Source organism: Aulonocara sp. 'chitande type north' Nkhata Bay, linkage group LG16 (genome assembly GCF_057382095.1).
Source record: "Aulonocara sp. 'chitande type north' Nkhata Bay isolate Kocher_YH1m ecotype deep benthic linkage group LG16, A_spYH_male_GT1.1, whole genome shotgun sequence".
Lineage (NCBI taxonomy): Eukaryota > Metazoa > Chordata > Actinopteri > Cichliformes > Cichlidae > Aulonocara > Aulonocara sp. 'chitande type north' Nkhata Bay.
The window spans coordinates 18,420,733-18,551,692 of NC_141359.1; the positions used below are offsets into that span (position 1 = coordinate 18,420,733).

Consider the following 130,960-nt stretch of genomic DNA (forward strand, 5'->3'; position numbering starts at 1 on the left):
GGATGAGAGCTGCTTGTAGACAAAAGAATAAAGACCCAAAGCTTTATATGTAAGACTTGTTTTGTTTTATGACAAGTGAGTAACCTGTTAGGCACTTTTAGTTGTTTTTTTTTCTCCCTCTGGCCGGGATCGTCTGTCTCCAGCGGACAGGACCGTGACCGGGCAAGTCTACGTACGCACGGATCGCTGCCCTTCCAGTTAACTTGGGGGAAAAAAACAGGGGGGGAAAGAAGAAAAGAAAAAATAAGGCGTGAGTCGGGGCGCGCTGAGCACGGTTGGAACTTGCACCAATTAACCAGGTGAGGCAATCAATGGCAAATCAGAACCTATTTTCCTTAACGTGTGTCTTTGATGTGAAATCCCTCGCGTGACGATCGAAACGTGTAGCGCTGTTTTTTAATGGCAGTATAACGTCCAAGGTGTTTTAAATTATCCTGTGTTTTCATGTGGTGTGTTTTTGATTAAAAACAGTCCCCTCGTGGGGCTGAATCTAAGCGCGATCGTCCAGTGTTGTGCGCAGACTGGGGAGAGGATCGGCCACTTCTAAGAATAGCGCATAGGGTGGTCTTTGTGCGTTTCGGCGGGGCAGTGGCATGTGGTTGATAAATAACACACACGCGCGCGCACACACACAATTATCCGAGCATGAGTTTGTCCTTTTAACAACTGCCCTGTCAAGCTGATAGAGGTGAGAAGGACATCCCAGAGATTAGCGAACTTGAAAGTGGCGCCGTTCTCGAAGGTGACTATTCAGGCTTTTCGCACCCTGTTGTGTGACGAAGAGCGCGAGTGTGCCTGTGGGGCTGAGGGTAGGTTGTGTGTGTGTGTACGCGTGTACGTGCGCGCACACGGGAGCTTCTGCGCTAAACAAGGTTACGGAATCCAGCCTCGCCCTGCCAAAGGCGAGCGAGCGCTGCTGCTCCGTTTATGCACAGTTCAGTTCAGTTGGAGGGCATCCCCGCGGTGTGTGTGTGTGTGGGCTGTTGGTGTGCCGCGGAGTGTGTGTGTCGCGGGGGAGGTTTGGTTTGGACGGAGTGGACTGATAATCTCTTGTCTCATCAAAGGTATAGCGCTGGGGGAAGAGACGGGACGCGGGGGCTGCACCGCTCACCTTCGTGTCTACTTGATGGAAACCTCTTTGTCTCTCGCTCTCTCCCCACTCACACGCCGAGTCTTGCAGGTGTTTTCGGATATGACTTTGCGTTACACTCATACAGGCACACTTGCTGTATGACTAGGCTTTGCAATGCAGGGGATTATTCTTTGCGCACGGAGACTCGTCGTAGCGCCAGTTTGGATCTCTCCCCCCCTTCCTACCATCTCCACCTCTCCTCCTCCTCCCGGAGCTCCGATACGCGCTGCTCTCTTGCACAGAATGTGTCACCGGGACGCTTTCACTTAGAAGAAAAAAAACCCAAACACTTAATAATAATAATAAGAATAATAATAATAATAATAATAATAATAAACTTCCCGTAATTATCGGTTTCTTCCCCCCCTACACACACACACACACACACACACACACACACACACACACACACACTCACTTCACTGACTTACACTGCGCTAACTTTAAAAATCGTTTTCGCCACCCTCCTCACGCTGTTGTGCGCGACGTCAATCGGCGCGATCCGCTTCTTCCACTATTGCAGTTTAATTGAAAATAAGCGCCGCGAGGCGCGTTGGATGCGTTCCAAACTGAGTCGTCTTTTACCTCGCGATTCTTTGAAGCTCCTCTGTGAGCAACGCAGACTGCGTTTCACGCGCGTTTATGCGAAGTGGGGCTTTTTGTTTTTTTCATTTATTAGAAGGTTGATGTTATCGGACCACATTTTCCACCGCAGACAAGACGGTGAGAGAGATTCGTATCTGGGGAGTTTTCCTTCCGTGCTGCCCTGCCTGCTGCCTGTCCTGGAGCCACGCATGCACTAATTAGGGGACGCTCTCTTAGGACGATCGATGTGCCTCATATTGGCTGGCTCCAGCTCATTGACGAGCTGAGTGAGGGAAGCAGCTACTGAAAAGACCACTTCAGCCCCCAGCAGGATAAACGGTCGAAGAAACGCTTGCAATAACGCGAACGGCTGCCGGCAGGCTGCAGGAGCAGGATGGGACACTGTAAAGGGGTGGGTGTGTGGGTGGAGGGGTCAGTTTCAGGTGGCTTTGAGTCAGAATAAAAGAGCTGTTTATATATAAATTAAACGTCGGTCTTACTTGGGATGGCAGAGAAAAGCTGGACAACTGGAAGGCATTTATTTGAAGTTAAATGTGACTTTGCGTGACAGTGGGGCTAATTACTTACTGAAAGGGTATTTTTAAGTTTAACTTCTATTATAATTGAAATAACTGTTCAACAACTTTTGCTTGTGTGTTCAGTGACGATCTCAGGTTTAGTCCGACTTGGGTTTTTTTTTTTCTCGGTGTCCAAATAAAAGTTACGCACGGATTTCATTGGGGCCCGTGGAATAAACACTATCTGCACAAACTTGGACGGCTGCTTAGTTTGGTTCGTCTGCAATAGAGTCTGGTTCCCAAGCGCTGCGCGCCGTGGAAGCCTAAAACAAATACTTCGCATTTGTGTGGGCCGAGTTTATTTTTAGCGAAAGCTCGTCGGACTGTTTTGCGCATCATTTTTCCACTGTGCGCCGCGAAGTCAGTGTGGGACTGATCTGTTTTCCAGGTGTCGGAACACAGAAAGGGAGGGCTGCTTTCGCTAGATTGACATACTTGAGTTTTCTCTGTTTCACACGAGAAGACTTCACACTTCTTCCACAAACAGTGTTGTATTGCCAAGGCCCATTAGCTGACAGAGTGCGGTTCAGTGCCCCCCCCCCCCCCACCCCCCTTTAGCAAAACAGGATTGCATCTGGTGCTAATTTTATTAATTAGACATAATTTAGAATCAGAAACGTGCAAAGAAAAGAGGGGGTTTATTAATTACTTTCACCTTTGCCAGCGTCACCTCGCTTGCATACGTGCAGCCAATTCATGTGCAGGTTTTTAATCAGCAGAGGTGGGGAAGTGATGTGTGAAGCATTAAAGACATTTGAGCAGGCAGACGTGGAGAAATCCGCAGTTGTAAAAAGCACAGAGGTCCGTGGGCGCACAGTTCACCTGGAGGCAACAGCAGCCTCGGGGACTGCCGGACTTATTGTCCCGCTGAATGATGTGTGACAGCGTGTCAGCGTATTGCCCCGCGGGGGGGCTGGAGATCTGCTTGCCTTTAAGAGAATAGAAACAACCCTCATCACCTCCATTTTAAACCAATTAACCCCCCCGGTGTTTGTCCGCTTCTAATCCGGAATCAATAGGGAACACGCGGGGAATATTGTGAGCAGAGAGAGCGTGTCATTACAATCACGGGACCCGCTCCTGCTTATCAAACCTTCTGTGCTCTAAATAGTCCGGGGGGGAATTCGTCAAAAGAAATGCCCTGTGTCCCGGTAAACATCCAGACAGAAATATGAAGGCGCTCTTATTCTTGTCGCGCTCCTTTGTGTGTGTCTGTGTGTGTGTGTCTCTCACGCGCATGGATATAAAACAACAGGCTCGTCGCTGCCGGCGCTGCACTCGCTGCTGAGGCGAGATGCGTGTGAACAAAAGCGGGAGGCACGGCAGAGAGCCGAGGAGAGATCGGTTTTCCAGGCGCTGCGCAGCTCCCGGAGGAGACGTCACGGTTTGATTGAAGCTATGCTCCATGCTGGCCTCCCGGGACCTCGCGATGAAACGGGAGAACCCACCCTCCCCTCCGCCTTTTCTCCCCCTTTCCCTCCTCTCCCCTCTCCACCCACCTCTCGCTCTCTCTCTCTGAGAGAGAGCTTTTTGTTTCGACGAGGTCTGGAGCTCACGGGTCACTTACCCTCCCACCCCCTCTCTCCACTGCTTTACCCACAGAGAGAGAGGGGGGGCACATAGCATTATTCTTTCCTCTAGCAGCTGCTTTCTGGCGCCGATGACCCAGGGATGTTGGTTTAATAGCGATTTTTTTTTTTTAGACATTTGCTTATTTTACAGCAGCGATCGTTGATAAATGTCATCAGTGGTGGCTTAATGTAACGTGAACGAGTGGGGGGCTGTAATTAAAGTCTAAATCTCACTCTGAATGGATTTAGTTTGCTGACCTCGCTCTGGCCCGCGGTGTGATTGATTTAGCGGCAGAGTGATGATGACACACCTCACCTCCTTCCTCCCTAGTCTCTGCAGGCTCGGTCTTGAAGCTTTTTTTCCCTTCTCTTTTTTAGACCGCGTTGCGCCTCGGGCATCTCTGACGAAATCCCACAGACTCTTGGCAACGCAGCATGTTAATAGCGACAGGAGTTTATTACGCCGACAGTCTTCAAAGCCAGGAATGCGTCATGCGCTGTCTGCACGTAACATCGCACGAGCCTGTGTCGGCCGCGGAGCTTCTGACCTCGAGGTGGGGAAGGTGGTCACGTGGGTCGTACCGTGAGGGTAAACACTTAATTGTTTCAGCAGAGATTGTCTGGCCTAATTTACAGGGCGCAGTTAATTAAGCAGCGCGTATGAAAAGAGGCAAAACATCCTCTTGTCTCCGTCTGCGCGAAACACTTTGGAACTTCAGCCTTTGGAAAGTAGCGAACAAATAGAGGGCACATGAAAGAGGATCATTCCTTCATCATCATGTGCTTTTATCAGAAACACATGAAAGCAATGCCAGCGTTTCCAAAAACCTCCGGTAAACGCGGGCCGGCTCGTGCATGCGCATCTCTGTTACAATCGGGTTCTTTGGTGGCATAAAGAGCCATTTAGTCCTCATTTGGCCTGGGATGAATAGAGCCAGTTCAGCAGCCGCCGCCCGAGCCCTGGTGACAGCACTGGAGGGAGAGCGAGGGGGGAGGGGGGCTCACAATGTCGCCGTTGTTGACGGCCGTGTTGCTGCGGGGGGGAACTGAACCGTGCACCGACTTGCGTGCGGCTGTGCAGCGGCCCGGGAGGACGCGGGGGGCCCTTGTTTACAACTGCGCCGCTAATAATGTGACAGCTGAAGAGGCGCCGCCATCTCTCCTTCCAGCTCCGCGCTCCGGCAGCAGCGCGCCTCTCCTCCGAGTCCCCGCACAACATTTATCTCCTCCATCTCCTGCTCACTCCCCCCCCTCCCCTCCCTCCACTTTGCGCTCACAGCTCTGTTAAATCTGAAACTACAGCGTGTCAGCTTTCCATAGATTGCGCAGCCTGCGCTGAGATGATCAATTGGTCCATTTGGCACACGTCGGCTCGATAATCAATAACCATTAAAATTGGGCCGGCGTTCTCTTCCGAGGTTTTTTTCCCCCCCTTTCCTGGCTCATTACGGTGCTGGGTGTTAATGCCGGGGATCGGGTGACCTGAGGCTGTGGAGTTTGTAGCCAGACTGTAGTTGCTGTTCACGTGTTTTGCCGCAGATGTTCTCCGCCGTGTGCGCAAAAAATTCCTTTCGTTTCGAGTGCGTGTAAACACACCGCCGTCACGGTGATCCCGTGTGTGTGGTGGTGGGGGTGCGTGTGCGCGCGCGCCCGCATTTAATCCATGTTTATCCCCACCCCACCCCCGTCGCTGCGGAGATTATCCTGCGTCACAGTGCATTTTTTTTTCTTTTTTTTCAGAGCTGATCGCAGCTCTGCCGCTTCAGAGAGTCTGGCAAAGCTCCAGGGACAAAGAACGAGAGGGCGCCTATGTAGCCTACATTCTCCCCCGGCGCACAGCAGAGACCTGCCACCCGGTTTCCTCGTTCAGTCTGAGAGAAATTCAACAACAGGGTCGCGCGGCGGGCTGATCGTAAAAACGGAACAGCCGTGCTTAATATATGCCCCGAGCTCTTTCACTGAAACGTTTCTAGGCGGTCATTTATCAACTTTTAAAAGGAGATGAGGCCTGTACACGCGCGCGCGTTATTGGTATGCACACAACCACTGCGCTGCGCGGGGAGAGGCCTCAGCCCTGGAGGAAATGATGAGTGGTGCCGGTGTTTGTTCTGGTGCGCCTGCCGCGGGTCACTGAGAGTTCAAGTCGCTGTCATCGGAGACGGGAAACAAAGGAGGGAGAAGCGGGACTGTCTTCTGGCTCTCCTCTCCTCTCCTCCCTCTCTCCTATTTTTTTTTTTTCATCAGTCTGTCTCTTCGGCTTTGTTTACAGCTGCTCCGTTGAAACGCAGCGCTGAAACCAGGTTCCGCTAAAAAACACCCGGTGGTTTTCAGTTTAATGGTGCGCGTCGGGGCTGCGCTCCAGCGGTCTGGTTTATAAACGCAGCAGCACCGACCGCTGCCCTCCCCCCTTCCCCCCTCCGCCTGCTGCAGGCCAGCGTGATGGATTGGACGGCCGTCGGGAGTTGTTTGTTGCGCAAACTATTCTTAGCCAGTGGGGTTGGGCGTCAACACGCTGCCTTTTCCCTTCTCTCCCACCTCCTGCTTTTCTTTTCATTCTTTTCTTTCCATCTATCCACTTACAGTGAGAAAGTATGTCAGGACTTACTCCCGGAAAATCCTCAAACACCTATTTTACAGGGTTCTAATGACACCTTATCTGCTCGCGTCTTGATAGCCTGTGGGCCCTGATTTAATCTTTTCCTGCCTGCACACGCGATGTGGATGTGAGCTGAGCAGCAGGTTTTAAAGCGTCTAAAACAAACACCAGCCCATTTATCATATTAACATAAACATATGACTATATATCCCACTAATGTAGGAGGCAGAAAGAAAGCTTTAGCGTTTTCGTGCAATTCTGAAGTTATGCGGGAGATAGTCCGCAGACACGCATTCTCCCCCTCAGCGTTTATCAGGTGCCTCATCCTGACTTTTGCCCCGATACAACCTCTTATCTCGGCCCTGTTGCTGCTCATTTCATCTAAAAATAGTCTAGGTAGAGATAGTACTGTCATAAAACGCTCGATCTCCAAGTTGCTGTTTTTTCCTTCCAGAGAAGCTCAGCAGATTTATGTGTTTATGATAGTTTTCTTTCATTTGGACAGAAACGCCGGTAAAGGTTTGAATGAGGGTGTTTTGTGTCCGCTGCTGTTGTAGCTGTTGAGCTCTGGTTGAGCGCAGACTTTTCAGTGCAAGCGCAACACGATCCGCTTTTTGACAGCGGCACGCAGAGAAACGCGCTGAGGAAGGAGCGGTGTGATTTCTGAACAGCGTCCCCGTGCACTGACGAAACTCCTGCAGCTGAACACGTGGTCGTGCACACGTGCGTATACACCGTCTCGCTTGTGCCCACGAACTCTCACACAAGCTACCCGTTTCGCTTCCGACGCGGATGATGTTGACGGTGGACTGGCGGCGGAGCTGTGGCTTAGGGTGGTGGTGGGGGAGGATGGGACAGGGAGAAGCCGTGTCGAGGGGCCCACAGCAGGCTGATTAATGTGCCCCGGGTCACGGCAATAAAAGTGGCGTGCCAGCGAGGCGCAGAGGCGTTTTACTGCAATGATCGAGGGGCCGTGTTTCTCTGCAAAGCTTCATTTCCCCCCTCTTTAAAGCCTCTTCTCTCTCTCACCGTCTCTCACCGCACTCCTGTATGTGCTTGCTTACCACGGCTGCCCTTCAGAAAAAAAATATTTTTATTTTTTTTTACCGTAATTAGGGATCGAGTCAGAATTCAAAGTAAAATATTTCCCAAATCGTGAAAAGGGGATCAAATTTAAACAGTTTTTTCATCCTTTCATCTGTTTGATGGTTTTATTTCATTTTTAATCTTTTAGGGAAAAGCTGTTAAGATACCACATGACCCGTTAAGGGTCCGAAATACTTTGACATTTGCGCAATTAAAATCTTTGAAACCCTGTGTGTGTGTGTGTGTGTGTGTGTGTGTGTGTGTGTGTGTGTGTGTGTGACATTGTTTTTCAGGGCATTGTGATGTCACTCAGGCAGTAACGAACATGCAGGGTTGACGTCGGTTGCCACTGCTCTTTAAAAAAAAAAATCCTAGCTCTTCAGAAAGTTTCTGTACATTTGCTTTCGCAGCAGTTTAATTAAATTAGGCGTGTTTGGTTCTTTTCCCCCTTTTGAAATCGAACTCATCAGCACCCAGCTGAGAAAAGCACAGGTTTAGCAACCAGTTGTTGAATCTGTTGTCTTCAGAATTTGTTGCAGTAATGAATAATTGATAACTATCCTCTTGTAACTTCTCACATTTTCCCTGTCATTACAAAAATACAACAACAACCCTGTTGTACTTTGGTGCTTTAAGAAAATTCTAATCTATACTAAACAGAAGACATTAAAGGACGTTTCACACAAACGGGGGTCTTATGAAGATTTCTTTTTCTTCTTCTTTTTGTCACTACCTCTGGGGTTTAAAAAAAGTTTCCTATTGTCAACTTAATTTTTAAAATTTACGATTTATTTTTCAAATCTATGGTTTATTAAAAATTTTGCACAGTCGTCTCTTTTCTCTTGCTGCCTGATATTCTTTTTGTGTGCTTGTGTGTGTGTGTGCGTGTTCTGGTGTGAGTGTTTGTTGATCTGAAGCTCTGTGTTGGCGGGTGGTAAATGGTCTCCCACCGAATTGGTCTGTGATGCATAATCTTCCCTCGCTCTGCTGGCTGAGGCAGCCGAGGGGGCAGGTCAAAGAGGGCATAGAAAAACCAGTGTGTGAGGAACGTGACTGAATAGATGCAGCTTCACAGTGCACGTCTAGCCCAAGGGTGGGCAGGTTGGGGGTAACGGGAGGGGGATATGGGGATGGGGGAGATGTTGACAGATTAGAAGGGGCGGGAGTGGGGAGCCCACACTGTGCTTTCATCTCTAGCAAGCGCTTCAGTGGACAGTGCCATTTTGTTGCTCTTGCCTCGTTTCACTTGCACATCCCTGGACTGCGTTTAATCCCTGTTTAGCAGAGACACATTTGTTTAAGTCTTGGCAAGAATTAAAATGTGTTTCCTCTTTTGAAATTTTATGAATTCGCTTTTTTGTAATTGCTTGTTTGGTTTTTTTGCTTTTGCAGCAGCATTGCAACACAGCTGCGGTGCATGCTTGCATGTGTGTGTGCCTGTTTGTGAGTGTGTGTGACGGAGCCAAGACACTGACAGCTAACTGTTTGCTCATCTCCACAGGGCAACATCTGTTCGTGATGTCGATGCTGAGGCACAAACCAACCTGGAACTAAGACAAGGGAACCATATCGCACGAAACATGGCAAGTCCCCGTGCTCATCCCCATGTACAGATTGTACTCATTTGTCGCATAAGTCACTTTAGCAAAAACAAGCCAAGATTTTCTTTTTCAATCTTTAGTAGTATTTTTTCTTTTGTTTTTGTGCTGATGTCAGGATATATATATATATATATATATTTTGTGTGCTAATAGATACTTTTTCCTTTGTTGCTGCAGGTGGATGCAAGGTTGACGCCCCTGGCAGCAATGGGGCTGGACCGAAGCACTCTTTTACACGATGGGCTTCATCTCCATGGTGGGGTTGTGTATCCAGGGATCAGAGCACTTCAGGCAGAGAAGGGCAGAGAGGCGCCTGCACTTCCACTTACTTATAACAGGGATGGACTCCCAGAACTCATCTACAAGCCTGATGGCCCTCTGGACAGTCGTAAGACGGCGAATGGATACCTAGGCCTCTATAAGGGCGCTCATCCAAGTCTCCACAAGCCCGTGTTGGTTCCTGGAGCCGAAGGTCTCGGCTTGGAACGCAGAGTAGGGCCTGGAGAGAAAGCATCTGAACTGGGCTTGGCAAGTGCTGGTGGCAGCTACCTCCGCATGCCATGGCTCAGCCCTTACCCCGAAGCGAGCATGTATCCCTTCATGGACACATCCAAGTATGCAGCTCTAAGCATGTACAAAGCCTCTTTGCTCAGCCAACCCAACCCCTATCTTCCCCAGCACCTGGCCTATCCTTCTCTGTGTGCAGCCCAGGGAGGCAGTGTTACCCCTGCTGCAGCGGTCTCTGCTGCTGACAGGCTCTATTATATGCCTCCCTATCCTGCTTCACCCATCTCTTCACCCCTGGTGGCACCACCTATGAGGATTCCTGCAGTCACCGTGGCCCCAACATCACTGGTACACTGCCAAGACAAGGGGCTTGGTGTTGCACCTCCATTTGCACAGCAGCTTCACCAACCCTCACCTCTTTCTCAGCACCATCAAGCTTCTATAGACAGGGACCGCTCACCTAACAGGAGTATCAGACCGAGCAGACCTCCGTCCAGGAAGGGCTCTAGCAACAATATTAATACAAGTAGTATTATTACTAGTGGTATCAGTAGTCTGCCTACTGATTCCTCTCCTCGTGTTTCTTCTCGCCTGCCACAACCTCCCCTTCCTCCTGCTCTCATCGACAATTCACTGGATTTGCAAAGGCCGGTTGCCAGGATAGGACAACCGGTGTCGTCCACTTCCTCAATATCTGCCTCATCCACATCCGCACAGTCCATTCCTCTTACGTTCTCTGTTAGCAGCATGGCATCAGAGCAGCCCTCTCCTGCCCGACCCAGCCCCCACAAATCAAGGCCAAGAGATGGGGCCCCTGAACCCAGAAATGCAGGAGTTGAGAAAAGACCCAGCAGGTCTCCCTCCAAAGCCAGCTCTGAGAGACCAGCTCACCAACCACAGGCAACCAAAGACCCAGCAGAGAAGCCTTTGGATTTGTCTGGAAGAATGCTAGACTTTGGATTGCCCTCCAATGGATTCCCAGTTAAGATGGACACTTCAGGTCCACGTTATGGACTTCCCCCTAACAGAGAGCTCTTAAAAGAAAACCTTTCCCCTTCTCCCCATCCACATTGTGTGGTCAGCAGCACTTCTTCAAAGGTCTCAGACAGACCAGAGATGATCAGCACTTTACACTCCACCTGGGTCGTACCTAGTCCATCACCTTCTCACGCACAGCACACACCGGGCCTGCCCACCTCTCCGAGACCTAATACAGACCTGGGTCTTTCACAAACTAAAGGCTCTTCACCCTCTGTTATCAAAAATAAAGGTCTGGAGAGAGTACTCCCTCAGCAACGTAGCTCATCCTGTCCAAGGATAGAAGAGCCCAACCACTCCTCGACTCAACCATCTGGCACTTCTGTGGTCAACTCCAGGGCTCTTTCTCCCAAACATAATGGTGAGTGGGTCAAACACAGCCCCAGCCAGTCAGAACCTCCACCAGCTGCGGGTCACCACAGAGAGGGAACAGAGAAGCCCTCCCAGACCAGTAAGAGAGCTGAAACAACCCCAGATGTGCCATCTTACAAGAGGCACTGTGTAGAGAACGGTCATCCTCCTGGCCATCTTTACCTTCCACAGAATGAGGCTTATCTAAACCACAGCTTGGCTTATGCCAACAGATACCTACCTTACCCCATCACAGACAACATGACAATACATTCTGTGCCAATTGGAGGAAAAGGCCCAGTTTACCCTCACCCAGTACTGCTGGGCAGCAACAGCCTTTATCCAACCCACCTGGCAGCAAAACACCCTTTACCATACCACAATCTCCCTGGTCCAGGAGGAGAATATCTCACTTATAACTCACAGGAGATGGCCCATCCCTTGATGCAGACACACTCTGACAACAAGCTGGCAGAAAGGGCAGATGCAACACTGAAGTCCCGGGGACAGGAGAAATCTCGGGGAACTGTTGAAGAAGGTGGAAGCCACAGAGATAACAACAGTGGGAAAGAGATAGGCGAAGGAAACCAAATGAAGCCTGACAGGGAAGCTGGAGCACAAGGACAGTGTGGCAGTCAAAGCAAACACCCCTCTTCCTCTTTAACATCCAGAGAAAAGATTGTCTGCATTGACCTTGTACACTCAGACACAGATATGGAGACTACACCATCAGGCCACAAACAACATTCTGCTGAGACCAGCACCAAGGCTTCCCAAAATGAATGTTATCATAGTAACCAAAATCTCACAAAGACTGAGTATGAACCAAAACACCACCTTTCCCTTCCTTATCCAATCCACTCCAGACAGAGTCCTAACCTTAAGCCCAACCACAGTGACAGACAACCAGAAGCTCCCTTTGGGAGAGCAGAGGTTCCCCAGGACACTGGCTGTGCTGGGGCAACATCTAGCATATCCCCAGCTTCTCCGTGCCTGGTTGCCCAAGCAGAGGAGAGCTGTGAGGAGCAGAGCCCCAGCCCAGACCTTGAAGACCAAGATCAGAGCACCTTGCGCTGTGCTCGAACATCAGGGGAGCGCAGCTCTGGTAGGGACAAAGGGGACAGGGGGGACAGCAGAATTTCTCGCCTTACACAACACTGCACAGATATGGTGAAGAAATCAGACCTGGAAAAAGTCCCCAAGAGAGAGACTGAAAAAGAAGACAGTATTGTTGACCTGGGGGAGTCTCAGGGAGAAGGGGATGAGGAAGAAGACGGTAGCCAGACTTCATCTAAAAACTCTCGTAGATCCAGCCTGGCCAAAAGGATTGCTAACTCCTCAGGCTACGTTGGCGACCGCTTTAAATGTGTCACCACTGAGCTATATGCTGACTCGAGCAAGCTGAGCCGTGAACAGAGAGCTCTGCAGGTAAGGCTGCAAACAACTGTGCACGTTTGTGTATACATGCAATACGTAATGAACTGGGTTTAAGATAATTGATGGGATGGGGAGAGGTTGTTATGAGCAACTTTTCTTATGTGCAGACATTTCAGACATACTTTGATTTCTAACATCCACACAGGAATAAAACCTCAAAGGCCACTCTCAGTTTTCCCCTGCTGCAATATTCAGATCAGCCTATAGAGCACACCTTGCATGGAATTGGCATACTTTGCATACAATATAATTGCTGTCACGCTACTGTCCTGGCCGTAGATTTGATTGTCCCTTTATAGTTTATCATTGTCTTAGGGATCTGGCCAGTCGAGACCCTCCTTAATGGGGTGGCAGTTCAAAGGTTAACCAGAGCTGCTATCTTTGTATGTTGATTAGTGAGCAGCCATTGTAAAGGTTATTTCTGTGCGTGTGTGCGTGTTTGTGTCTCCGTATGTGCTTGTCCTTGTGTGACTGCCTTGGGGCTAAAGCATGTTAGTGCTGAGTGTGCTAAAGAGACATGTACAGTAGTTTGGGAGAATGACTGTGGCACCCTCACAGTTCACACTGCCTTTGGCTACGCTTAACCCCAAGGTTAGGGCCAGTGGAGGGCTTGCAGTGTGCTTAACAACCAACAGCTGCCCTCTTCAGGGTTTCTCTAAGGCTTTCTGCATGCCCCCATCTGCCATTCACTATCCTCACCCAACCCACCTCCCTCCAATGGCCTGTCCTGCCTGGTTGCTGTCTAAGGTCATAATTCTCCTCATCCCCGCTCCCGCCATTGGCTAAAATACCAGCCCTCCTAACAAAGATCACATGACCTCTATAAACATACTATTACAGTAGTATCACCTACATTTAGCTATTATCCACTGTCATTCATACATGCACACTGAGCTATTCATTTCAAACTGTTTATGTCTTTTGGGGTTGCCTTTTGCTCAATGCTGAGCACAGAAACACAAAGACACACTATGCTATATTATCCACTGGCTCAGGGGCAGAAATGTTAATAGGTTGCACATGTCTGTCTATGTTGTGAATGCACCTTAGAAAACTGTGGTTTTTGTCTTTTGTCATGCTTGTCAATCCACAGCTGCAACTCAAAGCTATCAAACACTGGATTTCTGGATGCGTAAAAAAAAATCAGATGTGGTCTGCTTGGATCACCCCCCTGCCGCCAAAAAAAGAAAGCAAGCAAGACAGCTGAAACTGAATTGGTGTCATCAATTATACCTCAAATGCCCGTGTTATTTCCATTCAAATTTTCCAATTTGTCACTGGTGCAGTTCAGAGATTATTTGATGGTTTTGATGCAGTGTTAATTGACCTGTTGATTCACTTTAATTTGATTGTTATTTTTGTTGGGATTGTGGCTACCTGTTCTGTGTAAAAGAAACATGTGGAGAAACGTAACGTAAATTCATTTATTTAAAAAAAAAGAAAAAGAAAAAGATGAAATGCTGGACAGATATATTGAGCCCCCCCCCCCGTTCTAATTGCTTAGATGGAAGTCATATCACGAGAGGGGAGTAATATAAGTCAACCTGCAGCTAACTGGGAGGTCAGTTCTTTACATTTCTTATCACATCTGCCTCTGACGGGCTCTGTCTCCTTTGTACTGTGTATCGCTGCACACTTCTTTTTTTATTTTTCCCCTCCCCACTCCCTTCTTTCCTTCTTCCCTCCTTTTCATCTCCTCTCTCCGCCTCAGGGCTTAGATGTATATGTTTCCAAGCCATGTTTATGTTTCAGGAAGGGAGAAGCCAGGATTTAAGCCCCAGAGCGCATGGACTGACAGTGGCTGCAGTAGTCTAACCTGTGTCTTGACGCCGTGCTTGTGATTTATCTGTCCTCCTTTGTGTCCTGCGTGTATTTGTGTGCGTATGTGTGTTGTGAGTGTGTGTGTGTGTGGGGGGGGGGGAGTGGGGGGAGGTTAATTCTTTTGGCATATTCTTCTTTTGTTTTTTAAGACGATGTGATTTCTCATGCTTTTTTTTTTTTTTTTGCTTGTGTAGCTGTTGAGGCCAGATTTAGGCTTAGAGAGGTGCGTGTGTGTGCGCGGCATGGGCAGATGATGAGTGGTTTTCATGGGTTTTCTCTGCATTTTTGTGTGTGTATGCACAGCGGGCAATGATGCGGTTCTCGGAGCTGGAGCTGAAGGAGAAGGAGGGCAGCGGTGTGTGTATGACTGCCTCGGCAGCAGGACGGGAGCTGGCAGACGGCCAGTGCGGAGAGAGAGTGCTGGAGTACTGCCAACACACCACCAGGCAGGGAGAGAGGGAGGGTGAGTAACCCAGCACCACACACACACACATATACACAAGGCATGCACACACATACATGCAGACACTCTGCAAATGAACACTCACAAAAAAAAGGGACACGCACGCAAACAATAGGAGCGTACACACTCGCTCTCATGCACTTGCAGCAAATGCTGAGGCAAGACCGGGTCACTCTAAAAAAAGACACTCTTCCACTCACACACAGAGACACAGACACACACACACAAGCGTGTCCGTGTGTGCACGCACTTTTACACAAGCTAGGCAGCGCAAGCCAATGAGCGGGCAAGAGAGACAGCGAGGGGGAGTTTTATTTTCAAGAAGCCTTTTGTGCTTATCTGCGCAGAGAGACGATGGCGAGGGGAGGGCAATGGGGGAGAAGGAGGGGCAGGGAGTGCGTGAGTGAAAGCTGTGGTGGTGGTGGGGGGGGGGGGGGGGGAGTTGGTGGGTGAAAGCGGATGGGAGAGCGCAACGGAAAGAGCGGGGTGGGGTGGGGAGCGGGGTAGTTACATTGGCTGGCAGCCCAGCTGTGTGTTGGAGCGAGGCCGCAGCTGACGTGTGAGCCTAATTATGGCATGGAGAGAGACAGAGAGGGAGTCGACGACGAGAGAGGGGAAGGAAAAGGGGGGGGGGGGGGTAGAGTCACGCTCTGTGTGAGAAGGGCGTGGTGCGGTCATGGAGGGGGGGGCAGGGAGATGACGAAAAGAGGGAGAGGGAAGAGGAATGGGAGTCACCATGCACAACATGTGCGCAGGATGTTTTCGTGCCTCTCTCTGCTGGAAGTGTGCACGGCTGCACTGAACCATCAGGCCGCTGGCTCGGCTCGCATCAGATTAAAAAGTCTTTAACTCATCAAAGTTTTACTGCCTGTCTTTAAAGCAGAATAAAAGCGGGCTGGTGTTTAACTGGCATTCTCGCTCCGTCAACCCCCACCAACCACACCTTGTGTCACCCTGTTTCCCTGCTTGTTTTCTGTCTGAAATCTCTTCCCGTGTGTCTGCACCCTTCCCATCATCTTATGTTTATATTTCCTCTGTTCGCTTCATGTCCCCGTCTTCTCTGCTTTGCTCAGGTGTCCGGCCGGCATACACAAACAACAGAGTTCCAGTCCTTCAGAGGTGTGGAGGGCAGAGGGAGCCTTTATCCCATCCTCATGAAGCCCAAGATGGGGCCAGAGGTCCGGGCCAAGGAGGGCTAAAGGATGGTGTCAGGAAGGGGATGAAAGAGTGCGAGGAAGGTCACTGTATGCCACCCACACTGACGCCATCAAAGGGCTTTCCCGACGAGAGGACTAGCCCTGGCTTTGGGGTCACCAGGAAACGCCCCCTTGGCCTCAAAGCGGAGGACGAGGACACAGAGATGGAGGGAGAAAGGGTGATCCACTTGGAGAAAAGAGCCAAGCTTTGTACGGGTGAGAATTTCACAAACAAGCGTGCATCTCGCATGCCTCAAATAGCATCCCCCTTCTGCTCTTCATCCGCTCTCCATGCATCCTTAGAATTCCGCCCAGTTAGTTTTCCTTCACCGTGTGATGCCGAGCACTGTTTCATCCCTTGTTCTTTTTTTAAAAAATCCCACTTTTATAATCACTACTTCCATCCCAATCAATTCCACCTCACATCCGTTCCATCACAACACGCTCTTCCTCCCCTTTCCTGCTCTCTGTCCTGTGTTTCGCTCTGTGTGGCAGCCAGCTCTGAGAAGTGTTTAATCCTGCCTTTGAGTGGAGTGCGAGAGAAGCGACGAAGAGGGACAGCTATTCCCTCTGTCTCTCTCTCTCTCTCTTCTTTCAGCACTGCCGTTCCTTCGCTGTGCTTACCCACCCTCTTCAAAGCTGCTCTTTTCTTCTCTTTTCATCTCCTTTCTTTTTTCCCTCATCTGTTTGGGTTTCCTTTTTATTTCTTTTCTCGCTGGCATGCGGTATCGTGCTTGTTCTCCTCGGCACTGGCAGACGAGTCAAATACCCGTCCCCTGTGAATTTCATGGGGGAGAACCCTCCCTCTGCTTTTCCAGCCTTTATTGCTTTGTTTCTCCACCCGACTCTTGACTTCTCTCCCCTTTCACTCCGCAATCTGTCTGCTCTACATCCTGCTCCCTGCCTCTCTTGCCTGGGTGTGTGTCATATGTAAGGCTTAGATGGGGTTTTACCAGCCATAAGAATGTCCTGATTAATGGCCTTTGTTCTCTGTGCTCTGTTGCTTGCATGTCAATATCTACAGTAGTTCTGCACGTTGCAGACGGTGACAATGACGGCTTTAGAAAGCAGAAAACCTTTTAATCCAAATGTCAACTCAGAGACACTTAGAAGAAATCTTTTAAGTAGCTCATAATGCACTTTTCAGACTACCTAGCGTTTTTTTTTTTAAAATGACCTTTTAATAATAACCGAGGCTCGAGAGCTTGCTCTTCACATCTTTGCATCGAGGTTTAAACGCAAAAACCATCAAACTGTTGCGTTTCAAGCAACATTCTGTGTTTGTGTTCATCTGCAGACGAGCGTGAGAAAGCCAGTGCGGACGACGACGACGACGAGGAGGTGCGGAAGCTTAAGGTCTGCATAGAGCTCAAGGGACTGCGACTCAGCAAGCCCGCCGCGGGCGCTGCTTCACCTGATGGGTCCCAAATCAAGCAAGAGAGGGCATGGCCTCAGCCCCGATTGGTTAGCCCTACCCAGGGCCTGCGCGAGCGCAAGATCAGGCCCGGCGAGCACGAGGACAGAGCCGCGGCGCAGAGAAGCGAGATCAACAGGAAATGGGGCTGCGAGAAGCTGCCTAATGGTAAGAGTGAACCACCAGCCGTACAAACCGCCGAGTTCAGCTAGGGTAACGGAAATCTATCTTTGGCTCACGTTTCACTTTCTTGTTGAGCAGTCTGTCTTTAGGGGATTTCCCAAAAGCTGTCAGGGAGCACGAGGGGGGGGGGGGGGGGGAGATTCTTCCTCTTGCCAGGGTAAAGGCTTGAGGAATCAAAAAAAAGGGGGGACGCAGAGAACCACAAGATAAAATGCCTCTCACCACCCTCCCGGTGCGCAAAGATTTAGGCTTTTTCTTTCATGTTCAGCTGATCTACAGCGGGGTCTCTGTGAGGACGATTAAAAAGCAAATGAGGGGAAGTGGCTGGTGGAGGTATGTGTAGGCAGGTGGAGTGTGACTAATGTGTGATCAATGATTTTCTTTTTCTTTCCCCTTTGTTGGGTGTGTGAGGTAGAGGGGTCTTACTAAAGCCAGGGCTTTCCCTTATGAGAAATGCAAAATGGCGTCTCCGAGGCAGAAGAGAGAATAAAAGAGCAGTGGAGAGATTAAAGGAAGTGAATAAAGCAGAAGAGGGTTTGAGTATTTTTCTGTAGAAACCACAGACCATTACTGGGCACTGATTCTTTTTTTTTTTTTTTTTTTTTTTAAATAATATACATTTATTTAATTACCTCTCACCTCTCATGACTGTGACAACGGTTGTGTTGATAATGACTGTGGTTATTCCACTGTATCTGTGTGTTGTTTTTTTCTTTTTTTTTCCCCTTCAGAAAACCACTAGTCACATGAAATGCATGAATCTGCCTGTTAAGGATATTGCATTGTAAAAAGCTGTTGTCTCTGCAACAAATTGCTGTTATTAAATTGTTATTCTAAAAGTTGTACTGCAGCAGAAATCAGACCTAGACCAGATCGCCAAGTAGATTAAAGCGGGTTTGCAACGATCCTTAGGAGCAAATGTATTTCCAATAAGCTTTTCGACATTGAGGTTTCAAGGGCAGCTTTTTTATTTTTGTGTAAATATGTACTATAAGAGGCTGAAACCAGACAGTGCCACATTTGTTTAAGGAGATTACTCCTAGCCGTGTCCTTGCTGCAGTGAAGAAGTGCACAGGAATCACTATAGCGGTGTTTATGCGAGCTTGCGTGCGAGAGTGTGTGTTTTTTATTTATAATTTTTTTTTCCCTGGGCGAGCAGGCATGCTGCGCTCCCAGACAGCTCTGTGTGCTCATTAATAAACCAACAGAGGGTGAGAGATGGCCTTGCAATACTTTCCTATCCTCGCACTCGCTCACTCTGCCTTCCTCTTTTCCTTCTCCAGGAGTAGCTGCTGCCGTCGCTCCCCTCCCCCCCAGCCAGCTGAAGGACAGAGCGCACCCGCCGAACCCCTTCTCAGGTGACCGTGGCCTCAAGGAGTCCAGGAGGGGCCCCCCCTCTCCGGCCCCAGAACAGTCCGTGGGAGGCACCCCTCCCCTCAAGGTCCGTCGCCATAGTGACACGGACAAACCCAAGGGCAAGCGGCCGTGCAAGACCAAACACACCAGCCAGAGGGAGCGAGAGCGGGAGAGGGAGAAAAGGAAAGAGGCAGCCGCCAGCAGCCCGGGCCAGCGTTGCGGGACTGAGCTGGGAAAAGCTGAGGATGACAAGGTGAGTGCGACCAAGACGCAGGCGTCTGGATGTTTGCAGCGGCAGACTCTGTTTCAGTATGCCTGTTGGCGCCTCTGATTATGCAGCTGGGGACGGGAGGGAGGGACTGAGGAAGGAAGTATGTTTACAATGTTTAGAGGACTGCTGGAGCTTTGACCTCCCCGCGCCCTCAGCGGCTCCCTGCGGAGGGCCCCGCATGCATGTGTTTGTGTCTCTGGCCTTAATTGTCGAACGCGTGTCATCTTTTTGTGTGTGTGTGTGTGTGTGTGTGTGTAGGTAGGTGAGAGACAGGGGTGCGAGTGTCTGCGTGTTCGCAAGCATTCAAAAACCCTGGAGCAATTATATATCACACTCACTCCTGAACACAAAGCTACACACACGCACACTTTCTCGCACTCGCACAATGAGGAATGTGGCAGCTACGACTGAGCGTTTGAAACGCCGAGTTCAAAAGGAGGAGGGAGGGGGGAGAGCACGGGGGAAAAATTGAGCGGAAAAAAAAAAGAAAAAAGAAGGCGAGTCGTTTTCCGCCCGTGCTGCTCTCCTCCCCTGCTCCTCCTCAGCCTGACAGCTGCTTCGACATGGAATTCCACTGAGAGGGCTCGCAGTGTTCGCACACACTCAGTCAGACACGCACACACTCAAGCAGGCAACTCCCTCTCTCGTGTGTTGTGTTCAGAGGGCTCTGTTGGTTTAGCAGTTAAAGAAAAGTGGCGTGCCAACCTGCACTGTTTTAGGGCGTGAAAGCTTTGTGTGTGAGTGTGTGTGTGTGTGTTTTCAGCGATGCATAGCGTATCTCCCAGACACAATAGTCATATATAAACACAGATGTTGTTGATAAAAAATCAATCTGAGTGTGTATGTATAGAGTAGGTATGCTGTTAAAGAGGTAGTTTGGAAGTCATGTGAGGATAAGTGGGGTGGGGGGGTCTAAACACATGGCTTAAGAACAGATTTGAGCTTCAAATTTCAGTATGAATTTTGGGCCCTGATTTGAATACTTAAACCACCTTTTTAATTGATTCTCCTTTTAACTTATTTAAAAAAGTGGATATCATTTCCTGTGCATGGATGCACATTTTAATTTCCCTCCGTGCGCGTGTGCGTAGTCTCATCCCTGTCCCCTTGGATGCTCGTGCTCGTGTGTGTCTGTCAATGTCCCGTCTGCTTCGTGGCAGGGACTGTAACGCTCTCTCCCCATCTCTCACTCTCTCCTCAGCTGAGTGAGCAGTGCAGCGCTCCGAGGAAGAGAGCCGCTTCTCCTAATCATTATCCCTGCTCTCCAGTCAAGCCCTGCTCCCCCACCGCGCTCTGTCCACCCTCCCTGCAGCTCCAGGCTAATGACAGAGCGGGCGGTGTTCCACCAGAGCCGGCGGGCTTGCACAGAACCCCCCCTGCCGAGCCCTCCGTGGTGCGTCCGATCCCGCCAGAGGCTCGTCGGCTGATTGTGAACAAGAACGCCGGGGAGACGCTCCTTCAGAGAGCAGCGCGACTGGGCTACGAGGTAATAGGCTTCAGTCGAAGTCATCCTCCCTTCTTATCTGCTTTCTCTCTTCGCAATTTACACCCTCAGACTTTGTCTTTTCCAAATCTCTCGCTTTCTCTCTCCCTTCTTAAATTGAGCTCATTTTCTCCACCTACTTTGTTCCTGTCTGTGACTCTGCCAAACGTCGCTTTACTCTTTTTTTTTTTTTTCCCCTTCTCAGAGTTTTTGAGATTCTTCTTTCATCTGTCCTATTCTTCCTCTTCTTCCTTCTTGTATGATTTCCTCCTATTTCGCCCTCACTCGCGATTTCTACTTCAAATGCTCCATCTTTTCGGCTCGCCCGCTCTACTCTTTCTCTCTCTCAGGTTTCCGCTCTCTCCCTCCCCCCCTTTCCTCTCAGCGCTCTCTTTCTCTTCCTCTCTTTGTGACTCAGATTGTCGTTGGCACCCCTCCTCTTCCCCACAAGTGCGCACACACACACACACAGCCTCCCCTCTTCTCGCCTCGCTCCGCTCTCACATCTCATTAATTTTCCGTGAGGCGAAGTGTGACACACACCCCGGCGCGCACACACGCACAGAAACGAGCACGCGCAGGCAGCATGAAGGGATCGGTGGGATCATTATGCGCAGACTGATGCTCGCTGCCTCTCCGTAGCATCGGGAGATTTTTTTTTCTTTGCTGCCGATCATTTGCTCCTAAACCAGATCCTCATTCTCCCCACACGCAAGAAAGAATGAGACTTGTGTATATTTTACCGACTCTTTCTCGCTCTCTCGCAACTCCCATTGCTCCGAAAGCTTTTAATTAAAGTTGGATGGCCCGCTCTCTCGTTCTCCCTCATCCCCCGTGTTTCTCTTCGCGAGCCTAAACGTTTCTCCCCCTTGTTGACAGATGTTACAAATTGATTTATTGATCTGAGTAGTTTTAATGCTACTTGAGCTGCGGATTCCTGCTCTCTCAGTGTGTGTGTGTGTGTGTGTGTGTGCTCCTGTATGCGTGTCCACTCCTTCGGTATCTCCTTTGATGCCGCCTGTGTGCGTGCGTGATAATTTTTATCACCAGCAGAGGAATCTTCTCAGAAACTGTAAATAGGTGTGGGTTTCTTTTGTTGCTCATTCATGAGTTGCTTTATGGTTGTGTGTGTGTTTGGACACGTTTATGATGATGAGGTACGTGCGCGCGTGTGTGTGTGTGTGTCAGTGATTATGTGTGTGAGTCTGAATGGGAGAGAGCGAGAGTGTGAATGAGAGGTAAGCACTGGGAGTATAATCGCGTTCTAATGGCCCTCTAATGTGCCGTGGTGACTGTGGTTAGCAGTGGCGGCGGCTGTTTTTCTCCCTGGCTCGCTCGCTCGCTCTCTCTCACTCACACACACACACTCTCACACACACAGATACACGCGCACGAACAGGGTGCAGCGCAGCAGCAGGGTTCAGTCAGCCGTGCTGGAGAGAAGCTGGCTCGTCTCTCTGATTTATGCGTCTCTCTCGAACGTTTTTTTTCCCTCCCTCTCCTTTTTTTTTTTTCATTCCCCCTTCGCATTTTTCCCTTCCTGCGCTCTGCATGTGGAGAGGGAATGAAGGAGGAGGGAGGAGAAAACCTGAGACTACACAAACAAGGCACTGACCGCTGCGCAAACAACCCCCTCTCTCCCACCCTTTCTTTCTCTCTCTCTCTCTCTCGCTCTCTCTCTCTCTCTCTCTCTCTCAGGAAGCTCGTCTCTCACTGCCTGTGTGCGATAAGCCTGGGGCAGGCCCCTGGGGCTCCCACACATGCACACACAAGGACGTGCTCAGGAACACACACACCAACTATGCATAAGGCCTAACACACACACACACACACACACACACACTTGCATACAAGCCTGTAGATGCGTACAGCGCTTGTCTCACGCTGGTGTTTAAGCGCCGCGAGCTCTGGGCTTATCACATGCAGGCAGAGAGATATGAGGGCCTGCGAGACGGAGGCACGCACACGAACACATCTCACATGCCGATTATGAGCATGCGACGGAATACGTGCGCGCACGCACACACGCACGTTCTGACCCAGTAAGCACATGCACAGGCATCCTGACATGTTTCTTCTCCATATGCCACACAGACAAGGCGACTCTCGGCGTTCGCTATCGCACACCCACATAGACCTGAACATGCAAATTCAGTGTCTCCTCATGCACGCACAAGCCACTAAATACACCGCTGCATCTTTTTTGTGTGCGTGTTTGTGTGTAAATCGGCACATGCAGGATGCAGAATCACCTCATGCATGCGATTTTAGCACACATGCACTTCTCCGTGCTGTTCTCGCTGCCCGGGCCGACACTGTGCATATTTCACGTTCATTTAGTTTTGCAATCCGTGCCTCTGCACATGAAAGCCCACTCTCTCTCTCTTTCTCTCTCTCTCTCTCTTCCTTCCTCCCTCACTCCCCTTTTATTCTCTCGCTCTCCCTCGCTCTCCGAGCATTTGAAATGGTAATGAGCAGAGATTCTGCGGATGTCTTCATCCCTCTAGTGCTGGGGCTCGGGGCCCCTCAGCTCTCTGCCCATTGAAAGCTCAGATAAAGGTGCAATCTGTCATTTATTCTCCCCATGAATCGCTTCTGATTTTTCTCCTCAAATCCATGTATGATCCAAGCAAAGAGGAAAAAACTGGATTGCATTTTAAGTGCGTAGTTGGACCAGAAAGCGTGATGGAAAAACTTGGAAAATGAAATCACTGTGATCAGTGGTTTTTGTGGTAAAGTACATCCACAGTGACTTAAAGTTCAGCTTTGACCGATGGCAAGCAGTCCCGACAGTGCTGACCTTTGATGGAACTACAGACCAAAAAGTCCAAAATTTAACACGTTATCACACTAACTGTATTGCATTTCATTAAACAGACTAATACTGCACATCTCTTTAACTAAACAATTTTAAGCTGAGGTCGTTAGGGTCGTTAGCTTACTCGTCGCAGGCCAGCTAGCTATGACAACTGCTTTGGCGGGTTCGCACCATCATGTTGTTGGGTAGTAGCAGTATCGCTTGCTAACTAGAGCTAGTTAGCAAAAGATTGCTAACTAGCTTCGGACGTAACATCAACGTTCTTTGCAAACTTACATTTGCACTCTGTCATCTTCTGATCCAACGAAATACCAATAGCTACTAATCTCTGAGTGACAAAGGATTATGCTTTCGTATCCACAAGCCTGCTTGGGTCCAAGTAATGTAAATTTCATCATCAGACGGTGAGTGTGAAGTTCCGTGGGGGCGTCTGCGTCTACCTGCTTTTGGTGACTGCAAGGAGAATTTACATTACAGTGCAGCAGCTACGCATGCTCACAAAGTGGTGGACTTCAAAGAAGCATAAAGCAGGGGTTATATTTCCGAGTCTGCTTGGGACTTGACGTAAATTTCATCATCAGACGGTTAGCATGAGGGTCTGAGGATTCAGTACAACTCGACTGAAACGAGACGAGTCGCCCCCTGCTGGTTATTAGCAAAACATTTTGGGCCGTCTATGTCTAATATACAGAATATGGTAAACAATAACACAACTGTAAACGGTTATTGCAAGACCATTCGCATACCACAGGGTATGCATGTGCAGCAGGCAACGGCACAACAGGATTGACGAAATTCAAGACAAGGTTTCGTTTTTCCGCCTGGACTACCAACGAGGTGGAAGGTAGAAGCGGCAACAAGAAAACCAAAACAGACTTTGCGGTGTTGCAGAGAAAATGTAAGGACAGTGGCAGGACCATTTTTCATCGTTAGTAAAAGCCACTGGCATTGGCACAAGAAGGACGACCTCAAAAGAAAAGTACGCAAGCTTAGCTGTTATGGTTTGATCAGTGAACGCGGGTGTTGCGTTATCATTGTTTGTCCAGATTAAAACAATATCTCATTATTTTCACACAAAGGTTGGGTCAGCAGAGCTTCCATAGGTTTATTTTCGGGGCTCTTAAACCGGCCGAAGATTTTGGACAGCGGATGTGAAAGCAGAAGTTTTAAAATGAAACTGGATTAGTGTGGACGTACCCATTTAAAAGACACCTGTGGAGAAGCTTTAATGTGCAGGTTACTGATGAGAATGGGACATCCTCCTGTTTTTCATTCTTCTTTTTAAATTGGCTTAAATAGCATATGTGTGGCTGAGTGTGAGATTAAGTCTGACTGACATCATGAGTAGTTGCATACTGAGGCTTCCCGTCTCCCTCCAGCGGTGCCATTCTAGGAGGGCCGGGCTTTCACGCACACTTTACACATGCACTCAATCATCCGCACATTTCACTTTTCTGAGCACGCACAAACTTTGCTGCCTAGACTTCATCATTCAAAGGAAAGCCACTCGTGCATCTGCGCACGTGATTCATCTCGACATGACCACATGTGCTGTATGCGAGGACTCTGCGAGCCGCGAGGGGTTAAATGTCTGAGTGATGCATTGATTGCAGGCGAGCGCAGGGAAGCATTCTAGAGAGGGAGATTAGAGGACGGAGCGAAAGAGCGAGAGGAGGAGGAGGGGAGGGGTGTCTCATTTTACTGCGGAGGAGTGCGTGTGTGTGTCTGTCTGGCGGGAAGCCGGGGCTCTCATGCTAAGCTCCTCGCTCTCTCCCAGCGATATTAAACACGGCTCCGGAGGTTTAGCGCTACGCCTCCTCCACAGCCACACACAAAAAGGCACACAAGCGCACAGACACAGACCGAGGAAAGCTGCATATCAACACTCTCTACCCGTCAGTCTCTCTAACACTTGCTCTCATTCACTCACACACACACACACACACACACACACACACACACACACACACACACACACACACAGCAAGTGGAATCCCCCAGAGGGGAGCTTGAGCACAGTGCTCCTGAATCTCTCTCCAGCAGGCAAACAGAGCGTTGGCAGTGAAAGAAAACCAGTTGGAGCGTCTCTCCACCTTCCCTCATTTCTCTCTCTCCCTCTTTTTATTTTGCACTTCTTCCTTGCCTGCTTTCCCTCTTCCTTCTCTTTCTCCATTATCTCTCCCGCCTCTCTGGCTCGTCCGATCGCTCGCTCTATCACTCCTTTCACCCCTCCCCGTTTTCACACCGCCACCCACCACCCCTTCATCTCTTGTTATTATCAGCTGCAGCCCAGAGGACTGCCCCGGCAGATTTCATCCACAGATTCATTTATCTGTCATCTGTCGGGGTGTTGCCTCTCGTCTGTCCCGTTCCGCGTCCTCTCTAACCCTCTGCTCGTCCCTCTGTCAGTCTGTTTTCTCTCTCCGCTTGCCTTTCCTTCCCTCTTCCTCCCTCCAGCCACCCTGTTCTGAAAGCGCGAGTGAGAGAGAGATAAACACTTGGACTAGATGGCAGCCTAGAATTAGCATAGAAATGGAAGTTTGGAGTCATTTCCCAGGTTCAGATGAGCAGCTCTGCTCCCCTCGGCACAGGACTGCCAGCAGGACAGGGTATGAATGTGTCTGGATATAAGAGTCACGTGTGTGTGTGTGTGTGTGTGTGTGTGTGTGTGTGTGTGTGTGTGTGTGTGTGGTTACAGTTGGATCCATAAGTTTAAAAAATCTATATATTTATATATAATTTTGCTTCTATATACCACTACAATTGATATGAAACATAGCAATAAAGATGTAAATGTATGCAGCTTTAATTCAAGGGGTTTTAAGACAAATATTGTGTTAATGTTAACGAGTTCAAGCTATTTTTTTTCTATATTTCTACGTGACATTTCCATTTTCACAGGCTCAAAAGTGAAAGGACAATTTACTGGTGTCGTGGAGACGGGCCACTCGTGGTCACAAAACTGCTCATTTCATGCAAATTTAAGGACATATTGGATTTCAAAGCTATTTTAACGTCTGGATATATCTATTTGGGTTTACAAATACTAGTAATAGCCAGTGCCACACTAAGTTGCCTATCCAAAAGTGCACAAACTAACAAAAAAAAGCACACTTGTCTGACTCGAACGGGCCCTGTATCGACACACTTTTAGGCTGCTTTCTGTCTCTCTGGCTCGTCTCTGTTTAATGGCAGCAGACGCTGCTCCAGTCCAATAAAAACCAGTCTGACTACTTAGTGCTGGACCTCCAACTGTCACAGCCCTAGACCAGAGAAAACGCTTCCAGCTCTTGAGCGGCGCTATCAAATCTCTTTGTTCCGCTTCCATTATGCTGTGTTCAGAGCCCAGCCATTGTAACTGGCTGCCACAGCAGCGTCCAGGCCCAACCATGCCCCACACACACACACACACACACACACACACACACACACGTGCATGAGGAGAATCTGGCAGGCTAAATACAGTTGAGTCACACTTGATCTCCTCGATGTGTTTGGCGCCAGCTCCAGTATTATGGAGCATTTGTGTGCGAGCGTGTATGTTTGTCCAGCACAGGAAACACACTCAGTTCCTCCTTTCCTTCATTTTTCTCCCTCAGGAACCGTAAAGGGAAGGACTGTTTGCGCATGCATCTGACTTGTGTGGCTGCTCTCGCAGTGTTTGCTTCGCAGATGCTCACACACTAAGCCCTGCTCTCTTTGTTGGCTCTTTTTTTTATTTTTTTTAGGAGGTTGTGCTGTACTGTCTGGAGAACAGAGTGTGTGAGGTGAATCACAGAGATTACGCCGGTTACTGCGCGCTCCACGAGGCATGCGCCCGCGGCTGGCTCACCATAGTCCAACACCTTCTGGATTACGGGGCTGACATCAACTGCAGCGCTCAGGACGGCACCAGGTAAACAAACTCTTTCATGCACGTGCACACTCGATCACAAACACCAACGGTTACATAAACACCCCTCTTAGGAAAATGCAGAAATGTAGGGATTTTCTTTTTTTGGTTTTACATGAATTCCCGAATAAAGAAAACCAGGGCTTGGCCATCAATAAAGTGACGCGAGCTTTCTCATAACTAAAATTTCTGGGATTTATTTTACATTATTGTACAAGAGCAGTGATTTGGCTGATTAGCTGCACTTTTGGAAAGGGAAGGCTAGTACTTTCATTGCAGTGTTATTAAAATTTACACTGGGGGGTCTGTTCTAAGAAACTGTGCTCAGGTCTTACAGGAGTATTGCCCATGCAGTTTTGCTTTTGAGATTTGCAGCATCTGCAGTAAGAACAACAGTAGTCTTATAAATCTGAATTTCATTTTACTTTATGTCTCGCTACATCTGAGTTTAGGGAAAATCTAAAAAAGGAAAATATAGATCGTTCTTGTAAGTTTGATCAGAAGTGAATTCCCAAAAATATCCTCCACACCATGTATAAATTTTATCCATAGATTTTGAAGGATATGTGGATCCGAGTTTAAAATATTTTCTGAAGAAGGTAAAGAAGACATTTCCCTCTTATAATTTTAATTTGATATGTATTTGTAAAGATATGATGCAAAATGCAATTTCCCCCCTAATCTCATCCTGGAAAACCACTCCAATAGTTAATCAATGAACTTACTTCCCTGTGTGTGTAGACCGATTCACGATGCCGTGGAGAACGACCACCTGGACGTGGTGAGAGTCCTGCTGTCTTATGGCGCCGACCCCACCTTGGCAACGTATTCTGGCCGTGGCCTTCTCAAGATGACCCACAGCGACAGCATGGAGCGCTTCCTCACTGGTAAATGTGATTTTCTTACATATGAAAGAAAGAAATTGACATTGAGTCCTTGACTTCAGATTCTTACATTTGAGTCTCATTTTGGCACGTGTGATAGATGGCTTGCAAACAAAGCCTTCTGAGTTAGGCCATCATATGTAGGAATTATCTGCAATATGAAGAAAGACAAAACGGATCTTAACAAAAAAAAGGTTACTTAATACCTAATTTAAGATCCTTATTAAAATCGCAGTGTAGTAAGAGCTAAAGTTGGTAGAATGTTTCTTCTCTCATGCAGACAAAATGAAATGCAAAAGCCACAAAATTTGAATATTAATGTGCCTTTGACCACAGATCATAAAACTCAGCAATGCTAGAAAAGGGAAATAAAAGCCAACGCGAAGCAAGGATTTCTTTTTCAAAAAACACACACGCACACACAAAAAAACAAAAACCAGAAGGCACACCGGAGTGTGGCCATCAAAAGGTGAGGCAAGGGTAAACTGTTAAAGAGATCTGTCACGAGCCCGGTTCCCAAAAGCTCCCATCTTGGCTTGTTTGCTGTTTGCTGTTCTTTCAGCGCTCTGACCTCTGTGCAACCTGTTGGTGTGAGGCCCCCTCCGCAAATCCTCCCAACTACAGCTCGACACGTCCGTCGCTGTCATCCCCGTCTCCCCTCCAGCGACCTCCCTACCCCTCCTCTCCCCCTCCCTTCCTCCCTCGACCACCTGTTAGACAGGGAGTCTGAGCCCGCCAGGGTGCGTGCTGCTGCCTCTGAGCTCCTCTATCTGGTTACTTAGCAACGGCAACTGTGTTTGCTCAGCGTACGTGCGGAAATGGGCTTTGCTCTGGCTAGAGACTCTGCTTTTGTACGTGTGCATGTGAGCGCCTGTCTTTTCACAAGGCTGCCACGCTACAGTCTGACGTGTGTGTTGTGAGGGCTTGATGTTTGTACTCGGGTTGAGTCAACACGAATCTGTGCACAGGAGGAGGAGGAGGAAATGAAAGCACACACACACACACACACACACAAACAGGCTCACGTTTCCCCTGTAGCCAGCTGCTTGGCATTACCTGAACTAGTTAAAAGCTATTGCCTGAGAGACACTCGGGGGCTCGTAGCGAGCAGGAGAGACGATCGCGGAACGGAGGCGAAAATAAAACAGGTGGCAGGAGGAGGTTTATGCGAGTAGGTAGACGCCTGCGAAAGCTGGTGCTGAATGTTGAAGAGAACGCGGGTGGATGGATCGATGTCGGCAGGGAGATCGAGCACCGGAGAAAATGAGCGAGTGCAAGCGATTGCTGCCCTCCCTCCACCTGGTCCCACTCATCTGGAGGCCGTTAATCCCTCCAAACACACGCCAGACGCCCCACGCCTCAGCACTGGCACAAAGCCCAGCTCTCACTCTGCAAGTGTGTGCGTGCGCGCGCATGTGCTGAATACACACTTTGCTCTCGCTGGGTGTGCTTATCCAGCTCCCTCTGCCTGTTTGTTTCCATCGCTCTGTGTGTGTGTGCGCACTCGGCGACTGTGTGTGGTTCTTGTTTGATTCCTGGCAGCAGTCTGCAGGCCTGCTCTGCACTGAGCCAGCTCTAACCCAGCGGAGACAGCCACTCTCCTCCCCCGTGGTAGAGCCGCTGGCCCCTGACCATCAGCCCTCCCGTCCTCCCCTCCTCCCCCCAAAAACATTTGCTCTGTTTGTTTCTCTTTTCTCTCTTGACACTCCCCCTCACCCTCCCCCTCCTTCTCTCCTCTTTTTTTTCCTGCGCTCTTTATCCATTTTTCTGCTGTATTCTCCAAGGGCAATTGTATTTGCCTCGTTGCCTGTCCCCAGGGCTTTGGCTCTTGAATAACAGGCTTCGCTCCTCTCCTCTGTCCGTAGATTATTTTGCCGACCTTCAGGGCCGCTCAGATGACGACCCAGGGCTTTATTGGGAATTCTATGGCAGCGCTGTGTGTGGTGAGTACTGATCAGCACTCTGCGTGTGTCCTTTAGTGCTTACAAAGTCTTTATTTTTAAACATCATCAGTGTCTGTACGTCGCACTGGCCTCTTTTAGGCAAGGCAGCTTTATGGTAATGTTGACGCTCACTAAAAAACGATCCGTGCTTTTCCTTTTTTCTGTGTCCAGAGTCTACTGAAGAGGGCGGTGTCTATGACATTTTAGCAGACGCCCCAGGTCCAGATGATGAAGATGAGGATGATAAAAGGGAGGTGTTTGAGTTCGAGTTCTCCGACCGACCTCTTTTGCCTTGCTACAACATCCAGGTGTCCCTCTCCCAGGGGTGAGTATTATTCTCAAAAGCAGATTACATTTTCAACTCTGTTTTTTCCTAAATTCCTAAACGTCTGTTAATTATTCTCTTTCAGGCCAAAAAACTGGCTGCTATTCTCCGATGTGCTCCGTCGGCTGCGGATGTCCGCTCGCGGTTTCCGGCAGGCCTTCCCTCACATGGAGGTGGTGACGGTAGCGGAGGCGGAGTTTTACCGGCAAGCATCTCTGTCCCAGCTCTTCTCCTGCCCAGAAGAGCTGGAGGGCTTCCATCCCGACAGCAAGGAGCTGCTGGACCTGGTGGAAGACAGCGCAGAGCTCGCAGCCCTGCTGGGCTCCACGCTGGAGTTTCTGGACGACCGCTGGGATCACCCCGGTGACAAACTCAAGGACAAAATCAAGGCTGTGGAAAAGTTGGGCTCATCCTGACCCTTTGACCCACTGAACCTTGATCATTATCGACTGCAGTTTGCTTTAGAACCGAGCAGGGGTTATGACGATATGCCTTAGCCTGACCTTTAGTTCCTGCGCTTCGGCCCGACTCTGGACCAGCACTGGTGCACTGTACAGATGGACTGACCTACTGGCTGATGGGCTGCTGAAACATTTCCCTCTGTTAACTGAGGATCAATATATTTGTGACTCAATAGACTTAATAATGGTCTTATTTTTATAAATTAATATATGTATAAATAAATATATAGATATATATATATATACATAAATAAATATATAATATCAAGAGATTTTTTTTTTTTTGCTCACACGCCCCTCTGAAAGATTTTGTATGGCAACAGAGCGTAAGCGTGTTGTCAGCAACTGGATGCCGTGCGTGAGCGCGCGGCACATTGCGCATGTGTGTAGTTGTACAGAATAGTACCGAGGCTGTGCTATTGAATGTGGTATCTGTGTTTATAGGAAGCACATGATGTCCTGTTTTTCTCCCCCCAGCCATCCCCTCCTCAGACTTTAGTGCTCGCTTGAGCCTCAGGGGCTTTTCTGTTGTTGTTGTTTTTTGGGGTCTTTTTCTGGATGTTCAAATGTTGCTTCCTGTTTAGTCTGTAATTTAACATGCAAACTACAAAATTGTATAATAAAGTTTTAAGATAATGTTGATATTCACCCCTTGGCACAGCTTGTACATAACAAGGAGGCTACTGCAGTAAGGTAATTTTTGGTGTGTCCAGTTTTGTTTTGTTTTGGGTTTGTTTGTTCTTTTTGTTCTAACTTTGTAATTAAAATATCTCATAATTTGTATTTATATTTTACAAACGAAGTTGCTTTAAAATAAATATACAAACTGCAAGATGATCTACGCGTCCTGCTCCTCGTTAAGTCATTCATGAAGTCATTTGAATTCTGAGAAGTTGAGCGGTGATGGGGGCCCTGTCGATTTCAATCTGTGTGTATAATTACTCCTGTGCCTGATGGAAGTGCGATCCACCACGATCCTCTATTGCCATCTCTTGGAAATTTTAAGTATTGTAGGTTTAGTGCAATTTATTGCTGCAACCCTGAGAGAACAATGTGCCAACTCCCCTTTTGCCGCCTATGTGGTGAACAGCTGCTGGCTTGCAGCGTCCTCTAGTGTATAAATCTGCAAACGCCACCCATTCAATGGGGCTTCAATTCTAAATCCCAACTTTTGTGTGGGTGCCGATGCTTTTTAATGTTAATGGAAATCCAGGAGGTTTTTGACTGCATCAAGGCAGGATTGGAAAACACAATATGTGAGTGTGTGTCATGATTTGATTACTTGATTAGCCAAATTAAAAGTTTTGGGTTTTTTTCAATGGCAATAATCACCTAATGATCTTCTTACTATCAGCAAAATCAGCAATGAAGTTCTCCTTCAAATGAGCAGTATCACTGAGGCTGCGGATCTCTATTCATTTGTGCCACAGAGCTCTACTGTTGTACACAAGTGACTTTAAACTTGGACTCATTGTTGGTGCCAGACAGACTAGTCTGAGAGTTTCAGAAAGTGCTGCTCTACTGGGATTTTCCCACACAAATGCTTAGAATGGCTTGTAAAAGAGAAAATATTAAGTGAGCAGCAGTTCTCTGGGTGAAAATGCCTTGTTGATGCCAGAGGTCAGCTCATACGAAGCCAACAGTTACTCAAATAACCACACACTATAACCAAAGTATGCAGAAGAGCATTTCTGAATGCGCAACAAGTCTATCCTTGACGCAGATGGGCCACAGCAGCAGAAGACCACACCGGCTCCCACTCCTGTCAGCTAAGACCAAGAATCTGAGGCTCCGGTTCACACAGCCTTAACAAAACTGGACAACAAAAGGTTGGAACGGCACTTGGTCTGAAAACATTGTTGCTGACCATGTTCATCCCTTTATGACCACAGTGCACCATCTTCCAGCAGGATAACGCTCCATGTCGCAAAGCTCTGATCACCTTAATCTGTTTTCTTGAACATGACAACTTACTTCAATGGCCTCTATCGTCACCAGGCCAGATTTGAAATGGGAGATTCACATTGTGAATAAGCAGCTTCAAAATCTCCAGAAACTCTGTGATGCCGTCATGTCAATATGTTCGAAATATATTCACTATTTACTATTGTTTGAGAAATGTTTTCTAAATCCACAGTGTCCATCTTCCATAACACGAAAACGAGAGTGGGAAGCACCACAGGCACGTGCAGTGGGAGTTTGCCAAGAGCACGTATATGTTACTTTATTCACATGTTTAGGTCTTGTAGTGCTGCTGTGTTTCTGTGGCACATAATTCTGGAAATGTATATTTCAGCTAAGCAGTTTGGAGCCAGGTGATAAGGTGAGGTTGTGTTTGATAGTGTTATTTCGTACTGTAAGCCAGCTGTCACTCAGGAGTTACCGTAGCGATAAGCAACACGTGTTTGGTGTCACTGAACAAATAATCCACGGTAACATTTCAGCATATTGTTACTCAAGTGGTCCGGGATGGGACTCAAAATCTCGTCTGGGCTCTGCAGGTTTTTGTTTTTGCTAGACTCGTGCTATTGGAGTTTTAATAGACAACATTTTCTGCCACTGTCTCCTGGAAGATATTTATAATGTTTCACTCCATGTGAAAAGAGACAGAAATGCTGTAAATTTGTTCAAAAACAAAAAGAAGACCACTTCAGACTCTGGCTGCTTTCCAACCCCTGCACAGTTGGCCAATAGCCAGCGAAGGTGGTGAATGTCAAATTGGTAGTTTCAGAAAGTCAGACAGGTGTGGAAAAAGGGGGTTTCCTAAGGCATCTGAGCATTCGGTGAGCATTTCTGACAGACTGCACAGACGCCTTTACGGTATAGGAATAACAGTTGCTATCCAGGGCTGCGGGCAAACTATAAAATATATTTAAAAAATGCAATGCAATTGTCAGCTGTGTGCACTCTACTAGATAAGCAATGATTGCATGCACGTTACAGGGTTTGCTGGACTTGTAGGACTAGCCCACAGCCCCACAGTGAAGCAATCTGCAGTCTGCATCACAACTTCCACATCCCCTAAATGTTTAGATTAACATCGACACATCCGTTCAGGAAATAAATATCTGGATAGACAGACTGCTGTGGATGGAAACAGCAAATTGCAGTACATGAGCATAAACCAAATCAAGTTCTTCAGACAAAGTTAAAGATAAAGACAAACTAATATCATTGTGGGGATATAAGATGATCTTAGGACTTCTTTTTAAGTCCAGCAACATCACTCAGAATGCTCAGTGTGACTGCTTGCTTTTGCTTAGGTGAGGAAAGTCTGAGATGAACTGCTTTCTGCATGCAGGTCGAGAGGAAACGGCCCATTGCAGATATCCTGGTAAAGGTGTCAGACTCGTGTCAGGTGTCAGAGTCTGTCAGACAGCTAATTTAGATGCTGAAGGCGTTAGTTTGTCAGCTGAGACTCTGAAGAGTCATATCCTGAGGCAGAGGTTGCAGGAGGGTCACAACTCAGTGTCAAGAGGATCTCTACTCTGACTAACTTCCCACTTTACTCAACAGCAGGATGTAATTGCAGATAAGGGCTTTGTCTCTGAATATAAACCTCTAATAAGCACTTATTATGGGCACTATTAAGTGGAAAAATTGGGATGACACAGAATACGGCGTGGATATGCTCGTCACCCACGGTGAAGGCTTTGTTTCTTCCTAATTGTCAGTAAAATTCATTAGAATGGAGCCAAGCAGACTGAAAAATGAACGGTTGCGTGCAGCTCGATTTAGTTGGTAATGTCTGAATCTTGGGGTTTTTCTCCATTATTAATGAGCTCCTAGAAATAGTCTGATGATTTAACTGATTTATGGAACTGAAAAATCTCAAGCAAGTGTTGTGATAAAATTTGATCTGCAGTGTCGATAAATCAGCGCTGAAACGTCTTTTAGCCACTGCAACCCTGACAAAGGACAGAAAGAAAAGCTTACCACCCTTACTAAAAGGCAAACCAACCAGGGGGCCATTTCTGAGTGCCACTCTGCATGCATTCTACTTTTCTTTTCCTGTCAAAGTGCATTTGGATGGCTTGTTGACATCTACAGGGATGCAAATGGACACACTTCAGCTTGTGCACAATTCTGACACGCTCTTACTTAACCCTCAGTCATTTTTTTTTCTCTATTTGGCACGGCATTCTTATGAAAAGTCATGTTTTCTCTCAGACATTTCTTGGGTTCGATTTTCGAGCTTTGCATGGAACGATTTGTAATCATTTTAGAATTAAGACAGCATAACGGATACCAGATGACTTTTTTCACCGCATCATCATCTCTGGAGATGATGGAGCGGTTATCTTATTTTGACACAGCCCTCAGACTTAGGGATAAAATCACGGCGACTTAACACTGAACGTGTGGAAATACGGAACCGCCTTAGGCCAAGTCAGAAAACAGGCGTGTGCTTTGCTTTGTGCCAGCTTCTAAACAAACCAGTAGGGCCACAATGATAAAGGTCAAATACTGATTGAACATATCCACAACTGGCAAGTTTTGTGTGCTTTGGTTACTACATTGATTTGGACCCTGGTTACACCGCATTCCCAACAATGCTGACAAAGTGCAGCTGTAGAACCATTTCCGTCCCTTTGAACATCTTTCGATGTCATTTCTTCTACCATACATTTTTAAGTGCTGAGCTATCACCAGCTTTTCTGTAGTCTTTTTTTCCCCGATGAAACGCTCTGATCAAGTCATAACTTAAGAATTCAAGGCGTGTAGATGAAAATGAGGAACTGCCAACTGTAGTTAACACACAACTCACACTCATTTTCATATCTTAGTGGGGACATTTAATTGACATAATGCTTTTCCTGGCATCTTACCCTAACCCTAACCATGAAAAATGAATGCCTAACTCTAACCCTCTAAATCTAACCATAACCTAATTGTTACCCTGACACTAAAACCACATTTTGAGTCTCAAAAATGCCTTCAAACTCATGGGGATGGGCATTTGGTCCCCATAAGTGACAGTTGGTCCCCACAAGTATAGTAACACACACACACACACACACACACACACACACACACCTTCTCCCAAACATAAAGACAAAGTGCATTCGATTCCATTTATTCCTGAAAGACTGAATCTCTAACATAATGGAGACCACAACACCTGCACTTTACAGCAAGTTTGCTGCTGGTTTTAAAACGAAAGTAGCATTAAGTAGCGTTTCTATTTTTGTCTCGATTTGCTGCCTTTTATTTTATGTGTCTGTGTGTTTTTGTCTATGCTGTATATTCACGTGCTTTTTATGTGTCTGATTATTGATTATCACTGTTGATTGTCAGCATATAGTGGTGGTCTATGGGTTTATGTCTGTTTACAAACCATATTTCTCCCATGATCATAATAATGTTCAAAGGAACAAAGAGAAAAAAAACCTGGATGGTTATTTCACTGTTTTGTGTAGCTATAAATATTGTTGGTTTCATCATTTAACTATTAATTTACAGAGGAAATGAAAAATATTATTAATGCCCTCAAATTTACAATTTTATCCACAGTAATTCTAGTTTGCAGATATACGAGTCATTAAAATTTTTTTTTGTGTACAAGGCCTTTGTTTATACACCAGCAAGACAATTATAGCAGAGTAAATAATCTCATATATCTCACAAAAACTTGTAAGCCCTCCAGGGGATATGTTTTTTAAAGATAGGATAAGAAAGGCTTTATTTAAGGCAAAGGTTGGGGTGGAAAATTCTAGTTTTGACTCATCAAAACAACATAGTTATTAAAAAGTAGCTTTAACTGGGTAGAAAAACAGTATAGCTTAATTACATAAAAAATCCCCCAAAGAGCTCAATTAAATAGAAAAACAAAGCAAAATAGAAACTTATTCTAGTTTCTTGCAAGAGGTCACCACAGCAGATGGATCTGCATGTGTAGTTTAACAAAGATTTTTCCTCTGAATGCCCTCCATGACATAAGATTATTCATCAGCACCACAGTGTTTCCTCTTAGTCTTGAGCTTTCAGGTGTGAAGCAAAAATAACAAATAATAATAATTTAAATAAATAATTTACTGCATAATTTAGGAATTCTGTTGTTACAGAAGTTGAAATCATCATCATCATCATCATTATTATTATTATTATTATTATTATTATTATTACAGCTAGGTGGCCAGTTGGTAAAGGGGTTAAAGTGGAATTTGGCTGTAGTGGCTCAGCGTGGGGAAAAGAATGACACCTGAGAATCACAAGTCAAAATTCTGAGAAAAACGTCAAAGTTCTGACCTTAATCTCAGAATTTTGACTTTAATCTCAGAATTCTTACTTTATTTCCTCAGAATTCGTCAAAAGAAAAAAAAAGAAGACATGCCCACTTTTTTTCTTTTCCAATGTTCCTTATCCTCTTCCGTATCCTCCGTACTTGTCAGCTCTAAATTTCCAGTTTATTAAATATCATTGAGCAATCCTTACCTTTAAACATGGCTAAACTGGACACTACAACACAGTGTGGTGTCGCAGAAGTGGCGAAAAGGTGAAGCTGAAACGGTAAGAAAAGAAAATTAAACTAAAAATAAATGCAGCAAAATTTGATAAATGAACATGCAATATGTTAGTTGGGCCTTCAGCTGCAACAGTAGTACCAGCAACAGCTCAGTCTCATAGGCACCGGAAGCTGTTCTTGCTAGCACCATCCATTGAGAAGTGCAGGAGGGAATCCCAACAACAACGTAAGGAAGAGGTGAAATTAGCCTGGTAAAAAATTATATGGAAGGAGATACTTCGGAAGTGAGCGACTCGAGGGTTCCAGTAAAATGAATGCTTACTTTTACTCAAATCCACCATGACACCTCATGTAACATGTAAATTTAAGAATATTTATTTTTTGTTACTTTTTAAACGTTATTTCTGTCTCTAGTGGAGTTTAATTTTATATTGTTCTATCTTTTTAAAAATATATATATCTTATTATATCATATTTTTTAGATGCTGGGTGACTTGTTTTTTCCTCATCGCACTCACTTCATTGTAATGTTGACCCAGTGTTAACCACAGGTGGCTAAAGTGCAGACCTTCCTTGCTTGAGTTGAAGTACAGATACCCGTGTTAAAAGCAAACAAACAAAACAACTTTACTCCAGTAAACCCTGAAGTACTGAAGAAACTTCTTTACTCAATTAAACATGAAAGGTACCGGTGTTGGAGTTAATTCGGCGTTGGTTTTGTGCGCAGAAACATTGGGTAGGATGTTTTTCCAGGTAGGATGGATTCCCAGAACACCTCGGCTCCAAAAATGTACTTAAAGTAAGACAGTAAATATTAGCTCCTTGAAGGACAATTCTTCTAAGCATTTTTGTACAAAGGTAACTGAACCTTGTGCTATATTAGTGTAATAATAAAATGATATTAGTGCATGAAAATACAAATATTATTAAAATATACACTCTATTTCTAATTATTGTAATGAGCTTGAATGGGTGATGCAGAACACATGCAGTGAAAGATAATTTAGGACAATGACTATTTTTGTTGCGTACATCATAGAAAGTGACTACACCACTAACAATAAAATGAATACAGTCAAGGTTACCGTGGAATTCAGCACGTAGGGGAATCCTAAGAGCTGTGTAGTGGCTCGGTATTGGGAAAAGAATCAAGTGAAGTAGAATAGCGCAATAAAATCCATAAAGCAATATAAAACAAAAATTGCTAACGAAATACAGTAAAACAGAAGCACAGCAAATACTAGATAAGATTAAGGTGTATATAGGGTGTAAAGTTTAGTTGAAGTATAACTACGATGTAATAAAATCTCCTTGGAGAAACATCACAGCGACGTTTGGTCGTCAGCGAGTGTTGTTTCCCCTCCAGTCCAGCAGGCGGCGGTAGCGCACGTGAAGTCCTACAAGAGCGAGACGCAGGTCAGCTGATCGCTGCTGTAGAGGAGAGAGAGATGTCTGTGAAGATCTTGCGAAGGATGGAGTCTGTTTTTACCGTCACTTTGACCTTCTACTGTCTGTTCACAGTCGGTAAGAAATACATAATAATAGTTTTTCATTACTGAGGTGTTGGGGTGTTTTCCTCCCCCCACGTATTTACGTGTAATAGTAAAGTATCTTATATGCGCTGAATGGCAGGTCGCTCGCCGAGCCCGGAACATTGTTAGCGTTGCCGTTTAACTCATTGTAATATTTCTGTGGCCAGACTCGTACGACCGTGCTAATATAAACGAGGAAAAGTGGAATAATAACTCTGCGGATGCTGAGAATCATTGTTCGGCTTTGGACTATCATCAAGCGGAAGACCACAGGGTTAGCTTGTTGCTAACGGAGATTATAGCTCAGTCGCTTCTTAAAATCTGCCAGTGACGACGAGGACGTGGTTAATATTCGTAAGGACGAGGTTGACAAATCCGTCCAGGTCATGTAAAAATGAAGAAAGTACTAAATATACGGCTTCCTGGTAGAGGGTTACGATTTTACAGAAGCCTGGGTGGTCACGTGACATGCTCTACGCCACTGGTTCCCCTTTATTCACCATCAGCTCTCTGTCACGAGTTCTTCCTTCATCCACATGAAAGGTGAGGGGCGATAGTTACTGAGCAGGCTGCTGCTTCTTGTGTTTGCTGTAACAGTGAGAAACTGTGCGCCATCCTCCAGCAGCTCAGGGCTGACAGTCAGTAAATGTTATAGTGTTAACGCCTTATCACTGTTTAAATACTTTTAACTGTTTCCTTATTCCTAAGGGATTTGCAGAGATTTTTAAACTGTATGCCGTTCCAGGCCTCCCATTTATCCAGGCTTGGGACTTCCATTGTATCAAAAAGTGATTGTCTGCCAAAAAATTATTGCCCACATTTGAACTGTTGCAAATGACGTGTTGACCTATAATATGTCAAACATATCTCTAATGAATGATATCAAGTCATTTTGAGCCAGAATGAACATTCCTGTCACAAGGTTGAAGACGTAGAAGTTTATATATTCTCTCTTTGTCCATGTAAATTTATCATGTATATTAAAAATGTCTTTTTCAAGAGATATCTGACCAGTAGGGTAGCAGAAATGGCAATCACAGTGGCCAAGAAGGACCGGATTGATTATAATGTAGGAACAGTAAGGCAGAGTCATGCAAAACAGGTAATTTCTTTAATTACGCATATCCAACTAAGCGTCGCCACTATATTGTCATGGTGGACAGGTCTGCAGTCTGTCACAGGGCTAAGGCGCAGACAGACAACTCTCATTCACACCTACAGACACACTAGAGCCTACAGTTAGTGTAAACCTGTGCATGTCGTTTGACTGTAGAAACCATGCAACCATCTGCAAACCCATGCAGACTCCATAGGCTGGATACAAACCAGTGAGGCCACAATGCTGCCCTCTTTGGAAAAACAGCAAAAAAGAAATATGTGTCATTATGAATCACATGTGATATTTATAGATTTAAAACAGTTTACTGCCATGAATGTGTCAGTCTGGTTCTAACACTAACAAATATTGGCCCTCTTGGTTTGGTAAGAAAAACTGACATTTACTTGGAGTCATTAACCCTGGTAAACATAATTGGCTTTGATTTTATTGTAATGTCCCACTTTTCATAATTATATTGTAATGTTTTGCTTTCATATGTAGTTAATAGATCTAGAGGATCTAGATTTACTGCTACTGAAGCCTTGAAACAGATACTTCAATCAATCAATCAATCAAGGCTTTATTCGCCACGTGCAGGTTGCCCTGCAGTGAAATACTTTAGTGCGAACAGCTCATGAATTTCAAAGCAGTTCTACAGTCCAACACTGGTCTCGCAATCTGTTGGAGAGCCGCGAGCGTCGCCATACTTGCGCTCTGTGATGTTGTCATTCTTGTGCTCAAAGAGCCGATTCTGAGAACTCACGACTTAATGGTCAATATGTTGATAAAAATCACTCTGTATCTGTGACAGGTAAAAGAAATGGTACAATACAAGAAAGTATTCCTGTGTAACCCGACTGGATCGTCTTACTCACTAAACTAGCCTGAGGGGTGATAGCTAAAGTTCTTGCTAGATGGTAAATATTTTAAGTAATGCTGTATTCACTGAGTCAGTATTCAGTACAGGAGCAAAAGAAGTTTCCGGACAGAATTGGACAAAATTCGTTGTAATTAAATTTTTAAATCATTCACAGAAAAAGTAGTACATGTGCCATTCTTTCAAAAACTTGTGCATGTTGCCATGTGACGCTTCTTTTTGTTCCTCTTGTGGGAATTTGTGATTGCAAAATGGCCACATTTTAAAATACAAAATTGGGCAATGAGTTGGATACAGAAAGTGCACCGGGCAACAGATAGTGACTTCACTGGTTATTTTAGTTTTGTTTGAAGTTTGGTGGTGATTGGGATCAAAAAGAAAGCTAAGCTAATAATTATATTTGTAGGTGGTGATATTTTTTTTTGTCTTACTTTAAAAAACAAAAACAAAACCGTACCCTATTCTTTTCCACTTAGATTTACAGTCATGCTGTTTTTCCCCCCAGGTGTCCATGGAGACAGCTTCACTGTGCTGCAGGCTCCAGAGTTTGTGTCCTTCCAGAAAGGTGACTGGCCGGTTTCTGGAGAGAAGATTCCAGACCTTGTGGCTTTAACCATGGGCTTCTCAATTCAAGAGGTGATTCGTTACTTCAACTCATGCTCCACAGTTTTATTAGTGTTATAGAAGAAGACTAAGCTCATAATTACGCCAGCTTAAGCTCTACTATGCGTGTCCAATTGCACAGGATCTATTGTGGCCAGGCCTCCAGGCTGGTCCGTTGTTCCAGCGGCCCCGGGCCAACATTCTTGTTGTGGTGAGAGGAGTGGATAGCCTGGCTCTGCCTCAGAGCGTGGCCTCATATCCCCTGGAGAATGTAAGTATGACCGTTTTTGTGCATCAGCTTTTTATCTTGGTATAAATAGAAGTGTAGACCTGTATATGAGGGTGCTATCTTCTTTTCTGCAGCCCGTTCCCTTCACCATGGATAGTGTTGCAGAGACTGTACACTCTTTGTTTGCTGAGGACACCCCTGTAGTCCTCCAGCTGGCCCCCAGTGAGGAGGTAATAAAAGTCTGCTGATGTACTTCTTATCTGAGACATCCCTCTTGAGGCACTGTTAGTTATTTACTTTGACCTGTCTTTCATTTCTTTCAGCGGCTCTATATGCTCGGCAAGGCCAATGCTGTGTTTGAGGACTTACCCGTCACGTTGCAGCAGATCCGGGCCCGTCTGTCCCAGGATGGCTCAGTGCTGTCTTCTCTTCCCCTCAACTCTCTCAGCAGAAATGCAGAGGTCAGTTCTTAGCCACGTTTAAAACCAAAAGACTTAGTTCTTACTAGAGATGGACCGATCCGATATTACGTATCGGTATCGGTCCGATACTGACCTAAATTACTGGATCGGATATCGGAGAAAAATAAAAAATGTAATCCGATCCATTAAATATCACGAAAGCACCTCACAAAACTTGCAACACGCCGTAACTCACCTCAGAACGTTAGCACGTCGAAGCAGTATGCATCACGTGATAGAGCGGCTGTGGCATGCGGGACCTGTCGGTGGTCTGGATAGCATGTGGAGCTTCGCTAGCAACCCGGCATTTCATCTCCGACAAAGTTATCCCCGAGAGAAGTAAAGCAAGTGTGTAAGTCCATCTCTGAATGTTTGTAAAGCATTCCTGCGTTAAGCTTAACAAGCGATATATGGAGCGACTGCCTCCTCTTGCTGCTACTTCAATCATGAAACTGCTTAACGATCAGCTGATCGGCTTTTCTGTCGCGAGTCCGTCTCTCTAGTTTGCTTTTGGCCCACTTTGCACCAGAAAGAGGAAACCAGCGGCTGAACAGCAGCAGCACGTTTAAGCTTGATCAGCTGTTGTTAGAATTTATTTAATATTACTTTCTACACCAGGATCCTTTTCTACGTAGCTGACGGCTGGTAACTGTGCAGGGGCGGATCTAGCAAAGTTTAGCCAGGGGGGCCGATAGGGCATGAACAGGGAAAAGGGGCACAAAGACACACTTTTCTTTATTCTCATTTAAAATGTCTAGCTTTTAATAAATAATTATCCGAATCTTACACCCAAAGTTTTAATTTGATGTAAAAGGAATAGAAGTCCATTACTGTATATAGAAACTATTAAGTCTACGGTAATATATATACCCTAGTAAGCTACAGTACTTTTTCCTTTGGGAAGGTACCATCTGTGCAGTCTGCAATTTTGCTGAAGAAAGATGTTGAATCTATTTAATATTTCTTGAAAAATAATTGATTGGAGTTGGAACCCTATTAGTTAGGTTGCTTAATATTTATGCTAAGTACTCTTTAAAATACCAGAATAGGGAGGATGGTGTAGGTTTAAGTTTATTAGATTGATCAGTATTGCTGAACTATGAAACATTTTTTTTTGCATACAGGTATAACAGAATAGCTTTAGTGTAGTTGTTGTTTTAAACTTGAGTATGAACTTATACAAAATTCAGCAAGATATTTAAAAAAAACAGTTTTGTTGATTAAAAAACACTATATCGGATTCATATCGGTATCGGCAGATATCCAAATTTATGATATCGGTATGGTATCGGACATAAAAAAGTGGTATCGTGCCATCTCTAGTTCTTACTCCTTAGTTAACCAAAATTCCTTCCTTTGCCTTTCTTACCCTTTTATTCTTATTTTTGTTAGGCCGATTTGCTCTTCCTGTCTGAAGTCCAAGTACTGCATGATATCACCGCTCTGGTGAGTTGTTCCCTCGGACTGAAGCAATTCTTTCCACTTACAAAAAAAAAGGAAAAAAGAGTTGTGTTTGACGCAAATCTTTTCTTTCCCTCCTGTAGCTGCAGAGACACAGACATTTGGCTAAGGACCACTCCCCTGACCTGTACTCGTTGGAGCTGTCTGGCTTGGAGGAGCTGAGCCGGCTCTATGGTCCAGACTCCCCTCAGTACCGCGATGCCACGGCCCTTCTCGCTTCTGTCCTTCAGAAGGTTAGAAGAAGATCTGAAGAAGCGATACGCCTCTGCAGCTAACAATTTAACCACATTTTAACCGTGTGCGTTTTTGTTTTTTCATTTCAGTTTGGGCAGGATGTGTATGGTCTCTATGGCAACAGCTCTGTGGTGGAGGTCGTTACAGTGAAGGCCTTTGAAGCTCCTTTAACCAGGAAGTCCCGCTCAATCCTGGAATCCAGACAGATTGTAAGTCTGGGTCAACCTACTTTTTAATATATATATATGCCAGAGGAGATACTTGCTGAACATGACATAAATGTACCAAATTAGAATGGGTTTATTTACATTTCAAGCACATTTTCTGTAACACATGTAGTTTAGAGGTCTGCGTCATGTAGCAGAGAATAGCAGCAAAATTACTTTTCTTTTCGAGAGGCGTTCATTCAGCTGTGTGGTGATTCTGAGTTTGTTTTGTTTCTTAGCTGCGGACACTGACACTTTAAACTAGTTCCAAATAGCTGTTTTAAATTTCTTGACTACTGCAAACATTTTTCAGAGTAACCGAGGCAGCCTCTACAACCTGGCTCACAAGTACGACGTCGAGTACGCCGTGGTCTTCAACATCGTGCTGTGGCTCATGATCGTTCTCGCACTCGCTGTCATCGTCATCGCTTACAACCTGTGGAACATGGACCCGGGCTACGACAGCATCATCTACAGGATGACCAATCAGAAGATCAGGATGGACTAAGTTCTGCCTGTCAAATCTCCTGTTGTCCCCTTAGAGCCCTCTAGTGAATGTTTGTGTTTTGTGTGAGGTCTCATTTAGTGAATAAACTGTGAGACTCTGATGGGAGGAAGACCGTAATACCACTCACGTCTTTGTTTAGAACTCTGGCTGCAGAACCTACAAAAATATTAACATTTCGTTAGCGGCTCCTCAGTTTATCTACAGCGGTATCGTTCTTCATGTCCTGGGAGAACAAACTGAAACTTCCTCTCTATAAACTCACAGCATTCCTTATAAATTTAACCACTCACTATCTGTGTCTCATCTGTTTTTCTTGGTGATTGAAGTTGTTTTTTGTTGTTGTTGTAAAAAATATATTGTAATATGAAAGAAGGAGATTTATCTGGTTTCTCTGTGAAATTGTTGTGCTTTTCTTTCTGTGGGAAACAGTTTTAAGTTAAATGAAATTTTATGTGTATATATTGAATATACAAATGCAACTGTATGAGAAACGGCTGTGCTCTTGTAAAAAGATGTCAAGTAGACTTCAGCGTGCTTCTATTCTAGATTACAGATGTGTTGGGACACAAATACTGGATCTAAATGTTGTTTGTTAGGATTGGATTCGAATAAATGAAGCTCTGTAAATTGCAATATGTGAATGACAATAAATTATTAAATGGATCACCCTGATTTTTATTTACTCCTATATACCACACACTGTGCATAATTATGAAGCTTGATTAAGGTTTTATCTAGTATCTACTAGACAACGCCACTCTCCTGGGTTCTCTGCATTGGCCTCCTGCACATGTTATTTTATTTTAATATTTTACTGGCCACTTAAAAGTCTCCTGGATTTGGCCCCAAGCTGCTAACAGTTATTGACCCCATATGAGCATGAGGCTGTATCCCAATTCAGGGTCTGCAGCCTTAACGTATGCAGCCTTAACGGTCCACAAGGGCCACGTACTCAAAGACCGCTAAGGCCGGAAGTGCGAGGCTTGTGAAATGGGACGGTCTAGCCTCCGTCGCGCTGCCCAGGTTGCCTACCAACCAAGATACTAACAGCTGGAAACGTTTCATACAGCATTGTTTGACAGAAATGAAGGAGAACATATTTTGTTCATTTGTTTGCTTGTTTCTACATGAGCTTTGATCATTCTCTGTAAGATTAAGGTCAGCTATTGAACGGCGTATATTTTAAAGTAAAGGCTTTAAAACCAAGTTAGTACAAACATCACTAATGTCACATAACTTTGCCGACATGTGGCCAACAGTAATGTTTTAATGTTCTTCGTTATTAAACATTTGCACATAAATAAGTCACATAATATTCAGTACTTACTTAAAGTTTACTCTTCGGCGCCCCTCATCCGCTGTTTTTTTTTTTCAGCAAAATTATCCACACCCACCGCCGCGCTATGCATTCTGGGATATGTTGGGCCACGAAGTCTACACCGCCACGCCCTTAAAATTCAGGGAAATGAAGGACGCATTTGAGGGCCGCATTTCGAGCAGTCTTCGTCGCGTCGCTGTGACGTAATCGGCCTTAAAATGCGGCCTTTAAGGCTGCAGACCCTGAATTGGGATACAGCCTGAGTTGTCTTGGATCCACATTCAGAGCACTTACAGCTGTTCCAAAATCAAGAGTTAAACCTAGAGGTGACTACTTTTGCCATCAGGGCTCCTCAACTTTAAAATGATCCACCCGAGGAAATCGCTTCTTAAAGCTCATTTCAATAGACTCGCTTGTATTTGTTTATATTTGTATTCTTTTTGGTGACATCCCTTCAATGCCTGCCTACCCTTTTAGTTTTTTTGAATTTGTAGTTCTATTAAATCTGTAAAATCTGTTTTGAAAGTTGCTGTATAAGTAAAGATTATTATTATTATTATATTTTATTAGATATCCTGTAAATGTTACGTCAACCCCAATTCTGTATAATCATTCTTATGTCACCACTGCACAGGTATTGCTCATCGCACATCGTCTTCATTACATGTTCAGCTTTCGTAACAGCTCAGCCAATCAGAAAGCAGTGTTTCTTGAAGCCCCGCCTCCGGCACAATATGTAGTAGGTTGTGAGCTTTTATAACCATTCGCGGACACAGGAAGCTGTGTGTACCTGTTACGGAGAAGTTTACGAAAAGTACAGATTGACACTGGACAGAAACGATGGTGTGACTGCTAATAAAAGGTAGGAGACTTTTCTGAAATCCCTGTTAAACCGTTTCGCGTCCACGCGGTGTTTACATTTTTTCCACAATAAGATCTACCTATCTATGTGACTGTATATACAGTGTATACATGTGGCTTGACTGTATATTTATATATTATATATTTTATATACACACACGTATAGATAGACAAATATGTACAACAAAACAAAACATTACACAAAGCACACTCATACTCATAGAAAATCGTGTTGTTTTGTTGTGTTGTTGTTTCATATTGCAGCTAGCATCTACGTGGTTAGAAGGATCCGGGCTTCCATCGCTGAAGGAGAGCAACAGGAGAAGCCCATCCTGACACCATGTAGTGCTATAGGTAAGATAATAACCAACTAATGGAAATAAACTGCAAGCAGGAAAAAAGTTCAAACTGTCTATGACTGTGGATGTCGCAGATCTTCGTTAAATGTTAGCTGAACTGTGCCTCTATTTATTATTTTTCATTCTAATGAGTCATTTTTGTCTTACACTTATGCAAAACATTAATTTAGTAAACAAGCAACACTTATTTTTACCAGTGAACTGCACATATAACATAGTTCTTAAGACATTACATCGTTAAGCATGAGATTAGGGTTACCGGTATTAGCGGTAAAGACAGTGTGCGTGTAGATTTATGCAGGAGCATTACACTGTAAATATCACTGACTCCCATGTGTTTCTCTTGTCATCTTAGCTGGAAAGAGAGCGGGGCAGGGGTTGAGAGAAAAAGCCTCTGCTGCATCACTGAGCCCAGGATCTGATGAAGGCGTCTTAGAAGCAGCAGGGCCGGGGACGTCATCAGAGACAGCTGTGCAGAAATGTGGCTCCTGACGTTAAAGACTACGCTGGACACTAGGACCATGGACAAGTCAATAAAAATAAATAATCGATTATTTATTTAATTTCATTTTTGGGGGGTACTCATTCATTTTATACACTAAACAGTTTATGTGTGAAGATCTACATTGTTATTTTTCTTTTACACAAAAGCAAACATCAAACAAACAAGAAATATTATTCCAGCACTGTCCATGTTGTATGTTGTACCCAGTGGTCAAATTTTTATTACTTGAAACATTTTGACTTGCCACACCATGAAGTTAGCATAGCTAATAGAAAATATCATTATAATAACATTACCCAAAATCTGTTTAAAAAAAAGTCTGCATATGTTATCAAGTGTGAGTGGTAGGTCAACATGTTCTCTATAAGTAAAATCTGAAGTCTATCTGCTGCAGTGTTTGAAGGCCGGCTCACCAACCTCTTTCCAGGGGCTGAGCTGGCCTGATGTTTCTGCAGTTACATCAATAAATTATAAAAATGCTCTTGTGGTCATATTTTCTTATATAAGGAATAAGAATGTACCAGTAAACATGCATTGACAATAATTGTGAAAAATGAAAATATCTATGTAAAAAATGAAATCTTCAATTATTTTATTTTAGTAATAAATGAGTGAGTGGCCGTTCTTTCACTGAGTTAGTTAAGTTAAGTGAGTTTTTTTTTTTTTCTACAGCTTTCAGAAACAATTTTGCTGTTTGATTTCTACATTTTTGAAAATATATTTATTTTTTATTTCAATTATGGCTGAAGGCTGTGGCTGAAGCAAAAACGCAGGTGGGGGAGGAGCTTGGAGAGGTTTTCGGACCGTCTCCAAGAATTTCTGGCAAAATTGTCAGGCAACTCAGGAGGGGGAGCGATGCTCTACTTGCACTGTGTATAGTGCAGGTAGAGCACTGCTGACTTCGACTGAGGATCTTTTCAGGTTGTGGAAGAGATATTTAAAGGATCACCTTAATCCCAGTGGCGCATCTTCCGTGGAGGAAGTAGAGTCTGGGGACGAGAGGGATGACTTGTCCATCAAGTCCATTGGTATGGGCCATTCGTTCCTTTTACAACTGTTGCAAGTGCTTGGGCCACACACCCGGTAATAAGTGGGACTCTGCCAGGGCTGCCCTTTGTCACCTATTCTGTTCATAATTTTTATAGACAGAATTTCTAGGCATAGCCAAGTGGTGGAAGACTTCCACTTGGGTGGTCTTACAATCTCATCTCTTCTTTTCACAGATGATGTGGTTCTGTTGAATTCATCAGGTGATGGCCTCCAGTTTGCACTGGAGTGGTTCGCAGCAAAGTGTGAAGCGGCAGGAATGAGAATCAGCCCCTCCAATTTTCGGTTGATCTACATCCCTACCCTCACCTAGCACTAGATTGCAGATACAAGCAGCGTAAATGAGCTTTCTCCAAATGTTGGTTGGCCTCTCCCTTAGAGATAGGGTGAGGAGTTCGGCCATTCAGGAGGGACTCAGAGTAGAGCCACTACTCCTACACATCGAAAGGTGGTTCTGACAGGGATGCCACCTGGGTGCCTCATGCCTGAGGTGTTCTGGGTATGTCCTACTGGGAGGAGGCCCTGGGGCAGACCCAGGACACGCTGGAGAAATTATATCTCTCGGCTGGCATGGGAATGGCTTGGTGTTCCCCTGGATAAGTGGAATAAAGTGAATGGATGGATGGAATAATGGTGAAGTGAAAATCCGAGTTTAATCCTTAAAATTACTTTTTTTTTTTCGTGCTGGGCCTTTTGACTTTTTCAAGCTGGAAAAGCACAGGATAGAAATGGCAGCATTATTGGCTCCATTCAGGGAATACTATAATGTCCCATGACAGCCATGTTGATGAGAAAGCATGGATTACTGACTGTTGAATGAGTTGTGAATAATTACATCATGGATTTTTCTGCTGTATGTACAGATTTATCCTGAGAGATTTTGTAAAAAATCTTTTTGTGGAAAAAAACTTGATAGATAGGTAGATAATTAAGTTTAAGCACCATATGTGCTGAAACTGTTGTAAAACTTACAGCTGTATTATTGCTGGTCTAACATTGGTATGCTTATTGCCCCTGGTAATTGGTATGCAGTTTAACAAAAAACAAAAAGACTGTAAAAGTGGATGGTATATTTTTTATATATATGAATTTTGGGTCCTGTGGGTGCTGGAGTAGCAGACCAATTAAACTATAAGTTAGTTATTGTTCTGCTGGGATACTTGCTGGGATGCATCTTGAAATTCATCTTCATGTGATAGTGAAACATGTTTCCATGTTTCCACTTGGAAGAAGTGGAAACATGGAAACAGCCATCAGTTTTCCCAGACACAAATCCAATAAAATCAACTACAAGATTTGCTGAAATGAGACGAATCTACCGGCAACATCACAGTATGAGAATTCATAATGAGGGAGAGTTTTTGCAGGGGATCTACACAACTGTTGGCAGTTTTGGTTGTTTTAATTGCTTTATTGACACGTACCAGCCACCTTGGTAGGTATTCTGTGCTAGTACCAAGTTGGACCTCCTTTTTCCTTCAGAGCACAGATGCAACATTTTCTTGGTCCATTTGATGTGATAGCATAAGATAGTTGTTGCACATTTGCTGGCTAAATATTCATGATGGGAATTTTCCTGTTTCACCACATCCCAAAGGTCCTCTATTGGATTATGATCTCGTGACTCTGAGGCCATTTGAGTACAGTGAACTCACTGTCAAGCCAGATTTGAACTTTGTGACTCTGGTGTTTTATCAGAAGATTCATTGTGCACACCAGAGTCATGGTCAGAACACGGTCAGCAACAATAAACAATATTCAGTTAGCACCAAGGAGGGATTTGTAAAACCAGGCAATGTTTTCCAGTCACCCTTTGTCGAACTTTGTGGACCTCATGGAAACTGTTGCCTCTGTTGCCTTTTTTTTAGCTGACAGGAACTGCACCCAATGTGCTCTTTTGCTGATGTAGAAGACCACACCTACTGTACACCTAAGTCTTTGCATTGGGAAAGAATGTTTTTTTTTTCTTATTTCTGATGTTTCCCAGTGCTTTACTGCAACAGTCTTCAGTTGTTTTTTGTTCATTAGTTGTCTTTACCATGGGAAATGCACCTCAACTGAGTTGACTGTCTGACTCTAAAACACCATAATATTGTACTTAAAAATGTTTCCAGTTTTTCTTTGTTCCAGATGCTGTTGACTTAGCCACTGCCAATGTCCTAATATTCCTAAAGTTAAATGTGATGGATCTGTTTTGGCTTTCATCTTAGTGACTGACTGTTTAACTTGGACTTAATGTGTGAATCCTGTGTCCACACATTGTGGATTCACATAAACAACTAGCAGATGTAAATACTATACTTGGAATCAACTCTAGACCTTTTAGAAGACAGTAAAACTTTATTGTCATTGCACAGAAGTACCTGCTTATTTTATGAAGAAATAATGAAGGGATCATACATCTGTTATAACGCTTGAGTGAATTGTAGAATAATATTTGAGCCTCTGACAATAGGAGCTACTCATAAAAAGATAAATGTAAATGTAATTCCTCAACTGTGAATGGAATATTTTTGTTCAGCCCCCTCGAATTAAAGCTGACTGTGTACATTTAAACTGTTTCTTGTTTTTTTTTATTTCAAAACTAGACTTCTCCTTTAAATATTAGACAAAAGCTGCTAAGTTTTCCTTTAATTGATGAGCATGATCTAGCTTTTATTGCGTTATTGCAACTGTGGTATGCTATATCTCAGAAGTAGTGGTGAGTTGTAGGGTATGGCTAAAAAAGAGAGAAAGACTAAGCCCACCATGCTATAAAGCCTTTATAATAAACTTAAACCTACACCAATATTTACTGAATACAATAATGTATTTCTACACATTTTACATCAGATGAAAACTTTGGTTGTAAGATTCAGATAAATATTTATTAAAAACTAGACATTTTAAATGAGAATAAGAAAGAAAAGTATGGATCCTGGTGTTATTTGTCTCTCAGAAACAGTTCATTTCTTCCCTTCAACTCATTCATGTCACCTAAAAGGTAAACCTGTTTCTCCATCACCTGTTCAGCTCTGATGATTCAGTAAGGACATCTCCTGGTTTCATCTTCATGTTTCCCTCTCACCACATATCCAAACCGATATCATGGCCAGCAGCTTTACAGCTGTGGCTCCAACAAACATCAGCTGATACTAGAAATTAACATTAAATAAATTCTACCGACAGCTGATCAAGCTTAAACGTGCTGCTGTTGTTTAGCGCTACATCGGCTGGTTCCCTCTTTCTGGCGCAGAGAGAAAAGCCGATCAGCTGATCATTGATCAGTTTCATGATTGAATTAGTAACTTTCTAGCTTAAGTAGTTATGAAATCCCGTTCCTTTTCACCTCAACTTTAAGGTTCGACCTCCTCTGCTGTAACTGGTCAAGCCCAGATTCGATCATGACCAACTGGCCAATCCACCACCATTCATTTATATCGTTAAAAAAAAAAAGAAATAAACCCCCATCGGCCCATAAAAACGAAAAATCATGAGCGCCCCACCGGGCAAATGCCCTGGTCTCAGCCCGCTCAGAACACCGGCGCTACAACACCGCCTGGGAACAAACTGCTCTTCACGCTCTTGTTTTGCTCTGGATGCACTTCCGGGTTTCACCGGATGTTCCTAAGGAATATTGCAGCGCCCGTTGGGTACACTATCGGACTGTGGAAAATGTGTGCCTTCTGTGACTGTAAGGTGCAGGTGTACACGTCCGTGGGAAAGTAGGTTTCCAGTTTCCTGATACTGTGCGTTGCACTTGCGAGCGGCTGTGGCCTGGGGTAAGCTTTAGCTTTCCTGCGTGTTTCTAGCATCATGGGTAAGCCATAGCTTTAACGCTGCTAGCTGTAGCCGAGAGCTAATCAGATTTAATCTTTCTGGTGTGTTCAGGCAGAGAAAATAAACATAAATAAACACGAGGTCTGCACGGTGACCTCCGAGGTTACAATGTGCCGTGTTACAACCATAATAAAGGTTGGCTGTTTGGATTGGGAGCAGCATGTGCGCTAAACATCAGCTTCAATTACAAAAGAAAGCTGGAGTGTTGCTTGCTGAACTGGCAGTGTCGGTCGCTTATGGTTAGCTGCAAGTCGGTACTGTTACAGTCACAACACTGAGTTTTATATATATTTCTGAGTTTGCATTTCATCATTTTGGCTTATGAGAGTCCACAAAGAAACTGATTTATAATTCATTTAACTTCATAAGATCTGTCGATGGTGGTTGATGCAAAATAGGAAATGCATGTGAGTTTAAACATATAGGAAGTACATTTTCTTTTGATCATGTTTGGCAGCAATTCGTGTGGTCTGCCAAGTGCCTTTTTCCCCTTTTACAGCAACATGTGATGTAGTTTCCTTTTGGAGAGGGTTTATTTACTGAATAATACTTTTTCCAGGGTTTGAAGTCAGTTAACTGACTTCAAACCCTGGAAATACCCTGGAAATACTCATACTTTTGTGATACGCTGGCCAGGATAACAACGTGGGCAATGTATCTGCAATATTCTGCAGTCTGACACACTCTGAGAGACATTTATGTCAGATGCATAATGATATATGCCCATTGACCATTTTATTAGGTACACCCGTTCAACTCAAAACAAATACAGCCAATTACATGGCATCAATTTGAGGCATGTAGATATGGCCAAGAGGACCTGTTCAAACTCTGAGCATCAGAATAAGGAACAAAGGTGCAGCAGAAGACTACAGCGGAGTGGCAGTTAAGAACAGGAAACTGAGGCCACATTGTGCACAGGCTCACCGGAATCGTCCAATCTCTATTGTCCGATTCTGGTCTGGTTTCTGCTGCAACATTTTGTTAGTAGCATTATAATTTAAGGTAAACAACATGAAAGCATGTGGTGGAAGTGTAATAGTGTGGGGATATTTTCTTGCACACTTAAGGTCCTTTAGTACCAACTGAGCACCGTTTAAACATTACAGCCTACCTGAGAATTGCTCGCCACGTCCATCCCTTTATGACCAGAGTGTAAACATCATCTCAGGTTTGGTTCTAGCAGGAAAGCGCACTATGTCACACAGGCAGGGCTCTAGACTAACTTTTTGCCATGGTTGCACTGGTGCGCCTAAAAATAAAATTTAGGCGCACCAGCACAAAATTTAGGCGTACAAGCACAAAAGTTAGGCGTACCCAAATTTTTTAACTGCATTACTTAACACCGCAGTTTTACATGTTCACGTTTTTTTTTTATTTGTAAATGATTAACTAACAACCTTTCAAAATGATTAACTTGACACCCCCTTTGCTGCCCAAATTAACAGCAGCTCCATCAGCCCCCATAGCAATGATTTTATCCAACCAGTTACTGCACTGGTCCCCAAGAGCAGCAAATGCTTTCTTTGAGGCAGCATAAATTCCTAAACAAATGAAAAAAAAAACCATTTACCTCTCAGATCAAGAGTTTACAATGCAGTCTTTTTCAGTTTGAGTTTCTATATTCATGTATTATTGCTATGTTTAATTTTCAATGATAAGAACATGCTAGATATGGTTAATTCAGTAACACGACGTAATATTATTAATCATATACATAGGCTACGTGACATGACATGGCTTACCTTGGGCATGGGCATGCTGGACCTCAATGTGTCCAATCAGTATATTCGCTGGTCTTCCTTTTTGCAAGATACGAGCGTACACAATGACACATTCTTTTGTAGCGATCTCTGTGTCTCCATCGATCAGGAAGGCCATGTATGTACTGTTCGCAATTTCCACTAACGTCTTTTTTTTCAGTGTGTCAGCGATTACGCCTATAAACTGGGCGCACGCAACATCATTGCTGTATGTGGGGTTTATGTCCAAGCCATTTTTCCTGTGAAGAGTTATTTCTGACTTGAACTTAGTAAACGGAACTTCTTCTTTTGCAATATTGTAGGCGATGTTAAACTTAATGATCATCTCGGCCTCCTCCGATGACCTGTTTACTCCTGCCTGCCGCTGAAAGGCAGTGAGGAGCGGGGACATTTTGGCAGAGCATTTATCGCGGCATATAATGTGTCTTCTCGATGCTGTATGCTTTTTCAGCGTTTCAATTCGAAACGTATTAGCACCAGTGACAAATGCTGTGTTGCCGGCCATGGTCTTTCCACACTCGCGACAATAAATGCAGTGCATCATATTGTCAGCTTGGCTGTATCTTAGCCAGGGAAACTGGTCAAGCCACTCGATTCGAAATCTATACATTTTCTCACTTTTACTTTCAGTGGACTCCGGCTGGGAGTCGATCGTATGTGGCTCATTTTCTGATGCCGTCTCCGGACCAGTGTTTGACAAAAACGGAGAGGTTGATGGCTCCGTGTCAGAGCGCTGGCTCAGAACTTTGGACTGATCAGGCCTTAACTTAACGAAAAAGTTATCAATTTTTCTTTTCATATTTTCTCAATACCAACTTCATACACTTCTGACCTGGGCTACTCACCCTTCTCTATCTGCCCGCACTTTCAAACGTAAACACAAGTAGGTCTGCAGGAATATCTGGACCACGGCCAATCACAGAGGTCCCCGCCTCTGAGTATCTCTGATTGGTTTAGAACACGACATGGGCATAATGTGTGTCTGTTGTTGAACACACGGAGACTTTCAGGGTTGCTGAAACTTTTTTTTCCGAGAAAATACTTGGTCGCACCGGTGCAACCAAGTATTTTTTATTAGTCGCACCATGGAGAAATTTGGTCGCACTCTAGAGCCCTGCACACAGGTCAAATCTTCTCCAGCTGGTTTCTTGAACTTGACAATGAGTTTATCAGATCTCAGTCGATAGACCACCTGTGGGTTGTGGATGCGAAGTTATTAAATTTGCAGCAACTGTGTGAGGCTTTTATGTCAATGTGGACCAAAATCTCTGAGGAATATTTCCAGCAACTTGTTGAATCTATGCCATGGAGAATTAATACAGTTCTGACGTGGGGGTCCAACCTGATAGTAACAAAGTGTATCTAATAAAGTGTCCGGGGAATGAATGTATTACTCAATTTATTTATTTATTTTTAAAGAAAGCTTATTGTGGTAATGTTCTGGGGTTATTATTCAGTTTTAATAATGTTTGAGTGTTTAGCTGAATGTGTGGTTTGCCATGTTCCCCCTCATTTTTCTTTTCTTTTTTCTTTTTTTTAAACACAAGCTGATTAACTGCTGTTTATTTAACCATGTGTGCGTGACCACAACAAGTCATGAAGTACTGATGTTTTTGTCTGAGCAAATAAAAAAAACACAGTGTTATGTCACGTTTCATTAAATCAGGCTCAGTCATTTTTGTTCATAAAATATTCCATAAAAACTGGAAAATGTGTTTTGTTTCAATGTTCAGAAAACATATCCCAAGAGGAAGCAGTTATGTTGTATTCCTGTGTTAATATTTGTCTCACAGCTAACTATAGGTCATAAAACTATATGTCAGCAAGTATTTCCTGTTTTAGGAAGTCATTAGTCTTCCCATTACGCACATTTTTCTCTGTTTTATCACATTTGTCTAAATTTTATTAACATTTGGCAGGAATCTGTTAGCATGTCCATCTTTTGGAAGTTATTTGACTGAGCCACCCAGTTGGAGTTTTTCTTCCAACAAAACTTGTTGTTTGTTAGATTTATACCATTTTCACATTCACATGCAGGCCATTTTACATGCTACTGTTCTTGATGATGATAATAATAATAATAATGATGGCACACTATATGGCTTTTTTCACATTTGTCTTTTTGTTTGCTTCTTGCAGTCTTGTTGCTGTGCCTTACCCGTGGACCATGATGGAGCAAAGGAGAGCCTTAACTATTCCATTTACAGTGGGCAAGGATAACCTGGTATATATATCACCTATGTTTTATGAAATACCCACTTTCCATTTCATCCATTCATTCTTGTGAGCTTGTGTGAGTGTGCCGTTTTAATTGTATTTCCTCTTGGCCCAATCCTGTGGTGCTGATGGCTTCATTGCTGCATTCATATCCTTTGCTGATCACAAGCACGTTGCAAATTGGGATTCTTTTACTTTCTCACATGTTTGCTCTTGTCAGTCTGATAATCAGTGAGCCCACTCTCTTCCTAGTAAGGGCTGGAGACCTGACTGATTGAGGATAGGGAGCTGTACTTAGTGGATTTCCTTGCATAATCAACGCTTAAAAGCTGTTACAAGGATTGCAACTAAGAGTTACTTTGACTCCCACTGAAGCTGCTGATTATGTCTTCGGTGAACTTATTCATTGCTGGTGTTTGTAAAATATCAGAAAACTAGCAAAAATAACACCTCTTAAGATACCACAATGCTAAGTTCTCCTAACAGAAGTCTAGATTTAGTTTACAATGACAAAACGAGAAGCAACAGATGCTTCTTGAGAAACAGCTGAAAGTGGACAATGCAGGTCTTTTTGCCCGAGAGTCAACATTTTTAAATAGGTGTCAGCTGACTCGTCCAACAATTCATGGGTTAGGGAGCTTTGACTGCTACCCATCATTGTATTTGAACTGGAATTATAGACGCTAGCTTATACACACCGCTTTAACAGCAGCTGGTCTGACAGTTGCAACTGCATGCAACAAGCTTAGCATATTTCCTTAGTTGTGTGAAAGAAATCTTGCGCTTTTGTTTATTGCATTGCAATGTGTTTTATACAAGCATGGTCACTAATAACCATATTAATTTTAGATGGAAAATCCACTCAGAATTCCCATGACATGTCTTTCATCAGAGTATGGAAAATTAGAAAGACAGGTACAGCGTTATCTTTATGCTAACATGGTTATTCTGGGTTATTCTTATAACTAACAGTGTCTGCCTCCTCTTTGAAAGGTTTCCTGGACTGCGTTTGCAGATTGCAAATTCAGAAATCGCAAGTCACCGCATAAAAACGGATCCACGAAGTTTGATCACAGCCATGCAGCTATGATCGCACTGGACATGGACAGGTAAGGAGGCAAGAAGTGTCGTGTGATGATTTGACTTTTTTAAACTGCGGACTAAAATATCTGCTTATGATTTAAAACTCATAAATATGTGCTGTTGTCTACACTGAAGCGTACTGCGCTTATGTTCTCTGTAAAAAATAAAAAATAAAAAATAAAAAATAAAATTTTTTTTTGCAGTCTTAAGCATTCACAAAATGGGGCGCTCACAATTAATAATGAAGTTCTCCAAGGTCTCTCTTAATCTAACCTTCATTACTCCAGGACAACAAAAATAAAAAAGTGTCACTGCAGTATTTCTTCAAAATTAGAGTAATATCATTTCTCTGCAGAGCACTTGCAGGAGCAACAGAAATGGGAGAAGAAGGGTAAAGAGTGCTGATAAATTAAATAGATGGAGGTGGTCATTGTTCTTTAAGACAGGTGCTGCACAGTTAGTATACGTCCATTAAAATGCCTGTTTGGGCCACCCAGGCATATTTGCCTTTTCTGTATATATTTTATAAATTTTGCACAGTGGTCAGAGTTGCGGTCCATAAAGGAAACATTGCAAACACCATGACTCAAAGCCAAGCTTATCATTTCTGCACATGTGACTTATCTACACCATTAGACCGCACCCTGTTGATCAGCTGGCACACATAAAGTCTCACGTGCAGAGATAGATGAGTTTTAAGCCTGAATACCTCAGTGGGCTTGATGGGAACAATATGCGGAGAAGACGTCGTTCGAGGAAGGTTGTGAATCAACGATTCTCTGCTTTCTCCCACAGGAGGAAGCCTCTTCTGATCCTGACAGATGTCCTGAAGACAAAATTCGGCATGGAGTATATGGAAAGGACAAAAAAGACTCATAGTGCGAAGAACAGAGGACAAACGCCAAGCAGGCGGAGGGAGAGCGGTCAGTGTAGAGAGGAAACACCGACCTACAGAGACACTAGATCCAGTCAGAGGGAAGCCAGGAATAACAGGAGCAAGAGTGTGACACCCAAGCGCAACCAGAGGACTGTCACTCCAACCTCCCAAAGGTGGGATAGCATTGTAAAAGAAGTAATGTGAAGGACTATTAGTTAGATGAAGCAGTCGGTCTCTCTCAAATATCCTTACGAGCAGTAAGTTCTGGTAAACACCGACCAACCCAATAAGACGAAGGGGGGGGAAAGTAAGTTAAAAAGTGTATGTCTTTCTGGCCACTTTCATTAATTTTACATCTTTAGAGGCTTGTAGAATCTGCAGTAGCTCATTTTAATTGGGGAAACATATTTACATACAACACACTTTACACTAAAGCCAGCATACTTTTTTTTTTCAACCCAGACCTGAATGGAAACGCCCAATTTTTAACAGTTTGCTAAAAATAGGAATAAACTGTACAGCATAATCAGAACATCTTTTCCCGTCTTTTTCTCCACAGGTTGAGCCTTAGAAGAAGACCACAAAATGTTGACAACCAAGAGGACAAAGAAGAAAGCAAAGATATCGAGGAGGTGATAATAGGCAAGGACAACACAGAAGATGACAGATTTGCTGAAGTTGTAGGTGGGTAAACATGAAGAGTTGATGCAGTTGTTGGTTTAATGCTGCTGGCGCTCTTTTGTGACTGACTTTGTTGTCATAAAGACAATGTTGGATTTAACTGTGAATAAATCGTGTACTCGAGACATTACCGTTCCATCCACCGCTGGTCTTATTTCCAGAGTAGCTTTAAAAAAAACAAAAGTTATATAGAGCAAAGGACATCACATGTTACTCTGTTTACTTATCAGTGTTTAAAGTTTAGTAATCGTTTTCCTGTTTTTGACCTGCTTTGAGGACAGGGAATTCCATTCATAGGTTGTCAGTGGTGTATGAGTGTATTTTAACTTTATATGTTTGTCATGCAGACTGTGGGTTGTCTTTGAGCTGGGAGCCTGCTGAGGATATAGTGTCCTGTGACATCAAAGACAGGTGGACTGATTCAGAAAAAGATGCACAGCCTAGTCTGGTGAGTACCACTTTTAAAACTCAAAATGAAACCAGGAACAATCAACCTTGATTAAACTTAACCAATCCCCGGAGAGCTTAGCAGGTGTGCACCAGACTATGCAAACATGGTAGCAAATTTTCTTGTCAGCCTTGTGCTTTGAATAAGGCTTTGAGTCCTTTCCACGCAAGCAGTCAGAGTCTGAAACACTGGAAAAACAGAAACTGAAAGCCAAAGTTGATTGGCATACTTCCTGGCCATAACAATTGAGATCATGTGTGGGGAGATTCTGGCTCTAAAGTTAGAGATAAAAAGTAGAGACGCGTCCTAACCAACTGCAGGCTCAGTGATCAAGAACTGGCAGGTGACAAGAGAAAAGGTGTTGGCAAACCAATAGAAAATGTGACTGTTGGACAGATTAGGTTGAGACAGAAGCTCACTTCCTCTTTGAATTTAAGAGATTCAGTGATATAAGGAACTTTTTCAGGAGATAAAGTGACGGGGCACATCTTACTTCCCAGTACATGTTAGCATGTTGTGACCTGAGCCTAAGAGTTACTGCATGAATTCCACCCCTGTATCGTTTTAGTGAATTTAGTGCTACAGTTAACTAGATTAGAACAAAAGCTGGGAAACGAGTAACCTGCCTCAACACAGACAGCATAGACAGAAGGAAGAGCGCAGGGCACCTCCCCCACCCTCATTCAGATCTCGCGTTTGGAATTATTTTGGTTTTCATGTCACGTATGACCCTGAAGGTAAGCGAGTCATGGACTAAAGTAAAACAGTATGTTGGATGTGCCATGCAATGCTCAATTACATGGGTGGGAACTAGTGTGTTAGCGCAGTTAGCTCGTTAACGTGTTGGCCGTCTAGCCCCATGCACGGGGCGATCGGCGGTAGCTCGTTAACGGAGATTTGCCGTGTTGTGGCGTTAAGGTCATTTCAACGAGATTAACCTGAAAGCACTAGTGGGAACACAACGAATATGACTGCACATTTACGCCGACATCATCCTAGTGCAAAGACAAAAACAACAAGCATGCTACTAACTTTAGCCGAGTCATTTAGACAGCTGTTAGCACATGATTCTCCTTATGCTGCTGAGAATATAGCCCAGAAGAAGCGGATAGTATAGCTTTTATTTTGGAAAGAGACATTTCTCTGTAGTAAACTCTCTTTTCCAAAGATGAGTGATTCCTCAATCAGATACAGGGCTTGCAATATCGCTAGCCCGACGTCCTGGAGCTAGCGATTTTTTTTCAGTCGGGCTACCAAAATCTATCTCTTCCCTGCCCGTCAGGCTATTGTAGGAAGGAAAAATATATGTCAATGCTTTTGCATTCTTTCAGAAATGTAGCTGGGTAATTATGTCATTGGCATCGGTGAGCCACTGTCAATATGTGACATATTGAAATCGCGTTTGAATTTGCGCTTGTTTTTTTGCTTTCACTTTGCAATCGTGCGAACTGTGTATAGAGAGCAACAGCACTGATCTGTGAGTGATGATAATTTGTGCACCAATTCCTCTGACATCGTCTTATTAATCGTTAGCTTACTATGCAAACATGACAAGTGAAATCTCCCGCAGCTTAAACATGTGAGAGGTTGATCGCGCAGAGAATCGCTGAGCTTATGTGAGTGCGTGTGTAAAAGCAGCAGGATATATATTTGACTATGATGACCTGGATGACTGAGAACCTTCACAGACAGATATATATTTTAGTTCTGCTGAGCCAAATAAGACAGGTCAGGGTGAAGAAGTGACAGCCAAAGAAAAGCTTACCACAAAACGGAGAAGTTATGACAAATCAGACTATAAGGCAAAAAGAAAGTGCAGCTTTATGGTTTCATGGACAAAAGAATTTCTGTGGCTGCAATATGACGAGCTAAATAACCAGGGCTGCACATAAGTGGTCCGCAGGTGCGTATTCGCTGTCAAAATAAAAAACACGCACAAGGGTTAGGGTTAAATTTAAAAACTGTACTTTTGAGTTAAAATATATATTTATAATTTTAATAAATGACAAATTAAAAAGGCATGAACATTTTTTTTGTATCGAAAAAATATCGAACCGTGACACCAAAGTATCGAACCGAACCGAACCGTGAATTTTGTGTATCGTTGCACCCCTACTCAGCAGTTGTTATTCCGTGTCTAAAAAGTGAGATTAAAAATTTATTTTGTTTTACTGTATTCTAAAAATGGCTCTGTGATCTTTCAGTTTATGCTGTGTGCTCAGTAAACAGCAGAAGTGATACATTATACTTTATGTTGTGTGATAGAAGAGGAAAAGAAGGGATTCGGCGTCCCAATGCAATGGAACGGAGAGCCCCAAACGCAACCGCGAGAGCGTTCTTCAGCTCACAGAAGAAGATGGAAGAGATGGAGGAGCATTCTCTGCACCCATTTGTCACGAGGACAGTAGAGAGGATGGTGATTTGGAGAGCTTGGAGCATTGCATAGTGCAGTTCACGGTGGGTGAAGACAATGGAACAGAAGTTCTTGTCCCAGTCATCAACCCTGATTTGGAACGCGAAGATTTTACTGGCAGCCCAAGACAAAGCCTATCATCCACACAGGACAACGGGAATCAGATCAGTCCCTCTGAGCCCAGTGAGTACACCCAACAAACGTGTGGCTTCAGTCCACTGCTGAGTGTGTCTGAGCAGGCCAGAACCTGGCAAATGAATACCAGTCTGTGTGTGTGTGTGTGCGTGTGCGTTTGTGTGTGTGTGAGAGGGCCTCATTTAAACAAAACTTCAGTAATTAATTGTGCTGCATCTGCTCAGTGACTTTGAAATTGACTCACCTTGAAATAGCGGCCATCAAAATAAAGTGTGTTACTAAGTCATACATGTTATAAGCGGCTCTTAGTCAGAAAAGTTGCACAACCAATATTCCCGATTATGAGAGAGAAAGCTACTGCCTATTTACAGCATGTGATGGAGAAATAGGCTTTTGCTGATTGTTTTAACAGATTAAAAGACCTGCATTTGTGGTGACGAACCGTTTCACTCTAACAAAGTACAGCTATACTTTTGAGCGTTTAATTCTCTCAGCCCTCTTCACAAAGACCAGGATTTGTGTGTGCGTATGTGTGACACAGAGGGCGCTATCTGTTGGACTAGTTAAATGCATCTTAAACTAATCTCTTAATCAGTAATGGTGGTCAGATAAAATGTAAATGATAACTTTGTTTATGTAGCAATAAATACATGTAATTTCTTTCTTTTTTATTTCTCCACGGCTGAAAGCAGTACTGATAATTTTGGTGCTTATTGATTCTCCAGTTTTTTTAATAATTTTTTTCCCAGGGTTCATTCAAAACCAGGTTTTGGGGTCCATCCCTACTAGGAGGCATCCTAGGAGTCTGATGCCTGAACCAATTCAGCTGATTCTTTTGAGTGTGAAGCAGGATGTTATTAGGTTGTAACCATTAGTTGCTTTTTGCATACATTCACCAAAATTAGTTTGAAAAGTTAGAATAGAATAGAATAGAATTAAACTTTATTGTCATTGCACATGCACAGGTACAGGGCAACGAAATGCAGTTTGCATCCATCCAGAAGTGCTTAGTGATATAGATATATTACAATATATATTAGCAATAATATAGATATGTAAGTATATTACAGAAATGGGTCTATTATGTTATAATGTACACGGTATGAAGTATGTTGTGAATATTCTATAACTATAAGTATGTACAGGCTGTAGTGAGTACAAGCTATGTACAGGATATGGACAGGATATAAATATGAAAAACTATACAGAATATGAAATAAATAACTTTACAGGAATCTGAGATATACAGCTATACAGAAATGGGAACTATGCAAGTTGTAAACAGTTGTAGGGTTAAAAATTATCGTATGTACAGAATGATTGTTTACACAGGGCTATACAGTAGTGCAGTTAAGGTAAGTGAGGGTGTGGATAATTTCTACAGAGGCTATATAAAGTGCTAGTGGTTGTGAGTGGTGGTTCACTCCATGTTATTATTGTGTGTTTGAGGGTACAGTTGTCCATTGTGGGGGTGTGTATGTTCAGTCCATGAGTTAACGTGGGTCAGATGTCAGGAGGCAGAGTTCAGGAGTCTGACAGCTGTGGGGAAGAAGCTGTTCCGGTACCTGGTGGTCTTAGTCCGGAGGCTCCTGTGGCGCCTCCCAGAGGGCAGGAGGGTGAAGAGTCCATGTGATGGGTGACTGGGGTCTTTGATGATTTTCCCAGCCCTTTTCAGACACCGCTTCCTGTAGATGTCTTTTATGGCAGGAAGTGGTGCTCCGGCGATGCGCTGGGCAGTTTTCACGACCCTCTGCAACGCCTTCCGGTCCGAGGCAGAGCAGTTCCCGTACCAGACTGTTATACAGTTGGTCAGGATGCTCTCGATGGTGCAACGATAGAAGTTCACCAGGATGTCTGAGGACAGGTGGTTCTTCCTCAGGGTCCTCAAGAAGAAGAGGCGCTGGTGAGCCTTCTTGACCAGCTTGGAGCAGTTGGTCGTCCAGGTGAGATCCTCGGAGATGTGGACTCCCAGGAACTTGAAGCTGCTCACACGCTCCACAGCCGTCCCCTTAATGTGGATGGGTGGATGTGGGTCAGCATTCCTCCTGTAGTCCACGATGAGCTCCTTGGTCTTCTCGGTGTTAAGCAGCAGGTTGTTTGTGTCGCACCACTCAGCCAGACGATCCACCTCCTCCCTGTAGGCGGCCTCATCGTTGTCACTGATGAGGCCAATCACCGTGGTGTCATCTGCAAACTTAATGATGGTGTTGGAACCATCAGCAGGTCTGCAGTCGTGGGTGAAGAGGGAGTAGAGGAAAGTTACTAAAAATGTCAAAGATGTCAGCTACCCTGAGGACTTACTTATTTATCAAGTTAACAAGCTGTTATTTTAATGCCTTAAACACTAAAATACAACTTCTCTGTAGTATCCATGTTCTTTCTATGTTTATGAGGCACATGAACACACTGAAGACTGACGCAGGAAAAGGGGCCATCCGGGAGCACGTGAAAATACAATTAGCAGCTACAATGTTTTCACTGTTTAGCTTACCCACGTGCCTTTTCCTGGATTACTACTGTCCTCACTGTGGCTTTAAAGCCCATTACATTTCCATTATACAGTATCAGATAGGGGCTTATGTGTCCTCAAGCGTTTTGTACTTTTAGAGAATTCCAAAGAAAAGGTTCACTCTGGCCTCATGTTGTCTTAATGGTTGTGTTTCAGTTGTGCTGTCCAGTGACGATGAGGAGGGTGGAGACGTTTCTCGGGGCTGCAGCCAAGTCCGCACACTGGTCGCTGTGGAAGACGCAGTAATAAAGGGTCAGTCGTCACAGGAAGCTGAGGCCAAACAGCAACACACTGCTGACATGCAGGTTGGTAGAGTGTGTTCAGTCCAGCACAAACACATTTCATATGTGATCTCAGTTTTTATAATCCCCTTATATATGTTCTTTTCCTTTTTTATATTGTGCAGACAACAGCCTCGCACATGCCTCTAAACTGAGCTGAGCTAATGCCCAGATTAACATGACATCACAAAGGGTGTTTTACAGACATGATCCGGGGGCCTAAGGTTTTACTTCACCCCAGGGTGTCCAAGTCACCAACTGCTAATTAAAAGACAATACTTTGCCTGTGCGGCAGCCACTTAGTCTTGTATCTGACCCAATGACATGAAGGGAGAGAGGAGCCATGCACGTGGATGTCTGGATATAATAAAAGGAAGAACTTGTTCTTTTCTAAACCATTATGTTATCGATTTCACAGTCACGTGAACTAAGATCACTCTACAGCTGCTTTCAAAAACTGCCACCATTGTAAGATCGTGGCATTATAAGGAGAACATCGAGTTTCAAACCTGGTACATTAACAATGGTTTATAGTCAATGCATTTAACACATGCATCAAATTTTGGCAGGAAGAGTCACTGAATTCAGCTTTAAATAGCTTTGCAGTGCATGCAGTGAGTAAGAATATTTGTGTGTGTGTGTTCTTTAGCTGTAGCACAGTATCACAGATCAGTTTCATTTAGTGCCACAAAAAGGTTGAACAAACTCCTGCAGAATAGACCACCAGGTGACCTCCTGCGTCTTCTCTTTCTTTCTCATTTGAGCAACATATCAAGACAAATATCTCGATATGCTATTTTTCAATAGACAGCGGAATACCTGCAAACTGCCATGTCATTCTTTTAACCACCACCAGATGGTGCCAAAGCAACAATTTTATATAGCCTCTGCATGCTGCCCTTTAATCATGCCACTAGTTATCTTTGTAGTCTGTTATTATCCTGACATTACCGTGTATTAATCTGTTTGCATCGTTGTGCGGCTTCGCAGCCTGCTCTATTTCCTGTAAACTTTGCATGTGTGTGTCTGTTTGTGTTTTGCAGGTGTTTGTTGTGCACAACACTACTCTTCCAGTGACTTCAGCTCCCAGTTTCAATATAGACTATTCCTGCATGGAGTTGCCCTTCTGTGGTCTGCACTGTGGAGTTTATCATGGAAAAGCAAATGGACCCATCGCGGTAACCCTGATGAAATGCAAAGATGGGCTTTTTGCCGTAAGCATGCACAGAATTTGAAAATCTAATGCATCTTTCTCTCTGTTCACAGATAGAGGAGGAAGAAATCATCATCCCACTCAAAGGTAATATTTATAAATATGTTTTGATCTTAAGTAATTCCTTTTCCTAATAACTTTTAAAGAGAACCTCTCTCCATCAGCTTTTCTGATCATTTTTTGTGCCTTTGGGCAGGGTTGTATAAGCTTTGACACAAAAACAAGTCACCTCATTTTGTTTTGGCACAGTATCCTCTCTTAGCTTTTCACTTATTTCGCTTAGCTTCTTTGTGCTAATGCGTCAAACCCTCAAGATCCCAGTAGACTTTCACCTCTGAATCTGTAAAACTCAGTCAATTTATGGGTTCATTTAATGACATTTTAGCCTGCCTTTGTGTGCGTAACCCTTGTTTCTATTAAAGAAGAGTGGTTGAACATTATTTTCCAAAGCATTAAAAACAAAAGTATTACTTAGCTAGAAAAAGATTTATAAAAGGCAAGAACAAAATTGTTACCTTATACTTTAAAAATACTTGCACAAAATATACAAGCTGTTTGTCAATTTAACAAGACAAACATTGTAAAATACCAGAAACAAGAATAAAGTGTAAAGCTGTTTGTAAAAATGTATTGTCCTTACGACCGCATCTTGTGTTCAGACACCAGTGAGGAGCTGGAGGTGAAGTTGACCTTTGAGCGTTTGGAGCTGAGGAGGTACAGTGTTTGGGAGCGACAGGAACTGGAAGAACGACAGCTGCACTTTAAGGGTGATGAGGAGCCCACACCTGCTGCTGTGCTGCTATTTTGTGTGTCAGAAACTGCTGCCGCTTCGGTACAGCAGGACCTCCGCCTGCTGTCGGCCAAAAAAGATGGAGCTGTGAACACTGGTGAGACTGCTGGATGACAAGTTCAGGGTTTTGGTCATTTAAACTTAAAAATGCTGAAGGTTTCTGTTATATAGTGCCAGCATTCAGCATTATTTCATATTGCGCTCTGTTTTAATAGGGAAAGCCAGCCCTTTCATCCTGCTGACTCTGAGAGAACCTCTGGAGGGAATGGAGGGAGCTTTTTTGCGCTCTCTCCTGGACATTGTCTGTCTCAAGACTCTGGCAAATGAACAAACCAATTTAAGGCACAGTACAGACAGATTTAGTGAGTTGGGAGACGTTCTGTCTCCTGTTCTTTCTCTGGATGATAGCATAGAGCTGATTAGAAGAACTGGACTAGACTCTTTCCTGCTCTCCATGCTGGGTGTGACAAACACGGACACAGAACCTGAAGAAGACAAAAAGCCCACAGCACAAAAGACAGACTCAGTTTTAGAGACAGAGATTGCACCAGAGCCAGACACAGAAGCACCTTTGCTCAAACCAAAGCCTGATCAGGAAGAACAAAGGGTTGAATGTCCCTCTGATGTAAGTGTCTACTGGGTGGTTCAGTAAGAGTATTACCCCCCCCCCCCCCAAACCGTTTTTTCTTTACTGGTACTCAGCTTGCAAGCCTGCACATTTAGCTTGTGCCCACTTCACAATCACCTGACAGCCACTGGTCTGTGATGTGCATTTCCCTCCACAGAAGGAGAAAGAGGAACCGACTCCTGTGTATACAATGTGCCATCGTAGAACCAGAGGATCCTACTCTGTGTCACTGTGTAAACCAGGCTCCAGCTGGACTAAATATAAACATCAGGGTCTGGCTCACAGGCAAGTAGCCTAAGCTAAGATGCTTATGAGATTCATCAGTGGAGGTTTGAGATCTGTTCATACAGACCACCAGTATATTTAAAATATTTGTACAGACAGGTCCTTAAGTATTTGGACAGTGGCACAAATTTTATAATTTCTGCTTCTTTACACCAACACAGAGGATTTGAACTACAGCAATTAAGCTGTGATTAAAGGTGTATGTCAGGTACTTTGATTTTAAGTTGCCCGGACAAGTGAGACTAAATGTTAAAAAGTTACAGGAAAAGTTTGGGTAGTTCCTTATACAGACTGTCCTATTATTATAATAGATTTTATAATTTGAGTTGATTAATTCATAGAAATGTTTTTTTTTATATTTTTAAACTGGACCCAGTATAAATAGTGGAAAACCAGGAACTTTTGTGTTATTTAACTGTTTATCTGTTCATTACTTTGGTGTACTATGAATGAAGTCTTCAATGGGCTGATGTAGGTGTTAATTCAGGGAAGTTGGAGCAGTTTTGTGGATAGTTGTGGCCTGCTACTTGTTATTTTTTGAGGAAAACCAAAAACTCATGGTTGACCATGAAAAACAGGTTAAGTGGATGATCGTAAAGCTCTCATAGGTGAGGAAAACCCTTTCACAACACATCTAGCAAATTCGGGAATATTTATAAAGAAGTAGCTGTATCACCATCAAGGGCTATAATCAAAAGATGCCTTTGTGACAGTAAATACAGAGGGGCTACAGCAAGATTCAAACAGCTAGTATTGGTCAAGAACAGAACAAACTGGTTAGACTTTGCTAAGAAACATCTAAAAAACATCTGGTCCAGCTGTGGAGTAGGATTCTGCAGAAAGATTAAGTCCAGATGAGCGTGAACCAGAGTGATGGGAAGAGAAGAGTATGAAGAACAAAAGGAAGGGCTCGTGATCTGAAGCATACCACATCATCTGTCAAACACAGTAGAGACAATCTGATGGCATGGAAATGTATGGCTGCGAGTGGAACTGGGTCATTGTTGCTGATTGATGATGTGACTGCTGATAGAAGTAGCAGCATGAATTCTTTGCAAAATGCTTTACTACTTGGATGCAGTCAAAATCCGGAAACCTGGATGACCTTTATTAAAGAGGATAATGACCCCAAACACAAAGCTAAAACTACCTGAAAACAAGGAACAGAAAGTTCTCAAGTGGCCAAGTCAGTCTACTGATCTCAGCCCAAGCTTATTTTCCACTTGGTGAAAGCAGAGAGCTCCACAAACAAACAGCTGAACACAGCTGCAGTAAATGCTGTCAGAGCTTCTCAAAGGAGGAACCTCTGGGGATGCCTATTGACTGCAAAGTATAATTCTTAGTTAATTCTGAGCCTTTTAAAATTGTGCTATGTTGTAATATCCTAAATTGCTAAAATAATATTTTATTGAGCTCCTCGAATAAATTTTAAGCCTCCACTTTGATCACATTGTGATTGCTTAATTTCGGATCCACTGTGGTGATGTCCAGAGGCAAAATGATTAAAATGTTCAAGCTGTAACACACTGCGAGGAACTTATTGGGATTATATTTATGAACGACAAGAGGAGAGCAGGGAATATTTTGACTGGACTAACTTAATTCTTAGATTAATCACTAATCAATCACAAAAGTGAATGAATAAACAAACTGCAAATTATTTGGGGTGTTAATACTACTATGAGGTCCCCATTTATCGTAATACTAATCTGACTTATGAGATCAGTGCATCCTCATAAAAACACTTTGAATAATATGTATAACCTAAAAGTTCTGATGATCTAAATAACGGCTCATTCTTATCTCCTGCTTCCTTACTTAGGTTGATCCAGTTTCCTCCTCCGCCAATGAAAGGAGGAATCACTGTTACAATGGAGGACCTGCAGTGCCTTGACAGTGGGAAATACCTTAACGATGTTATCATTGATTTTTACCTCAAGTATGAACTTTTATTTTTTTTATTTATTAAACAAAAGGCATTAATTGATTCTGAGTCTTGGGATAGAGATGCTTCTAAATTGATCGTTTTTGATTTTTGTGTTTTTAAAACCAGATACCTCCTCCAGAACGCATCTGCTTCAGTGGTCGAGCGCTCCCACATTTTCAGCAGCTTCTTCTACAAGCAGCTGACGCGGCGGGACAATGCCAGTGAAGGTGGCAACAGCGACTCGTAAGTAACCCTGATAGAGTTTGCAGTCTGCTTTGGGGTGTACTGATTGTGTGAAATGTCTTCACTTAAAGTGTTCTTACCTTCTTACGCTTTACTGGATTTAACAAGATAGCACAATAACTGCCAGCCGTTTAAGATACACTACATCCTCCTTAAACAGTATTATAACCTGCAGTACCTTTTGAGTTGGATGCATTGGTCATTAGTGTAGATGTCCACATCTACACCATCTAAGCTTCAAAGACCAAAATGCAATGCTTAATAGATTGCATGTTTAATGTATTTAGACCTGATATGTCCTGTAATCAAGATTCATGTTACAGGCACGACTCCAAAAATGTTTTTATTGTTTTTATTTTTGTTTGTATTCAGCTGTCAGAGACAGAGGCGGCACCAACGCGTGAAGACATGGACACGACACGTCGACATCTTCAAAAAGGACTTCTTGTTTGTACCTGTCAATCAGGAGTAAGTTCAGCACAGGAGGTGTTATTTGCACAGTTTTCTTCTCTTTTTAATTTTCAGTAAATCTGTTAAACACATCACATGACTCTCTCCATTTAGAGCTCACTGGTATTTAGTTGTCATTTGCTTTCCCGGACTGGGTGAGCCTAAAATCGAGGGCTGGACAGGAAAGAGCAGCGACGTGACGGAGGAGTCTGAGAGTCAAGATGATGCGCAAGGAAGTAAAAGCTTTAATGATGATGTGGAGAAATCACATATGCGCAGTGACAATATAGACACAGACACAGGTATTTTTGACTCATGCCTTCTTTGTCTTTGGTGTTTATATGTGGTGTTTATACCAGTGACGACAGAAAGGTGAAGGTAATCATTGTGTGTCGTTTCGTGTCTTTTAGAAAATACCCAGGAAGAATTCACCAAAGATTCACCACCTAATCCAGTAGTAAGATATAATTCAGTTACATATAAGAATATTTAAAAGTGTCTGTTTGTTCCTGCAAACCAGCTCAGTCTATTTTTGTCTTTGTAGAGTTGTACAGAGCTGACGTGGCAAAAGAAGACAGTTTGCAAAAGGTGAGTTTTTACACCTTTTTAGTCCATATTCTAAAAAGAAACTCCTTTTGTCCTCTGATCATCTGTTTTCTGACCTCTTAACACCATTTATGTTCATGCACTGATAATGGTTTAGTAGGGTGGGTCTAGATGGGGTGTTTTATTAGGAAAAGCAGCCCAATGCTCTAAATTGTGGCTGTGTGTGACTTCCTGCCAGGCTCATCTGCTTTGTGTAGCTTGACATGACTTCTATCCAAAATGTATTAGGCGCATATGTTTAAGCAGAAAGCTGCTTCCAACATACGTCTAATGAAGTCATAAGCATCGTCGACAGTTACTGGTCAGCCACCACTGGCTGATTTAACCCGTTGAGTTCAGTTCAACATGCCGCTCAATGTGTTGGTTTCCCTTGTTGCTGGGCTTCAAAAATGGTGGTTTAGATTTTTGTGAAGGAGTTGGTCTCATGAGTCATCGAGTGATGCCTTTGACCGACCAATCGGTGGCATGCAGTATGATGTCACATCTTTGGAGCGACTTGGCTTGTTTGGAGCCCCGGCTGAGCAGGTACTAATAAATACCTGCTACCAGGTAGATGGTTGGATACTTTTTGATCCCACAAGGGAAATTTTTGTGCTACAGCAGCATGATAAAGAGTAAAAATAGTACAGTGTTCAATCCAGAATAATAAACAACACAGTTAAATAATAGGGATATGGCTCTTATACTATGAGATGGTGCAGGAATTTATGTATTTACAACAGTGGTTAAAAAGGCACTACAACTTAATGTAAAACCCCTTACAGCTGAGCTGAGCCAAGTAGGCACTTGCGGAAAAGAGGCAATGGTCTTTGTGTGTTTTGGAAGTTTATGTGGTTTCCCCCCTGGTCTCTGGGTATTTAAACACATCTGAACAAAAAGACTTTACAAATGAAAGCTTGATATAAAAGTAAACACTGACTTGCAGCTGTCTGTCCTCTCTGTAGGCCGTGTATTCTTATCATGGATTCCCTTAAACTTTCTCTTCATGAACGAGTCTTCAAACTGTTGCGGGAGTAAGTATGACACCTTAAACCCACAATTCTGAAGCTGGGTATGCATGGGTATGGGTCTGTGTGAAATGTTATTGTATTTTTATTTTTTTTTAATGACACATTTGTCTGCCAGATACTTGCAGTCAGAATGGGAGGTGCGTCGTGGGTCACCGAGGGACTTTGGTCCTGATCAGATGAAAAGCTCACACTGCCACGTCCCCCTTCAGGATAACAGCAGCGACTGTGGCCTCTACCTGCTACAATACGTTGAGTGCTTTTTGAAGGTAAAGCACTTTTTTAACGTCACATTTAGTTTAGCTAATAATGCGTTCAAGGACAGCATAAATAATTCTGCTTCTGCTTTCAGGACCCCGTGGTGCACTTTGACCTCCCACTACACCTAGAACAATGGTTTTCACGGCAGCAGGTGCGAAGGAAGCGAGATGAAATCCGAGATCTTGTACTTAACCTTTACCGACATCAGAACCTGGATAATAGACTAGGAAAGCAGCTGAGCGGTTGAGCACATCACATTCCTGTAGCCATTAAAAATCACTGCTCATACTGAGCAACGGTCATTTCAGCGTGAACTGAAAATATTTCTTTTAAAGCAGATTCTTTTATTTTATGCATTAACTTGAAAATGTAAACCTTTGACTACCTGGGGGTCCTATTAGTGAATATAAAAGAATTGGCTAATTAAAAATAAAGGGCAGAAAAAAAATAAAAGCATATCTAGACACACAAATCAATCCAGACTTTTTACTGTTTGTTTTTATACTGATAACTATTTTATAAAGAAATATTAAAATTCAATTTTCTATGTAGTATGCCCAAGCAGATAATGTGTGAAAGCATAACAGTGGTAAAACTTAGTTTGCAAAGTGATATATTTAAATTTTTTTAAAGTTCTATTAGGATCCCCCTTGCTTTGATCTTTGGTTTCTTTTAAGCTTTTGTAGTTTGAATTCAGCTTGCTGGCATCCGGTAGACATTTCGTGTATTATCCGACTGACAGTTCAGTTCAGCTCAGATCTCAGTTGTGTGTTTTTTCTTATCCAGGTTGTCCCTGATGTTGCCTTCTTTTGTATCAAAGTTTTATTAGATGAGATTTACTTTAGACAAAATGTAAGAAGCGTCGGTGTGGTATTTAATAGACAGGAGTTTTCTTACTGAATTTCATTAGAAAAATATATGATTTGAAACCACAGGACTGTGCCTCTCCCTCCCAGCTACAGACAGACCCGGCAGTCACCCACTTCTCTAATTAAGTTAAAGTGTGTATAACAGTGTGTGTCTGTGACTCTCTGTAGAGCCCGACCAATACTTCATTTGAAAAAAGTCTGCTAATCTGATATATCGGCCAATTTTTTTCTTCTTTTCTTTGTGAAAAATAAACAGATGTTCTTGTTTGAAACACAGTAGGAAAGGAATTAAGTGCAAAATTGCCATTGCTTTCATATCAAATTGCTTCACTGGCCTGTGCTGTTATCCTGCCTGGGTTTGTCCTGCAAAATGAGTTTCAAGTCCTGGTTAATAGATAACTTTATGAATTTAACATGAATACACCTCGCAAAAAAAAGTTTAAGGGCACACACGCTGGCATGTGTAACGTTCGATGACCTGCTGAAGACCCATTCAGTCCTTTATTAATGTTCTCAGTTTTCCCTTTTTGCCAGATTGTTCAGTTGTCGTTTTCTTGTGTAACACCTTTATGGTGTTCTGTTTGGGATTTTTTTTAAATTTTTTATTTTGTCAGATGAATGTACAGAAACTGATTCCAAAATACATTTGGTTTCATTTGTATATTAAAACTTGTAGAAAAAATGATGCTTGTTCTGATGTGTCTTTTTTTTTTGTTGCTGTTTATATTTGAAACTAAATTGCTTAAGTTAATAAGCCCAGTCTGGTCCTTGTGAAGAATGATTTACAAACTGGTGCATTGTGAAGCGTTTTATTTTGACTGGTGAGTTGGTACACACGCTATGTTATTGTCAGTAGTGGATTCTTGTTACCCCACAGCCATTAAAGGGTGATGGGATATTGTTGTCACCCAACAAGGCAACGTAAGAGTTTTCAAACTGAAAACTCTGAAAATCTTCAGAGAGGTTTTCTGAAGGTGTTAAGAAAGACGTCACCTAGGAATTGTGATATGAAATTCTGGAAACTCCAACATTCTGTTCTGTTTGAGTTAAACTATCTGCTGCACATATTTTCTCAATCCAGTATGATCTTAGTTTGTGACTAAGAATTTCATGTTTTTTCTTTTTTCAAATTATTCTGAGATTTACCTGCGTCCCAGAAAGTATCACTAAATGTCCTTAGCAATGTGAGTTTTTTAAAGATTGTTTATTATTCATTTTTTGTTTGCTTGTTTGTTTTGATGATGCCTCAGATTTTAAAATGTAAAAAAAACAAACCCCAAAGCATTTTGGTATATGAAGCTAAAATTTCACATTTTTAGGCAAATCTAAGATTATATGAGAGATTACATGACCCACGTTTTAAATATCACAATAATTAACAATATACTTACTTTTGCTTAAGGATCATATTATTTTAATTTCAACCTCCAAATGTGTGTTCAAACACTCTTTGTAAATGCTACAAAAAGTTGGTCTGCTCAAAGGCAAGAAGAAGCAGATTTCCAGTTTGAAAACTGTTTAAACCCCATCGAAATAGCAAGTGGCTAAATGTCATCTCTTGAGCTCATGAGTCTGAGTGCACATTTAACTGGGTGACTGCCAGTTAAAGGGACTCTTTTTTTTTTTCCCCAAAATGACCTTAATGGCCAACTCAATCCTTGACCTGCCTCACATTCCTCTACATACATAGAGTACATGTGGCTGCTCTTTGGCCTTTATGTAGCCATTGTTACCTCCTCTCTGACCACGTTTCCTCCACACTAAGTACCCTCCCCTCCCAGTGTTGCTCCAGTAACTTCTTGGTGAGCTCTCCTAAAAGACTTACTGTAAACAGGATTAGAGAGCATTAAAAAATCCTCCTCTCTCTCAAGTGCCATCTGCCTATCTACCTGAGCCAGGAGCTGTCCTCTCAGCACCATGGGAAACACCTCTCCCCGGGCACAGAGGAAAGCGCGAGCCCACAGTGTGACTGTGTCAGCAGATGATTTGTGATTGGGCTTCTCTTATTCTTTGGGGTCTTCTTTGGAGAATTCTGAAATATGCAAACTCGTACTCAGTTTGTCCTACTGCTGTTGCGTGACTTGAGACGAAACACGTATCTCCTTGATCCTTTCCCAAGGCCACGGATCTAAGCACAATCACGGATTTAACATGAGCATCCTCTCGTGGAAATGTGTTTTCTACCCTGCTGTGTTTGGTTTAATGGTCATATTTCTGGACCTAAAGACAGGTACGTGGCATTAGTTGACTTAAAAATCAAGCGTTCACTACTTACCTAAATGCACACACAAACTCTATATTTTAAACTTTGTTGTTGTTGTGCACCCCAGATGCAATGATGGAAGGTTCCTCTATGGGATACCTTGATCTGCCTTATACTCAGGAGCCTGTGGTGTTTCCACGCATCACTCACATATCTGAGGTGAAGCCATCGCGTGAGAGCCACGCGGTTATCTCTCGACAGAAAAGGAACATCCTTTTTCCAAGTGGAGTCAAACTGTGCGCGCAAGAGACCGCCGAGCAAGTCATTGCAAACCATCTGAGCTACTTTCATCTCAGAGGTAAGACCCAGTGTGAATCGGTGTTAAAAATGAATATTGTAAATGGAGTTTCATTGTCACTGTCACACCAAGGTGTGAAGATGGCACCAAAAAGAACAAACAAACTGATTTTGAGAGATTGCCCCCTCTGTATCTTCCCCTTTGCGTGTCTACAGTGTGAAAAGATTTAATTCTCCAGTGGACGAGAGAGTTAACCTTTGCTGTGTTTACGCAATAAGATCCATCAGACTCAATTAGACTTCATTAGATTTGTATCAAAACAGATTGCTCCACTTATTGGGCTCATTTACTGAAATAACATTACACCACACACACTGGTAGCATCTACACAACATCAGGTCTCCATTAAAAGAAGCCGTTGTTACCTACACTGCATCTTACCAGCCCTGCCGACGAGTTCTGGTGTGCTTTTAAAGGATTATTGCACAATTTAGCACTGCATTATATATTTTTATATTATCTACCAATAACCCACAATGCAATTTGACAGCCAAGTTGCATATTAGTAGGTAATGCTGCTTTAAAGTACTTCGCTTGGAATAGTTCATGAAATTAGCAATTCACGCAGACAAAAAATACAAATATTACACAAACAACAAAAAAAAAAAAGATTTTTTCTAAAAAGCCAAAAGTTACAGTAAAAACAGACATTTAGCTCTTTCTTATATGTGTGCATGGGCAGGTTTGTTATGCAAGTTAGATATGGATTTAGAAGTGATCACTGCAGCCTTGTGGACACTGTTAATTAGAGAAGAAGATTGGAGCATATGTCTGTGCACTGATTTTGGATCAGCGCCCAGTATGAGAGTTATATCACGACATCAACGTGGAAATGGATAGATTTATGATTTAGCTTGGGCCCCCAGAAACTCTAACTAATGATATCAAGATTGTAAATGAGTCAAACTCATAAAATATGATCTTATTTCTCAGCTAATGAACGTGTGTCGTGGTTTCCTTGTCAAACAAGCATACATTTAAGTTAGGGTTCAAGTTTCACCCCAATAAAAATAACTTGGAAAACATTACTATGAAAGAAAGTTCTCCAGATAAATTTTTTAAGAGGGTGCTGTCTTTCTCTGGTCTAACCAGTGTGCCAGGAGACCATATGGGAGGCATTTAAGATCTTCTGGGACCGCCTCCCAGAGCAAGAAGAGTACCAAAGCTGGATGAGTCGATGTCAGGAGGGCATAGTCTCTGCACGGGATATTGGCAGCTACTTTAGTACGTCAGAGGAGCATCAGACTCTGGCTAAAAAGGTAACTAAATAACAATAAAATGATATGCGATTAGTACAAAACATGATTTTCTCTGGAGCTGGCTCATGAAACTGTTTTCCACTTCCAGAGAATGTCGCTGCCCAGTTTGAAGAGGTAAAAGAAACTCTCTGCTTTGTTTTCCCCAAAGTGACCTTTTAATGATGCGTTCATGATCTCATTATTAAGTCTGTGTTTTGTAAATGTGTCACTTTTACCACTATCTGTAGTGAGCCCACCAGGTCCTGGCAACATATGTGCAGGTAAGGTTGTCAAAGCTCTTCAACCTTACCTGTTCATATTCCCACTCATCACTTATCAAACATGATTTTTCACATTTATTTGTTTTGGCTTCTTTTTTTTTTTTTTCATTTATGTGTCATAGATTTAGGTATGTGTCTTTATGCTCACTGTCTGTTTGAGTTCTCTCTTTAAATGATAATATTAACAGGGGTCCAAGCAAAGAAGCTGTTGAGATACAACCGTACCTGTTATAATTCTCATCGTTTTTTATTATTCATGTCATGTGGAAACATGAAGTTTGACTCAGACTCTGAAACTCCAGTTTGTCTTTGCAGTGTTCTGTAAAATGGCTTGGCCTGAGGTCAGCTGTCTTCCATCATTTTATTTTTTCTTACTCCAGCTACATCTTTGCTGTCTGATGTTTAAAGAATATGAGATTTTTATTAAAAAAACCCATTTTGTTTCACCATGTTCATAAAAACATTTTTTTTTGACGCTTTAAACAGAAACCAGCCGTCCTAAAACTGACTCAGGATTATCTTGGGAATTTAAAAAAATAAATAATCGTTGACGTATCTGCTGAAGGCTTTGAGAAATCAACCTGAAATTACTGAACGTGGAACATGTTTACCTTTTCTTGGTTAGTGGTACAAAATTTGGTTTTGAAAGTTAGGACCTCATAATACATGCATCTCCCCTAGTCCTCAATCAAATGTTAGCAACATGCACATGATTTGGATATCACATGTTTCCCATCGTGCCCAGAAATGCCAAACAATGTGTCTGCAGTAACATTCACAGTTGTATAAACAGCATCGATTTCACCAAATGTTTGAAGGTATTTGGTAAACACATGAATCACATGTTTTTTCCCCCCAGAATAATATAATTATTATCTTTTACAGCTCATTTGAACAGCACACTTAAAAAAATATTTTTTTTACCCCCCAATAAACACAAAGTCAAATTCATGTGAAATATATAAAATCAAAGGTTTATTTATTCAGATGCTCTAAATTTATGCAAATCCAGTACATTTCATTTGACAAGATTCCACAAATTTAACATTTTACTCTGTACTTCTGTAACAAAATTGCATACAAAATATACAAGTAATTAAATTAGTTGAAAGGAAGTTAAGAAATAATTTTTTTATTTATTTTTTTAGTGTAGTGATTATATATCGATATGGTTGAGTCCTGTTAGCCAATGGTGCAACAATTTATCTAATTTAAATAAACAATTACAAATAGCTTGACTGCTTCTGACTTGCTTGGATCTCAGTCTTTGCCTCTTTTTTAAAATCTTTTTTAACAAACTAAATTAATAGACAAAAATCTAACCTTCAATAATTTTCAGACACTGGGAAACTGGATTTGCTTCCATTAACTTCTTATTCCGACCCTACATGCAGTGTGCATAAGCCATTAATAGTTGTGCTTATTGCCTTTTTATTATATCATAATTGTGTAACGTTGTATCGGCGTCGCTAACATGATCCTCCTGTGTTTCACAGCACTCCAACACCAGACATACCAGAATCCGTTGAAGCTCCTGAGCTAGGTCAGTGTTTTACCTGATTATACTGGCATCTGTAGCAAAAATCCCCCTTTTATTTAACCACCCTGATATAGATTTGCTGTTTTTGTGTCTGGCCCGTGTCTAGTGTGCAGTTTTGTATTTTGGAGTGTGCATCCTTAAGTGCTCGGTATGTGAACTTGGCTTTAGGTCAGCTGACCCTTAGATTTAGCAAGAAGTCAGGGTAAGGACAGTCTAATCCATATAACTATCACTAATCATGGCACTTGCCAAACGTTTAAGCTGACATCCACCTCAAATAAACCGACAATCCCTTTTTCTTTTGCATATGAACTTAACCACCTAGAAGACACAGCTGAAAACAAGGAGGAGGATTCCCCTGCCATTTCACCAGGAGTAGAGGAGAGTCCTGTGAGTGTAAACACAGATTGCTTGCAGACTGGGATTGATCATTTGCCCTTAACTAAAGTGCGTCTTTATCTCTTTCTCACTACTCAGCTTTACAATGATATAACCGTACAACCGCCTACTCCTGCTCCGCTGGAGCAGGTTGTGGAGCTAAGCATCCTCTTGTCAGGAGAAATGTACAACGAGAGCCTTGCTGATCCGGCCAGCCTCCAGTACCAAACACTCAGCAGACAGCTCGCTGAAAAGGTTTGCCTCTAGCTCTGGCTCCTCATGTCTGTTTCCCTTTATATCTCCCATCTGAGCCTTGGCGCTGGCCTGGACTCTCTATATCTACTGGTTTATGGTCTGTGATTGAAGCATGTTAGTTTTAATAACTCGCACTTTAATGACAGCAGTAGTTAAACTCAAACTGTTAGGCAAGGGCTCAAAACACACTGACTTTATGATACACAGTTGGTTAGGGTGAAATAATAATGTGCTGAAAATCCAGCTTCATGACTCATGTCTTGGGAATACATAAACTTCCGCACATGCACGCCGCTGCACAGGTATCCAGTGGTTTTACAGGTACTTGGAAGATTCAGTAAACATGCCTACAGGCCTTTTCCCTGGCAGCGGATGCACAAAACCTTGCAAATGAAAACATTAAACAGACAATTTGGTGCATTTTTTTGTGCACACACGTGTATGTGTTTTGCATTTGATGAATGCTTTCAGTATTTTTTTTTCTTTTGATTTCTGAGCTGCTTTTATTCTCTGCGGGGATTTCCTGGACAGCTAACATCTGCACACACCTTGACATACTGTAGTCTATAGCAAGAAACGTCATGCATACAAGCAAGTTTGCGTGCCTTGAAGAGATAAAGAAGAAAAGTGGAGTGGAGGGTAAGATAGGGACTGATGGTAAATGAGTGTAAAGAAAGAGGAAGTGGAGGAGAAGTCAGCAGATGAAAGACCCTGGAGACCTGTACGCATACTTCTTCATCTCTGAAAGATTTAATAAACTGGGTCAGTGAGTCTGCAGGACGACACGACTATATCTATTTCTTTTTTCATGTTAGTGTGGTGAAGCAAGGTCTTGAAAACCACTACAAGCTGTTTTCTATGAGCAGTTTGTCTTTTAAGGAAAATAATCCGGGGACGACATTTCGAGTACTTTGAACGAAACAAGTCCTTTTGGAACAATAAATGAGATTTATTTTGGCAAGCAAGTTCATTGTAAACCACTCGAAATAAGAAACAAATTAACTGCGGTTTCCACTCTGATGCCTGGTCAACTTTGTCTTTGCAGATAGAAGACGCTCTGGAGGGGCTTCCTGGATTTAAAAGTGTGTCTGTAACTGACTTCAGGTCAGCTTCTCTCCAATGATTATGGCTGTCAGAACAAATGGCCTTTTAAAGCCGCCTCTTTTTGTAATACTTGTATCGTGATTTGAGCTCTCGGCAGCAGTTTAACAGATCTCGCTTGTTTCACACAGGCCGCAAGATGGCGCAGAGGGGTGAGTCATCAGTAGTTGCTCTGGTACTTCGACCTTGAATAGCTCTCCCCATCCTGTGTTGTGTTTAAGCCCACAGATCCCTATCAACCTTAACTAGAGCTGTGTATGTGTGTGACCCCAGCTTCATCTCACACTGTGTTTACCTGTGAGCGTGGGCACGTGTTAAGCTGTGTCACTAGTTGCCTGTGTTAATGGACTTAACGCAGTCACACACCTGTTAAGTGGGATCAGGGTGGGTCGAACCAAGTGAGCAGGTGCTCCTGTATAGAGACGATAATCTGAGCTTTACCTGGAAGGATGGAAATGAGTGGAGTTATCGGCAAAAATAACCTGTTTGTGTGGTGAAATGGAGAAAAATAAGGGAATTACAAAAGGCAAGTGAATGGACAACAAACAGAATGCAGGGTCAAACAATCTGCTTGTACGTTCCCTCATGGGGATTTAGATGAGAGGTCTCATGCTTGTGTGGGACTGGTACAAAAGCTTCAGCCAGCACCATGTTAGTTTAGCTTAACAAAAATTGGAAACAGAGGGAAATGGCTATTTGGAAAGCTAAACTGAACTGGTTTGTTTGAGCTGAACAAAAGCAGAAGGGGATAAATGACAGTTTAAGAATTTAGTTTGCAATATGCTGTGCTGGATCGTTGACTGGAACGAGGAACTTCCAGGAATCGTTAAATCCAGCAGCGCCTAGAAGCTTTGATATAACTTTTCATAAAATGCAACTTTGTTAGACATTTTTATTGTGTGTGCAGAATAAACACATTGGCTATTATGCACTGATTATTGAGCTTTAGGTGTGCTGGTATTTTATCGTTGGACATATAAACCCAATTCCACAACATTTATGATGCTGTGTAAAGGGTTGGGACACAAAAATCCATAAATCCATATTTAAGTCATGGCAGAACACAGGAGACATATCAAATACTTAAAGTGAGGCTATTTCATGACAAATATTAAATAATTTTGAATTTGATGGAATAATACCACCAAAAGATAAAAAGACTGGCAGTGCACAAGGGACAAGGCCAAAAATCTGTATTGGAAGCTCCTGGTCTTCAGGCCCTTAAATGCCACTGCATGAAAATAGCCCATTTCTTTCATGGAAATTAATGCAAGAGCTCGGGAACGTTTCCAGAACATTTCCTCAGCACCATCCACAAATGCATGTTAAAGCTCTGCCATCCACAAAAGAAGCCATACGTGGACATGATCTCAGTTCACAGGCATTTTAAAGATTGTTTACACAGCGGTGAATTTGTGTTTATGAAATCCGCAAATCATTGCATTCTGTTTTTAATTTACATTTTACGCAGCGCCAAAACATTTTTTGCAAAGGGGTTGTATAAAAACAGTCTTCCCTGCTGTTTACAGCTAAGCTACGCTAACTGGTCAGGGCTTCATATTTAACAGTAAGATTTGAGAGTAATGTGTTTCTCACAACCTCTGGAAAACAAGAGAAAACAACACATGTCGTCTGTTTGAAGTATTCATTTATTATTCAATGTATGAATCTGTGTAGAAAATTGTAAATACAAAAGGCCTGATAAATGTTGTAGGGTACAAAGTTTGTTGTTGAGGTGCAATGAAATCAACGTTTATATACCTTGTATGTTTGCTCACATTCAATACCTGAATAAACATAGTTATAATAGTTAGAAGCAGTCATTAGTTTTTTTGGTAACTGTACTCTGAATATTATTTATTCATGAAATTATGGCTATACATTAAATAGGTGAGTAAGAAATGAATTTATTGCTGTAATCAACCTTGCATGCAACTTCTAACTCCAACTTACAAGGCACAGCAGGAGCAGAGCGCTGCCTGACTGCCCTTTTGTGAACTGGATCTCCTTCTAAATGGGGCTGACTTTGGGTCAGCACATGCTCAGCTGTCTGCCAGTAACCCAACAAACTAGGTCAGCATGGACATGGAGGGCTCCCAGTAGTCAAATGAAGCCCGATAGATGGCTTTTTCCAGGCTCTGGAATCTCTTGTGAGGTTTCCATGTTTATTATGATGATATTGATCATTCTGCTGACTCGGCTCCTTTAGCGCTATACAGTCACACTCCTGCGTTCCAAGCAAGAATAAATCACACGATTCATCAGTCATATGTTAGCGTTCTACAATTTTTAAAAAAAGGTTTATCATTAAATCAAGCTAATGCCTGAACAATTTTCTTCCTCTTTCCCTCTAATACCTTTAGTGTAATTGTGTGCAAAGGATAAATGTAAACTATTGAATGGGATAATAATATACTGGTCATGAAAATGCATGAGAAACCCTCTCTGCTTATTTTAAATTAAATATTTAAACTCGCTGCTGTAGTGGAGCGGTAATGGGAGCTTTAAAGGAGAGAGATTAGAGGTGGGGATTATCAATAACGTAATATATTTATAGTGAAGAATTCAATCATAATTAGCATAACATAAGTACAATATGAGAGTGCAGTTGCCCAAAATATAGGAAAATTATATTAAAATTGTCCCTAGGCCTAACCTGGATCACTATATGAACTTCATATAATATAACAACAGCATACTTGTGTCAGCAGGTTTGGTGGTTTGGTGGTGGACTATGCCGTCACAGTGGTGGTGAATGGAGCAGGAGTGACCGCTGAACAACTGAACTACCTGACCCTACAGTCGAACCAAGTGGAGAACTCCTATCGGGAGTTCAAGGAGCACCCCACTGTGGTCCTCACCATCAGTGAGGACAACAAAATTTTCATTGAAGACCTAGATGACAAAAAGCTGGAGAGTGGTAAGATGATGTGCATTACTGCCAGTCTTCTTAAAGATATTCCCTAAACTGATACGCTCATATTTCCACTATACTGCAGAGATTTATTTTGCCAGCATGGCAGTGGAGTCACTGGGAATGCACTGGAAAAGGTGGTGCGTGCATCGCAGGGCAAACCTACATGTGTCATGTCAAATAGAGACGCTGTTGACATTGCACTGATATTAAAACACACCGTTCGTCACTTGAGAAAACATTCCAGGCTTTTAATAGTCTCATCTGTTTTTTATTTGACTCTCTTTCTGTCAAATGGACAGAGACAAGTTTCAGTCCCACAACTGGGCCATTTTTAATGGACAAATAACAGTCATCAGTTATAGGAACTGTGTATTTATTCAGTGTGTCAGTTAAATCCTCGTCATTAAATGGTCAGCAAAGGAGAACTCAGCAGAAAGGATGTTTGAAATCTGAGCTTTAGATTTTTAGGCTTTACTGTAATCCTTTCTTTTTTTGGGCATACATATTTTGGATTTCACAGTGAACTCTTAAAAATTGACTTCACCTACTTAGCATTGCTCTCCTTTAAAGATGGTCAGACTGGAAGCAGGCATATTCAAAGCAAAGATATGGTTTATTTTATTCCCTATGTTTTTTTGAAGTGTCGATATGTGATAATAACATTGCCCACAGTGCACCATGATGCTGAAAATACAATAAGAGAATACAAACATACAGTCATTGTTAATCAGTGCGTTTGCAATAATGTCATTGCTGTTTTGTTCTCCACATGGACTGTTTACCTGCTTTCCTCTAAAGTTTATCATAGATATTGATCAATAGCATTCACACTACTTTACGTATCCCCCCAAATCCTGTCACTTGCCTACAGATTCTACATATTTATGCAGATGTCTGAGTTTTGAGAGACTGAAGCGGGGATTATTTTAACCTTGTGAGTCTGTGAATGTGTTATCCATGCAAGATATGCTCCTGGAGACACCTTCTGTGGCAAGAACTATCTCAAAGACTGTTTGAGTACTTTTGCAATTTTTTATGTTGTCTGTAGACGCGCAAAACTGGGTCACAAACTTTGGTTGGTCCAACTGAAACTATAAGCCAGTCCTGTGAGACTACAGTGGGATATAAAAACTGCATATACAGAATCACAGGTCAGGTCTGATTAAAAACAAAAGAAAACAAAACAATACATACTGTATTTCAATAATAGGCTGTTTGAATCCCTTGTGTCTGTCTTTAATGTCTCTTTCCAATCCATGAGTACATATACAACTACAGTCTGTCTTGCAAAGGAGTTGATCCAGCTGTGCAGCCAGCTTTGTGGTAGTTTCTGCTGCAGTAAGTGTTTTGAGCTGTTCATTTTCCCCAAATGATCTCAACATAGAGATGCAAACAGACTCACAAAGTGAAAACAAAGTTGCAGATGGTAATATTGCAGTAACTACTACTGAGTAGTCAACATGTCTAAATGTTGGCGACACTGCAATGGAGAAATCTTTGTCTTTAGCCAAACAGACGTTGCCTCACCTGTGACCTCATCCCATTCACCCAATCACAGACACCTTTACACAATGATTTTTTTTTTTTTTAAAATATGCCACCTAAAAACTCAGGCAGTCAATATCCTACCTACCTTTTACTTTGGTCATTTAATTATACGTTAACATATAATTAAAGAAATCTCCTGTGAGATTTCTTCAGCCTTGTGTTTTTAAAGACTGCAGGTCATTAGTTTACTGCAAAGGCAAGCACTTTTAAAGATGGATGCCCTCTCATTTCCATATTAGTTATAGGCTGTGACATCTAAAATGATGGCTAAACATTCTCATATGGCTGACACATGTGGCTTGGGGACTTAAAGACACAGCTTTGGCTTTGTTTTTTTTGCCTTGGTGGTGATGCAATAATAGCCTTGGACCACAGTGGCTGATATTTATTCCAGATTTTAGCACTGATTTGTAGATATTTACCCCTGGAGGTGACGCCGTCAAAAAGCAGGCAGTCTGTGCTGAAACACTAACAGTTAACAGAATTTTGAATACGCCGGCAGGCAGAAATATTTAGGCTATTTGGCATGTTTGTGTGTTGTATGTCAGTTTTTGTTAATGTTTGTTTCTTCTGTGGTTCCACAGTGTCTGAGATTCCTCACTCTATCAACACTGAAGACGGAGCCATGGTGAGTAACAAGTTACCTCCACAGCTATCATGAAAACAATCTCTCTCCAGGCGATCCAGCTGCTTGGAATTTGTACATCGCTTTTGTTAAAAGACACCGTGGTGAAGACCCGTAACTGCCTTGAGATGTTATCCAGACTACACCAGCGCAGGTAGGGGATGAGCTCACTAGCAAGGATGAAGTGAAGCTTTGAGGATTAGTTTGGTTCTTGCTGTAATAATCCACTGCTATTCTTGGGCAGAGACTGCAGTGCACCACAGCGCCATGAGTCAACAGAGACTGCACTTGAGAATTTATCTAGACAAGCAATACCATCTAAAGTATGTCTCTGTTCGTGCTCTCTTGTGTTTGAGTGTGCTTTTAATGATAATCACAGTTCGGTTTGCTTTGGTCACATTTTCAGCATAGCCTGATAATTTGACACATGGTATGAGGTTGGAGAGTTTCTACCCTGATTTGAAGTTGGAACGGTTTAAATAAAGATTTCATTTGGTTGTTATGAGAAATATGAATCTTATGATAAGCCATCAAACTAAATAGATACAATAGCAAAAGTAGTATAGTAGAAATTCTTTAACTATAAAAAGGAATTAGGGAATTAGCTTAATGCACTACAAAAACACAAGGTCCATGAGCAAAACTAAGACTTGGACCACTAAGACTTAATGTGAAAGCACAGGAACAAGAACATATAATTATATATCTATATGAAATATAGATTGATACAGTTATTGAAATAAAAACTCTGCAGTTATTCAGAAAGACTTGGGTGGTTTAGCAGCAGTTAATAGAAAGAGTAGACACACACACACGCACTCAAAAACTCACAAAAACTGTATGCAATTCTCTAAAAAAATATATTAATGATAGCTGTATGTGTGACTATGTCTGTGCACATTTTCATTGAGATATGCCAACCTATAAGGAGGTGATAGGACACATAGATGTACAGACATATACATACATATATATATATATATATATATATATATATATATATATATATATATATATATATGTATATATATATATATATATATACGGTACAATCATTATTGTAAGGTAGCTCAAGTTTCAGCTGTGCAGTCTTCAATCATCACACACTTCACCAAAGTAACGTGATTTAACCAGGCACCAACATTTCCTCTTGGTTAACAAGTATATGCAACACAAAGACACATTCATTAGAATACATATTGAAAGCTCCAACTATCCACTTTCTTCCTGTTACTCAATTCAGAGTTGCAAGAGGGCTTGAGCTTGTCTTACCTGTCACAGCACAGGCTGTCAATCTGTTGCAGGGCTAACACAGAATGACAGACGGCCACTTACTTTTGCGTTCACACCTAAGGTTGGTTTACAATCACCATGTAACCTAAGCCAGAGTACCTGGAGAGAACCCACACAGACACAGAGAAAACCCACATAGAAAAGCCCCAGAATGGATTCAAACCCAGGACTTTCTTGATGTGAGGCAACAGTGTTAAACACCGCAACACCATCAACTAACTCTCAACTAACTTTGTTCAGTCTTTAATTACACACACAGTGTTTACCTCAACACTAGATGTGGTTCTAATAAAAGATGATTAAGCAGTATTTCACAACAAAGCTTGGTTAACATACCAGCAGTGTCCTTAAAGTTGGCATTAAGCAATCACTCCATTCTCTGCCATGGCTCACACATAATCCTCCTGATGTGTCTGGCTTTGCATTAAGTCAGGCATTTACTATAATTAACTTTCATGATATATCTAGGTGTCTTCCTGTTGAAAGGGAGTTTTTCCTTCCCACTGTCACCAAAGTAAAAAGGGTGTTTGGGGATAAGATTAAAAATCTCTGCCTCTGGTGACTGGCCAATCAGAGCTCCTGTTTGTGATGCAGATCAGTGCTGTTGATAAGCCGCCAGAGGTCCTGACGCTGGAAGAGGACATCAAAAGTGAATCTTCAGAAACCAACACAGTGGCAACAATAGAAAATAATGTTATTGTTCTAGAGGAGAGTGAAGTTGCATCTCCTGCTCTTGATCTGACCTTCCGTATACCTGAAGATGCCGGTAAGTGTTATTTGGGCAATTTTACATATGATGCTTTATTTTTCCACATAGCATTCCAGCTATACAAGACTACCTTTTTCATTAGTTCTTATATCATAATATCATAAGATATCATATGTCAGATATCTTCTATAATAGAGAGTGAGTTTCTTCTTATCTTTGTTTTTTCAGGGATTGAGAAGGAGGGTTTGTTGCTGGAGGATACTGTGCAGATTTTCTCTGTAGAACCTCCTCCACCTGAAGACCTTCCAGCTGAACTGCCAGGAAGCGTCACACTGCCTGAACCCCCAGTAGAAATTGAAGCCTCTGGTTCAGTCCCAGATGTTTTGGAGGGGCTAATTGAACCATCTACAATCACTCCAGAAGAGGAGGAAATGTCCCTTGGGGAAACTGCTTCAGAGGAAGAGGTGAAAACAGAAGAAATCACCATAAATGCAGATGTTACATCTGGAGCTGAGGAAGAGACATTTGGACCTACAGCTGTACCTATGGAAGAGGAGAATCCAGATGATGTTGTTGAGATTATAGAGGAACTTGAAATCTTTACTGTCATAACTGAAACCAAGGAAGAAAAGGGTCTACCTGCCCAAATACCAATTCCAGATGCTGTAGATATAACTAGTGAAGCATCACAGGCAGAGCCAACGAAGATGAGTCTTCTTCCTGTTGGCGATAACTCCATTGAGGGGACATCAGAAGAGTCTAACCCTGCAGATATTCCACCTGATAATGAGGAGGCTAACACCCTAAGACCAGAAAATTCAGCCATTAATGTGCTGTCGGCCAGCCCCGAGGAACCTGTATTTGAAGAGAATGGCTTGGAAGAATCAGTAGAAAATCAGGATCACGAAAGAAATGAAGAGGCTCTGTCTGAAGCTCCAGTTGTAGTAGAAGAGCCTCCAGAAACTCCAGAGATCTCTAGAGAAGATCTTACAGATGATGAAATCTTACTGGTTAACAAAGATGTTCCTGAACCACCAGTGACAGATTCTCTGGGCCCTGCCCAACCAACTGCTCTGTCTCCAGAGAGGGAGTCACCCTTTACCCGTATCTCTTATGTAAACCCTGATTTTGATGATGAGCCTGACACAGACATGCCTTTACTGGTGGAGGTAAAGCAATAGAATCAAACAAGATTTGTTTTGAACAAAAAATGTATGCTGTCTGCATCTGATAATCAAATCATTTTACTTTCTTATCGCCTAGATCCAGACTACTGATGATGGCTTGGACGATACCACCACTGGAGACCATGGTTATAATGTGGTTCAGTATGGTTATGGTTTGATTAACCACACAGAGGAGGGCAGCACCGGATTCCCAATAGGTGTGGGCCACGGCACAGACCAGGCTAGTATTGCCATGCCTGTAAACCCTGGACGAGCACTAATGGTTTTCTTTAGTCTGAGGGTGACCAACATGATCTTCTCAGAGGATCTCTTTAACAAGAGTTCCCCAGAGTACAAAGCTCTGGAGCAACGCTTCCTCGAGCTGGTAAATGCCTGCGTCTTGCAGTATTTGTTATTTTCATTATTCACAATCCTGTGTAAAATCCTTTTGCTTGTAACATCAAACTGCACATTTTTCAACTGTTCCCTAGCTTGTGCCCTACCTACAATCCAACCTCAGTCACTTTGAGAACCTGGAGATCTTGAACTTCCGAAATGGGAGCATTGTAGTCAACAGCCGGATGAAATTCGGGAAGCCTGTGGCTCGTGGCGTCACAACAACTGTCTACTTAATCTTGGAGGACTTTTGTAACACAGCCTACCAGACCATGAACCTGGCCATTGACAAGTATTCACTGGATGTTGAATCAGGTATGCTCTCACTGACAACCAGTGCTGTCATAAGGACAGCACTTCTTCTTGAGATCCCTGTCAAAGGTCTCCTAAAGAAATCACTATTTCTGTTCTTGTTGCCAAGAACCACTGTTCTATGAGAAAGTCTCACCTGTCACCAGCTATCTTTAGCTACTTCCTTGCATGTATTTGGGGATCTAAATTAGCCTTTTTAAATGCTTTCATGCTAGCATTGTATAACAAACTCATGAAAAGAAGGCAATTGGCTTATTTCCATAAATTTTAAACACTTACTTCATTGTCACCTTAGAATATTGCTTTGCAAAGTATTCTAAGGTATTCTAAGGCAAAGTATAGCACAGTGCGCAAAAGCCTACAAAACCTTGCCAACCCCTTTTTCCCCTTGCTGAGTTTGCTTCTGCTGAAGGTTTCTTCCTGTTTAAAATTAGCTCTCCGTAAATAAAACTGAATTGAATTGAACTGAATTGAATTATTGTGACTTGTGGCAGAGCTGAGCGTCACAAACAGATAAGCTGGAATGAGATAATCAGGCTTCCTTGGACTGCAGCCATGTTGACACATATCATTATCTACTGTTCACTCTGACCAACCGGTTAGTGTGAGTAGAATGACATATCCCGGTATAGTAACTAACTCCAGGGTTCAGCTGGATTACATAAGCCAACTAGTACGTGTCCGTTTGTTGTTAGCTATTTCAATTTGTAGTTCATTTGTAGTCTGAGTTCTCTTGACCATGCACATTTGAGAAGGTTATTTTATTTTACAGGTGACCAGGCCGATCCCTGTAAGTTCCAGGCGTGTAACGAGTACGCTGAGTGTAAAGTGAACAAGTGGTCTGGGGAGGCAGAGTGCGTCTGCAATGCTGGGTATTTCAGCGTGGATGGCTTGCCCTGTCAGAGCATCTGTGAGCTGCAGACTGACTTTTGTCTCAATGACGGCAAATGCGACGTCATCCCTGGCCAGGGAGCCATCTGCAGGTGGGTGACAGGCGGGGATTAGGGGAAGTGATCTGAGATTGTGTGCTGGATAGTGTGTCTGAGTTTGCAGATTTGTGAGGCTAGTACTCCATCACATAAACAGATTTTCAAGTGCTAGCTGGGTCTCCCCATAAATCTAGCTGGCCTTGCAAATTATAAATAAGTAAATAAAATGAAGATTATGTTTTATAGCTTTGTTGGGTACAAAATATAATTAGACCAGCCCAGATTTATTTTCTGACCTTACCCTCTCCCATACTCCGCTTCAGCTTCTCTTTTGTTTATTCCATCTGCTCATCTGACGACTTTGTGACTCAGAGCCTTTCGTTGCCCTGCCCCATGACTTTGGTGTGCACTTCCACCATAAATTCTCTTTCTATTTTTAAATCATGGGTCAAAACCCATCTGTTCAGAAATGCATACCATTCATTGTAACATAGTCTTAGTCAATTGTTACTTTGATCACTGTTGTGTATATGTCTTTAATTTGCTGTACTAATGTAATTTGTCCTTGAGGGTTTTTAAAGGTGCCTAAAAATAAAATGTATTAGATTTTAGCAAATCTGCAAAGGCTCAAAACTTTGCCAGTTAATATTCAGTTATCTACACCAGAAGACATTTATTTTTGTTGCCCTGTACATACTTGAAAACAGTAACGCTAAGATGTGATTAACATGGTGATTAATTTTCTCTGCTCCAGGATAAAAGATTTCAGTTTAATGTGATATAGTCCAAACCCTTTCTTAAATTTTATACTACCTTAGATGCTTTTACATATTTTCCAAGACATTCCTGATGATCACAGGCTTTGTTTTGTGTGACTAAAGATCTGTGCATATGCATCTATATCCAAACATGCAAATTTGTATGTGGTGTGTAAGTTGTGCACAAGATGACGTGCCAAGAACAATCCAACATCAGTGACAGAAATATGTCCGGTGGCTATGTTCACGATTTTGTATGTGGCGTGCTCAACTTGAGTGATTATGAACAAACAAGGACGGGCCTTTGTTCCAAGATGAGTGCTTAACATTTGTTTCACACCCACTACCACATCGTAAAACACACAGGCAGCTCCAGATGCTGTTGGATCGTTGTTTACCTCACACCATCCAACAAAAGTGTTGTGGTGCTCCAAACGAGTGGTGTGAATTGTTGATTCTTTATTCCAAAAGTATTAATGATTTAATGACTTGTTGTCGTCAGTGATGACTTTTTAAAGATTTTTGTTATTCAGTGAAAGAAAGAGACGTTACAACATGACGCATGACGTGTATGTATGAATCATGATGTGGGATGCAGCATTTTCATCTTCTGCTGTTTCCAGTGCTTCTCGTCTTTTTCGTTTTTTGAACACTGGAAAAAAATGTTATCGCGGTTTTGAAAAATTTCCAACGTCATCCCCAGGTGTCGCGTCGGGGAGAACTGGTGGTACAGAGGAGAACATTGCGAGGAGTACGTGTCCGAGCCGCTGGTTGTTGGCATAGCGATTGCCTCTGTAGCTGGCTTCCTCTTGGTGGCCTCTGGAGTCATCTTCTTCCTGGCCAGGACTTTACGGGATCAGTATGACAAGGATGAGTCAGAGGACCCCATACGGTAAGGAGTGCACGTCAAATGCTGTTAGTACCCAAAGAGTCATTTCAACACCACAGAGCACATGGGGATGGTTTAATAATGAAAGAATTTGGATTTCTGTTGCAGTTAAGAGTTTACAGGATATTTGTAATGTTGTTTGACTTTAGTAATTATGACTGTGCTTTTAATCTCGCTGCCTCTCTGTAAAGCTGTTGGATTTAGATTTCTACAGTGGGCAAACCATTCAGAAGGCTCAAGGGCATGTTCACGACTGAGAAACCAGCTTTTCAGTGCACTCCACACCTGAGTATCAATATAATGCATATTTCACAGAACTTCAGTTTTTCATTTACAGATTCATCCACTGAAGCCACATTTAACAGTTTAAATAGTTTCAGTTAAGATTTGGAGCTGTATTTAATGCGTATGGTGCATGCTACAGTGGAAAATGTTAACGCCTGGTCTATCGTATTTGATACCTGAGTTTTGTGTGATACCAATTAAAAATCATATATGCAAATCATTATTTATTTATTCAAAAAAATTGCCAGAAATTTTTTTTCTGACAATTATTTCATGGTTCAGTCTTTAAATGGATATTAAATTTGATTAAAATAGGAAAATTAACACTAAATCCTTTTGTCAGTCAGTCTTAAATGGAAAGAAACCATACTTTATGGTTTGATAGTGAAGAGAAATACTTAAATTTAGTCTGTTTGATGACCAACCCTCTTCCATGCAATCAGCGTGGTTATTTTCTTGAGGGGACAGACTAAGTTGAGAAATCCCAGGCCAGTCGCCACAGTCAAAGTTTCCACTGTACCATCTCTTTATCCTTCTAAACTTACAGCGGTACAGCCATCGTCTCCTGCTGCCTGGATGTTTGGAGTGTCCTGCTTTGCTCCTTTCCTGAATTCCTCTGACACACACACACACACACACACACACACACACACACACAAAGATCTGTCTGGCATGGATCCCGGACCTGTCTGTGGAGAATGACTGTGCTGACCTCAGCCAATTAACTGATCAGATATGGTGCTGATCTATTGCTGAAAAGCCTTAAACACATAACACATTAGGCTTTCTACTAGTCTGGAATCTGACTTTCTGGCACAAGCAGGCTGGCTTATCTAAGCCTAATAAAGGCTATTCCACAATAACATCTTATTTACTGAGACCCACAGTGTTACGGAGGATGTAAATCATTGTGTAGCTGATGAATAAAAATGTGTGTGTGTGTGTGTGTGTGTGTGTTAATAATGCGTGGCCTCAAGATAACTAGTCTGTTGTTTACTGGCCACACTATGTGAACTCTATAATGCTATTATTACGCATGAAGCATGGATAAATTAGTTTTAATTCCATTATATTTTGATTTTGAGAGGCTTTATTGTTGAATTCATTTTACCCTATCACATGTCAAGGCAGTCGCTTGAATTTGGCACACACTGGATCCTATACAGAGCAATCAGAACACCCTCATTAGAGAGTGTGTGCTAGTTCAGCGAGCGAGGAGTAGACAAGGTTCATTTCTCCTTTGTAAAACTGCAGCATATTGCATGCAATATTTTCATATCTGGTCCACATCTGTTTTTGTCATTATTTAAAGCTTCTGCTAAACAACATTTGTCAAATTCATCCATGCCTTACGTGTTATAATAGCCCTATGGAGCTTGGCTGCTATAGTGAGTCAACAACAGACTGCATTTCTCATAGCCACTCATCAATAAGTGCTACAACTTCTTATTCCCATGTACTACTTTCTAATGGGCACAAGTTATTGATGAAACGTACAATAACATTTTTCATGGCTGCGGAGCTCTTTTCCTGACTTCTTCCTCCTGGATGTGTGACTCTGTTTCCCACCCTTTCTCTACCATGCGACTGACTTCACTGTTTGTGTCATTTTGCAGGCGAGCAGAGAGTCTCCCATCTTTAGAGAGGGCGACCAAGTACAACCCCATGTATGAGAGTGAAGCGACCACAGGCTACAGTCACTACTACCGCCGCTACCCTGAAGCTCCCGTGTACAGCAGTGCCAGCGCTGAGGCCTCCACTGACTTCAGCAGCGAGGAGATACGACACATCTATGAGAACAGCGAACTGACTAGGGAGGTTCGTGAGAGAACTACAGTCCAGTGGTTGAATTAGAAGAGAGGGTTGTCTTTTCTTTACCTCATTATTTCTTTTAACTCTTGGATTAGTAAGCAGAAGTAATTCCCAAGTCACCCTGTCTACTCTGTACACATAAAACACCAGGCTTAAGTTTATACAACACTCAGAAGACTGTTTGGCTCGAATTTTGTGAGAAAATTGCTGTTGCTGTTTGGGCCAAAAAACAAAAAAAGAGTGCAGTGCAGCTGGGAATTTTGAGGAAGTTACACACCAAGAGCAATACATATTAATTACACGTTTTACCTGTCTATGATGAAAAATAATTAATATCAGGTTTTTATTGCCATCTGCCTTTTGTTGACTTAAAATTCTTTGTGGCTTTTTTCTGATGTCATGTTTTCACTAAGCTGCAGCCTGTTGAGTTTACTGTTTATCTGCCTGTGATGTAATGTTCCTTCTGGACATATATCCTGTTTTTCTGTAGGAAATCCAAGACAGGATACGCATCATTGAGCTCTACGCTAAGGACCGGCAGTTTGCAAACTTTGTACGGCAGCACCAAGCGTAAGCGGCTCACTTGTTATCCTCTTTTTGGACTATGATCAGATAAAGAAACGGGCCAAACAAACCAGGCTGTGAGGAGAAGGGGAAGCGAGTTTGAGATACAGGAGGCCAACAGGACACATTTATCATTCCTAAATTGTCACCAGCCAGACCTGGAACTGATACAGTGAGGTTGAAACCATTACAAGATGCAGACATGTATTCCACTGCCAGCTTGCCTGGCGATAGCAGTTTCCCCGTGGTACTGATTGTTTTTAAGCCGTATCTGGTAATAGATCACCTCCAAACCAAGCTGAGTGAAATTGTAGTTCCATGTTGAATGTAATAAAGTAACTTATCAACCTCAGAAGTATCTAATGATATTATCTAATGTTACAGCATGGTGGCTCAGTGATTAGCACTGTTTTCTCACAGCAAAGGAGTCCTGGATTTGAACCCAAGCTGGGCACTTCTGTGTGGAGTGTGTGTGCTCTCTCCCATGTAATCCTGCCCATCCAAGCCCAAGACTTTCCCAAAAATAAGAGTTTCACTTCTTGCATAAATAAAGGTTAATATATGCTTTTTCTATGCCTCTGCATGTACTACAGTGTCCTGGATACCCAGAGAGAGAGCTCCTCTACACAGATATGAAGCCGTCCTGTGAACAGTGAGGTATTTTGCCTTAATCTGAACGCTTGTTCTTTTTTAGATTAGATTAGATAGAACTTTATTAATCCCTCGGGTGGGTTCCTCTGGGAAATTCGATTTCCAAAAAAGCACAGCACCGACAGAAGTTACAGAGTTACAGAATATTATATATATAAATACACACACACACACACACACACACACACACACACACACACACACACACACACACACACACACACACACACACACACACACACACACACACACATATATAAATACAGAGACAATATAAATAAAATATACGAAGGGGATAAATAGAATAAATAGGAATAAAAAATAAAAATACAAGTGAATTACACATTTCAAGTATTGAGTCTATTGCACTGTTGACTATTTACAAAAGTATTGCACAAAAGGTAATTGCACAGTGAGGTGAAGAGGCACTACAGCTTAGTTGTTCCCCCCTCCTTTGTCCTCCTGTTTCCCCTCCCTCTCCCCTCCAGAGAGGAGTTAAACAGTTTGATGGCGTGTGGGACAAAGGAGTTTTTAAGTCTGTTAGTTCTTGTCTTTGGGAGAAGCAACCTGTCACTGAACAGACTCTTCTGGTTGTTAATGGCCATGTGCAGAGGATGCCTGGCATTGTCCATAATGTCCATCAGTTTCTTTAATGTCCTTTTCTCTGCCACTGTCACCAGAGTGTCCAGCTTCATGCCGACCACAGAGCTAGCCCTCCTGATCAGTTTCTCCAGCCTGGATGAGTCCCTCTTTGCTGTGCTGCTCCCCCAGCACACCACAGCATAGAAAAGTACTCCAGCAACCACCGACTGGTAAAACATCCTCAGGAGCTTCCTGCAGATGTTAAAAGACCTCAGCCTCCTGAGGAAGTACAGTCGGCTTTGGGCTTTTTTATACAGGTGCTCTGTGTTGCATGACCAGTCCAGTTTATTGTCCACCCACAGCCCGAGGTACTTGTACTTGTTGACCACCTCCACCTCCTCCCCCTCTATCTGAACCGGCAGTGGACCTGCTCTGGACCTCCCGAAGTCCACAACCAGTTCCTTAGTCTTTGAGGTGTTGAGTTGCAGGTGGTTTGTGTGACTCCATGCGACAAAGTTCCTCACCAGACTTCTGTACTCCTCTTCCTGATCATCCCAGATACACCCCATGATGGCTGTGTCGTCTGCAAACTTCTGAATATGGCATAATTCAGAGTTGTAGCAGAAGTCAGAGGTGTACAGGGTGAAGAGAAGAGGGGACAGCACAGTTCCCTGTGGTGCTCCTGTGCTGCTGACCACTGTGTCAGACGTGATGTCCTTCAGCCTGACGTACTGTGGTCTGTCGGTGAGGTAGTCGGAGATCCAAGCGACCAGGCAGGGGTCCACCTCCATCCTGTTCAGTTTTTCCTGAAGCATACAGGGCCGGATGGTATTAAAGGCACTGGAAAAGTCCAGAAACAGGATCCTGACCGTGCCTTTTCCCCCATCCAGGTGTGAGTGGGCTCTGTGTAGGAGGTACAGGATGGCATCCTCCACTCCGACACCCACCTTGTATGCAAACTGTAGTGGGTCCTGGGCATGTTGTACCTGTGGTCGGAGGAGGTTGAGGAAGAGCCGCTCTAGAGTCTTCATAAGATGTGACGTCAGTGCCACCGGTCGGAAGTCATTCAGCTCATTGGGCCGGTTCTTTTTGGGGACCGGGACGATGCAGGATGTCTTCCATAGGGCGGGCACTCTCCCCAGTCGCAGACTGAGGTTGAAGACTCGTTGTAGCGGCTCCCCAAGTTCAGCAGCACACGCCTTTAGCATCCTAGGACACACCTTGTCTGGGCCTGCTGCCTTTCTGGGGCGAAGCTTCCTCAGTTGTCTCCTGACCTGATCCACTGTGACACTGGGAGATGTTTGGGAGGAGGGGAGGGGGGGAGATGTCTTGCTGCTGAGAGAGGGATTGGAGGAGGGGGGTGTCATGGTGTCAGGAAGGGGGGGAAGCGAGGGAGGTAGGAGAGTGGGGATTGGACTCTGTAGTGAAGGTGAGGGTGAGGGTGGGGGGGTTGTGGGCTGGTCAAACCTGTTGAAGAAGTTGTTGAGTTCGTTTGCCTTCTCCACAGTCCCCCCCACTGTGCTTTTCTTGGTGTTGTGGCCTGTGATGGTTTTCACACCATTCCAGACCTCCCTCATATTGTTCCTCTCCAACTTCTGCTCCACCTTCCTCCTGTAGGTGTCCTTTGCTTCCCTCAGGCAGCGTTTCACCTCCCGCTGTGCTGCTTTCATCTCCTCCTTCACTTTGCTCCTGAAAGCAAACAATACTCCTTTTAACAATACTCCTCGATATAGTTCTTAAGAATGGTGATCAAGTAAGAAAAGAAATGTAATTTCTCATACATTTAAGAACAGCACCAGTTAATTCTTAACTTATTGTAATTTATCTTTTTCAGTAAAGAAAATTTAGATAACGAGAATTCAGGAAGCTGATTATTATCTATTTTGTACATAAGAGCAGGAAAACAAAAGATAAAAAAGATAAAGGGCAAGTAAATGACAAGGGGGGTTTAATACTCCAAACGAATTGATTGATTACCAGAGCAGATTGCCTAGGTTGGTGTAAACCGCACCGTAGATGGGAAGAAACTGAGCGTGCAGTAGATAAAGTACAGTAGATAATGATAAATGACGTCATACTTTTCCATTTTGCTTTCCATTTTCAATGACCCATGGGTTACTGGCTCTCTGCAGATGTGGAAGAAATTAAAATCACTCAGGATTTAAATGATTTTCAACAACTTGTTCAGCATTTTTTAATGTATGCTTTTTATATTCTTTTTAAATTAGTGCAGACTAAAACAAAATGTAAAACATCGGACTGTTTTCTTTGTTTTTATGAGTGGTTGAGTACAGCACTATTACTAGTATAGGAGCAGTTAAGTGGCTGCTGGATTCAGCTTCATATGGTGAAATAAGATCGATATCAGTCTTTTCATCTGTCCCCAAAAACCAAATTTACATATTTCCAACAATTCCAAACTATTAAAGCCTGGCTCACCAGTGCACTCACAGCATATTGCACATGAATCACAGAGAAATAAGACATTTCCTAAAACTTAATGTTAAATTCATTTTGCTGAATCAAGAGCATGTGCTCAATCATTAGAGATAATACATTCAAAGGCAAAATATAGTAACTATATAGTTTTGAGTGTGTACCATACTGTATATTTTGTTTTGTTTGTAACTTTCATACTGACACTCCTCTCACCCTTCACAGAAACGCACCTGTGTTTCTCAACGTCAAGCTCCCCGTCAAGACTGTCATCTTTTCTTTGCCACAATTCTCAGAGCCTGGATTGCACTGCTTAAACTGGACTGTCTCACAGCATACGTCTCTCCACAAAAAGTCTGCGTCCGTCTCTGCCTGTGCGAGGGCAGAGGTGCTGATGCTTCTTCCTCCGCCCTCAGTGCCTTCTCTTGACAGGGTGAGCTTGTTGTGACATCAGGGGATGCGTCTGCTGCTTATTCATCGGACATTTCCCTGCAAGGAAAAGTAGACCGCATCCTGTTACTTGAAATTTTGACAGATGAACTGCATCAAGTAGTATTTTTATTTAGTATGGGCTCTTTTCATCATGCCTACCTGTCCATTCTTAAAAGGGAAGAACATAAATACATGTGAATATGTATGTATTGTATGTATATAGCTAAACTGATGTCTGGTAGGGAAGATTTTTCTCTTTACAGTAGGGATTCTCAGAGAGATACTGAGAAAGCAACTTTTTTAGTAAATGGTGCTATTTTAATATTAAATGCTCTTTGAAATGTAGGTCTGCAATGATTCGCTTTTACAATTTAAAAGCAACACCAATAAACCAATTATGTATATTTGGATATTATCCTACATTAAAAGGATAGTTCAGCATTTTCAGATGTACGCTTCTCAGTTTCTGACAGAGTCTGTCAGGTTGGCTTTAACATATTAACTCAAGACGAGCGTGTTTTTATGTAGATTTTTTTTAGTTTTATTTGGGAAATTTACTTGTCAAAGTGAAACCAGAAAGCTGGCAGTGGAATTCTGATCAGTCATTCCTGAAAAAAAGCTAAAAGGCCACAACTACAACTATGTGTAAAGAGAACAGTATTAATCTTTGAATTCATTTGTCTTCAGTCCAATTGCGACAGGTGAAATAGCTGAAAAATAGCCACACAGTCTGCCTTCACAAGCATTTGTGAAAGAATGGGTCTTTGTAATGAGTTCTCTGATTTTGAGGATATGATGCCACCGTACAACAAATCACTTCATAAAATTTCTTCCCACTACAATCAACTGAAATTGGTGTAACAAAAACTCCAAACCTCCTCTGTTGTTAACATCAGCACCGTAACTGTAGCTTCATGTCATAGGTCTCATTGGCTGAGCAGGTCGTCCAGATGTAATGTGTAGGTGGGCAAGTACTTTTCTACATATAGTGTTATATAAATATTGAAGATTTGTTACATCTTTATAGCCGTCTGTACAAAAATATGCTTCACTATGTGCGTCAAAGAACAAAAACATAAAAAGAGGGTTTTCGCCACTTGAAAAACTTTATATGTGGATTTGCCTTTAGCGGTGCTCCAGACAGAGCCAAGCAATAAAGTTTCTGCTTATATTCAGTTTTTGTACGTTTGGATGTGCAGATATCGAAGAGGTATTCATCTTCCTCTAAACATACTCCAGGAACAATGTATGTGACAAAATCAAACTATTCCTTTAAGGTGGCCAAAAGCAGCGAACTTGTTAAGTGTTAGACTGTTTCTGTTTCTCTTCATAAATGACAAACTTTGGTGTTTGTTTATAGTGTATGACAAAGCAGACAAGAGTGAAAAAAATGCTGGTGAGGGAAGAAAGGCAGAGAGCATGAACCTTCTACAGCTTAGAAATAAGTGAAAACACGTTTCAGTGGAAAAATGCTCCAAGGCAAGCGGCCCAGGGATTTGACCAAATGATGTGCTTTCAGATGTAAAATGCAATGCAAACTGGAAGAACAGGAAAAACTAGGATGAGAGGAATGATAAACAACATATGCTCTTTGGAAAGATGACCTCAAGCTATGTCTTCTGCTGAGAGAAGCTGTACGGTTACCAGCGATTTTTTAAAAAAGTGATCTGTCCTTTGTCTGCTTATCTGGCCACGATACTCTTCTTTAATCTGAAACCTTCTGACAGACTAAACCCAGTGCTTTCTTTGGCATTCCCATCCATTCCTCCCTGGATTTGTTGGACTTGACCCTTTTGGTCCTTTTAGAGGACCCTAATAGCTACAACCCAGTTAGTTTTTATCGTCATCCAGTTTATCCGCTGATTCTGTTATAGGAGGCCACAATATTATAATGTTGGATATAAATAATGTCCTAGCTTCTTGTTTACATAGCACATATCCCATCCTTTGGTCTTCTGTTAGAGCTCTACACAAGTGAGAAAAACAACACTGGTGGAACGGACTCTTATGATATTGTCATGCCTTTTGCAACTTATTTTCAATTTGTATATGTATGCTTTTTTTTGTCTGCATACAGTTTTTACCACCACCATTTATAACATCCGCTACCTGGACAAACAAGCCAATCATCACATACAGTGTCCTGCCATTAAAATAGCAGTTGTCCTGTAGGATGTAAATTGTGTGTGTTTGCCGTGTTTCAACATTTTCTTTTTATACTGATGACACCATGTTAACAGTGTTATCATGCTGTGCAGCTGTGTAAAGGACTAATAAGGTGTAACAAGTACAAAAATAAAATATTTTATTATAAAATGAAGAATCCACTCCTGTGTGAAGAATCACGAAGCACATTTACGTTAACATTTTACTTTCCATTTACCACCATGGTACTGGACATTATTTACACACTGTCTGCAAATTACGATGTCATGTTGGCAACTGCTAAGCATAAACCTAGCAGCAAATATTACATTTCAGTCAGCAGGAATCTTGTTAAAAGAACATTGCTATTTATATTCATCAGCCACATTGTTAGGTACACCTATTCAACTGCTGCAGTTAATGAAAATGTGTATCAGCCAGTCACATGGCAGCAATTCAGTACATTTAGCTAAGCAGAGATGGCCAAGATGACCTGCTGAATTTCAAATCAAACATCAGGAAGGAAAGTGATTTCAGTGACTTTGAACGTGACATGATTGTCATGGTGTCAGATGGTCTGGTCCATAGGTCCATACCAGGAACTGCTGATCTACTAGGATTTTCCCACACAACCATCTTAGGGTTTACAATGAATGCTCTAAAAGGGAATACTTATCTGACATGTTCTTTGGTTGAAAATGTTTTCATTTCAGAAGTAAGAGAAGAACGCCCTGACTGCTTTGAGCTGATTGGAAGGTAACAGTAAGTCAAATAACCACTCGTTACAAGTATGCAGAAGAGCATCACTGTATCAAAACACATCAAATCTTTAAGCAGATGGGCTACAGCTGCAGAGCACGCCTGGTATCACTCCTGTCAGCTAAAAACAGGAAAGTAAGGATTTTCACCAACTCATCAAAATTGGTCAAAGAAGACGTTGGCTGGTCTGATGAGTCAAAAAGCATGGATCTATGCAGTTCAAGCTGCTGCTTGTGGGGCTGACACATCTATCTACTGCTATCATACCACTAAGGAAAAATTGTTTCCAGCACCCTGTTACATCTATTCTATGAAGAATTAAGGTAGTTATGAAAGCAAAAGGGGGTCCAACCCAGTACTAGCAAAATGTACCTTTTCAAGTGGGCAGTGAGTAAATATCTGCTTTCATTTATATTTGGTGGCATTGCTCTGTCGTTAGACAGAACAGCAGCTGATGCAAGATCCAAACATACTGAGCTCAGCGGACCTTGCAGGTGTCAGACATGACATCAAAAGGAGGAGGTGGGTTGCAAAGTGGCTTGCATATGTGCAGCGACTGCTGGCAGGCAGTCTAAGGCAGCTGAAGTTGTGTGCCTTAAATAGCATTTGCCAGTTGGATATGAAGAAGGAATGTAGAAGAAGCTGAATGACTACATGATGTGTGCTGGCACTGAGACCAGCTTTTATTAGTTGATCTGCCAGGACTGAGAGGTGAGTTTGATGTTGTCTGTCTGGAGTATGTTTAAAAAATGCTGCTTGCATGTTGACACAGCTGAAATAGCAACAGTCCTATAACAGACTCAATAATTCTCCGACATTCTGAACACCATACTTTAGTCTCTTTCGACTCTGAGAAAAATGAGATAGAACTTGAATATATTAGTACAGTTCTGAACAGACACTTAAATATTAATACTCCCATTGCTGCTTGTACAAAGATTTCGCTAATAATTTTACTTTCTCCTGTAGAGTATGAGGCTATCCCACATAATCTGAAGAGCAGACAAACCTCAGCACTGCAGGTTTGTCTACTACATGACAGTTTCTAAATTAGTATGTATGAGTAATCAGTCTGTGACATACACATATATACAGATCCAGGATCTGGCTGCGTAATTTAACGCCTATGCACAAGCCTGGGACACTGTGTAAACATACCATTAGTCTGGTGAAACAATACAGATCTGAACAGTGTGTCAATGTGCTGCATACATAGAAAATTGGATGCAGCTGCCCTCTTTTTGTTATGTTTTTGGTATGAGCTATTGTTCCAGAGGTTTGGATTGTATTTGGTGTGGTTTGGTGAGGTCAGTGGGTGTTCCAGCTGTCAGCAATAACATCACTTAATTTTAATATTAGAAAAGCTGAATCACCATGGTAATCAAGCAGGAGGGTGTGCCTACTTTTGGTCTCAGAGTGTTAAATATTAATAAAAATGGGAAGGAGCACTGAATGAATCTTGATCATTTCCAGTTTGGACTGTTTATCAGGTTGACATTGATTCATAGCTGGGCAACATGAGCGAAAAAGGGAAAACACCAAGTAATTTCATTAGAAGATTGACAAACACATATGAAGTTCCAGCAGTGAGGGGAAACTCCTGAACTGCTGTGGCTGACGTCTGTTCAACCTACTGCCAATTATGCGGGTGTCTCTAATTTATGACAAACCAATTTCTTCAGAAAAAGGTTTGGATTTTCGTAAACCTTGTAACCCTGCTGTATGAGTAATCACAGTAAAATAAGGAGTAATAAATTATCATTTTCGGACCATTTGGTGGCTTTGGGTGAAGATCAGTGGGTGTCAATGCCTATAAAATGTGAAAACAGGAAAATATAAGATTCAGTCTTTAGCCTAGATGGCCTTTTTGTGTATTTTATCTGTTTCATAGTTTCTCTGAGCTCACTTAAACATGACATCAGTTTTGAAATAATTTGCATGTATGTTTCTATTGTACATGTATTATATTGTTTGGGCACATGCCAGAAAGTTGATTTTGTTCATCTGGACGCAGTGATTTTAGTGGGAGAAAAGCTTCATCAGTCAAAGAACTGACTTTTTCAGTCTCGGTTTACTGAAGGTTTTCCCAGCCATATGAACACTACAGTTTCACAATGACTCAAACTAGCACCCCTGCCTAACAACGAACAACGAGCTCAGCTTCGTTATTGTCAATATGCAAATTGCCTAACTGACTATGAGTACTATTCACAGAGATTTGTGGAATGGCAGCAATCACAGCACCGTAAAGTCAGGAAAGATGTACTCTTAGGCCCTCTCCCTGCTTCAGAGATGATTGTTCCCTTTTCACATAGATAGCTTCCCTGACTCTGCTCAAAGCAGCCTTTCTCCCTGTCCAAGAGGAAATGCACATCCTCATCATTGAAAGACTGGCTCTGATGAGGCAGCTTTTCTGTGTTGTGATATCTGCTTAGCCAGAAGTTGTTTGGTTTCCCCAGTTTATATCTTAGGCTGGAGTTGCCCTTTTTCTCTCCTGGATTGCCTGGAGAATTCTTTAGGCATTTTCTCAGTTTTGACAAATGGCCACCTGGGATAACCACATTTACTCAGGGCCTTTTGGACAGGATATTCTGCTTCCCTTGCCACTGTGTCTCTGTGTTGTTGTGTCCAGATGACACCCAGTTTGTGCTCCAATGGATTATAAGAGTCAAATTTCAAATACTGTACGCATTGGTTTATGGTAATGGTAAATGGTAATTTCACACTCTAGTCATGCAAGTCTGTCTTTTTTTTATATCCTCTCTGGTGAACTTGATATGTTTGTCCACTGAGTTAATGTGTTCAGTGATTTGTGGCATGTCCAATGACTTGTTTTTCACATAAGTGTCATCCGCATGCCTGGAACAGTGGCTCGGTGGTGTTCTGTGGTCAGTGTTGGGAAGGTTACTTTTAAAATGTATTCCACTACAGATTACAGAATACATGCCCCAAAATGTATTTTGTATCGTATTCTGTTACGTTACTCAATGAGAGTAACGTATTCTGAATACTTTGAATTACTTAATATATTATCATGCTTTTTACAACTACATGAATGTGAGTTATTACTATTACTGAAGGTCCGCAGCTCCGAACCATAGTAAAGGGACCTCTGGTCAATACGTCGTTCCGTGTTGGGCTCTTAGCCAAAAAATAGCTTGTTGTCTGGGTCAACTTTGCTAGTGAGAGACAGAGAGAGGCGTTGAAAGGCTGCTCCAACGGAACTTATTGTTTTCGGAGGAAAACACGAACACAGTGTACAGTCGAGTCTTAATAGCTTACTTACAACTGGGCTCGTCAGGCACTCTTCTTGGCTGCAGTGGTTATTATTATATTTACATGCTTCCAGCTCCCGTTTCAGCTCGATGACAACTCGTACTTTTCCACTCTCCCTTTTCTCCCTCCTCACGCTCACAGACACATAACGTGTATGGCAGTCCATTCTCCCTGCAGCACGGACTATACTGCCCATGAGGCTACATTCTTTAGGGATATGCCTGTAGCATTCTGCCTATTAGCTTAGCACAACAACAACAACAACAACAAAAAGGCGCTCTCTCACCCAGGAAACACACAGTCACCCTGTAACCGTGGTAACCGTAACGCTGCCGCCTGCAACAACAGAACATAGCTGTCAAACAAAACCCAAAGAGTCCTGACCCGTGACAATATGAAACAGGAAAATACCGCCGTGTAATCCATTTATTTCAACAAAGTAACTGTTAACGTTAAAACGTTAAATGTGAAATAAGTCAGTCTGTGGCCATACATTATTACCAAAGGAAAACTAACAAAAACAGAAACGGGCAGCTATTAGCTTCGGTTTTTTGTTTTGTATTTTAGCTAGCAGTGTTGGGATGCTGTCACCTAAATAACAAACAACCAGGGCAGCAGGGCCATCAACGACAGAAGAAAACGGACTTTAACATCAAACAGTGAGTTACATCTTTCTTGCCCAATGAACTAGTGTGTCTTAAAATCATTACATAGTTAAGTTAGATTTCCTATTTTCTGTACTTATTTGTAGTTTAACCTCCTAAGACAGGAACTCTTCCACGACATGCATTTGTAATTTCTCTTTGATATTTGGGCATATTGGGGCCCGATGAATGTAAAAACAAAGAATTACCAGATTTTTTTAACCTTATTTTTGTTTTTAAGAAAAATAAGAGCCACATATGAGGATATTCGTTTAAATTTTTGATAGAACAGTAGCAGTATTATGTCCTCGTAAGTGGATATCAGGCCCATGTAGAGCAAAATTTAGTATTTTAGTCTAAATAACCCAAAATGTGATGTTCACATATGTGGAAGCCAGGTCCTAGGAGGTTAAGGAGCCTGCTGCTGAAAGTTTTTCTATTTGACTGGTGTGCTGTGACAGGTGTTGTCCAGTATGTTCAGCGGTTTTTGAAACATCCTTCTCTCAAGTGTTGTAGGGGCTACACAACACTGAGCCAGGCTTTCTAATCAGCTTGTTTAGCCTCCTGGTGTCACTGGCTCTTGTGATGCTACCACAACTGCAAAGTTGCACTGGCAACACCGAGAAAATATGCAACATTTTACATTTTGCTGCACACATTAAAAGACCTGAACTTTGTCAAGTAGAGCCTGCTCTGTCCTTTTTTGTACACAGCCTCAGTGTTACACTTCTAGTCCACTCTGTTGCAGCTCTTCACCACCTCTACCTTTTCTAGAGTGGTGTTCAAATTAAGCCTCCTTCTAAAATCCAACAATTTCCTGTGTGTTGGCCTCTTTTAGTACCGCAGGAGGAAGCCTGCTAATGTACTGTGCTGTATGTTATACTTCAAAGTGGCTGGCCTTCAGAGCAGCTGGACTCCAGAGCAGTTTTAACTACTTGCAGGACCTCTTTTCAATTTCTATTACCGTATCTTTGGATCAGTAATTTCACACACATCAAACAGGGACAGCGCATGAGCATCCATCGTGTCGAACCATAATTCACAGCATTCCTTGAAGTATAAACAGGTGTTTTGCATCAATTTGTTTAGGTATTAGCAGCTTGTCAGTGAAGTACTACAGTCAGGTCAGGGGTGTCAAACATAAGGCCCCGGGGCCAGAATTAGCCCAGCAAAGACTCCAAATGAGCCCCACTAGAAACTTTGGAAAACATGAACAACCTTGTTATGAAACATGTTGCATTTTGTCTCCTGTAGATGTGAAAAAGAGTTTCCTCCTAGCTGAAGTTGTTTCCTACATGCAGGCTGGTGGTGGACACTTATATTCCTGTCAGTCTGCGATCCTGCTGTGCGAAAATCTCTGGAGCCAAAGAAATGGTGTTCGGGTCAGCCCTAGACATTTATGATCAAGTTGTATTAGAACTTTATCACTTTTAATAGCATTGTCTTTCTTATTATTCATTCTCTCCTGCTCCTTTCACCAGGTCCCTCCTTGTCATTACTTTTTTTTCTCTGTATGCCTGATCAAGACCCATAATTGTTTCCAGTGTATCTCTTGTGGGAGCGAGTTTGAGGGATGGAAGGCGGGAGCAAATCAGATCAAGGAAAGAGTCAGAAAAGGCACATGGCTTTAGTACTTCTCTGTTTCAGTCCACGTGCTTCACCAGCAGTGTATTGCATGTAATGGGTTCATATGCATCTATGTCACCTTTAGCTGTCTCACTGAGTTGATGGACATTGCCACAGGCCACAGCCTTCTCAGTTTTAAAACTAGACCAAGCGGCTCAGTTTCAACAGATGGTTGTGTGAATTGGCATTGTTTAGCTCACTGTTTCACGTCTCTGTAATCACTGTGAAAGCATACAAACTTTACGTGTGGCTGAACTTTGGGAAACGATTGGCCTTTTATTTCTGCAGTATTTAAAAAAAGAAAAAGAGAAAAAATATATCCAGTGGCGCTCTGGAGTCAAGTTTCCATGAGCGCTTCTTTATTTTGTTTGTATCTTAGCTATATGTTGTTGACATGAGGCAGTGTCCTACTGGTGGTACCATGAGTTGGAGTTAATGTGCCAAGAAAGGCAGGAAAAGAGAGAAGATTGCTCACTAATAGACATGGACAGTATCTGAAATTAACATGCTGCAGAATTGTTTGGTCTGTTTGTGCTGTTGGCAAAGTGATCAGTCATCTTGGAAAAATAGCTGTTGCAGTCGTTTAATATTTATATTTCTCCTATTTATTTATACAAATAAGTAGGAGATAAATATGGGACTGATTTTATACATATTATTTTTATGTGTCCCCTGCGATGCATAGGTCCTGCTCTACTATAAAAATATCATTTTAGTCCATTGACAAACAACATGATGGTGTCATATTTGAATGGTAATCTTTTTAATGAAGTACATTTGTTAAAGAAGTAGATGATGTTGTTCTGAGCATGATACAATGCTTTTAAAATGTGCTTTGCATAAATGCTAAAAATGTGCCAGTTTTCCTGGTTTGCTTGCTAACGGGACTGGTCAAGTTTTTGTTTAACAAACAATAATAAGAGTAATAATATCATAATAATAATATTGTAAGCCATCATCAGACTCTTCACTCTTTTCTGTATTGCCCCTCTGCTCTGTGGCCCATGAAATCACATAAATGTGTGTCATTCTGCATTTGGTTTTCCATAAAAACTTTTTTGGATCATAATGCTGACACCAAATCTTAGGCAGTAGATGGGCTTCATCCAGGTATCAGTCAGGTAGAATATTTCCTTGATATAATTCATTATAGAGTTTAGCCTTGGATGTCTCTGCACTAGAGTCTGGAGATACATTTTAGCACAACAGCGTGTTGATTTCATTTTGTTGTTGCATCCCTCATTTTTCAGCCTGAATCTATCCACAAATCCCTCTCTGAGCATAATTCCAGTATTTTGGCGATTAAAATGATGTATTGCATTTTGCGTGTTAGATTCCTTTTCTTGCTTGGCAGTCACAGCCTAGGGCTTCTCTCGCTCTCACTCTGTCACCCTGAGACCTGGTGTTTTGTGAGGTAACTTCTCTGCGAGTGATTTATACGACACAGATGTTCAGGGATGAGCTCTTGGGAAGTAGTTCAGTGTCTGTGTGATGAGTGTAATGCCTTTAGCTGTGAAACAGAGGTGTCTAAAGAAGTCGGAAAGGAAAACAGTTAGGATACTGTTTTCTACTCTTTTTTTTTTTCTTCTTCAGAGGAATGCGATTCCATTCTAAAAGCATCCAGACAAAGCAAATTTGTGCGGTTGTGCATTGTTAGAGTCAAAGATTTTATCACAAATGTATAGCATTGTCAGATGAACTCAAGCTACACTCTGAGTGAGGTGTGTCCACACAGAAAATACTTGACTTGTAGTTTTGCGCTTTCCTCACCTGTGCTTGACCTTTCACAAGTCCGATGCTCCAGTGCAGCTGCCCACACAGGTGGTGTGGAGCTTGCAGGAAGTCATTTTTCCTCGCTAACACTGATTGGTGTTATTAATTTTCATGTAGTAACTGATTTTTTTTAAGATTATCCGCTATACCTTCTCTACAGAAGCACAGGCTTATCTTAGGTCACAAGTCTTTCTGTCACAAACAGCTTTGATTCTCATCCTTCTTTAGTCAGGGTTAGGCTCGGAGCAGGATTTTTGGCAGCAACACTAACCAGCTGAGTATTTTTCAGTATCAGTTTGATTTGTTGGCACCATTTGTTCCTTTGTTTTGGTGATTGTTGGTATGTTGTTCAAACACTAAAGGTTCAGTCATAGGCTGGAATAGTCACAGGTTTAAAAAAACAACAACAAACCTTTGATGTAGTGAGGGATTTGTCCCCAGTGACATAAAAAATGCAAAGTGAATACTTTTTTCCAACACTTTTTCCAATTATGATCCTTTTCAGTTACATGTGTGTAATGGAGACTGCATTATTTATAACTGAACTGGAAATACAAGAGTGTGAAAAACATGATCTCAGCTATCTTGTTCCAGACTTTCTGTCAGCAGAGTCCTCCTCGGGGTGAGTGGGAACAAATGGTTCATAGGGAAAAGGATGCCGCAGGGAAACCTCTGGCGCATCAGCTTATAGAGGGAGACATGTATTGCTTGTTTGCATTAGGAAGAAGCTGCTTGAATGGCCTTTGAGCTCACTGTATTACCCTATTTAGATTTCAGTAGCAACACTGTTAAATCCTACAAATAGGGGAAAAATCCCTAATAACAAAGTAACAAAGTTCCTTAATAATGTCTGAATGTGAGGTTATAGTTTTTTAAAGCAATGGCTTTATGACATCTGGATCTTTGTTGTTTTTGGTTGGAACGGTCTGCTCCGTAGGGAAGACGGTCACTCAAAGTGAGATCAAAGTTTCAAACATTCCTCCTTTTTTAGTCAGCTTTCTGAGTGAAATTACAAAACTCTGGCTTCCATGGACTCACAAGTTTTAAGTAGTGACTGAAAGAAAGAGAATGCCAATACAAGCAGCTATAAGGTGAGAGGCTCAGTCACTGTGGAGAGCTGGTATTTCTCCACATTGAAAGGACCCAATTTGGGTGGTTGGGGCATCTTATTTAGATGTCTTCTGGGTATTTCTTGGTTGAGGTGTTTCAAACATGTCCATAAAGGGAGAGGGCCTGTAGAAGACTCAGGATATTCTGCAGAGATGATATCTTTTGGCAGCCTTGGGAACTGCTGGATGTCCCCCTGGATGAGATAGAGGAGGTGGCCAGGGAGAGAGAGAACTGGGGTATTCTGCTTAGACTGCTGCCCTCATGACCCAGCCTAGGATAAGTGGCAGAAAGTGGATCAGTGGATGAATGTCTGTCCTGAGTATAGTTTATCTGTGAGAAAACTGTGTTTAAAATTAAAGTCAAACAATGATCAAAGCCAAAGCTGAGCCTCTGTTTGCTGTAACAGATTTTTAACGTTGACTACTCACGCAAAACCATCGAGAGCCAAATTTATTTCAGGGTCAAATGGGTTCATTAATTCCATTCACTTCTTCTCTTTTTAAAACCATTATTTCTGAAAGGATAAAGTTTCTCCCTATAGTTTATTATCAGTATTTTCTTTTTTTTTTCACATTGAGTTCTTATTCACGTCCACCAAAAGTGCATAAGGAATTAATCTTTTATTGGCCAGTGTTACAATGAACAATAGTTATAGAAAGCAGATCTCTTTGTTTTTGTATAGGCACCTAACACTTAAAATTATGAATTTATTCTTAGTCTGAAAAACTGAACTATATTCATTATTAGAAAACTGCACTCACACTCCTTTACTACTGTGTGTTCTTACTCTGAACACAAAATAAGCATGCATGTCACATTACAGTCAGTTTTTAGTGTTTCGTGCTTCTTTTGTTCTAGACATGCATAGACCAGCCAATCATGGTTCTTTACTAGGCACTTTCCACTATTTGTAATTGCCATATTCCCTCGATCTGTACCATGAGGCATGGTTGCAAAAGTGAAAAATAGTTCAAAAAAAGAAAAAGTTGTGCTGATGTGTTTTTCAGTTACCTGGACACCTCTGTTTGCTTCCTAGCAAGAACTGTGGTCAAGACTTGTTCTTTTAATGAAAAAATTAGGAAATGACTGATGGCTGATGGTTGGAACAGTCCTGACATATTAAGTTCACTAATCAACAAATTGGTGATAACATCAGTGTTTCTAATACCACAAACCTCAGAACAAAAACCTGTGTATTACAAAATGAATCCTTTTGCCAGGAGTATTTGGAAAGTGAATTCTTGGGAAGAAATGGTTTGACAGGAAGTTACTTCACATAATTAGCCCTGCATATAGATATAAAGTGAGCTCTTGAGTGTCTCCTAGTCAGACGTTACCTCTAGATAAAACCAAGCTGGCTGTTTTTCCTCTGTTTCCAGTTGTTATGCTAAGCTAAGGTAGCTGAGTGCAGGCTCTGTCTTAATAAATAAGAGCAGAGGCATTAAGGAAGACATGCGATCTCACTTACGGAGCGCTTCAGAGGGGAGGTGAAGGAAAGCAGATTCTGTACCACTGCTCTGTTTCAGACCCTTAGTTTTTTTTCTTGGCCCTTCTGTTAAGGTACGTCATATCATATCTGGGGTCAAGAGTGATAATGTTTTAGATACATTGTGCTTTGTGGAGGAAACCATAGCTTACCTACAAATCTAACACATAAAAACACATTCTGGGCTCAACAGGAGGGGATGTTTTACATTAGCAGTGATTACAATAACCGTTTGAAAGAGTATCATGGTTCATGTAGCTTTTTCCTCACAGATCTGCTTTTCCCTCTAACTTTTGCCCTTTTTTCTGCCTGCTGTAATTGCCCAAGTCTCTTTTGTCTTTTATTGTCTACACCCCCTTGTGAAAAAGGACATGATAAAAGGATGTGATAAAGGCATGGTGGCTTGGTGGCACATAAAGTGTCTGCAGAATATATCTGATCTTAACCTTAGACAATTTAACCTTAAGCGAGGCAGAATTACTTTCAGGTGTGTTTTAACAGATGTTCAACTGTCATAACAATTAGATACCATTCATCTGCTTTAACAGTACATGTTAACGTCCAGGCTGAGGGTTTTGCATTTAAAAAAAAAATAAAATAAAGTCTCTCCACTGAAGTTGACACATTGTGGTTTTACTGGGGAATATGTGTCTGATTGGGTTTTGGTTGAGTGCACTGACTTCCTGCTGGCTTGGTAGATAACCAGGAGAAGTGCCAGAACATAACACATAATTAAACAGAAGCCAGCACGTGGTTTATGTGGTGGATTATGTTTTTAAAAAAATATTGTGTCTTTTATTATTTCACACAGATTTAGATTTTGGTAGGAAGTCAGGGAGTGGTGGGTCATTCTTACTATTCGGTGCCATTTGAGTCCTAATGACATAATATGGTATATTTAGTGTAAAACTTGTCTAATGCTTATTTCTAAACCATTTTCTTGTATGTTTAACCCCCCTCTACCATAGAACACATTGATATATACACAGGATAAATACATTAAAAGTAAATTACTTTTATTTTAGCACAAGTCACTAAAGTACTATGTCCCCAGTCATGCTTGCTCGACTTCAGTTACAAATATAACTTAAAAAAAAAAAAAAAATCTAGATTTTTCATCATTTCTGGATTGGCTTATTTCTAATGTTCCTCATCAAATGTTCTTTTTTATTATTAATGCATGTTTAATACTTAAAATCTTTAAAAAATGTTGTGTCCCTGAATCAACTGTCACCCCTGTTACTCTGATAAGAATTCCATAGAACACATCACCTGATTATTCTTTTAGTCACATGACACTCCCGGATGTAACATATTTTGGAGGGAAAACTTTCAAGAAGAAGACGAGTAAGTACCACTCTTTAATCAACCCTTTTTTCAATGTTTTAGCAAGATTTTGTAATGTGGCAAAGCATAACACGTCCAACCTGTTACGCTTATTAATAGTGGAAACAATTTTTTTTTTGTAATTTTTATAATATGGCTAATAAACATGTTAAAAATGGTTCTTAGTGGTCACCATGTACTAGCTTGTTGTTCATCATACTAGTAGTAATGGCTAAGTTTAGCATAAAATCTCCCCCCTGTTACCGTCACCCCTGTTATTGCTATGCACTGTAACATGAAATTTCCTTGCAGATTTTAAAAAGGGACATTGTAGCTTTTAGAAAATGTAAATATTACTATAACTGTGTATTCAAAACAGTTATTAATAGAAAATTGAATGTCCTGTAACAGGGTGGACATTTGGCACGTCATGGGTAAAGACTTTGATTTAAAAAAATATTATAATATAATATCCTTAGCTGGACCAATACATTTTTCTTATAGGTTGAAAATCCCTCTTTTAGATGAAATGTTAAAATAATTCAAAATTTTGTATTTTTTGATGAAGAGTGATCACACTGAAATGGCACCGAATAGTAGGAATGACTCGTGTATATATTTTTATTTGTGCTGTACATGCTTTCTTGAATAAATTATCAAATAATTAAATTAAAGTTTCTTTTTTGCTTTTATTTTAACAGCTTCACTGTCTTGGACTGCAGCGGATGACGTTAGGGCGGCTTTCCAGCTCTCAGCACATCTCCAGAGAAGAAGATGAACGACTGCTGCCTCCAGCTGCTGTCCAAGGCAGCTGAGTTGGAGTGCATCTGATGGTGGGATGAGATGCTCTCTGGGGAAGCAGCTGATTTTAAGGATATGAACAACAACAACATAGCCAGCGAGGCAGCCAGTAGGGAAAGCACAAGATGAGAAGGGCCAGGGGTAAGCGACTGAACATTCAAAATTCGAGTGAAAGGATAGAAAACAAGTAAATCGGCGACAAATACCATTGTTCGCTGACATATTAAAATGAAAAATCTAATATTGATCCACAATATACATGGGTGGTCAATACTATAGATGCATGGCCTACTGAAATAAGAGAAAAACTGAAAAAATATTGATGGATTTTACTAGCATCATAGAAATCAAATCATTCTTGTTTATTCCAAATCAGCAGTAACTGGAATGATGCGCCATCAGAAATGAGAGTTGAAGCGTCTTCATATCTTACTAAGAGTTAAAAAAAGCTTGAATGTATAATAAGTACCTGAAGCTAATACACATTTTTATTTGATATGATACATGTGCTGTTATGCGGAATGAATAAAGGCATATATTTCTATTTTCTCTGCTCGGTTTAGGAAGTGATGAGCTCTTTGGCCAACTGCTGATCTTAGCAGTGCTAAAAAATCTTTTTGCTGTCTGGCCAATATTAAGAGTTGTTTGTGACAGACATATTGAAACCAGATGATCCTGTGCCCAAATACATTTTCCAAGTCTTCAACCAATGTGTGTGTGTGTGTGTGTGTGAAATCAAGACATTGCAGCTTGCACACCAACCTGTCAGCTGGAGATAAACAACTCACTTGTGTGATGTATCATGTATAATGTAACACAATATATTTATGTGTGCGACCTCTTCGTGTCCTCATTGTCCTTCATTCACTGATTGCTGAAGGATCTTTCTCTATGGTCTGTTGACACTGCGAGGTCATGGATCCATCTACTGGGAATACAGTGCAAACTTACTGTAAGTAATTGCGTCTGTGTGTGTGTGCGTACATATGTTTGCATGTGTCTGGATATGCTGTGTGCGTAGTCGGCCAGGTGGATTAAAGAATGTTATGAAAAATGTAAGAGACCTGCGAGAGAGAGAAGGGCCAGCTGGGGTGATTGTGGAACTTGGAAGCAGAGACACTTTTTCCAGTCTGCACATTAATCGCCTGCTTACAATTAGACCTAGATGTATTTGCTCTTCTATTCTTCTTCTGTGTGTTCAGAAACTACTAACCATACTAACTCAAAGAATTAAACTTTTATATTAAGTCATTTAGCGACATACCAGGCAAGTACCAGGTTGGAGCCCCTTTTGCCTTTAAAACTGCCTTAATTATTCATGGTACAGATTCAACAAGGTGCTGGAAACATTCCTCACAGATTTTGGTCCATATTGATGTAATAGCATCAGACAGTTGCTGCAGATTCATCAGCTGCACATCCGTGATGTGAATCTCTTGTTCCATTAAATCAGTACAGTGACCTCACTGTCATTGTCAACTACTAAATGTACTTTTAGACAGACAATGGACATATTCGGTTTAAAATTGTTTATTCTCTGAAACTTTTCACAGAGACTTTAATATTTTATTTACTAGGACAAAATGCATGCTGCAAATGTAGTTTAAGAATATTCCAAAGCTGAGTTCACTAAAATAGCTCTGTACTCTGACTCTTTAACTTGTGAAAAGAAGTAGGGAAATTTCAGTTGACGGTAAAGCTGTCATAAAATTTGTCTGGTTCTCTTTCAGCTGCTTCACTCCTTTTTACCTCTCAGCCCTAAATAGCCGGTGGGTGGCGTGGACCCACTTTGTAAATGCGACAACTGGAAAAAGAGGTGACGTTAGGAGCTTCAATTTTTTAAAATTTATTTATGTATTTTTTATTAACCTGTCCTGTCCTGCTTTGTTGTTCGAAACATATTTTCTTTCCCAAGAGGAACACCGAAGACTTTCTGTAGCCTCCTCGTTATTGAAATAAAAAAAGTAAAGGGTGAGAAAAAAGAATGGGGGTGGGGGAAAAAGTCGAGGATGAAGTAAACAGACACACTGGGTCTCCAACTGCTGCTTCTGTAACAAAGTAAACTAAGATGATACACAGAGGTACACTAACAAATATGCAATTTTGCTGTGTGTGTGTGTGTGTGTGTGTGTGTGTGTGAGTGTGTGTGTGTGTGTGTGTGTGTGTGTGTGTGTGTGTGTGTGTGTGTGTGTGTGTGTGTGTGTGAAAGAGCGAAAGAGGAATCCCTCAAACTTCAAATTGATAATTTAGGTGTATCTACCAAAAATCTGGGACGAGTTTGAATCTCATTGATCTCGACTTATTAAAGGTCAGACGTTAAGTTTGCTGAAAATCTTGTGAATGCGATAACTCAAGAAGGAAGTCACCTAGGATTTTGAAATTGCTACCATAGGTGTGTCTGCAAGGGGCTGAGGGGTAACATGTATGTTTTACCCTTATGTCCTGCTTGCTACCACACTAGAGACTCTCGCAGTGAGCTGAAATGAAACAGATGTCTACACATTAAGAGAATAAAAGGTCCGTGGTTCCTTACTTTTGTGAGGGACAGGATATTACCTGAACATTTTAGACTGAAATCTATCACTTTTACTTTCTAATTTTATTTTACTTTTCATTTTTCCTACAGTTATTGTTTATTTGCATTTCTAATGTGCTGATTCAAATTAGTGAAAAAATGGCCCCATAAACATAATTTTCTTCTGACAGCTGGATCAAAATCATGAGCCACCCCACAACTGGAACCATTTACTGTACATTCTTTCCTTTGTCAAATGTCCTATTTTCACACACAACACATTTTCCACATGACTATCAACGGCACTAAGACTAATTCAGATACGATGAGACGCGTTCTGTTTAACGTTTAAACATCTGTTGCTAGTCTAACTTAGATTTAGATTTACTGAAGCGTTATGTTTAGACCTCTAAGTGACAGAACAGATAATAAAAGTAAGACTTTTGTGTTGTCTATTGTTATTGTTTATATCATATATTATGCTCTCTGATTTTGAAGATAATCACTATATATTTTCTAAAAAAATGTGCGCTTTCAGTGTGTGGTGGCCTAAAAAATAGTGGTTGAATGTGCATGGATTTTTTTTTTTTTTTAATTTAAGGTTTTAAATGTTATTGGAAAGAGTTAAACGTCAGAACCAGGTCTAGAGTTCATCCCAATGGTCTGGCAAATGCTCTAGCAGGTACTACCTGAGGCTGGCTGTTTCAAATCCTTTTTTCAGTGGCTGGAAACTATTTTAATGGGAAACACAGGGATGAATAAAAAAAAGAGTTAAGAGCTAGAATTCTCCTCTTCTCCAGGCCCAATTAGATGTTGGCCTGTTTCTGTCAGAAATCTTTCAGCAGTTTTTCAGGGAAGCATACTTTATGACACCGGCACCACATCTCTCGAGTACAGTCCCCTGAGAGAGCGGGAAAGAAAAAGGTTTAAAGAAATTCACAGTTCAGTTTTCACATATGTTACAGATGACCTGCCAGTCATATTATCCCGTTTGGTAATGAAGTGAAATATTGTGTAGAACTTGCTCCTGGTAAATTGCTGGATAATGTCCTCATTTGTATCAAATTAAACACAATCAAGCATTAGCATGGTCGTTACAGACCTGGATCTGAATGCTGCCATGGAGAATATCTCCCACATGCTGCACATGCTGTCAGGTTGTCTGCAGTTCATTGCAATCTACTGTACTTCACTTTACGTAGGGGCCTTTCTGGTGTGTATTTATTCACAGTTCGTTTTGCTGGATACAGTTGTTCATTTTTAGGTGATGTTAGGGTTTGTGCCAGAACTCTCTAATGGTTTTCACTTGTGTTTTTTACAGCAGAAAGTTTTTCTCAAAGGCAAGTGCAAGGACATATGGGAATCTAAATGTTAAAGCTCACTGATTTAGAAGTGCTCATTTAATTTATCCTTATGCTTTAACCTTTATGGATGTTTGATATGGTTTTCAGTGTTTGTGTGACTGAGAATAATGTTTATGTTTCTGTGGCAGGAACATAGACTAAATGGACTGGAATTTTATAGTGCTTTTCTACTATTAGTGACATTCAAAATTTCACACTGTACTTTACAAAAGTCAGTATCTGGTATGACTTCCCTTATTCTTCAACACAATCTCTCTTAGGGAAGTGTTCTTACAATTTCTTTAAGTAGTCTTCAGGAATAGTTCTCGAGACGTCTTGAAGGAGATTCAAAGATGGATGTTTCTGCCTTTTGTTCTGTTCTCTATCAAGATGATCCCACAGTGCTTCAACAATGTTGAGGTCTTGGTTCTGGGGATGCCAATCCATAACCGATGGTGTTCCATTATGTTTATCTATCTTTCTACACTCTCATTGTCATCCTGAAAAATGAAGCCTTTGCCAATCAGATGATTTCCAGATGGGTGAAGTCTGATGGTTCTGCATCCATACCATCAGTTTTGGACAAGATCTCTAGCATCACTAACTGAAATGCATTACCTCCATCACGTTTTATAGATGGCTGTAGACGCTCATTGTTGTACCTTTCTTCTGACCTCCTTCATTCATATTGATGACAATTTCACCCAAAAGTTCAAATTTTGATCCATAAGACCTATTGCTGCTGATTTTCATTCCAGTTCTTGCGTAATTTGGCGTTCTTCATCTTTTTCTCACTGTTTCCCTTTAGAATAGCTTCTTGACAGCCACCCTTCCACTGAGACCATGTGTGATGAGTATTCAGTGATCAGCAGATAGTAGATCCAATGAAGGTCCAGCTGTATCTCCAAGGTCCCATGTCAAGTCCTTGCTGATTTTTTTGTCCTATTTCCCAAGGACAGGGCTTTTAGATACTGTTCGTCTGTTGTAGATAGTTTTGCCACTTCTTCCTTTGTCCTCCTTTTGTCCAGCTTCCCCAGTTTTTTAAGGACACACTGCACACCCAACTTTTTGACTAAAAGCTCTTGTTTTATCTAAGGAATTGTTCAATTATTACTAAAGAAATGGGAATAAATGAATTCAGTGAATGTGCTGCTAGTAACAAAGTGCCTAAAAATACAATTTAAAAATGTTGAGTTGTCTGCTGTAAGTAGACAGAACACTGGTTCATCTCTTGAGTTAGGTGCCTTTTCTATGAATGATTCATAGGTCTGTGTTGGTTTATCCTGTCTTTCTCCTCTCACCCCAAACCAGTCACAGCAGATGTCCCCCCAAAACCAAGTGCTCTCTCATTTAGGGGTTTTTTTTTTTTTTTTGATGGTCGAGGTTTTCCTCTGAAAATGATCAGGTTCAGAGACTTGACTGAAAATGAGTGAAAAACTACCCAATGACCAAAGAAAACCTCTTCAGAAAAACCAGAGAAATTGTGAACATGTTTTAAAAAATTATATGAAAGTCTGGAAGTTTTGGAAGAAAAATAACAAATAAACGAGGCATCTCCGTGTTTCCTGTTTTATTTTGAAAGAGTCTGTTCTTTGTTCACTGCATCTAGTTTACTCTCCCCTGTGTTGTCATTATGTTTCATTGTAGTCAGCTGTATCCCCATGTGTCTCCACTTTCCCTGATCACCTCATGTGTGTATTTAGTCCTCAGCCTTGCTGTGTTCAGTGTCGCGTCGTCTGTGTTCTCACCCACCATGTTTGTATTCATAGTTTTCTGTGGCATCATAGTACCAGTTTCCCAGTTTAGTTATAGTTTAGTTTCGTCACTGTGCTTCTGCCTTGTTTGACCTCCATGTCATCAGCCAAAATAAAGGCTCGCTTTTCGTTTGAACTCAGTTTCGTGTCTTCGCCTGTGTCTGCACCTGAGTCCTCCACACACTTTCCACTCGGTCTGCCACTGTGGATCGTGACAATACTTCAGTTTTAATTACATGTTAAACATATTTTCAAATGCCAAATCTCTTTTCTTTTATATAAGAGTATGCTTTATAATTCTCCCCTTCAGAGCAGAAAACTGACACTGTGAGTCAATGTGAATTTTTTACCATTGGAGAAGATTGAAAACATAGTAAACAACACAGACCACTGGCTCATGAGTTTCTCTCTGGCAATTTAAGGATATCCCTCTTCACCAGGAATTCTGCTTCAAGCAACAACTTTGCTTTACTGGCCCATCTTCAGCTGTCTCTTAGATTCACTTCAGATGCTGCTCCTGAGGAAAAACAGAGTGTTTTACTTAGATGCACCACTCTGTACTGATTGGGTTCATCATGGCCAGACCTCTGTCTGCTATGTGTTCTAAACAGTTTAAAGAAGTTGTCCTAATCTGATAGTGTTCACCAAAACTGTGAGGAAAAGCTAATGTGATCATAGAAAGTGGCTATAATTAATATTCTTTATGATAAACAAATGATAATGCTGCTTTTTGATTATTGGGTGTACATAGGAAAGCGTTTTCACTTTCTCTTGCATGGTCATGTGTGACTGTGGTTTTTATCTTTATAAAGGTTTCTGGACAAGAATGTGTAGATTATGTAGGTGAAGGCCAAGATTTTTAAAACAGAAACAAGAAGCTTAGCCTGTTTAGCCTGCCAATAGTACTCTGACTGCTCTCGCGTTTGAGCAAGCTTTGGTAATATGCAGGTAAAAGGTTTATGTAATGTGCAAAAGTGGGCTTGCATTTGCTAAAATCTAATCATAAAAGCTTTGGTTGTCATTAGACAACCTACCCAGCAATTCATGTTTTCTTCTGCTTATCTTTTCCAGGGTTGGGGTGGGAGCTCAGCTTGTAGGGCGAGAGTTGGGGTAATCTTTGGACAAGTCTGCCGCAGGGCTCATTGGAAACCCGCAGCACAGAATTGCCTGAAATCTGTCGCACTTGGTTTAAATATCTGCTGGCTAAACTGGAAGTCCTGGCATCAGATAATAGATGATAGATTTTCTAGATTCAGGTATTGCAACTTGATATTTTGCTTCATTAGTTTTTCAGGGTGTACTTAGATGATCGTTTTCTGTGTATCTTTTGTGTATTATATTATTTCACTTCCTCACAACTAATCACTTTTGGGGACAAGATATGGTGCTCTGATTGGCTGATATTTTTCTCTGTGAGTTAACTGCTGTACAGACTTTCTGGCTAATTCTGACCTTTTGCAATTGCAGTTTCACTTTAGTTGTGTGATTACGTTTCCAATGTGCTCACCTTATATATAATGACGACTTAATGGCCGTCATTATATATAAGGACAAAGCTGTACATCTAAATTTCGAGAAACGGAGCATGCCAGTTTGAAGTTAGCCTCAATACTATGACTAAAATGCATTTTTGTGTTTCATTTTTGTTGCCTCACATTTGGTAATATTAACATCCACAGACGTTTTTACAAGGTTGGCATTTACTGTTGATTGGCTGATTAAGAAGCAGTAATGTTTTTCCCGTCTCACTCTTCCGTGGTGATTGGGACCAGAAGACTTGTTTTTCAGTCCAAGATTGCCCTCACAGCTGCAGAGTTGACAGTGACTGAACTGGGAACATTTTTTCAGGTGGAAACATAAAAATAAACTTAGGTCTTATCTATCATGTGACCTCTTGTTTCTTTATTTCTTTCAAATATACAATTCATGTTTCCCATCTGCCACATGGACAGCCTAAACAAGGGCAGTTAGAATAAACTGTGGGAAAAGAGTTTGAAAAGAGAAAACTGGACTTTCAGATCTGATTGTTTTCCTTCATATTCCATGCATTCCAAGACAAAATATGCCTTTGCCTTTGTTTCAACCTGGGCACAGAATCAGTTTTGTCTATTAACTATTGTTTTCTGTGGCTTAAACAATCCAATTCTTTCTATCTTTCTCTCTTCCTTTCCCTCGATCTATCATTCTGTGAATAAATTATAACCTTAACCCTGCCAGTGAACGATGCCGTAACCAGCACTGCTCCTGCTCCTGCGCCAACCCTCAACCCTTTGACATGAAGACAAATGGATTAAACCCTACAGGGACACCTGTGGTAAGTTATATGCATCTCCTGTGAGGTTGAACAAGTACTACTGTGTATCCATTTAGTGTGTCTTACTTCATCATCTGCCGTATGTTGATTTACTCTGGGTTGTATCCAGCTAAATTCTTTATTGGAAGAGCCTCTCTTATTTTTCTGCTTTGCAGTCCAGACAGTTTAGCAGATAAATGGACAGAAAAATGGAAAGAGGGTGCATTTGGTTGTTTGTTTTTTTTCCTTAAGGTGTCACAGGCTTTAGTGTAAACTGTGGTTTTCATGTTCTGTTCAGCAATGATTTGATGATGTGGTGTGGAGTGGATAATTATTTTCCACTTCCCCAACCAAAGGCATTTGCTAAAGCTTCCCTTAGTTTGATCCTGTGATTTATTTCTCCTAACTCAAAGCAGCAAAAACAGCACAGAGACAAAAGACGGCTTTAGTATAGTCTTATCACCAAACCCGGAAAAAAAAACTTACTTCAGTTAGAAATTATGTCTCCTTCATCCTTCTCTTTTAAAATTTTTATATATTTTTTATTTGTATTTTGTATCTGTTTCTCTGGTGGCTGAAGCTCTTTTTAGTTCTTTTTCCCCCCCTTTTCCTTTTGATGGCAAGTGAGAGGCTGTAAAATATTTCAAGGTGTCTCCTAACACCGATCATGGTGATGATGTGACTTTGTGATCAAAAAGAACCATTAAAGAACCATTATAACAAAGTCTGCAGAAAGAAAACAATTTCCTGGTTGAGATAATGGATGCTGAGGATGTTTGAGTCTCTGGCAAAGGTTATCACACAGTGGAGGTCATAAGGATGAAGTGACAATGACACAAGTTTAATCTAAGTTAAATACTTTCACAAATGTAAAGATGGCGTTTTATCAAAGAAATGTCAAACCTAATCCAAGTTTAACATAATAAGATTAAATCATAAGGACAATATACTCAACTCAATATACTCAAGTGCTGAGCCAAGCTAAAAGGCCACCTCATCTCAGCAAACATTTTTTGTAAGCTTTATTGTATAGATGCATAGGTCTTTGCTGAATCTTTGCAGTAGAAACCCCTGAAACAATAAAAATGAAGTATTTTCAGTTAGAAAAACAACAGCTGAGCAGTTAAAGAACAATGGCTGACAAAGCAACCCGGCCATGTTTAATTTACCCAAAATTCAAAGCAAATTTGTTTTGTGAAACATAATCAAATACATCTGAATTGAGACGTCTGTTTGAACTCTTCACATTTGTTCTAAGCCACAGTCTCATCTTTGTGAAATTTATGACTATTTGCAACACAAAAATGCAGTGTTAACTTTCACAAACAATGAAAGATGCAATGAAGCTGTGCAGCCGTGTACTGTGTATAAACACATCTAAACAGTTTATTTGTTGATTTCTGAAGGCCTTCTGTTATTGCTCCACTGTGTGCACACCGACCTACTCTGCAGGACTTGTGTATTGTACAGGACCCTCATAGCCCGCCAATGTTCCACCATAAAACATTATTTCATCATGTGTCTTAACTTTAAAACAAAATGTGATGCTGGATTTTTACTCAAAAGATGGCAGAGCTGAGTAGTTTTCAGTGTTCAGTTCCAAAGCCTGAAAATGATTTTTACCATCGTGCACATCTGTTTTGTGATTTTTAAGTCATTTATGTTTTACATAAAGTACAACAATTGTCAAAGATGCATCTTGTATGTATAAGTGGGTTGTATTTAAAATTTGGATGGTTAAGAACTGGTGGGGTGATGGAGAACGTCTTGTTATAACACATCTCACTGACTTAAGTTGGATTTTTGTTAATGCATAATTATTACTGTTATATATACAAAGGACAATGTGTTTGTTACTGTCTGCTCTAGTCCCTGATAACTATTAGGAAAATACACTTATTTACAAATCAAGATCAGTACTGTACCACATATGTGCCACATATCGAACACACAGGTTAATGAAAGTAGCTTTGCTTAGCACAAAAACAGCATGCTAGCACCAGCAGCTATGATGATCCAAATTATCCTGGAAAAACCATCACCTGTAAGTGAAAGATTTTTGAGAGAAGTCATTATACTCAATGTCTAATGTGATGCCCTACAGAAGATTGAAATTGCTTTGTAGCATCTCATATTGAAATATGATAACTATTTTTTAAAGCTGTAGAGTGATTAGAAAATTTGCTGAAATTGTTGGTCACCGTTGACCATGCTACAGTTGCGTACTGATATTGACTTATCTTGGAAAGCTCTACAGTCATGGCCAAAAGGCAGGTACATCAGTGCCAAAATTAAATTTCATTTATTTGCTAACAAAAGTTTTTGAAACATAAAAAAATCCTCACAAATGTTCTTCATTATATCACAGAAATATGTTAAAAAAACCCAAAACAAATAAAAACGAAAGCAGCAAAATGCACAAAAGGGAAACTTTCTGTCACTGTAAGTTGATTTTCAAAGTACAGCTACAGTCAGGGCCATGACTGTGTCTGTTATATAAATATATTCAATATAGGATTGTTGGGGAGAACAATGAAATTGAATTTACATTAACTATAATTCTGTTAAAGTGTTGTTTTGCTTTTTGCCGTGTTTAAATTTAGTCGAAGTCGTCTTGCACTTTTAATGTAATGCATCTTCACCCTATTTAAGACTGCTCAAAGAATGCCCTGTTCTCACTTACAGGTGCTTCCTTCAAAGTTATAAATAAATAAACACATACATCATAAAGTAATTGTGATGTGGGATTACGAAATTTCTAGATGCTCTGGTACTTTGCAGGCAGTGGGCAGGAGCTATGAACGTAACACTAAGGTAACATTTGCTTATTGAATGATAAACAGTTTACATTTCAGGCGATAGGAAGCATTATTAGCGCTTATTTCATTTTCTTCAATAAATTTCTTCTGCTTTTCATAACAAATCCTGAAACAATTCACATTGTTCCATCATTAATTATGTGAAACCAATAAAATCAATAATGGTCTTTTATGTAGTTGAACCCCTTTACATGCAAATACTGATTATAACATTTGAGAGTTAAGCGATTACACAGTGTCCGTAGTGTCTTTAAATGAAAAGAAACTATTTGTATGGAGGTCACTGTTGATTGTTGGGAGCGAAAAAACTGTGCAGTAGCGGAGTAGAGAGTGTGTAAAAAGTCAGACTTTTCTGATGCCGACATGTGTGTGTTTGTGATTCTGTGTCAGAGCCAGATTCTCTCTTTAAGACTGTGGATTTTTCTAGTATCCTATCTGCTGTCAGCTCTAAGCTGCAGGCCTGATCCTCCCATGTAATGTGGTTATTTATCTTTCAGATGGAGGATCCATCCTGACAAGCTCTCTCACATACATAAAATACGTGCATGCCTGCACACACACACACAAGCAAAGGCACACAAAATGAGAACCACATTGAGCTTTTGATCGCTCTCTTCTGCTCTCTGAGACAAATTTAAAAGTGGATGAATTATGTCTCTTTCTTTTCTCTGTCCTCTAGTTCCTCTAAATCCTTTTGCTTCATCATCTACATCGCTGCTGTCCCCCTTGGCTTTCCAGAAGAAGAAAAAAAGATTTGCTAATTGCCACATGGCAGTTGGCAGCTACTCTTCCTGTCTGTCAAAAATCATAATGCGGCTGTGCGTCTCATTTTCAAAAATGGAATTTTTAGTCCCAGGTCTGCAGTATAAATGTGAACATTTTAAACATACCACACAAAAACCCTCCTCGTAGATTTCTTTTTATAACTTTAAAAATCTTTTGCAGATGTAGAAGGATGTGTGTTTGCATTTCATCTCTTATGCTGTTTGTTGGTTTACGTCACTTTTTAACATTGAATAGCACAATATTGTTAACAGTCCCTCGTTTCCTATGCATAGACTACACTTTGATGGGCAATACAAATATATTAATTAAACTAATCCTGAGGAAAACACTGTAGCCTCATGGCAGTGGGCATGCAGTACAATATGGTGATTTTTACACATGAAAAAGATATTTGTGTGCACACTGTGGGTGTGTGCGTGAAACTTCAGATGGTTATCCCATAGATTTTTCCGCTTTGCTGTAGAATGCAGAGCCCATTTATTTGCCTGGAAAAGTGGACTTCATGCACGACCGCACATCCTGACTGGCACATAATAAGTTTACAAAAATGTAACAAGGTCCGCAGTTGGAGAGGTTCGATAAAAGTATCATTATAGATTTCATATTATAGCAACTTGGTGAGACAGTGATGACAGAAATATCTGATCTTTGTGGGGTGGCAAGAAGTGGAGTCATCTGGAAGAATGAGCGTGTCCTTTAATGTGTGCAGTATTTTCATCCTTGAAATGCTCTGACCTGGTATGGGAGTCTGTAACTTAATAAGCCATTCTACTCATGGCATCAACAGGTTGGAAAAAGTGAGTGGAAAAAAAAAAATCTAAATTCTTGTCTTATTCCATACTCAAAATCACAACCAGTCCAAGCGAGGAAGCTTGCACACACTTGACTGAGCTGTGAAAGACCTACTCTTGGCCACGGCAGCAAACATTTTCCGACCGCCTGCACCTACTGGAGGCACAGAACTCGTGGAGGGTGCACAAAAAAGTCAAGATTTTGAAATTTTAATGTGTCACTTTGATATTGGGAAGAATTTGGTGAGGACTTCTGTGAGTGGTTTTCCACCAGTTTAAATGTGATCTGTTTTCATGGAGTATGGTGACCAATGTCCTGTGGATAAGAAATTTGAATTTTTTTCCCAAGTGTAATCAAGCTTGTGTAAACTGACAGACAAAAACTGATCTTTGCTTTGTACAACTGCTGTTTTGTTTTCTTTTTTTGCACCCATTACTGATACAGGTTTTCCAGCTGTGTGGCGCATGTTGGCAGATCTGTTGATGATGTGCTGAAAAGCCGTAAAATGAAAGAAAGAAGTGACGAATCTGTGATGACAAAAGCAGCAAGGGGACAGTGTGACTTAGTTGAGAAAGGAATGTGGAATAAAAGGCACCAAAATAAGAAAAAAGGGCTGCACAGTGGCTCATGACAGTGTGCGGTAGAGAAAATGTCTGATTTTATTTTTTCCTCACCACAAAAATAATTCAGGAACCACAGGGATCCTCTGAACCCGGAGTATTTATTACTGCTGGAAATGGTAAATGGGCTGGTTCTTCTCATACATGCACTTTTTTTTCTGCAGTCAAAATCTTTCTATCTCAATGTTTTGGTAGCAGCTCAGGGTTATAATGACATTCATAATTATTACAGAGTAATTATGAACATCAACTAAATAAGTTAAGAACTTAAACATATAACCACCTCCTTCAAAACAATGTTGTAACATACATCCGTGTAATTTGGGGGTCTTGTACAAGCCCTCATATTTTAAGTCTCATGTTTTACACACCAGGATTAAATCCTTCTTCCACTTAGTGCTATTTTGGCCAGCTGTGCCATTTAACTTCAGTATTTAATTTGAAATAACCTCAAATTTACGGCACAAAAGTCAAGTTAAGAAATAATGAATAAATATTAAGCTACAATACATTTCCCAACCTTTTGGAGCCACGGCAAATATTTCACAGTAGAAAAATCGCACGGCACACCACCAAACAAAAATGTCACAAAAAGCCTATTGATAATTTTTCCCCACGCACCAGGTATTTGTCCACAGTATACCTTTTTTGCTTTCTTCTGACCACTACTCATGCTAGGGCCTTTATCTGGGTCGGAATTTTCTCCAGGACCCAGGTCAGACTGACCAGTTTTGTCTTTTCAAATAGTTTTCTATTGCTATTACACTCTGCATCCTCAGCATGACTATTGTGTAGTTGCTTCTTCCTCTTTTTCTGTTTTATTGGCAACCCATTTAATTAGAGCAGGTAGTTGTACTGCCCTCTAGTGGAAGAGAATGTAATTGTTCTGCCCATTACTCACGCTGATCGCTTAGATTACTAATCAGGTGGAACCAGATAATCTTCCACGGCACAGGGGTTGGGAAACACTGGGAAGAAAGGCTACTCTGTTACGTTTATTGAGATCAACAGCAGACTTTAAGAGTTTCAGAGTCAATAAGTATATGAAAATGACTTGGCTCTGTAACATGTTTTACAGCATCATGTACTGTAGGTCGCAACGAGTGACAGTCTTGTTAGAATTCATCTTTTTATGGAGGAGTGTGACTGCTTTTTTTCATTAGAGCATTGGTTGCAAAGCTAACAAACATAACTGTTTTTATATGTGCAAAACATTTCTTCAGAAATACTAACTGCAGGATTTGGCAGGCAGCAGTAGCGATGCATTACTGCAAATCAACAGTTTAAAATAAGAAGATGCAAATTGGGAAATGTAGGGAATTATGATGCCAAGTGGTTGAACTCAGGAGGAATAGAGCTAGGATTTTTCTTTTTTTGTGAGTCTACTGTAAAATCTGACGCTCTGAACCATTTATCTTTTATTTAGTTAACAGCTGTTTTCACTCTGAATCACTGCTGCTTAGTGTCTCAATAAAAAGTTGTAACAGAACAGCTCAGAACATCTACCCCGCGTAGTGTAATTCGTACTGTGAGCCCTGAAAGTGAAAGTCCATTTCTATTGTTGTTTGTGCTGTAAACTGTTTCAAGAATGCCGCACAAAAATTAGTTCCATCCAGCAAAATGCGCTCTGCCAAAGGGTTTACATACAAATATTGTTTATAAGCTTTGAATGTAATGTTCATTCTGTTTCATTGCAACTCTTGAAAATATGAATTAGGTCAGTTGTTGACCACATATATTTCCTCTAGTGATAGAAACCAGACTGCATTCAACAAGGCAAGTGGGATGATGGAAACCAAAGAAATTGGTGGTGTTGCAAGGCAGTGAGAACATTGGGTAAAAAGTTGGAAAAAAAAAAAGGCTCTTTTTTGGATAAGATATTTATGAGAGGTGTGAAAAGAAAACTGAGGAAATATAAGCGTATAAGAATAAAAGTTGTTGTTGGTTGTGGTGGGGGTAAAGATGATGTAAATGGTGTAAATGCTTTAACTGAAGTATTGTACTCTTTGAGGTACTTGCATTTTTCTATTTACATTTCTTGATGTTTTTACTTTGACTCCATGACCCGAGAAACAGGGACTGTTTTGTAAGGCCACAATAATACGCTGTTCAATATTAATTTTACCTCTTTTTAAGCTTATTGCTGCAATGCTTCACAACAGTCCCAGTTTCTCATTTGGACTCTTGGGAAAATGATTTATCTATGCCTGCTTTAGAGGGAATTATTATTCCCTTTTTACTCTATTACATTTATTTGACAGCTATAATTGCTAGGTATTTGTTGAAGCTGGGGCTGCACTGACCTTATGCTGTGCCTTGCAAGCAGTTGTGTTTGCCGTGACCATTTTAACTGGAAGGATTACCGCCAGTCAAACAGAAGAAGAACCCAAAACTGCACTTTGCTGGAAAAAAAAGCTGTTCCAAGACTGGACAGACCTGCTGCAGACAGAGTGGAACTAACCTTATTTTGTTGATTTGGTATTAGTACAAGCAAAAGCATGGCTCGATATCAAAAACAATCACACTCACTTAGAAAAACAATCTAAGCTTGTCAGTGACAAAAAAAGCACATTGACTTTGATGCATACAGTTGCCTGTGGGATTAACTCACAGCTGTTTTGCAGTTGCTGGTTATAGCGCTCATTGTTGGACAACATCCAGACATTTGTCCATGTAAATAAGCTGCATACAAAAGGGTAGAAAATAAAATATGTGATTTTTCTGGTTATGTAATGGAGGTAATGCACTTTTGGATGTGGATGTATATTAACCAGAGTATTTTTATACCCCACCGTACTCAGAGTAGTGGCAATACACTCCCGAGCTGCTTTTTTGGTTATGTTAGTTTGCTCAGTAGTTGCCTGGCTGTTGTTTTTTTCCCATATTTGGTCCGTGGATATTCCTGTATGAACCCGCATTTACGCTGGCATTGTAAAAGGGAAAATGGCAAAGCTTTCATATTAACTTGATTTGTGGGTTTTAGATCAGAGGGGCCCAAGTTAGAAATCAAATTCTTTTGACCTGCTTAAGAAAGTTTCTTTTAATGCTCTTTTATGAATCAATCAATAATTTATTTGGTCTTTATCTGTCATGTTTCCATTCATCCCACAGAAAAGAAGTTTAAGGAAACTGGTTACACCCAGTCTTCATAACTTTTTAAAAAATTTTCACTAGTAGCCTATGATTCATTTTTGGTTTAATGGATTCTGACGTGATGAAGGCCAAAGCTATCTGTTCAGGGACTTCCACAGAAGAAACACCTCCTCTGGTAAGCAATAGCATTTCCCGTCTCGTGTAATGACATGTGGGATGGGATGGAGTGCAGTGTATTGGAGGGTGGAGATGTTTAAATACACACGCACATAAACACGCATGTGCTAGCAGATGTGTGAGCCTTGCACAAACAGTCTGTGTCTGTGTCTGTCTGTGAGGGCCGATATTCTTGGCTGACCAGAAATACGACGGGCTCAAGGGAACGCAGTCGAGCATGCACACAAACAGATGCAAAAACGAAACGCTGTGACTGTAAAGAGTGGTGATTTCAAAGAAAGCCCATGATGCAACGCTGTCACCATGTGTTAGTGATGCACAGGAAAATCATGTCCAAATGTATGACACATGGTTGCCAAAGGCAGTTGCTTTTTTTTTTTTTTTTTTTGTCAGCTGGTCTGTGCTGCACGTGACTTGCAAAGAATGTATTTATAGAAAGGATGATGGCGTTGTTTCCAGCAAATGTAAAAGCCTTATTCTGTACGCTCACAACTTGTCGAATTTGGATGCACATTACGTCAACTTGTAGAGACTTAAGTGTGTGTATGTGTGACTAAGTGACATATTGGGGATTTAACTGGAACACACTCAGGCTGTGGAGACCTGCTGCTTGTAATCCCACATTTATTTTCACATTTAAACCACCAGTGTGGAACTTTTGTCTCCCCCTTCTGGTAGTGAGAGTATTTACACTAACACTGTCAACACATGACAAACTAAAGCCACACGCATGGTAATCCCTGTTTGGCCTATTTGTTGATTGGGTTTCTTGGTTTGATGGTAACCATTCTGCTGAATGCTGTGTTTCAATGTAACTAAAGCATTTTTTATGGGTTAAAGCTATATGGCTGTATGGCTAGCCATATAGCTTAGCCATGGGTAATTAACACCGCCTAAAAAA

General features: G+C 42.0%; 4 protein-coding genes and 1 long non-coding RNA gene across 7 annotated transcripts; all 5 read left to right on the forward strand.

Annotated features, from left to right (window-relative positions):
* The first annotated feature begins 3,825 nt into the window (after positions 1–3,825).
* bcor (BCL6 corepressor) lies at positions 3,826–31,829 on the forward strand. Its single transcript, XM_086266742.1, has 14 exons — positions 3,826–4,420; positions 9,050–9,131; positions 9,327–12,473; positions 13,987–14,043; positions 14,607–14,766; positions 15,840–16,178; positions 17,260–17,544; positions 18,843–19,168; positions 20,388–20,672; positions 27,216–27,382; positions 28,121–28,266; positions 30,129–30,206; positions 30,378–30,531; positions 30,617–31,829. The coding sequence occupies exons 1-14, from the start codon at positions 4,302–4,304 to the stop codon at positions 30,945–30,947; spliced, it is 5,676 nt and encodes a 1,891-aa protein (XP_086122868.1). The 5' UTR covers positions 3,826–4,301; the 3' UTR covers positions 30,948–31,829.
* Positions 31,830–38,864: 7,035 nt separating this feature from the next.
* Positions 38,865–45,331, forward strand: atp6ap2 (ATPase H+ transporting accessory protein 2). The gene is made up of 9 exons (XM_086266736.1): positions 38,865–38,982; positions 41,472–41,602; positions 41,712–41,840; positions 41,933–42,028; positions 42,122–42,259; positions 43,652–43,705; positions 43,804–43,953; positions 44,044–44,163; positions 44,474–45,331. The coding sequence occupies exons 1-9, from the start codon at positions 38,907–38,909 to the stop codon at positions 44,666–44,668; spliced, it is 1,089 nt and encodes a 362-aa protein (XP_086122862.1). The 5' UTR covers positions 38,865–38,906; the 3' UTR covers positions 44,669–45,331.
* A 966-nt stretch (positions 45,332–46,297) lies between these two features.
* Positions 46,298–48,191, forward strand: LOC147311298 (uncharacterized). The gene is made up of 4 exons (XR_015125373.1): positions 46,298–46,312; positions 46,621–46,848; positions 47,112–47,201; positions 47,562–48,191. It is a non-coding gene; the product is annotated as an uncharacterized LOC147311298 (long non-coding RNA).
* Positions 48,192–52,198: 4,007 nt separating this feature from the next.
* On the forward strand, positions 52,199–73,016 carry LOC147311299 (sentrin-specific protease 7). 3 transcript variants are annotated; one of them, XM_086266729.1, is made up of 23 exons: positions 52,199–52,462; positions 56,480–56,564; positions 57,407–57,472; positions 57,551–57,666; positions 58,436–58,690; positions 59,077–59,201; positions 59,546–59,646; positions 61,912–62,242; positions 64,860–65,008; positions 66,028–66,162; positions 66,251–66,284; positions 66,857–67,084; positions 67,203–67,612; positions 67,773–67,900; positions 69,723–69,839; positions 69,954–70,070; positions 70,443–70,538; positions 70,635–70,822; positions 70,931–70,977; positions 71,065–71,108; positions 72,071–72,139; positions 72,252–72,402; positions 72,486–73,016. In XM_086266729.1, the coding sequence occupies exons 1-23, from the start codon at positions 52,251–52,253 to the stop codon at positions 72,639–72,641; spliced, it is 3,360 nt and encodes a 1,119-aa protein (XP_086122855.1). In that variant the 5' UTR covers positions 52,199–52,250; the 3' UTR covers positions 72,642–73,016. The 3 variants fall into 3 exon arrangements, with proteins under 3 accessions (XP_086122855.1, XP_086122852.1, XP_086122854.1); XM_086266726.1 differs by having other exon boundaries at positions 52,381–52,519; XM_086266728.1 differs by lacking the exon at positions 57,407–57,472 and having other exon boundaries at positions 52,381–52,519.
* A 2,383-nt stretch (positions 73,017–75,399) lies between these two features.
* On the forward strand, positions 75,400–101,207 carry impg2a (interphotoreceptor matrix proteoglycan 2a). The gene is made up of 22 exons (XM_086267704.1): positions 75,400–75,493; positions 75,594–75,824; positions 76,917–77,083; positions 77,172–77,197; positions 77,311–77,343; positions 78,840–78,886; positions 79,209–79,273; positions 79,361–79,516; positions 80,562–80,620; positions 80,749–80,769; positions 83,329–83,537; positions 85,667–85,710; positions 87,595–87,766; positions 87,938–88,878; positions 88,973–89,260; positions 89,367–89,586; positions 90,356–90,566; positions 91,974–92,162; positions 94,061–94,262; positions 94,747–94,826; positions 95,414–95,477; positions 98,715–101,207. The coding sequence occupies exons 1-21, from the start codon at positions 75,415–75,417 to the stop codon at positions 95,454–95,456; spliced, it is 3,483 nt and encodes a 1,160-aa protein (XP_086123830.1). The 5' UTR covers positions 75,400–75,414; the 3' UTR covers positions 95,457–95,477; positions 98,715–101,207.
* The last annotated feature ends 29,753 nt before the right edge of the window (positions 101,208–130,960 follow it).

Coding starts and splice junctions, on each gene's coding strand:
- impg2a (XM_086267704.1), top strand. CDS start 75,415: ATGAGCATCCTCTCGTGGAAATGTGTTTTCTACCCTGCTGTGTTTGGT. Junction 77,344..78,839: donor TCCTGGCAACATATGTGCAG/GTAAGGTTGTCA, acceptor TGTGTTTCACAG/CACTCCAACACCAGACATAC. Junction 89,587..90,355: donor TTCACTGGATGTTGAATCAG/GTATGCTCTCAC, acceptor TTTATTTTACAG/GTGACCAGGCCGATCCCTGT.
- bcor (XM_086266742.1), top strand. CDS start 4,302: ATGTTAATAGCGACAGGAGTTTATTACGCCGACAGTCTTCAAAGCCAG. Junction 28,267..30,128: donor CATGGAGCGCTTCCTCACTG/GTAAATGTGATT, acceptor CTCTGTCCGTAG/ATTATTTTGCCGACCTTCAG. Junction 30,207..30,377: donor CTATGGCAGCGCTGTGTGTG/GTGAGTACTGAT, acceptor TTCTGTGTCCAG/AGTCTACTGAAGAGGGCGGT.
- atp6ap2 (XM_086266736.1), top strand. CDS start 38,907: ATGTCTGTGAAGATCTTGCGAAGGATGGAGTCTGTTTTTACCGTCACT. Junction 42,260..43,651: donor CTCTCAGCAGAAATGCAGAG/GTCAGTTCTTAG, acceptor TATTTTTGTTAG/GCCGATTTGCTCTTCCTGTC. Junction 44,164..44,473: donor TCCTGGAATCCAGACAGATT/GTAAGTCTGGGT, acceptor AACATTTTTCAG/AGTAACCGAGGCAGCCTCTA.
- LOC147311299 (XM_086266729.1), top strand. CDS start 52,251: ATGCCCTGGTCTCAGCCCGCTCAGAACACCGGCGCTACAACACCGCCT. Junction 67,085..67,202: donor AGATGGAGCTGTGAACACTG/GTGAGACTGCTG, acceptor CTGTTTTAATAG/GGAAAGCCAGCCCTTTCATC. Junction 70,539..70,634: donor TTTGTACCTGTCAATCAGGA/GTAAGTTCAGCA, acceptor CTCTCCATTTAG/AGCTCACTGGTATTTAGTTG.